The sequence below is a fragment of the Dendropsophus ebraccatus genome, chromosome 13 (genome assembly GCF_027789765.1).
Source record: "Dendropsophus ebraccatus isolate aDenEbr1 chromosome 13, aDenEbr1.pat, whole genome shotgun sequence".
Classification (NCBI taxonomy): Eukaryota; Metazoa; Chordata; class Amphibia; order Anura; family Hylidae; genus Dendropsophus; species Dendropsophus ebraccatus.
Genome location: NC_091466.1, coordinates 78,124,915 through 78,242,913, shown reverse-complemented (window position 1 = coordinate 78,242,913; position 117,999 = coordinate 78,124,915). Strand labels below are relative to the sequence as shown.

Below are 117,999 nucleotides of genomic sequence, written 5' to 3'. Positions count from 1 at the left end.
TGGACAGGAGTTTGGAGTAAGGCTTGAGAAGCCTGGAGGAAGACAGAGGGAATAGGATGGATAGAGAATTCTGGAGAGTACAAATGAGTCTGGAGCATAGACAGAGGGATTCTAAAGGTAGCTGAGGAGTCTGGAGGGGGACAGAGGGAACCGGATAGGAGCAGAGGAGTCTGGAGGGGGACAGAGGGAACTGGATAGGAGCAGGGGAGTCTGGAGGGGGACCGAGGGAACCGGATAGGAGCAGAGGAGTGTGGAGGGGGACCGAGGGAACTGGATAGGAGCAGAGGAGTGTGGAGGGGGACCGAGGGAACTGGATAGGAGCAGAGGAGTGTGGAGGGGGACCGAGGGAACTGGATAGGAGCAGAGGAGTCTGGAGACGAACAGAGGGTTTCAGAACACGATGAATGATCAACCAAGCTGGCAGGTAGATTAGATGGCGGTGTGGAGGAAGATAGCGGTGCGGTGGAAGTAGATTAGATGGCGGTGCGGTGGAGGTAGATTAGATGGCGGTGCGGTGGAAGTAGATTAGATGGCGGTGCGGTGGAGGTAGATTAGATGGCGGTGCGGTGGAGGTAGATTAGATGGCGGTGCGGTGGAGGTAGATAAAATGGCGGTGCGGTGGAGGTAGATTAGATGGCGGTGAGGTGGAGGTAGATTAGATGGCGGTGCGGTGGAGGTAGATTAGATGGCGGTGCGGTGGAGGTAGATTAGATGGCGGTGCGGTGGAAGTAGATTAGATGGCGGTGCGGTGGAGGTAGATTAGATGGCGGTGCGGTGGAGGTAGATAAAATGGCGGTGCGGTGGAGGTAGATTAGATGGCGGTGAGGTGGAGGTAGATTAGATGGCGGTGCTGTGGAGGTAGATTAGATGGCGGTGCTGTGGAGGTAGATTAGATGGCGGTGCGGTGGAGGTAGATTAGATGGCGGTGCGGTGGAGGTAGATTAGATGGCGGTGCGGTGGAGGTAGATTAGATGGCGGTGAGGTGGAGGTAGATTAGATGGCGGTGCTGTAAAGGTAGATTAGATGGCGGTGCGGTGGAGGTAGATTAGATGGCGGTGCGGTGGAGGTAGATTAGATGGCGGTGCGGTGGAGGTAGATTAGATGGCGGTGTGGTGGAGGTAGATTAGATGGCGGTGTGGTGGAGGTAGATTAGATGGCGGTGCTGTAAAGGTAGATTAGATGGCGGTGTGGTGGAGGTAGATTAGATGGCGGTGTGGTGGAGGTAGATTAGATGGCGGTGAGGTGGAGGTAGATTAGGTGGCGGTGCGGTGGAGGTAGATTAGGTGGCGGTGCGGTGGAGGTAGATTAGGTGGCGGTGCGGTGGAGGTAGATTAGGTGGCGGTGCGGTGGAGGTAGATTAGATGGCGGTGCGGTGGAGGTAGATTAGATGGCGGTGCGGTGGAGGTAGATTAGATGGCGGTGCGGTGGAGGTAGATTAGATGGCGGTGAGGTGGAGGTAGATTAGGTGGCGGTGCGGTGGAGGTAGATTAGGTGGCGGTGCGGTGGAGGTAGATTAGGTGGCGGTGCGGTGGAGGTAGATTAGGTGGCGGTGCGGTGGAGGTAGATTAGATGGCGGTGCGGTGGAGGTAGATTAGATGGCGGTGCGGTGGAGGTAGATTAGATGGCGGTGTGGTGAAGGTAGATTAGGTGGCGGTGAGGTGGAGGTAGATTAGATGGCGGTGCGGTGGAGGTAGATTAGATGGCGGTGCGGTGGAGGTAGATTAGATGGCGGTGTGGTGAAGGTAGATTAGATGGCGGTGAGGTGGAGGTAGATTAGATGGCGGTGTGGTGAAGGTAGATTAGATGGCGGTGTGGTGAAGGTAGATTAGATGGCGGTGTTGTAGATGTTTTTCACACCTCGAAGAATCATGTCTAATTAATCTGTGAGAAAACAATTACCCGGGCGACACTTGTGTGATACCTGAGCGCTATACCCTGGGGTCACAGCAATTCTCTATAGTGATTAGAGGTAATCCACCGCGTCCGCACACAGCTAAGCGGCCCTCCAGGATCTGGGGATATGTGCTGTGCCTATTATCAGCCATGTGTCCCATCATTGATCTACAAGTGACATCTATACAGCCGCCATATAGCTGATGGGTGTACAGAGAGTGCTGCTTATCTCTATCCGCTTCATATCCGAGCCTGAGCTGAACCCTAGGCCACAGGTAGCAGTCACACCTGTGCCCCCAGCATTATAAATGGCACATGGTTGTCAGGGACTTGTTACAGACTTAGTGATGGGGGTGTCAGCAGGACCTGAAGATAGAGACCAGAATGTGATGGAAACAACAAACCACAGAACAGATCACAGACATCAATTCCATATTACATCTGCTCCAGAGAATTCTTCACAACTTCAATATGAAAACCATTCTCCCCAGAAGGAAGCCTGGCGCCTGCAAGGAGTGACAGGTCAGGTGACCCAGATGTGTGTAGTGCTGCAGAGCTACCAGCAGGGGGCGAGGACACCCTCCATCCCAGGACTACTCTACCGAAACCTGACCCACAAGCAGAATACAGGCCACATTGTAAACAAACAATAAGTACAATCTATCTATCTATCTCCTATCTATCCCTCTCCTATCTATCTATCTATCTCCTATCTATCTATCTATCTCCTATCTATCTATCTATCTATCTCCTATCTATCTATCTCCCTCCTATCTATCTATCTATCTATTATCTATCTATCTCCTATCTATCTATCTCCTATCTATCTCCTATCTATCTATCTATCTATCTCCTATCTATCTATCTCCTATCTATCTCCTATCTATCTATCTATCTCCTATCTATCTATCTATCTATCTCCTATCTATCCCTCTCCTATCTATCTATCTATCTCCTATCTATCTATCTATCTCCTATCTATCTATCTATCTCCTATCTATCTATCTATCTCCTATCTATCTCCTATCTATCTATCTATCTATCTCCTATCTATCTATCTATCTCCTATCTATCTCCTATCTATCTATCCCCTATCTATCTATCTCCTATCTCCTATCTATCTCCTATCTATCTATCTCCTATCTATCTCCTATCTATCTATCCCCTATCTATCTATCTCCTATCTCCTATCTATCTCCTATCTATCTATCTCTCCATCTATCTCTCCATCTATCTCTCCATCTATCTCTCCATCTATCTCTCCATCTATCTCTCCATCTATCTATCTATCTATCTATCTCCTATCTATCTCCTATCTATCTATCTCTCCATCTATCTCTCCATCTATCTCTCCATCTATCTCTCCATCTATCTCTCCATCTATCTCTCCATCTATCTCTCCATCTATCTCTCCATCTATCTATCTATCTATCTATCTATCTATCTCCTATCTATCTATCCCCTATCTATCTATCTATCTATCTATCTATCTATCTATCTATCTCCTATCTATCTCTCTATCTATCTCTCTATCTATCTCTCTATCTATCTCTCTTTAAGCCTTTTGATTTCCTTCTGCCACCAATAGTCAGTAGCAGTCCTGTATGGCAGGCCAGACGCTGGCCTCTGATTGGCTGTGCAGGCAGTGGTGATGTCACTTTTCTTACTCTCTTGTGTGTTTTTATCCTCATACTTCTCAGTGTTGTGACATTATAGATGCGATATTTATAGGCCTCCCTATGAAGTAATAGCAGGGCCGTCTAATAATAATCATGTGTAATATCGATCCTATTGTTGCTAACTCAGTGTTTTGCTGAAGGCCGGGCTGAGTGCTGGAGAGAAGAGCTGATGAGCAGTAGGACCCAGGAGGCGGCTGCTGGAGTTTGCTCATAACAGTGACAACACTGAGCTGTTTGAGAGAGTATGGGCTGGTTATGGCTGCATTCTGTCTGCAGAGATCCTTCCCAATAATCAGCGCCAGGATGGCCGGGAGAAGCCTGGGAATATAAGCGGAGCCCCCCGAGCTGCGGCCCATGCAGGCAGGACACCCCTCACATCCAGGATTACAAGGTAAGGACGTGGCTTGTGCCCCCTCCTGCCCGGAGACATTCCCTTACTGTATCCTCCCAGCCTGACTGTGACATTGTATCACTGAGAGCTGGATACAGGCTGGAGCGCTCTCTATATACTCTCTATATAAGGACACAGGGCTGACACTCTACAGATCTATATACAGGTACAACAAGCCACAACACAGCTGCAAGTGTATCACAACAGATCTACACACACACAATGTATCACAACAGATCTACACACACACACACAATGTATCACAACAGATCTACACACACACACAATGTATCACAACAGATCTACACACACACACACAATGTATCACAACAGATCTACACACACAATGTATCACAACAGATCTACACACACACACATATACAATGTATCACAACAGATCTACACACACACACATATACAATGTATCACAACAGATCTACACACACACACACATACAATGTATCACAACAGATCTACACACAATGTATCACAACAGATCTACACACACACACACAATGTATCACAACAGATCTACACACACAATGTATCACAACAGATCTACACACACACACACACACACATATACAATGTATCACAACAGATCTACACAAACACACATATACAATGTATCACAACAGATCTACACACACACATACAATGTATCACAACAGATCTACACACACACACATATACAATGTATCACAAGAGATCTACACACACACACATATATACAATGTATCACAACAGATCTCACACACACACACACACACATATACAATGTATCACAACAGATCTACACACACATATACAATGTATCACAACAGATCTACACACACACATACAATGTATCACAACAGATCTACACACACATACAATGTATCACAACAGATCTACACACACACACACACATATACAATGTATCACAAGAGATCTACACACACACACACACACATATATACAATGTATCACAACAGATCTCACACACACACACACACATATATACAATGTATCACAACAGATCTACACACACATATACAATGTATCACAACAGATCTACACACACACATATACAATGTATCACAACAGATCTACACACACACATATACAATGTATCACAACAGATCTACACACACACATATACAATGTATCACAACAGATCTACACACACACACACATATACAATGTATCACAACAGATCTACACACACACACACACATATACAATGTATCACAACAGATCTACACACACACACACACATACAATGTATCACAACAGAGCTACACACACACAATGTATCACAACAGATCACACACACACACACACACAATGTATCACAACAGATCACACACACACACAATGTATCACAACAGATCTACACACACAATGTATCACAACAGATCTACACACACACACACACACACACACACACATTGTATCACAACAGATCTACACACACACACACATATACAATGTATCACAACAGATCACACACACACAATGTATCACAACAGATCACACACAATGTATCACAACAGATCTACACACACATATACAATGTATCACAACAGATCACACACACACATATACAATGTATCACAACAGATCTCACACACACACATATACAATGTATCACAACAGATCTCACACACACACACATATACAATGTATCACAACAGATCTCACACACACACACATATACAATGTATCACAACAGATCTACACACACACATATACAATGTATCACAACAGATCACACACACACACACACACACACAACGTATCTCTACAGCTCTATATACAATGTATCCCCTGTGCACAGTGTTGCAGTATATCACTCCAGGACCCCTGTACACTAAGCAGCAGTGACTTTCTGTGTATACAAGTCTATGTAAGGATACAATGTCTCACTAGTATACAATGCAGTGTATCAGTCATAGCCCACAATGCTCTGGCTGTATATAGCCTATATATCACATATGTATCAGAGTTCAGCTCTGGAGGTTTTACAGCCGTCTTCGCACGGTGTCTTCCGCGTCTCCTTATTGCGGCATCGGGTTACTTTGTTGCAGATAAAGTTTTGCAAGAAAACAGAGTGTAGGAAAACAAGATGGCAGTCGGTACGTGTCAGCAGCCGTCTGCTTCCTGTTGACAATCACTTAGAGACTTTCATGCAGCAACAAGCTGGAGACGATACTGTGTGGCTGTTCCTTCTCCGAGGCCGTACTGTTTATCCATGTGCATTGCTGTGCCCCTCTGTGCTGCTGTGGCCGGCCTGCTACAGGGGGCATGGCAACACTTTAGCACTATTACGGTAAAGACACTTATGTATCTGGTTACATGCTGCCATTGTGAGGGGGCATGGTGAGCCCCCCGGTGTTACTGACACCCTCATACCTAAGTGCCACCACAGTCACCGTCCTGGTTCCCAGGGGGGGGGGGGGGGGGGGGTCTGGTTACATGGAGCTTTGTTATTTTAGCAGCAGCCGGTGACGTCGCTGGGAGCAGCTGAAGAGCCGGCTCTATAAATGGCTGATGTGAACACGCTCCGAGCTCCGGAGGAGAAGCTAAATTAGTAGCAGTCACTTCTCTGAAGGTGCAAGTGGGCGCGTACGTGAGTCATTGTGAGCGGCGGCGGGCGCTGATCCCCCCGACAACACTCAATGTGCAGCTTCTATTCCTGTGATATCCGGAGAGCCGTCCTGTGTGCGGCCCCAGGGCTCCCAGTCACGAGGAGGAGATGGACAGACGTGTATATACTGTATACAGCCCCGCCAACACGAGCAGGAGGATATACATGTGTATATACTGTATACAGCCCCGCCAACACGAGCAGGAGGATATACATGTGTATATACTGTATACAGCCCCGCCAACACGAGCAGGAGGATATACACGTATATACTGTATACAGCCCCGCCAACACGAGCAGGAGGATATACACTTATATACTGTATACAGCCCCGCCAACACGAGCAGGAGGATATACACGTATATATTGTATACAGCCCCGCCAACACGAGCAGGAGGATATACATGTATATATTGTATACAGCCCCGCCAACACGAGCAGGAGGATATACACGTATATACTGTATACAGCCCCGCCAACACGAGCAGGAGGATATACACGTATATACTGTATACAGCCCCGCCAACACGAGCAGGAGGATATACACGTATATATTGTATACAGCCCCGCCAACACGAGCAGGAGGATATACATGTATATATTGTATACAGCCCCGCCAACACGAGCAGGAGGATATACACGTATATACTGTATACAGCCCCGCCAACACGAGCAGGAGGATATACACGTATATACTGTATACAGCCCCGCCAACACGAGCAGGAGGATATACACGTATATACTGTATACAGCCCCGCCAACACGAGCAGGAGGATATACATGTATATATTGTATACAGCCCCGACAACACGAGCAGGAGGATATACATGTATATACAGACCCGCCAACACGAGCAGGAGGATATACATGTATATACAGACCCGCCAACACGAGCAGGAGGATATACATGTATATACAGACCCGCCAACACAAGAAGGATATACATGTGTATATACTGTATACAGATTAGATACAGATACAGATTAGATACACAGCTCAACAGACAGTATCACACATGCTAGTATTAGATACACAGCTCAGCAGACAGTATCACACATGGTTGGATTAGATACACAGCCCAGCAGACAGTATCACACATGCTGAGATTAAATACACAGCTTAGCAGACAGTATCAGACATGCTAGTATTAGATACACAGCTCAGCAGACAGTATCACACATGCTGTGATTAGATACACAGCCCAGCAGACAGTATCACAAATGCTGTGATTAGATACACAGCCCAGCAGACAGTATCACACATGCTGTGATTAGATACACAGCTCAGCAGACAGTATCACACATGGTTGGATTAGATACACAGCTCAGCAGACAGTATCACACATGCTGGAAATAGATACACAGCTCAGCAGACAGTATCACACATGGTTGGATTAGATACACAGCTCAGCAGACAGTATCACACATGCTGTGATTAGATACACAGCTCAGCAGACAGTATCACACATGCTGTGATTAGATACACAGCCCAGCAGACAGTATCACACATGCTAGTATTAGATACTGTCTGCTGAGCTGTGTATCTAATACTAGCATGTGTGATACTGTCTGCTGGGCTGTGTATCTAATCACAGCATGTGTGATACTGTCTGCTGAGCTGTGTATCTAATCCAACCATGTGTGATACTGTCTGCTGAGCTGTGTATCTAATCACAGCATGTGTGATACTGTCTGCTGGGCTGTGTATCTAATCACAGCATGTGTGATACTGCCTGCTGGGCTGTGTATCTAATCACAGCATGTCTGATACTGTCTGCTGAGCTGTGTATCTAATACTAGCATGTGTGATACTGTCTGCTGGGCTGTGTATCTAATCACAGCATGTGTGATACTGTCTGCTGAGCTGTGTATCTAATCACAGCATGTGTGATACTGTCTGCTGAGCTGTGTATCTAATCACAGCATGTGTGATACTGTCTGCTGAGCTGTGTATCTAATCCAACCATGTGATACTGTCTGCTGAGCTGTGTATCTAATCACAGCATGTCTGATACTGTCTGCTGAGCTGTGTATCAGACATGCTGTGATTAGATACACAGCTCAGCAGACAGTATCACACATGCTAGTATTAGATACACAGCTCAGCAGACAGTATCAGACATGCTGTGATTAGATACACAGCCCAGCAGGCAGTATCACACATGCTGTGATTAGATACACAGCCCAGCAGACAGTATCACACATGCTGTGATTAGATACACAGCTCAGCAGACAGTATCACAAATGCTAGTATTAGATACACAGCTCAGCAGACAGTATCACACATGGTTGGATTAGATACACAGCTCAGCAGACAGTATCACATGCTGTGATTAGATACACAGCTCAGCAGACAGTATCACACATGGTTGGATTAGATACACAGCTCAGCAGACAGTATCACACATGCTGTGATTAGATACAGAGCTCAGCAGACAGTATCACACATGGTTGGATTAGATACACAGCTCAGCAGACAGTATCACACATGGTTGGATTAGATACACAGCTCAGCAGACAGTATCACATGCTGTGATTAGATACATAGCTCAGCAGACAGTATCACACATGGTTGGATTAGATACACAGCTCAGCAGACAGTATCACACATGCTGTGATTAGATACAGAGCTCAGCAGACAGTATCACACATGGTTGGATTAGATACATAGCTCAGCAGACAGTATCACACATGCTGGGATTAGATACACAGCTCAGCAGACAGTATCACACTTGCTGGGATTAGATACACAGCTCAGCAGACAGTATCACACATGATATCCAGCGTCTCTCAGGGTAGTATCACATATGATAGGCTTAGATCCTTGAAGGGGTGACATGCAGTGTATATTGGGGGGCTGTGGGGGGCTTCTAGGCCGGCCACCACCGCTGCCTGATATCAGTAAACAATCTTCTCATTGGCTGCAAAATTTAGACACAGGAAGTGGCTGCTCTCTAAACCTGAGAAGTGGGGACTTGTCGCCATGGGAACAAGGAGCTGCCTGCGTCTGCCTTCCGTCCCTTAACCCTTACACTGCCGCAGTGCTGGCTGTCACTCCTCAGGGGGCTCAGAGTATACCACAATCAGAGATATACAGCATATATACCTGTTATATATATAGCACCTATACCTGTCATATATACCTGTCCTATATACAGCACCTATACCTGTCCTATATACAGCACCTATACCTGTCATATATACCTGTCCTATATACAGCACCTATACCTGTCATATATACCTGTCCTATATACAGCACCTTTACCTGTCATATATACCTGTCCTATATACAGCACCTATACCTGTCATATATACCTGTCCTATATACAGCACCTATACCTGTCATATATACCTGTCATATATACAGCACCTATACATGTCATATATACCTGTCCTATATACAGCACCTATACCTGTCATATATACCTGTCCTATATACAGCACCTATACCTGTCCTATATACAGCACCTATACCTGTCATATATACAGCACCTATACCTGTCATATATACCTGTCCTATATACAGCACCTATACCTGTCCTATATACAGCACCTATACCTGTCCTATATACAGCACCTATACCTGTCCTATATACAGCACCTATACCTGTCATATATATCTGTCCTATATACAGCACCTATACCTGTCATATATACCTGTCCTATATACAGCACCTATACCTGTCATATATACCTGTCCTATATACAGCACCTATACCTGTCATATATACCTGTCCTATATACAGCACCTATACCTGTCATATATACCTGTCCTATATACAGCACCTATACCTGTCATATATACCTGTCCTATATACAGCACCTATACCTGTCATATATACCTGTCCTATATACAGCACCTATACCTGTCATATATATTACTGTCCTATATACAGCACCTATACCTGTCATATATATTACTGTCCTATATACAGCACCTATACCTGTCATATATACCTGTCCTATATACAGCACCTATACCTGTCATATATACCTGTCCTATATAAAGCACCTATACCTGTCATATATACCTGTCCTATATACAGCACCTATACCTGTCCTATATACAGCACCTATACCTGTCATATATACCTGTCCTATATACAGCACCTATACCTGTCATATATACCTGTCCTATATACAGCACCTATACCTGTCATATATACCTGTCCTATATACACAGCACCTATACCTGTCCTATATACAGCACCTATACCTGTCATATATACCTGCTTGAAAAAGGCTACAATAGAGCCGAAACGTCGCGCACTGGTGTGCATTAAACCCACATTCTTTTGGAAAGTGCTGTCTCCATGCTTCTTTACTTTGGATTGTCATATATACCGGTTATATATACAGCACCTATACCTGTCATATATACCGCTCATGTATGCACCACCTATATCTGTCATATATACAGCACCTATACCTGTCATATATACCTGTCATGTATGCACCACCTATATCTGTCATGTATACAGCACCTATACCTGTCATGTATACAGCACCTATACCTGTCATGTATGCGTGCCATCATCTGGGTCACTGCCACGCAACATCCTATAATAACCTTGATAGATAGATAGGAGATAGATATTTAAGCAGATGCTTTACTGAAAGGAAATCACCATCAGCCTTTTACCCGGCATCATGAGAGACGAGCAACATCACCTGCCCTGCAAATAGCAAGCAATACAGCCCAGGTGTAACCAATAGCAGCACAGGTGTAACCGACGGCAGCGCAGGTGTAACCAATGGCAGCGCAGGATGTGCCCCGACATTTCTTCTATCAGCCACAAACCATTCTACAGTCAGAGAAATCACTGAATAATATTGAAGCATAAAAGAATGTTTTACAGGTCCCATGAGCAGCATGATGACTGTATACACACATTACATTGCCGCTTTACCATCCAGGTGTAAGCATTTCCTGCAGCTGCTCTTGGGGGTTGTAGTCATCAGATTGATGCAGGAATGTTGGGTATTGTAGTGATTTTACAATATTTATTGACTGGTTGTTACCTGTAGTATTTGCCTTGGAATACTCACTGAGGATGGTGGGAGTTGTAGTCTGTAAGGTGGAGTCATATACACATAGGTATAACCACTGAGGATGGTGGGAGTTGTAGTCTGTAAGGTGGAGTCATATACACATAGGTATAACCACTGAGGATGGTGGGAGTTGTTACCTGCAATATTTGCATTGGAATACTCACTGAGGATGGTGGGAGTTGTAGTGACATCATTGGTCATTGCTCCTGTGCTCTGTAGTCAGTATTTCCTTCAGAATTTTAGTCTCTGCTGTAATGGTGAAGCAGCGAGCTCCGGAAGCTTCCGCACCTCAGGAGAATACGTTACCTGCCCTGACACTTTGTAGCAAACCCTCTGCATATTAAATAGGCTCGCTTATCAGTATGGCGGCTGGTGAAAGAGATGTGATCCGTCCAGCACCGATCTGGAGGGTCCAGAGGTCACACTCAACAACACTGTACCGCATAGCAGAGCTGAGAGACTGTACCGCATAGCAGAGCTGAGAGACTGTACCGCATAGCAGAGCTGAGAGACTGTACCGCATAGCAGAGCTGAGAGACTGCATAGCAGAGCTGAGAGACTGTACCGCATAGCAGAGCTGAGACTGTACCGCATAGCAGAGCTGAGAGACTGTACCGCATAGCAGAGCTAAGAGACTGTACCGCATAGCAGAGCTAAGAGACTGTACCGCATAGCAGAGCTAAGAGACTGTACCGCATAGCAGAGCTGAGAGACTGCACAGCATAGCAGAGCTGAGAGACTGCAGAGCTAAGAGACTGTACCGCATAGCAGAGCTGAGAGACTGCACAGCAGAGCTGAGAGACTGCAGAGCTGAGAGACTGTACCGTATAGCAGAGCTGAGAGACTGTACCGCATAGCAGAGCTGAGAGACTGCACCGCATAGCAGAGCTGAGAGACTGCACCGCATAGCAGAGCTGAGAGACTGTACCGCATAGCAAAGCTGAGAGACTGCACCGCATAGCAGAGCTGAGAGACTGCACCGCATAGCAGAGCTGAGTATCACACATCATAAGCTTAGATACCAAGGCACAGCAGGCAGCATCACACATGATAGGTTAAATACAAATAGTCAGTATGTAGTATCGCATGCTTAGATACTGCAGCTCAGCAGAGAGTATCACACATGATAGTCCTAGATACTGCAGCTCAGCATGACAGGCCTGGATATAGCAGTTCGGCAGAAAGTATCACATAACTCAGATACAGTGACTTGGCAATCTGTACCCCACATGTTATGCTTAGATACAGAGGCTCAATAGACAGTTTTGTACTTGATAAGATCTGCAATGTTAGATACAATAGCTCAACAGGTAGTATCACACATGGCAGGATAAGATACAATGTCTTATCATTAATGATAGGCTTGGATACGAGACCGTATCACATATATAGATCAGAAGGATGTCGGGCTTAGATACAGCTGTTAGTTATACAGTCCTTAGTTATCTCAGGTCAGATACATAAGAATATTTCCTTATTACTTAATCCCGTAAGATGCTGTGATGTCATCACTATCCCACCTTGTATCTGTACAAGGGATTGTGGGTAACATGGTGTACAATCTGGTGGACATAGCGGGTGGTACAGGGGGTCGCTCCCCCCTCTGGTGGACATAGCAGGTGGTGCAGGGGGTCGCTCCCCCCTCTGGTGGACATAGCTGGTGGTGCAGGGGGTCGTTTCCCCCTCTGGTGGGCATAGCTGGTGGTACAGGGGGTCGCTCCCCCCTCTGGTGGACATAGCAGGTAGTGCAGGGGGTCGCTCCCCCCTCTGGTGGACATAGCTGGTGCTGCAGGGGGTCGCTTCCCCCTCTGGTGGGCATAGCGGATGGTACAGGGGGTCGCTCCCCCCTCTGGTGGACATAGCTGGTGCTGCAGGGGGTCGCTCCCCCCTCTGGTGGACATAGCTGGTGGTGCAGGGGGTCGTTTCCCCCTCTGGTGGACATAGCGGGTGGTACAGGGGGTCGCTCCCCCCTCTGGTGGACATAGCAGGTAGTGCAGGGGGTCGCTCCCCCCTCTGGTGGACATAGCTGGTGGTGCAGGGGGTCGCTTCCCCCTCTGGTGGGCATAGCGGATGGTACAGGGGGTCGCTCCCCCCTCTGGTGGACATAGCTGGTGCTGCAGGGGGTCGCTCCCCCCTCTGGTGGACATAGCTGGTGGTACAGGGGGCCGCAGCCATCCTCCTCCCTCTGGTGGACATAGCTGGTGGTACAGGGGGCCGCAGCCATCCTCCCCCCTCTGGTGGACATAGCTGGTGGTACAGGGGGTAGCTCCCCCCTCTGGTGGGCATAGCTGGTGGTACAGGGGGTAGCTCCCCCCTCTGGTGGGCATAGCTGGTGGTACAGGGGGTAGCTCCCCCCTCTGGTGGACATAGCTAGTGGTACAGGGGGCTGCAGCCGTCCTCCCCCCCCCCCTCTGGTGGGCATAGCTGGTGGTACAGGGGGTCGCTCCCTCCTCTGATGGTCATAGGTAGTGGTACAGGGGGCCATAGCCATCCTTCTCCCTCTGGTGAACATAGCGGGTGGTACAGGGGGTAGCTCCCCCCTCTGGGCGGCATAGCTGGTGGTACAGGGGGCCACAGTCATTCTTCCCCCTCTGGTGGACATAGCTGGTGGTACAGGGGGTAGCTCCCCCCTCTGGGCGGCATAGCTGGTGGTACAGGGGGGGCCACAGCTGTCCTCCCACCTTTGTTCAGCTCTTCCAGGTTCTGCAGTGCTGGCACGGTGGAATTAATAGCAGAGCTGATTAAGCGCGTTCATCGCCAATTGTGTACAGTGACAAAGAAAGTAGTCACACAGCTCTTTATTGTGTCACTGTGACGCTTAACCCCTCTGCTGCCAGACACAAGAGACCACACCTGGACTACTGCCCCATCATCCGCAGGACTACTGCCCCATCATCCGCAGGACTACTGCCCCATCATCCGCAGGACTACTGCCCCATCATCCGCACATCTGAGGGCAATGTGTTATACAACTGCAGCAACAACATCAAACCTGACCGAAAAAATGTTATATCCACAGCCTATAAGATGAAGGGATAGGCTGTATTCTCAGTGATGTCACCGCTGATCTCTAGTGATGGATAGGCTGTATTCTCAGTGATGTCACCGCTGATCTCTAGTGATGGATAGGCTGTATTCTCAGTGATGTCACCACTGATCTCTAGTGATGGATAGGCTGTATTCTCAGTGATGTCACCGCTGATCTCTAGTGATGGATAGGCTGTATTCTCAGTGATGTCACCGCTGATCTCTAGTGATGGATAGGCTGTATTCTCAGTGATGTCTCCGCTGATCTCTAGTGATGGATAGGCTGTATTCTCAGTGATGCCACTGATCTCTAGTGATGGATAGGCTGTATTCTCAGTGATGTCTCCGCTGATCTCTAGTGATGGATAGGCTGTATTCTCAGTGATGCCACTGATCTCTAGTGATGGATAGGCTGTATTCTCAGTGATGTCGCCGCTGATCTCTAGTGATGGATAGGCTGTATTCTCAGTGATGTCGCCGCTGATCTCTAGTGATGGATAGGCTGTATTCTCAGTGATGTCGCCGCTGATCTCTAGTGATGGATAGGCTGTATTCTCAGTGATACCGCTGATCTCTAGTGATGGATAGGCTGTATTCTCAGTGATGTCACTGATCTCTAGTGATGGATAGGCTGTATTCTCAGTGATGTCACCGCTGATCTCTAGTGATGGATAGGCTGTATTCTCAGTGATGTCACCGCTGATCTCTAGTGATGGATAGGCTGTATTCTCAGTGATGTCACCGCTGATCTCTAGTGATGGATAGGCTGTATTCTCAGTGATGTCACCGCTGATCTCTAGTGATGGATAGGCTGTATTCTCAGTGATGTCGCCGCTGATCTCTAGTGATGGATAGGCTGTATTCTCAGTGATGTCGCCGCTGATCTCTAGTGATGGATAGGCTGTATTCTCAGTGATACCGCTGATCTCTAGTGATGGATAGGCTGTATTCTCAGTGATGTCACTGATCTCTAGTGATGGATAGGCTGTATTCTCAGTGATGTCACCGCTGATCTCTAGTGATGGATAGGCTGTATTCTCAGTGATGTCACCGCTGATCTCTAGTGATGGATAGGCTGTATTCTCAGTGATGTCACCGCTGATCTCTAGTGATGGATAGGCTGTATTCTCAGTGATGTCACCGCTGATCTCTAGTGATGGATAGGCTGTATTCTCAGTGATGTCACCGCTGATCTCTAGTGATGGATAGGCTGTATTCTCAGTGATGTCACCGCTGATCTCTAGTGATGGATAGGCTGTATTCTCAGTGATGTCACCGCTGATCTCTAGTGATGGATAGGCTGTATTCTCAGTGATGTCACCGCTGATCTCTAGTGAAGGATAGGCTGTATTCTCAGTGATGTCACCGCTGATCTCTAGTGATGGATAGGCTGTATTCTCAGTGATGTCACCGCTGATCTCTAGTGATGGATAGGCTGTATTCTCAGTGATGTCACCGCTGATCTCTAGTGATGGATAGGCTGTATTCTCAGTGATGTCACCGCTGATCTCTAGTGATGGATAGGCTGTATTCTCAGTGATGTCACCGCTGATCTCTAGTCATGGATAGGCTGTATTCTCAGTGATGTCACCGCTGATCTCTAGTGATGGATAGGCTGTATTCTCAGTGATGTCACCGCTGATCTCTAGTGATGGATAGGCTGTATTCTCAGTGATGTCACTGATCCCTAGTGATGGATAGGCTGTATTCTCAGTGATGTCACTGATCCCTAGTGATGGATAGGCTGTATTCTCAGTGATGTCACCGCTGATCTCTAGTGATGGATAGGCTGTATTCTCAGTGATGTCACCGCTGATCTCTAGTGATGGATAGGCTGTATTCTCAGTGATGTCGCCGCTGATCTCTAGTGATGAATAGGCTGTATTCTCAGTGATGTCACCGCTGATCTCTAGTGATGGATAGGCTGTATTCTCAGTGATGTCACCGCTGATCTCTAGTGATGGATAGGCTGTATTCTCAGTGATGCCACTGATCTCTAGTGATGGATAGGCTGTATTCTCAGTGATGTCACCGCTGATCTCTAGGGTTAAGGTTACATAAGGTTTATTGGTTTTTATACTCAGGCTCATTCCTGCTCCCCTTGTCCCTGTGTTACAGTCAGGCCATGGCTGTTGACCTCTGGTATAACCCCTGGTGGCGCGGCCGCTCGTCCTGTGTCGCCCTGCGCTATGTTACTGTGGTGGGAACATTAGTCGGGTTATTGATCGGCACATCAAGGAGATGAAGCACGTTCACTATCCCAGTCAATTATAAGAATCTCTGGGATGACCCATCGGAGTAGTGATCAGTGCATTGTCTGCAGAGGAGGGATCAGTATTCTGGATCAGTATTCTGGATCCTACCTCTTTGTTTCCCTGCAGAGTAGTGGTGTCCCTCATTAGGCTGTATACTATATGAATCTATTGAGTCATTACTCATCATTACATGTGCTGGCCCTTTAAGGAGTGTATTGGGGTCAAGGATTTCCTCCTGGACTGTAAGCAGAATAGTCCCCATTTGCCTTCCCGGTGCAGTATATGTATATAGAGACGACGTGCTCGGTGCTCTGCGGAGGACTCCCTACACCAGTCCTCTTTACTGCCTTCACTACCCAGCCTATAAACTCCAGTTGTTAGGGGAAGCTTGTCTGTTGCCTAGCGACCCTGGCAGGGAGACATAGATTTCCCTTCAGCGCTGCTGGGAGGATTTGCTGTTGGCGGGTTTGTGGTGACTTACATTATTACCTGTTCTGTACCTGTAAGGGGTCACCACTAGGGGCGCCCTCTGAGGTGTTTACTTCTGTGAATGGAGGTGTAAATATATTGGCCCATATAACTAGTCCAGGATCGATGATAATTCTGCTTTATCTCATTGTATATATTGCTTTATACTGTATATGTTCTTCCATCATATTTTGTGCTGTTGTCACCTACTATTGGTTTTCCTAATAGAGATCTGATATGTATAGAGGCAGCCATGCACAATGGCCGGAGAGGCAAGAGAATGTCTTCTGTTCTGGTCACTCGCATGTACACTCAGCTAGGGTGAGCGTTCATGTGTTCAGTATAAAGGGGGGTAAACTGTAACCTGATCTCTCAGGTCTTATCAGAAAAAAAACTCTCTTCACCCCTTATCAGGCCCTTATCATTTCATGCCCCCCTTTATAATATCCTGCCCCCCTATCATTTCCTGCCCTCTTATAATATCCTGCCCCCCTATCATTTCCTGCCCTCTTATAATATCCTGCCCTCCTATCATTTTCTGCCCTCTTATAATATTCTGCCCCCTATCATTTCCTGCCCCCTTATCATATCCTGCCCCCCTTTATAATATCCTGCCCTCCTATCATTTCCTGCCCTCTTATACTATTCTGCCCCCTATCATTTCCTGCCCCCTTATCATATCCTGCCCCCCTTTATAATATCCTGCCCTCCTATCATTTCCTGCCCTCTTATACTATTCTGCCCCCTATCATTTCCTGCCCCCTTATAATAACCTGCTCCCCATATAATTTCCTGCCTCCCTTATAATATCCTGCCCCCCTATCATTTCCTGCCCTCTTATAATATCCTGCCCTCCTATCATTTCCTGCCCTCTTATAATATCCTGCCCCCCTATCATTTCCTGCCCTCTTATAATATCCTGCCCTCCTATCATTTCCTGCCCTCTTATAATATCCTGCCCTCCTATCATTTCCTGCCCTCTTATACTATTCTGCCCCCTATCATTTCCTGCCCCCTTATAATATCCTGCCCCCCCCTTATAATAACCTGCTCCCCATATAATTTCCTGCCTCCCTTATAATATCCTGCCCCCCTATCATTTCCTGCCCTCTTATAATATCCTGCCCTCCTATCATTTCCTGCCCTCTTATAATATCCTGCCCCCCTATCATTTCCTGCCCTCTTATAATATCCTGCCCTCCTATCATTTCCTGCCCTCTTATAATATCCTGCCCTCCTATCATTTCCTGCCCTCTTATAATATCCTGCCCTCCTATCATTTCCTGCCCTCTTATAATATTCTGCCCCATATCATTTCCTGCCCCCTTATCATATCCTGCCCCCCTATATAATATCCTGCCCTCCTGTCATTTCCTGCCCTCTTATAATATTCTGCCCCCTATCATTTCCTGCCCCCTTATCATATCCTGCCCCCCTTTATAATATCCTTCCCTCCTATCATTTCCTGCCCTCTTATAATATTCTGCCCCCTATCATTTCCTGCCCTCTTATAATATCCTGTCCCCCTTATAATAACCTGCTCCCCATATAATTTCCTGCCCCCTTATAATATCCTGCCCTCCTATCATATCCTGCCCCCCTTTATAATATCCTGCCCTCCTATAATTTCCTGCCCTCTTATAATTTTCTGCCCCCTATCATTTCCTGCCCCCTTATAATATCCTGCCCCCCCTCCTTATAATAACCTGCTCCCCATATCATTTCCTGCCCCCTTATCATATCCTGCCCCCCTATATAATATCCTGCCCTCCTATCATTTCCTGCCCTCTTATAATATTCTGCCCCCTATCATTCCCTGCCCCCTTATCATATCCTGCCCCCCTTTATAATATCCTTCCCTCCTATCATTTCCTGCCCTCTTATAATATTCTGCCCCCTATCATTTCCTGCCCCCTTATAATATCCTGCCCCCCCTCCTTATAATAACCTGCTCCCCATATCATTTCCTGCCCCCCTTATAATGTCCTGCCCTCCTATCCTTTCCTGCCCTCTTATAATATTCTGCCCCTATCATTTCCTGCCCCCTTATCATATCCCGCCCCCCTTTATAATATCCTGCCCCCTATAATTTCCTTCTCCCCCCATAATTTCCCATTTCCTGCCCCGTTATAATATCTGCCCCCCCATCATTTCCTGCCCCCTTATCATATCCTGCCCCCCATGTAATATCCTGCCCCCTATCATTTCCTGCCTACTATCAATTTCTGCCCCCCCCCCCCTTATAATTATGTGTTCCCCCTTATCATTTTCAACCCCCACCCCATTTCCTGCTCCTCTTGTAAATTCATCATTCATCAAAAATGCTGAAAATCTATCTTGAGACGGGTCATCTCACTGAGGGATCAGGTTACAGACGCTATTAGAAGTCTATAAAGTGAGGGGGGGCACTGCTGAATAAGAGAGGTAGAGAGAAACAACAAGGCTGCTGAACACAGTAAATGTTATATCTTACCCAATACTTGATTAACAGCTTACACTGCTGTGTACCACTCTATAGTGTCCTCCATGCTGTCTATAAAAGCCTGTGGAGAGGGGAGCTGAAGAGCAGCTTAAGCAGCTTAAAGGGGTTATCCAGTGCTACAAAAACATGGCCACTTTCTTCCAGAGACAGCCCGCTCTTGTCTCCAGCTTGGGCAGGGTTTTGCTGCTCAGTTTTATTGAAGTGAATGGAGCTTAATTGCAAACCGCACTTGAACTGGTGACAACAGTGGTGCTTTCCCTTTAAAGCTCCAATAACTGTTATATCCCCCCATAGTAGTGGATTCACTGCTTACACTGATCAATACAGCTCTATAATTTTATCAAGAATTTTATGAAGAGGGAAGGAGTTAGCAAGCTGGTGAGAGAGACAAAGGCAGAGACAGAAGCAGCTTTATACCCCTCACCCATTTCTGGATTTACAGCTTGCACTGCCCAGTTCTGCTCTATAATGTCCTTCATACTCCTACTGCTTCTCAGGTGTGCTATACAGATATATAGGGCAGAATCTCCTCTCCTGTGTGTAGTATGTGGAGACATCATAGCAGATAGTTTACACTCATTAGCTTTTGGAATTAGAGGGGGGGAAACCTGATGGAATATACCAGGTATATAATGGTGCTGCTCCTCATGTACACACAGGACAGGGCATCCTGAGAAGGGACCTAAGGTGATGCATAGACATGCACTGGGTTACAGAGAGCCCCCATTCTGTGCACTAAGGTCCCCCATAGTAGGATCGGCTCTTTGGTTTATAGAGGGGGTTCCGATCCTGTATAGATGGAGATGCCAGTACTGTGTCCGCGATCATGGCGGAGGACGCGGCTGTGTATACACTGTGCAGTGCAGTGGAGGCCGCAGTAATAACCGCTAATGTAATATGGAGGCTGATAATTGACAGTGTAAGGAGGTCAGAGGCAGCAATTCCTGGCGATCAGTGTCTGACTCCCATTCATCTCCAGGCTCCCATGTACTGACTGCCACCGCCACCGCTTTATGATGGCAACTCCTCTATCATCCCTCTTCTAAACTCATTATATCCAAGTGCAGCGAGCTCCGGCCGCCCATCCAAGGCTGCTGTGTGCCCACCACCCCCTCCAGCCTCCTAGTCATCTGTACATGGGTCTGTGGGGGTCTCATCCCCTGCTAGACAGGGTGTCCCATACTGTAACCCAGAGATATGGAACCTGCCGCCCTCCAGCTGTGGCAAAACTACCACTCCCATCATGCCTGGACTGCCAGAGCTCAAGCTCTCCAAGCATAATGGTGATACAGTCTCCAGTGATGGAGTATCCAACATGCCAGGCTTAGATACAGTGAGCAGGACTCTCAGTGGTGGAATAGATACTGGTTATACACTCTCCTGTGATGGAGTATCCCACATGCCAGGCTTAGATACACTCGGCATGTGTTGGATAGATACTGGTGACACAGTCTCCTGTGATGAAGTATCCCACATGCCAGGCTTAGATACACTTGGGATGTGTTGGATAGATACTGGTGATACGCACTCCTGTGATGAAGTATCCCACATGCCAGACTTAGATACACTTGGGATGTGTTGGATAGATACTGGTGATACGCACTCCTGTGATGAAGTATCCCACATGCCAGACTTAGATACGCTTGGGATGTGTTGGATAGATACTGGTGATGGTGCACCTTGGTACCTGGCGTCTGGAGTTCTGGGGATGGCGGTATTATATCGTGAAGATGATGGATTGGGACGGGCGCTCAGATACCAATCCTCAGGAGAGAAGCTTCCCTTTCTCTGGTGAATGGCGCAGAAATGATGGAAATTACGGCGGCTCCGGAGGAGGAGGAGGAGGAGATCATCTTCTAGAGGTCATTTGCAAATTAGAAATATCCCCGCGGTGTCAGAGAAGCGAAGTATCCAGAGGAGGCGTAGCCATAGGTTACACGGTGTCCCCCCGTATATCCTCCCATCTGTACGTATATACAGCCACATCGGGTGTCCTCATATGTCACAGTGATGTCATAGATGTATATACAGCCACACCGGGTGTCCTCATATGTCACAGTGATGTCATAGATGTATATACAGCCACACCGGGTGTCCTCATATGTCACAGTGATGTCATAGATGTATATACAGCCACACCGGGTGTCCTCATATGTCACAGTGATGTCATAGATGTATATACAGCCACACCGGGTGTCCTCATATGTCACAGTGATGTCATAGATGTATATACAGCCACACCGGGTGTCCTCATATGTCACAGTGATGTCATAGATGTATATACAGCCACACCGGGTGTCCTCATATGTCACAGTGATGTCATAGATGTATATACAGCCACACCGGGTGTCCTCATATGTCACAGTGATGTCATAGATGTATATACAGCCACACCGGGTGTCCTCATATGTCACAGTGATGTCATAGATGTATATACAGCCACACCGGGTGTCCTCATATGTCACAGTGATGTCATAGATGTATATACAGCCACACCGGGTGTCCTCATATGTTACAGTGATGTCATAGATGTATATACAGCCACACCGTGTGTCCTCATATGTCACAGTGATGTCATAGATGTATATACAGCCACACCGGGTGTCCTCATATGTCACAGTGATGTCATAGATGTATATACAGCCACACCGGGTGTCCTCATATGTCACAGTGATGTCATAGATGTACATACAGCCACACCGGGTGTCCTCATATGTCACAGTGATGTCATAGATGTATATACAGCCACACCGGGTGTCCTCATATGTCACAGTGATGTCATAGATGTATATACAGCCACACCGGGTGTCCTCATATGTCACAGTGATGTCATAGATGTATATACAGCCACACCGGGTGTCCTCATATGTCACAGTGATGTCATAGATGTACATACAGCCACACCGGGTGTCCTCATATGTCACAGTGATGTCATAGATGTATATGCAGACAAAAAAAACTGAAAAAAAGGGAAATTTTGGCAGCACATCTATGACTCTGTTCACACTAGCAATGGCCTCTCCTGGGCTGAATAAGCTACAACTGGGCACATAGGAGCCAAATGATCTCTTTTATAGCAGCCTTGGGAAATGGGTGGAGTGCAAGCCAACAGGAGGTAGCCACACACCCCACATATAACAGGAGGTAGCCACACACCCCACATATAACAGGAGGTAGCCACACACCCCACATATAACAGGAGGTAGCCACACCCCCCACATATAACAGGAGGTAGCCACACACCCCACATATAACAGGAGGTAGCCACACACCCCACATATAACAGGAGGTAGCCACACACCCCACATATAACAGGAGGTAGCCACACACCCCACATATAACAGGAGGTAGCCACACACCCCACATATAACAGGAGGTAGCCACACACCCCACATATCACAGGAAGTAGCCACACACCCCACATTTAACAGAAAAAAAGGGAAATTTTGGCAACACATCTATGACTCTGTTCACACTGCAGGTTGCACGCTGCTTGTGGCTTAAGGACAGACAAAAAACAAAAGGTGCAACAGCAACCCACAGGTGCAAGGGCTTACCGTATATACTCCTCCCAGCGTACACACGGTAAGCACCTGCTCTGTAGATATTAAAAATTAAAATATACATTTTCACAGTATCACAGTGATGTCACAGAATCTATAATGATGTCATAATATGATATAGACCTTCATTGGGACCAGGGGTGACGTGCAGCTAGGAGTGTATATATATATATATATATACGCACACAGGGGTATACAGGTGAACCCCACCAGAGCTACAGGGAGGGAACGTGTAACCCCCCCTCCCCCATCATATGATGACAGCTCCACCAATGGCTGCATAGCCGGATTTATTACAGAGGAAATATTCCATGTCTACCGAGTAACGCTCAATCTCAGGGATCTGGGATCAGGAACTTTTTATTAGAGAACAGGATGGATTTCCTATATCTGTTTTATATCCGCAAATCCAGGTGAAGTCCTTCACCGGGACCGAGGCCAAGGATATAGCTGAATATTATTACCCATCAGCATCATCGCATCCTTCCCACATGTGCAAGACGCCGTCCTCCGTTTGTAGCATATCACCTATAGGAAGGCCTCACCTGAGGGTTCCATGCACAACACCCGACATGGCTGATACCAGAGAGTAATAGATGGTATATACCTGTCCTACAGTCACCTCCCCCCCCCCCCAGCCTGACATGGCTGATACCAGAGAGTAATAGATTGTGTATACCTGTCCTACAGTCACCTCCTCCCCCCCCCAGCCTGACATGGCTGATACCAGAGAGTAATAGATTGTATATACCTGTCCTACAGTCACCTCCCCCCGCCAGCCTGACATGGCTGATACCAGAGAGCAATAGATTGTATATACCTGTCCTACACCCCCCCCCCCCCCCCCCCAAGCCTGACATGGCTGATACCAGAGAGTAATAGATTGTATATACCTGCCCTACAGTCACCCCCCCCCCCCAGCCTGACATGGCTGATACCAGAGAGTAATAGATTGTATATACCTGTCCTACAGTCACCCCCCCCCCCAGCCTGACATGGCTGATACCAGAGAGTAATAGATTGTATATACCTGCCCTACAGTCACCCCCCCCCCCCCCCCCCAGCCTGACATGGCTGATACCAGAGAGTAATAGATTGCATATACCTGTCCTACAGTCACCTCCCCTCCCCCGGCCTGACATGGCTGATACCAGAGAGTAATAGATTGTATATACCTGTCCTACAGTCACCTCCCTCCCCCCCAGCCTGACATGGCTGATACCAGAGAGTAATAGATTGTATATACCTGTCCTACAGTCACCCCCCCCCTCCCCGCAGCCTGACATGGCTGATACCAGAGAGTAATAGATTGTATATACCTGTCCTAAGGGTCTATTACACGGGTCGTCAGAGGAGCAAACGAGCGCTCTCAGCGCTCGTTTGCTCCTCGTTCCCCGCTCGCTGCTGCCGCCGCTATTCAGCGCGGCTGCAGCGAGCAGGTGAGTGCGGGAGGGGGCGGCGGGGAGCTGCGGGGGGGCTGCCCGGGGGATCGCTGATCGTCCGGGCAGCCCATAGGATATAGCAGCGTCTGCTGCCGATGCTCCTATTCAATGCAGCGACGGCAGCAGATCGCTGCTATATCAGTCGCTTGTTTTTCAACATGTTGAAAAACAAGCGACTGCAACGATCAGCCGACATGAACGATGTCGGCTGATCGTTGCACTCTATTCCACGGGCCGATTATCGTCCATAGCGGCCGATATCGGCCGAACACGGACGATAATCGTTCCGTGGAACAGGGCCTCTACAGACACGCCCCCAGCCTGACATGGCTGATACCAGAGAGAGTCACCTCCCCCCCAGCCTGACATGGCTGATACCAGAGAGTAATAGATTGTATATACCTGTCCTACAGTCACATCTCCCCCCCCAGCCTGACATGGCTGATACCAGAGAGTAATAGATTGTATATACCTGTCCTACAGTCACCCCCCCCCCCCCCCCCCCCAGCCTGACATGGCTAATACCAGAGAGTAATAGATTGTATATACCTGTCCTACAGTCACCCCCCCCCAGCCTGACATGGCTGATACCAGAGAGTAATAGATTGTATATACCTGTCCTACAGTCACCCCCCCCAGCCTGACATAGCTGATACCAGAGAGTAATAGATTGTATATACCTGTCCTACAGTCACCTCCCCCCCCCAGCCTGACATGGCTGATACCAGAGAGTAATAGATTGTATATACCTGTCCTACAGTCACCCCCCCCCCCCAGCCTGACATGACTGATACCAGAGAGTAATAGATTGTATATACCTGTCCTACAGTCACCTCCCCCCCCCAGCCTGACATGGCTGATACCAGAGAGTAATAGACTTGTACATCACCTAATCTCCCCCATACCCTATGACACCATTGCAGAGTACCATTGGCTTTTCATGGCAGCTAGGACCCTAGTGAGGCCTCCATGGCTGCCATCATAGTGCTCCTGGTGGTTCCTGCCAGAGACACATATAAGTGACTAGTTCCTTCCATTGTTCTGGCTGTGTATACACCGTCATGAACCAGGAGGCTCAGTATGAACAGATGCGCCTAGACGGAGGAGTTCTCTGCCACAAGGCATTGTGGGAGGAGAGGGATGAATGTGTTTGGTTAGTAAAGGCGGCGAGGCCGGGCGGCGGGGGAGCCTGGATGAGCTCGGTAAATATCATCTCTCTTTAAGGAGGAGACAATCTTTCAGCGTGGAGCCAGCGTGAGCGCGGGGAGGTAATTTCACGTGCGTTCTTCTGGTTTATTTTGCAGGTTTAATTAAGTCCCCCCCCCATACTGTTTGCCGCTATCTCACTATTAGTTTTGAGCGAGCGGCTTGGCTCGTGTAGCGGAACTAATGTGCCAGTGTGGTAGGAGGCTGCCAGGAAGGCGAACAGCTGTCCTGTACCCTCCTCACACCGGGCTCCACGTACCAGGAGCTCCGCACTCAGCCGCCCCCTCCATCCCGGACCCTCGCATCTTCTCCCCACCTGTTGCGCCCGATGTGGAAGGAGCGCTTTGGATGAACATATCATATCATGTTGATGCCATCGGAGATGACGCGCCCGGAGACCGAGCTTTTATAAATAGACATTTAATCTTTAATGTGGAGACGGAACATCTGCTCAGAGATCTGCAGAAGATCAGGCTGCACCTCTGGATCCGACCACATCAGAGCAGCTGGCGGCCGGGGTGAGATGGCGCCAACGACTTCACCTGCTCCTCCTGCAGGGGTCTTACTGTTGTTCTGCTCATTGGCTGAAATCCATACATACATGTGCAGAAGGAGCCATCAGTCTGTCTGAGGTGTGCAGAGTTATCAGTGTACTGAAGGATGGATACCCCCTACCCCTTCCTCCCGTACATACGCAGCTTTGTCAGGTGTGAATAAGCCATTGCTCCACACCACCGCCCCAGACTCTTGTGTCAGACCCCTCTGCCTTTCTTGGGGTGTCAATGGCGGCCCGATCAACACTATAAATAAGCATCAATCTGCTAGATCAGCACTCTTTTACTGGTCCTATCACACTCCTTTATTTCTCAGGACTCCTGTGGTCTCTCCCCGAAATCCTGTGCTCTCCCTGGACTCCTGTGGTCTCTCCCCGGATTCCTGTGGTCTCTCCCCGGATTCCTGTGGTCTCTCCCCGGATTCCTGTGGTCTCTCCCCGGAATCCTGTGGTCTCTCCCTGTATTCCTGTGGTCTCTCCCCGGATTCCTGAGGTCTCTTCCCGGATTCCTGTGGTCTCTCCCTGTATTCCTGTGGTCTCTCCCCGGAATCCTGTGGTCTCTCCCCGGAATCCTGTGGTCTCTCTCCGGAATCCTGTGGTCTCTCCCCGGAATCCTGTGGTCTCTCTCTGGAATCCTGTGGTCTCTCCCCGGATTCCTGAGGTCTCTCCCCAAATTCCTGTGGTCTCTCCCTGTATTCCTGTGGTCTCTCCCCGGATTCCTGTGGTCTCTCCCCGGATTCCTGTGGTCTCTCCCTGTATTCCTGTGGTCTCTCCCCGGAATCCTGTGGTCTCTCCCCGGATTCCTGAGGTCTCTCCCCAAATTCCTGTGGTCTCTCCCTGGATTCCTGTGGTCTCTCCCCGGATTCCTGTGGTCTCTCCCCGGATTCCTGAGGTCTCTCCCCAAATTTCTGTGGTCTCTCCCTGTATTCCTGTGGTCTCTCCCCGGATTCCTGTGGTCTCTCCCCGGATTCCTGTGGTCTCTCCCTGTATTCCTGTGGTCTCTCCCCGGAATCCTGTGGTCTCTCCCCGGATTCCTGAGGTCTCTCCCCAAATTCCTGTGGTCTCTCCCTGGATTCCTGTGGTCTCTCCCCGGATTCCTGAGGTCTCTCCCCAAATTCCTGTGGTCTCTCCCTGTATTCCTGTGGTCTCTCCCCGGATTCCTGAGGTCTCTCCCCGGATTCCTGTGGTCTCTCCCTGTATTCCTGTGGTCTCTCCCCGGAATCCTGTGGTCTCTCTCCGGAATCCTGTGGTCTCTCCCTGGACTCCTGTGGTCTCTCCCCGGATTCCTGTGGTCTCTCCCCGGAATCCTGTGGTCTCTCCCCTGATTCCTGTGGTCTCTCTCCGGAATCCTGTGGTCTCTCCCCGGAATCCTGTGGTCTCTCCCTGGACTCCTGTGGTCTCTCCCCGGATTCCTGTGGTCTCTTTCCGGATTCCTGTGGTCTCTCCCTGTATTCCTGTGGTCTCTCCCTGGACTCCTGTAGTCTCTCCCCGGATTCCTGTGGTCTCTCCCTGGATTCCTGTGGTCTCTCCCTGGATTCCTGTGGTCTCTCCCCGGATTCCTGTGGTCTCTCCCCGGAATCCTGTGGTCTCTCCCCGGATTCCTGTGGTCTGTCTCAGGATTCCTGTGGTCTCTCCCCGGATTTCTATGGTCTCTCCCTGGACTCCTGTGTTCTCTCTCCAGACTCCTGTGGTCTCTCCCTGTATTCCTGTGGTCTCTCCCCGTATTCCTGTGGTCTCTCCCCGTATTCCTGTGGTCTCTTCCCTTATTCCTGTGGTCTCTCCCGTATTCCTGTGGTCTCTTCCCGTATTCCTGTGGTCTCTCCCCGGACTCCTGTGGTCTCTCCCTGGACTCCTGTGGTCTCTCCCTGTATTCATGTGGTCTCTCCCTGGACTCCTGTGGTCTCTCCCTGTATTCCTGTGGTCTCTCCCTGGCCTCCTGTGGTCTCTCCCTGTATTCCTGTGGTCTCTCCCTGTATTCCTGTGGTCTCTCCCTGGACTCCTGTGGTCTCTCCCTGTACTACTCTGGTCCTATTAGAACTCCTTTAATCCCTGTGGGACTTCTGAGTTTCTCCTTCAGGACTCTTCTGTTTCCTCTTGGGACTCCTCTGTTCCTCCTCAGGAATTCTCTGTTCTCCCTCAGGACTCCCCTTGTCTCTCAGGTTTCCTTTGGCAGCGACCTATTTCCCACGTCCTCACACATTAGATGAATGACCACATGCAGGATCAGACTGCACAGGGTTTGTTTGTAGTCTGTAACTATGGAAACACACAGGTCTGCAGTGGACCTGCACTACTCTCCTCGGCTGGACGGTCTCACTCAATTGTATTTGTACAGGATTAAAATCCATGTGTCAGGGCCCCCTATTTATGGTGTGTATGTGGTGGTGGGGGCCCCGGATTTATGGATGGTATGTGGTGGTGGGGGCCCCGGATTTGTAGTAGTTGGGGACCCTATTTATGGTGTGTATTTGGCAGTAGGAGTCCCAGATTTATGGTGTTATGGTGGTAGCAGTGGCCGCCTATTTATGGAGTATACGTGGCGGTGGGGGGTCTCTTATTTATGGGGTATACATGGCAGTGGAGGGGTCCCTTATTTATGGGGTTTACGTAGTGGGCGCCCCTTATTTATGGGGTGCACGTGGCGGGTCCCTTATTTATGGGGTGTATGTGGCGGTGGGGGGTCCCTTATTTATGGGATGTACAAGGTGGGGGGCCCCTTATTTATGGGGTGTACGTGGTGGTGGGGGGTCCCTTATTTATGGGGTGTACGTGGTGGTGGGGGGTCCCTTATTTATGGGATGTACAAGGTGGGGGCCCCCTTATTTATGGGGTGTACGTGGCGGTGGGGGCCCCTTATTTATGGGGTGTACGTGGCTGTAGGGGGTCTCTTATTTATGGGTGTACGTGGCTGTGGGGGGGTCTCTTATTTATGGGTGTACGTGGTGGGGGCCCCTTATTTATGGGGTGTACCTGGCAGGGAGGGGCCCTTATTTATGGGCTGTATGTGGCGGTGGGGGTCCCTTATTTATGGGGTGTACATGGCGGTTGGGGGGTCTCTTTTTTATAGGGTGTTCGTGGCAGTGGGGGGCCCTTATTTATGGGGTGTACGTGGTGGTGGGGTCTCTTATTTATACTGTGTTCGTGGCAGTGGGGGGGGCTTATTTATGGGGTGTACATGGCGGTGGGGGTCCCTTATTTATGGGGTGTACATGGCGGTGGGGGTCCCTTATTTATGGGGTGTACATGGCGGTGGGAGGGGTCTCTTATTTCTAGGGTGTTTGTGGCAGTGGGGGGGGCTTATTTCTGGGGTGTACATGGCGGTGGGGGGTCTCTTATTTCTAGGGTGTTCGTGGCAGTGGGGGGGGCTTATTTCTGGGGTGTACATGGTGGGGGGGGGTCTCTTATTTATAGAGTGTTCGTGGTAGTGGGGGCGGGGCTTATTTCTGGGGTGTACATGGTGGTGGGGGGGTCTCTTATTTATAGGGTGTTTGTAGCAGTGCGGGGGCCCTTATTTATGGGGTGTACATGGCGTCCCCCTCTGTGAGTAAATTGCGCCCCTCTATAGGATCCTGGCAGCGGATATACAGTGAATTCATTTCCTAATAATTTCTCCAGTTTCTTTTTCAGTAATTTGAATAATTTATAAATTAGTATTTTTAGATAAAGAGTTAGTGATGCCGGAGACGGGAAAGGGGGCAATAAGAAAGGGGGGACATGGAGGGGCGGCTCTGTGTCACAATCCAGCACAATCACATCACAGATTTACAGGGTCTGGCTGTGTATCCAATCATGTCATGTGTGATACAGTCCTCTCACCTGCTGTATCTAATCTATCATGTGTGATACAGTCCTCTCACCTGCTGTATCTAAGCCTACTAGGTGTGATACTGTTTTCAGTGTTGCTGAATCTAATCCTGCCATGTTTATTACTGTCTGCTGAGCGGCTGTATCTAAGCCTCTCCTGTGTGATCCTGTCTGGTGTGATACCTCTCCCACTGGCTGTATAATACTCTGTGCTATATATGAGATGTGATGTATAATGTGATACATCCAGATGTTTTATCCCCCATAAGTGACATGAAACAGCTGTTACCTCTCCAAGTGTAAAGGTGCCCAGAGGGGGCAGAGGAGTCTGGAGGAAGATAGAGGAGACAGAGGAGTCTGGAGGAAGATACAGGGGGCAGAGGAGTCTGGAGGAAGATAGAGGAGACAGAGGAGTCTGGAGGAAGATACAGGGGGCAGAGGAGTCTGGAGGAAGATACAGGGGGCAGAGGAGTCTGAAGGAAGATACAGGGGGCAGAGGAGTCTGAAGGAAGATACAGGGGGCAGAGGAGTCTGAAGGAAGATAGGGGAGTCTGGAGGGAGACACAGGGAGCAGAGAAGTCTGGAGAAAGATACAGGGGGCAGAGGAGTCTGGAGAAAGATACAGGGGGCAGAGGAGTCTGGAGAAAGATACAGGGGGCAGAGGAGTCTGGAGGAGGATACAGGGGGCAGAGGAGTCTGGAGGAAGATAGAGGGGGCAGAGGAGTCTGGAGGAAGATGCAGGGGGCAGAGGAGTCTGGAGGAAGATGCAGGGGGCAGAGGAGTCTGGAGAAATATACAGGGAGCAGAGAAGTCTGAAGAAAGATACAGGGGGCAGAGGAGTCTGGAGGGAGATAGAGGGAGAAGAGGAGTCTGGAGGGAGATAGAGGGAGAAGAGGAGTCTGGAGGGAGATAGAGGGAGAAGAGGAGTCAGGAGGGAGATAGAGGAGACAGGAGTCTGGAGTAACAGGAGACAGAGGAGTCTGGAGGAAGATACAGGGGGCAGAGAAGTCTGGAAAAGGTAGGGGAGTCTGGAGGAGGTCAGAGGGAGAAGAGTCTGGAGGGAGATAGAGGGAGAAGAGGAGTCTGGAGGAAGATAGAGGAGACAGAGGAGTCTGGAGGAAGATAGAGGAGTCTGGAGAAAGATAGAAGGGGCAGAGGAGTCTGGAGGAAAGATAGAAGAGACAGAGGAGTCTGGAGGAAAGATAGAGGAGACAGAGGAGTCTGGAGGAAAGATAGAGGAGACAGAGGAGTCTGGAGGAAGATAGAGGAGGCAGAGGAGTCTGGAGGAAGATAGAGGAGGCAGAGGAGTCTGGAGGAAGATAGAGGAGTCTGGAGAAAGATAGAAGGGGCAGAGGAGTCTGGAGGAAAGATAGAAGAGACAGAGGAGTCTGGAGGAAAGATAGAGGAGACAGAGGAGTCTGGAGGAAAGATAGAGGAGACAGAGGAGTCTGGAGGAAAGATAGAGGAGACAGAGGAGTCTGGAGGAAAGATAGAGGAGACAGAGGAGTCTGGAGGAAGATAGAGGAGGCAGAGGAGTCTGGAGGAAGATAGAGGAGACAGAGGAGTCTGGAGGAAAGATAGAGGAGACAGAGGAGTCTGGAGGAAGATAGAGGAGACAGAGGAGTCTGGAGGAAAGATAGAGGGGGCAGAGGAGTCTGGAGGACACAAAGGGATCTGGATAATGACTGGGGTTATGATGGGGGACAAGATAGGAGTCTGGAGGGAAACATAAGTATCTAGGATGGGACAGTGGAGTCTGTAAGAGACAGAGCGGGATGGAAAAGGAAAGAGGCAATTGGGGACAGAGAAGTCTGGAGGAGGAAGAGAAGGACAGGGAGTCTGGGGGGGGGGGAAGAAGGAAAGAGGAGTCGGGCTGAGCACAGAGGGGTCTGAAAGTGACAGCTGTCTATGGAGGGCGGGAAGAGGGTCTGAAGAGAACAAGGGTCTGGAAGGAGACAGTGATGTCTGGAGGACAAAAGAAGAGTTTGAAGGGAAACAGAGTCTGTAAGAAATGGGGTGGAGGAGGACAGAGAGGTTAGGGGGTAACAGAGAGGGCAGAGGAGTCTATAGGGAGGCAGAGGGGTATGGAGAGGACCGAGAAGTCTGGAGGGGGGCAGAGGGGTCAGGGGTTAACAGGGCAGAGGAGTCTGGAGAGGGGGGCAGAGGGGTATGGAGGGGGCAGAGGAGTCAGAAGGGGGGTAAAGGGGTCAGGGGTAACAGAGGAGTCAGCAGGGGGGGAAGAGGGGTATGGAGGAAGCAGAGGTGTCTGGAGGGGGGTAAAGGGGTCAGGGGGTAACAGAGGGCAGAGGAGTCGGGAGGGGAGAGGTGTATGGAGGAAGCAGAGGTGTCTTGCGGGGGGTAGAGGAGTCTGGGGGGGGGGGGGTAGAAAAGTCTAGAGAAGATACAAGAGATGAGGGGTTTCCTGCACACTCAGCTGGGCTCAGCATGCAGGTATATAGGGGCGGCTGTGAACCTCCATATAGAATGTCTATGGGATTCTCTAACAGAACGATTCACCAATCACACGGATATAATAGGGATTTACATATAAGGTGGCAGCTGTCAGCTCCGGGGGGCGCCGTAACTGTCTCCATAGATCTCCATTATCATCATCCCTTCTATAAAGAAGTGGTCATAAAATCTGGTCCCAAGAGCTTACAGTCTAAACCAGAGCGGTTCCCTCAGGACGTCTTCCCTGCATGGCAAGGGTTAAAATGTCATGTGGTCCTGGTGTTGAGAGGTGGGGGTCCCTGTAGGACCATCTGCCCCCCTGGCGGGCACCCAGGTCTCCTGCCCATTGATAAGGTGGAGCGGGGGAGATGGAGATGGATGGCGGTGTTCCCTTGGGGTTCATGGGTGATGGAATTAACATAGGCTGGCACTCTACTCTCGCTGTGTTTGTTTCCATGGCAACAGCTACGTACAATCTCCTAGTCCGTCTTCATGACACAGTTGCAAGAACACTAGCTTACAGGTCTGATATAGCAGAGCCCTGGACGGACAGCACCCGCCGCACCAAGTAAGTGCCCCTAATGATATGGAGGGGGTGGGCGGGGGGCGCAGACCACTCCGGAAACCCTCCGCCAGCGCAACCTCAAAGTTGCAGGTGCTAAATATATCAGTAAATGCCATGTTTAGCTCTCAATCCATAGGAGATCCGCCTGCGGAATTAACCCCTGCCAGGCCGGCAGCGGATCCCCGGGCGGCAGGATAATGGGAATCAGTGGCGGCTGGATGCAAGGTAGCGGCAGACACTCGGCGTCTTTCATGGATCACCAGTCTTTTGTGGCGAGGTGTTGTGTGTGTGCGGTCACACAACCACAGACGTGTCTGGGTCACACTTCAGAACCTGTTGTCGAATCTCAGCCGTGTGGGGAGAAAGTGGAGGAGGTTGTGATTCCGGCACAGTCCAGAGCTGGGGAGGCCGGATCCCTGGTGTGCACTAATCCAGCCAGCTGTTCCCTGTATACAGCCGGGGGAATCCTTACAGACAGGCAAAGCTATGGAAATCCGCCCCCCCAAGCTGGGGTTTACCGAGGAGCCGCACAAAGCATCTGCATAGCGGGGTTTTCCGTGGGTGACTTTTTCCGTATCAGCAGCGGGGGCTCCTCGTCTCATGTCACTGCTCAGATCTGCAGTGTATTCATCACCCCCATCATCCATTATCTCATCAGGATCGGTCAGTCAGTGACCCAGTGAAATAAGGGGGTCACTAGGGGTCCCAGATAAAGTTCATCCTATAGTCCATACCGGTTCCCCAACCTGTTGCCCTCCAGCTGTTGCAAAGCTACTACGCCTAGCATGATGGGAGTTGTAGTTTTGTAAAGGCTGGAGTACCACAAGTTAGAGACCAACACGTTTTACTGTCAGTGCATGATGGGAGTTGTAGTTTTCTAAAGGCTGGAGTACCACAGGTTGGAGACCAACACGTTTTACTGTCAGTGCATGATGGGAGTTTTAGTTTTCTAAAGGCTGGAGTATCACAAGTTAGAGACCAACACGTTTTATTGTCAGTGCATGATGGGAGTTGTAGTTTTCTAAAGGCTGGAGTACCACAGGTTAGAGACCACTGCTCTGCATCATTGATCTAACAACCAACGACGCTTGTTCTGGCATGCTGGGAGTTGTAGTTTTGCAACAGCTGGATAACTACAAGTTGGAGAGCAACACTTTTAATTGTCAGTGCATGCTGGGAGTTGTAGTTTTGCAACAGCTGGGGAAAAGCACTTTGGAGACCACCATTTTAAACTGCCATTGCATGCTGGGAGTTGTTGTTATACAACAGCTAGAGAACTACAAGTTTGAAACCAACACTGTCAATTGTCAGTGCATGATGGGAGTTGTAGCTTTGTAACAGCTGGAGAGAGGCAGGTTAGAGATTGATCTAACAGCCAATTGCTGTTCTGCCATGCTGGGAGTTGCAGTTGTTCAAGAGCTGTTGAGCCACTGGTTGGAGACCACCGGTCCATACAATGTGTTCCTTGCAGCCGTTCTGACCTGGATGCAGATCCCAGATGTTCTGGGGTCCTTGGCTGACATGGCGGCTATCCCCGGACCCTCTCCACAGCTCACTCCGGAAGAGAGACCACATTTCCTGTGGCAGAGTTTCAGACCCCCCATGTATGTATAGGGAGCGGACGGCTGTCCAGGCATGATGAGAATTGTAGTTTTGCAACAGCTGGAGGGCCGGGGTTCCCCATGCCTGTTCTGTGAGAAGACCACCACCTTCAATGAAACGTTGGTCTTCGTCTCTTATTACTCTCTATCTAGAATCCTAATGCCATTATATGAGACACGAGACTTATCGCTTCTGGGCCACTGATACACTGTAACAAACCCTCAGCTGTTTGAGCAGGACCATGTTTCCCCATCTTTACCTAAACATGTATGTTGAGACCTATAGCTGGACACCTTAAAGGGGTACTCCAATTTTTTTTAATCAACTGGTGTCAGAAAGTTATATATATTTATAATTTACTTCTATTTAAAAATCTCCAGTCTTCCAGTACTTATCAGCTGCTGCATGTCCTGCAGGAAGTGGCGTATTCTCTCCAGTCAAACACAGTGCTCTCTGCTGCCACCTCTGTCCATGTCAGAAACTGTCCAGAGCAGGAGAGGTTTTCTATAGTGATTTGCTGCTGCTAACATGGACAGGAGGTGGCAGCAGAGAGCACTGTGTCAGACTGGAGAAAATACACCACTTCCTGCAGGACATACAGCAGCTGAAAAGTACTAGAAGACTGGAGATTTTTACTTAGAAGTAATTTACAAATCTATATAACTTTCTGACACCAGCTGATGTAATACATTTTTATTTATGTTTATTTTGCCGGAGTTCCCCTTTAACAGTAGAAATATGCTTTTTGGTTTCTAAGATTCCTGTGGGCTGTAACAAAGCCTCAGCCACCGGGTCATATACATAATACTGACAGACTGGATGGGAGAGGTGCAGAACTAGTGCTGTAACTTCCAAAGTAAGAACGGCAGCTCTGGAGCACAAACTGCTCCTCCAGCACGGGTAATAAGGTGAAGGAAGACAAAAGAGATGAAGAGTCTATGTATACTGGATGACCATACAGATCTATAATGCCAGAAAGGAAAAGTAAGAAGTACAGCTCTGCAGCACAAACTGCAGCTCCAGCAAGAGAAATGGGATGAAGACAGATGAGCAGAGAAAAGTACAGACACTTGTCAGTATACAGGATGGAGCCAGCTTTGTAGTACCAGAAAGGGCAGTAACTCCTAAATAAACTGAGAAGAACAGCTCTGCAGCACAAACTGCAGCTCCAGCAGGAGAAATACTGTGAAGGACTTTGTGAAACTTCAGCTCTATAGGTGACAGAAAGGTCATTGACTTCCTGATAAAGTAAGAAGAACAGCTCTGCAGGACAAACTGCAGCTCCAGCACAAACAATAGCATGAAGAGAGACAGCAGAAGAGACCAGACGGGCGCTTGTTATTAGGCTGGGACAGTCCAGCTTTGTAGTACTTAGAAGAGCTGCTCTGGAGCACAAACTGCAGCTCCAGCAGGAGAAATACAGTGCAGTCCAGGGGAATTAGAGCAGGAATCTTCACCCTGAAAGGTTTATAGTTTGTATGTATACCTCCTGCCTGTGTAGAGTGTCAGCTCTTGGGGTCACACGCTGCTACGATCACCATCACTAATCTGGTAACGTTTCTCACCTCTGTGCAGAGCGATCTGATAGATGGCGGCCAGCTCGCCATCACTCCCCCCGCCGCCTGACCACCTCACATAGTGTATATATATATATATATATATATATATATATATATATATATGGCTGAGGGGTCCGTCAGTGTCGTAGGTGACATGCTGGGAGTTGTAGTTCTGTAGTTAGTATATATATATATATATATGGCATATATATCTGAGGAGTCCGTCAGTGTCCCGGGGTGACATGCTGGGAGTTGTAGTTCTGTAGTTAGTATATATATATATATATATATATATATATATATATATATATATATATATACACTCAGCGGCCACTTTATTAGGTACCCCATGCTAGTAACAGGTTGGACCCCCTTTTGCCTTCAGAACTGCCTCAATTCTTGGTGGCATAGATACAACAAGGTGCTGGAAGCTTCCTCAGAGATTTTGGTCCATAGTGACATGATGACATCACACAGTTGCCGCAGATTTGTCGGCTGCACATCCATGATGCCAATCTCCCGTTCCACCACATCCCAAAGATGCTCTATTGGATTGAGATCTGGTGACTGTGGAGGCCATTGGAGTACAGTGACCTCATTGCCATGTTCAAGAAACCAGTCTGAGATGCTTCTAGCTTTATGACATGGCGCATTATCCTGCTGAAAGTCGCCATCAGATGTTGGGTCCATTGTGGTCATAAAGGGATGGACATGGTCAGCAACAATACTCAGGTAGGCTGTGGCGTTGCAACGATGCTCAATTGGTACCAAGGGGCCCAAAGAGTGCCAAGAAGATATTCCCCACACCATGACACCACCACCACCAGCCTGAACCGCTGATACAAGGCAGGATGGATCCATGCTTTCATGTTGTTGACGCCAAATTCTGACCCTACCATCCGAATGTCGCAGCAGAAATCGAGACTCCTCAGACCAGGCAACGTTTTTCCAATCTTCTACTGTCCAATTTCGATGAGCTTGTGCAAATTGTGGCCTCAGTTTCCTGTTCTTAGCTGAGCGGAGTGGCCCCCGGTGTGGTCTTCTGCTGCTGTAGCCCATCTGCCTCAGAGTTGGCCGTACTGTGCGTTCAGAGATGCTCTTCTCCCTACCTTGGGTGTAACGGTTGGCTATTTGAGTCACTGTTGCCTTTCTATCAGCTGGAACCAGTCTGCCCATTCTCCTCTGACCTCTGGCATCAACAAGGCATTTCCGCCCACAGAACTGCCGCTCACTGGATGGTTTTTCTTTTTCGGACCATTCTCTGTAAACCCTAGAGATGGTTGTGCGTGAAAATCCCAGTAGATCAGCAGTTTCTGAAATACTCAGACCAGCCCTTCTGGCACCAACAACCATGCCACGTTCAAAGGCCTCACATCACCTTTCTTCCCCATACTGATGCTCGGTTTGAACTGCAGGAGATTGTCTTGACCATGTCTACATGCCTAAATGCACCGAGTTGCCGCCATGTGATTGGCTGATTAGAAATTAAGTGGTAACGTGCAGTTGGACAGGTGTACCTAATAAAGTGGCCGGTGAGTGTATATGGCTGAGGGGTCTGTCAGTGTCCCGGGGTGACATGCTGGGAGTTGTAGTTCTGTAGTTAGTGTATATATATATATATATATGGCTGAAGGGTCCGTTAGTGTCCCGGGGTGACATGCTGGGAGTTGTAGTTCTGTAGTTAGTGTGTGTGTGTGTGTATATATATATATGTATATATATATATATATATATATATGGCTGAGGGGTCCGTCAGTGTCCCGGGGTGACATGCTGGGAGTTGTAGTTCTATAGTTAGTGTATATATATATGGCTGAGGGGTCTGTCAGTGTCCCGAGGTGACATGCTGGGAGTTTTAGTTCTGTAGTTAGTGTATATATATATATATATATATATATATATATATATATAGCTGAGGGGTCCGTCATGTGTCCCGAGGTGACATGCTGGGAGTTGTAGTTCTGCAGTTAGTGTATATATATGGCTGAGGGGTCCATCAGTGTCCCGGGGTGACATGCTGGGAGTTGTAGTTCTGTAGTTAGTGTATATATATATATATATATATATATATATATATATATATATATGGCTGAGGGGTCCGTCAGTGTCCCGGGGTGACATGCTGGGAGTTGTAGTTCTATAGTTAGTGTATATATATGGCTGAGGGGTCTGTCAGTGTCCCGGGGTGACATGCTGGGAGTTTTAGTTCTGTAGTTAGTGTATATATATATATATATATATATATATATATATATATATATATATATATATACACATATATATATATATAGCTGAGGGGTCCGTCATGTGTCCCGGGGTGACATGCTGGGAGTTGTAGTTCTATAGTTAGTGTATATATATGGCTGAGGGGTCTGTCAGTGTCCCGGGGTGACATGCTGGGAGTTGTAGTTCTGTAGTTAGTGTATATATATATATATATATATATATACATATATATATATATATAGCTGAGGGGTCCGTCATGTGTCCCGAGGTGACATGCTGGGAGTTGTAGTTCTGTAGTTAGTGTATATATATGGCTGAGGGGTCCGTCAGTGTCCCGGATGAGGGGGGGTCGCTGTTCTGGCTTTCCGCCGCTGTTTTGTGCGTTGATGAATTATCTGGCAGATACATATGGAAATAAGAGAACAATGGGCTCTCCGGAGAGTCAGCGCCGCGCAGGAATGACAAATGATCTCTCACCGGGGTGACGGAGCCGGAGAGGTAACAATGCCCAGACGCCTTTTATCCGTGGCGAGGGATAACGCCATCATGGTGGTGATTAGCGGCCAGTTACTCACATGAATATTCAGGGGCGGCACCCTGGGATTATTAATGTCTGCAGAGAAATCCTATGGACAGGGATCCAGGTCACATGACCCTTCTCCTGCGAGGAGCGCCACAAGGATGCTTCCTTAAAGGGCTGTACCAGTCTCCTGGACATAGGCATCAAACAAGGAAAAGTTCTGCAACTCTCTTAGGGTACAAACACACACAGCAGATACGCAGCAGATACGCAGCAGATTAGATCTAAATAACTGAACACAGCATCAAATCTGCTGCGTATCTGCTGCGTATCTGCTGCGTATACGTTGTGTGTGTTTGTACCCTAAAAGCTATTTATATGACAATAACTGCATCCCCTGCCGAACGGACCCCGGGACAGATCTTGGATTAAAAGCAGCTATCCCAAGGTACAAGGGGGGGGAGGGGTCAGATTGTGGGGACAGAGTCGCTTTCCTGTCGCTCTCCAGCTGGTGCAAGACTACAACTCCCAGCATGCATCACGTCCTAGCAGCCTTCATTTTCACCAGTTTTGTGATGTTAATAAGTTGTTTCTAGTTTTATGTTACAGTTTTGAACTTTTTACTCCGCTCCCTACTTTTACACAGTAGCAGGGTTGTCTGTCCATGACAGGACAGTAATCAGTGTTAGAATAAAGCAGAGCTGCAGTGTAAAGTATGGCGTCTCAGGTCATATCTGTGCTGCGGTGTAAAGTATGGCGTCTCAGGTCATTTCTGTGCTGCAGTGTAAAGTATGGCGTCTCAGGTCATTTCTGTGCTGCAGTGTAAAGTATGGCGTCTCAGGTCATATCTGTGCTGCGGTGTAAAGTATGGCGTCTCAGGTCATTTCTGTGCTGCAGTGTAAAGTATGGCGTCTCAGGTCATTTCTGTGCTGCAGTGTAAAGTATGGCGTCTCAGGTCATTTCTGTGCTGCAGTGTAAAGTATGGTGTCTCAGGTCATTTCTGTGCTGCGGTGTAAAGTATGGCGTCTCAGGTCATTTCTGTGCTGCAGTGTAAAGTATGGTGTCTCAGGTCATATCTGTGCTGCGGTGTAAAGTATGGTGTCTCAGGTCATTTCTGTGCTGCAGTGTAAAGTATGGCGTCTCAGGTCATTTCTGTGCTGCAGTGTAAAGTATGGTGTCTCAGGTCATATCTGTGCTGCGGTGTAAAGTATGGTGTCTCAGGTCATTTCTGTGCTGCAGTGTAAAGTATGGTGTCTCAGGTCATATCTGTGCTGCAGTGTAAAGTATGGCGTCTCAGGTCATATCTGTGCTGCAGTGTAAAGTATGGCGTCTCAGGTCATATCTGTGCTGCAGTGTAAAGTATGGTGTCTCAGGTCATATCTGTGCTGCGGTGTAAAGTATGGTGTCTCAGGTCATATCTGTGCTGCAGTGTAAAGTATGGCGTCTCAGGTCATTTCTGTGCTGCAGTGTAAAGTATGGCGTCTCAGGTCATTTCTGTGCTGCGGTGTAAAGTATGGTGTCTCAGGTCATATCTGTGCTGCGGTGTAAAGTATGGTGTCTCAGGTCATATCTGTGCTGCAGTGTAAAGTATGGTGTCTCAGGTCATATCTGTGCTGCGGTGTAAAGTATGGTGTCTCAGGTCATATCTGTGCTGCGGTGTAAAGTATGGCGTCTCAGGTCATTTCTGTGCTGCAGTGTAAAGTATGGTGTCTCAGGTCATATCTGTGCTGCGGTGTAAAGTATGGTGTCTCAGGTCATATCTGTGCTGCGGTGTAAAGTATGGCGTCTCAGGTCATATCTGTGCTGCAGTGTAAAGTATGGTGTCTCAGGTCATATCTGTGCTGCAGTGTAAAGTATGGTGTCTCAGGTCATTTCTGTGCTGCAGTGTAAAGTATGGCGTCTCAGGTCATTTCTGTGCTGCGGTGTAAAGTATGGCGTCTCAGGTCATATCTGTGCTGCGGTGTAAAGTATGGCGTCTCAGGTCATATCTGTGCTGCAGTGTAAAGTATGGTGTCTCAGGTCATTTCTGTGCTGCAGTGTAAAGTATGGTGTCTCAGGTCATATCTGTGCTGCAGTGTAAAGTATGGTGTCTCAGGTCATATCTGTGCTGCGGTGTAAAGTATGGTGTCTCAGGTCATATCTGTGCTGCGGTGTAAAGTATGGTGTCTCAGGTCATATCAGTGCTGCAGTGTAAAGTATGGTGTCTCAGGTCATATCTGTGCTGCGGTGGATCAGAGCTGCAGTGTAAAGCAGAAGGGATGGATTTAAAGGGATTTCTTTTAGAAACAGCACCCTGGCTGGTTGATGTCACACAGTAAGTGGATATGTCAGGTCTCCGCTGCCTGTAGAGATCCAGCTTTCCCTGGTTCCTGAATAGTGATCTATCACCCATATCACTGATCTTTCTGGATGACACCCTTGTGGCCATCGCTCCTGTAGAGTTTGCAGAACAGCAATGTATGAGCGTACAGGAATTAGTCAGGTATGATGGCAGCATGTTCAGCCTACAGGTGGCGCTGTTGTTGTTATAGTGGATTAGTCAGTGACTAATCTTTCACCCCAGTCGCATATATTCTCGTTCCGGGGTGATCGGCTTTGGGCTAAATGATGATTTATGTCTATGTTATTTTCCTAATAGCGCCACTTATAATACAAGGGGTTAATGGGGTGCGGCTCCGACCTTATAATGGGTTGTAATTAACCCCCTCAGCGACGATGTCTCCTCAAGAAAGCAAAAAGCAGCACAAAAATCCTCAAGGCTTCTGTCTGATTGAGGCTTCTGGCCGCTGCGCATGAATGGGAAACGATTTCCTACGGACGAGGCCTAATGGCGGTTTAATGCGCTGTAATTATCGCACTTTGTGATCACATTAGTGCGATATTACACGATATCCCCTTGTGAACAGACTGGATCACGCCAGTGACCTCACCATGTACGAGAGCGCAGCTCGCCAGTATACACGAAATCACCGAAACCGCCACGTATCCGAGCAAATGCTGCAGAAGAGTCAGCTCCTTGCTGCAGTACCACACACAACCTGTAGATAAGGGGGCGCACTTGATTGTCGTATCGTTGGTGATGTCACTTCTGTGCTGACAAGTCGGGATCACTGGGAGTGGATTCCTTCGGTGAGGATCCGGTACAGATGGTGGAATCTTCTGCACAGTCAGGTTGGGATCAGTCAGGATCAGCAGGAGTGGATTCCTCCGGTGAGCATCTAGTCTGGATGGTGGAATCTTCTGCCCAGACAGGTTGGGATTAGTCAGGATCAGCAGGAGCGGATTGCTCCGGTAAGGACCCAGTCCAGATGGTGGAGTCTTCTACGCTGACAGCTCGGGATCAGCGGGAGCGAATTCCTCCGGTAAGGATCCAGTCCGGATGGTGGATTCTTCTGCCCAGACAGGTTGGGATCAGTCAGGATCAGCGGGAGCGGATTCCTCCGGTGAGCCTCTAGTCTGGATGGTGGAATCTTCTGCGCTGACAGGTTGGGACCAGTCAGGATCAGCGGGAGCGGATTCCTCCGGTAAGGATCCAGTCCGGTTGGTGGAATCTTCTGCCCTAGCAGGTAACGATCAGTCAGGATCAGCGGGAGCGGATTCCTTCGGTAAGGATCCAGTCCGGATGGTGGAATCTTCTGCGCTGACAGCTCGGGATCATTCGGGATCAGCTGGAGCGGATTCCTCCGGTAAGGATCCAGTCCGGATGGTGGATTCTTCTGCCCAGACAGGTTGGGATCAGTCAGGATCAGCGGGAGTGGATTCCTCCGGTGAGCATCTAGTCTGGATGGTGGAATCTTCTCTGCTGACAGGTTGGGATCAGTCAGGATCAGCAGGAGTAGATTCCTCCGGTAAGGATCCAGTCCGGATGGTGGAATCTTCTGCGCTAGCAGGTCACTATCAGCGGGAGCGGATTCCTCCGGTTAGTATCCAGTCCGGATGGTGGAATCTTCTGCGCCGACAGCTCGGGATCCGTCAGGATCAGCGGGAGCGGATTCCTCCGGTGGAATCTTCTGCTTCTTATCTCGCTGTTTACTTTCCGCTTGTTTCTATTTTGGCTTCAAGAAATCTAGAGATTAAACTAATCAAAACAAAGTCATCTTAATTAGAGGTTGTGGCGGTAACGAGAGCGGCTTAGATACCCTGTGCGGTGCGTCCCTGTACAGTACAGAATCAGGAGAACTGATAACATTGCATCTTATGGCTTAGATACCCTGTGCGGTGCGTCCCTGTACAGTACAGAATCAGGAGAACTGATAACATTGCATCTTATGGCTTAGATACCCTGTGCGGTGCGTCCCTGTACAGTACAGAATCAGGAGAACTGATAACATTGCATCTTATGGCTTAGATACCCTGTGCGGTGCGTCCCTGTACAGTACAGAATCAGGAGAACTGATAACATTGCATCTTATGGCTTAGATACCCTGTGCGGTGCGTCCCTGTACAGTACAGAATCAGGAGAACTGATAACATTGCATCTTATGGCTTAGATACCCTGTGCGGTGCGTCCCTGTACAGTACAGAATCAGGAGAACTGATAACATTGCATCTTATGGCTTAGATACCCTGTGCGGTGCGTCCCTGTACAGTACAGAATCAGGAGAACTGATAACATTGCATCTTATGACTTAGATACCCTGTGCGGTGCATCCCTGTACAGTACAGAATCAGGAGAACTGATAACATTGCATCCTATGGCTTAGATACCCTGTGCGGTGCGTCCCTGTACAGTACAGAATGAGGAGAACTGATAACATTGCTTCTTATGGCTTAGATACCCTGTGCGGTGCGTCCCTGTACAGTACAGAATGAGGAGAACTGATAACATTGCATCTTATGGCTTAGATACCCTGTGCGGTGCGTCCCTGTACAGTACAGAATCAGGAGAACTGATAACATTGCATCTTATGGCTTAGATACCCTGTGCGGTGCGTCCCTGTACAGTACAGAATCAGGAGAACTGATAACATTGCATCTTATGGCTTAGATACCCTGTGCGGTGCGTCCCTGTACAGTACAGAATCAGGAGAACTGATAACATTGCATCTTATGGCTTAGATACCCTGTGCGGTGCGTCCCTGTACAGTACAGAATCAGAAGAACTGATAACATTGCATCTTATGACTTAGATACCCTGTGCGGTGCGTCCCTGTACAGTACAGAATCAGGAGAACTGATAACATTGCATCCTATGGCTTAGATACCCTGTGCGGTGCGTCCCTGTACAGTACAGAATGAGGAGAACTGATAACATTGCATCTTATGGCTTAGATACCCTGTGCGGTGCGTCCCTGTACAGTACAGAATCAGGAGAACTGATAACATTGCATCTTATGGCTTAGATACCCTGTGCGGTGCGTCCCTGTACAGTACAGAATGAGGAGAACTGATAACATTGCATCTTATGGCTTAGATACCCTGTGCGGTGCTTCCCTGTACAGTACAGAATCAGGAGAACTGATAACATTGCATCTTATGGCTTAGATACCCTGTGCGGTGCATCCCTGTACAGTACAGAATCAGGAGAACTGATAGCATTGCATCTGATGGCTTAGATACCCTGTGCGGTGCGTCCCTGTAAAGTACAGATTGAGGAGAACTGATAACATTGCATCTTATGGCTTAGATACATGAAGAGAAAAGAGATACAGCAACTCGGCAGACAGTATCACGAATTAAAGGGTTAAATACAGTAGTTTAGCTTAGATACAAAATTGCACTGTAGCTCATCAGATGGTATCACACATGAGGTTTAGATACACTATTGAATAGGAGTATTACAAATAATTAGATTAGATACATAGACTCTTCAGACAATAGAACACATGATGGGATCAGGTACACTAGTCCATGAGGCAGAATGACACATAATAGGCTTAGATACACTGGCTCGGAGTATAGTATCACACATAATATACTTTTGATACATAGCTCAGCACATAGTATCACACATATAATGCTTAGGTACACAGCATCACACAGGATAGGCTTAGATACACAGCTGAGCACACAGCACCACACAGGATAGGCTCATACTGTGCACTGTATATATACTGAGGATTACACCCGGCATAGAGAAGTTATACTGTGCACTGTATATATATATATATATATATATATATATATATATATACTGAGGATTACACCCGGCATAGAGAAGTTATACTGTGCACTGTGTATGTATATATATATATATACTGAGGATTACACCCGGCATAGAGAAGTTATACTGTGCACTGTGTATATATATATATATATACTGAGGATTACACCCGGCATAGAGAAGTTATACTGTGCACTGTGTGTATATATATACTGAGGATTACACCAGACATAGAGTACTGTGCACTGTATATATATATACTGAGGATTACACCAGACATAGAGAAGTTATACTGTGCACTGTATCTATACTGAAGATTACACCAGACATAGAGAAGTTATACTGTGCGGTGTATATATATATATATATATATATATATATATATATATATACTGAGGATTACCCCTGGCATAGAGAAGTTTTTTACTGTGCGGTGTATATATATATATATATATATATATATATATATATATATATACACTCAGCGGCCACTTTATTAGGTACACCATGCTAGTAACTGGTTGGACCCCCTTTTGCCTTCAGAACTGCCCCAATTCTTGGTGGCATAGATACAACAAGGTGCTGGGAGCTTCCTCAGACATTTTGGTCCATAGTGACATGATGGCATCACACAGTTGCCGCAGATTTGTCGGCTGCACATCCATGATGCCAATCTCCCGTTCCACCACATCCCAAAGATGCTCTATTGGATTGAGATCTGGTGACTGTGGAGGCCATTGGAGTACAGTGACCTCATTGTCATGTTCAAGAAACCAGTCTGAGATGATTCTAGCTTTATGACATGGCGCATTATCCTGCTGAAAGTCGCCATCAGATGTTGGGTCCATTGTGGTCATAAAGGGATGGACATGGTCAGCAACAATACTCAGGTAGGCTGTGGCGTTGCAACCATGCTCAATTGGTACCAAGGGGCCCAAAGAGTGCCAAGAAAATATTTCCCACACCATGACACCACCACCACCAGCCTGAACCGTTGATACAAGGCAGGATGGATCCATGCTTTCATGTTGTTGACGCCAAATTCTGACCCTACCATCCGAATGTCGCAGCAGAAATCGAGACTCATCAGACCAGGCAACGTTTTTCCAATCTTCTACTGTCCAATTTCGATGAGCTTGTGCAAATTGTAGCCTCAGTTTCCTGTTCTTAGCTGAGCGGAGTGCCACCCGGTGTGGTCTTCTGCTGCTGTAGCCCATCCGTACTGTGCGTTCAGAGATGCTCTTCTGCCTACCTTGGTTGTAACGGTTGGCTATTTGAGTCACTGTTGCCTTTCTATCAGCTGGAACCAGTCTGCCCATTCTCCTCTGACCTCTGGCATCAACAAGGCATTTCCGCCCACAGAACGGCCGCTCACTGGACGGTTTTTCTTTTTCGGACAATTCTCTGTAAACCCTAGAGATGGTTGTGCGTGAAAATCCCAGTAGATCAGCAGTTTCTGAAATACTCAGACCAGCCCTTCTGGCACCAACAACCATGCCACGTTCAAAGGCCTCACATCACCTTTCTTCCCCAAACTGATGCTCGGTTTGACCTGCAGGAGATTGTCTTGACCATGTCTACATGCCTAAATGCACCGAGTTGCCGCCATGTGATTGGCTGATTAGAAATTAAGTGGTAACGTGCAGTTGGACAGATGTACCTATTAATAAAGTGGCCGGTGAGTGTATATACTGAGGATTACACCCGGCATAGAGAAGTTATACTGTGCGGTGTATATATATATATATATATATATATATATATATATATATATACTGAGGATTACACCCGGCATAGAGAAGTTATACTGTGCACTGTGTATATATATACTGAGGATTACCCCTGGCATAGAGAAGTTATACTGTGCGGTGTATATATATATATATACTGAGGATTACACCCGGCATAGAGAAGTTATACTGTGCACTGTGTATATATATACTGAGGATTACCCCTGGCATAGAGAAGTTATACTGTGCGGTGTATATATATATATATACTGAGGATTACACCCGGCATAGAGAAGTTATACTGTGCACTGTGTATATATATACTGAGGATTACCCCTGGCATAGAGAAGTTATACGGTGCGGTGTATATATATATATATATATATATATATATACTGAGGATTACCCCTGGCATAGAGAAGTTATACTGTGCGGTGTATATATATACTGAGGATTACCCCTGGCATAGAGAAGTTATACTGTGCGGTGTCTATAAGATCGTTTTCCATCTTTCGCCCTAATCTCCATTCTGTAATTGTAGGATATAATGAGGTATTGTCACCTATTTCCCGTCCCTCATTGATGATCTGGATGCAGTATATTGCGCCCGTGTTGGTTGCGATGCACGTTTCCCATGTGAATCCTTTGGTGATAATTGAAGCAGATCCCAGATGGCGCACACACACGCCGCAGCATCAGGAAGCGCCGCACATTGTAATTAGGTTAAATGAATAAGGTGTGCGAGCGCGGAGGTTACCGCCGGAGCCGCCGAGTACGTCCTGGAATTAAAGTGACCAGGGCTAAAGATTAGGTTTGTCTTATTACAACTTAAAGGGATTTTAATTGTAGCTCACAAGGCCCTGAGGCCAAGTCACCGCATGTGGCTGACAAGAAGGAGCGAGCGCCAAGAGGCAGATTTCACAAGCTTCACCGCACCAGCAGAGAAGAAAGCGATGCCACCTGAACGGGTTAATACGCCTGATCAGTGGGGGTCATTCGCTGGGTGGAGGCGCTTAGCAGACCCCTTAGATTGCTTATATAGGGTGTCATGGAACATTCTGGGAGCGCTTGCTGTCGGTGACTGAAAACCTTCCCATCAGGTCTGTACAGGGTGATGTCCTTGTCCTGGTCACATGGGTCACACCCCACCATCCCGCCGCACTACAAGTGACTGATATTTAGAAAACCCATAAAAAAACCCCAATGTGGCAGGTTTTAAAGGGACACGCCCACCAAATGACGGGTATGCGGGTTTTTAGAGATTTTTGTGGCACATGACGCTAGTAAATGGGGTGAAACATTTATAGGATAGGACATAGGGGCGGATAAGCGCAGTGACGGGGGCTGAGCGGGTGAGAATAGCGCTGGATGCGATAACACAGACCCTATTATCTTCACTTATCACCCTCAATCAACATCACAACGGCCATTACGGTCACAGTTACTTCTCTAGGAGGGCCTGGCTGCCCCGATGCCCAAAGGAGCATAGCGGAAAAGGAGGGCTCTGAAGGTGAAAGAACGGTCTGCTAGAGGAGTCTGAAGAGGGGCTAGAAGAGTCTAGAGAAGGGACAGAGGGGTCTAGAGGGCTGTGAAGGAGAGAGGAATCTGAAGGAGTCTAGAGGAGGGGACAGAGGGGCGATGGGTCTAGCCGCAGCTTTCTCTCCAGTCAGATTGCATGTACTGTATAGGGAAGCGGTGTGTGCATGTATATGGGGGAACTGGGAGAGGTATCGGCTATGCTCTATGTACAGGAGATATCGGCTATGCTCTATGTGTACAGGAAATATCGGCTATGCTCTATGTGTACAGGAAATATCGGCTATGCTCTATGTGTACAGGAGATATCGGCTATGCCCTATGTGTACAGAAGATATCGGCTATGCCCTATGTGTACGGGAGATGTCGGCTATGCCCTATGTGTACGGGAGATATCGGCTATGCCCTATGTGTATGGGAGATGTCGGCTATGCCCTATGTGTACAGAAGATATCGGCTATGCCCTATGTGTACGGGAGATATCAGCTATGCCCTATGTGTACAGGAGATATCGGCTATGCCCTATGTGTACGGGAGATATTGGTTATTCCCTATGTGTACAGGAGATATCGGCTATGTTCTATGTGTACAGGAAATATCGGCTATGCTCTATGTGTACAGGAGATATCGGCTGTGCCCTATGTGTATGGGAGATGTCGGCTATGCCCTATGTGTACAGAAGATATCGGCTATGCCCTATGTGTACGGGAGATATCAGCTATGCCCTATGTGTACAGGAGATATCGGCTATGCCCTATGTGTACGGGAGATATTGGTTATTCCCTATGTGTACGGGAGATATCGGCTATGCTCTATGTACAGGAGATATCGGCTATGCTCTATGTGTACGGGAGGTATCGGCTATGCCCTATGTGTACAGGAGATATCGGCTATGCTCTATGTGTACAGGAAATATCGGCTATGCTCTATGTGTACAGGAGATATCGGCTGTGCCCTATGTGTATGGGAGATGTCGGCTATGCCCTATGTGTACAGAAGATATCGGCTATGCCCTATGTGTACGGGAGATATCAGCTATGCCCTATGTGTACGGAAGATATCGGCTATGCCCTATGTGTACGGGAGATATTGGTTATTCCCTATGTGTACAGGAGATATCGGCTATACCCTATGTGTACGGGAGATATCGGCTATGTCCTATGTGTACAGGAGATATCGGCTATGCTCTATGTGTACGGGAGATATTGGTTATTCCCTATGTGTACAGGAGATATCGGCTATACCCTATGTGTACGGGAGATATCGGCTATGTCCTATGTGTACAGGAGATATCGGCTATGCTCTATGTGTACGGGAGATATCGGCTATGCCCTATGTGTACAGGAGATATCGGCTATGCCCTATGTGTACGGGAGATATTGGTTATTCCCTATGTGTACAGGAGATATCGGCTATGCTCTATGTGTACAGGAAATATCGGCTATGCTCTATGTGTACAGGAGATATCGGCTGTGCCCTATGTGTATGGGAGATGTCGGCTATGCCCTATGTGTACAGAAGATATCGGCTATGCCCTATGTGTACGGGAGATATCAGCTATGCCCTATGTGTACAGGAGATATCGGCTATGCCCTATGTGTACGGGAGATATTGGTTATTCCCTATGTGTACGGGAGATATCGGCTATGCTCTATGTACAGGAGATATCGGCTATGCTCTATGTGTACGGGAGGTATCGGCTATGCCCTATGTGTACAGGAGATATCGGCTATGCTCTATGTGTACAGGAAATATCGGCTATGCTCTATGTGTACAGGAGATATCGGCTGTGCCCTATGTGTATGGGAGATGTCGGCTATGCCCTATGTGTACAGAAGATATCGGCTATGCCCTATGTGTACGGGAGATATCAGCTATGCCCTATGTGTACGGAAGATATCGGCTATGCCCTATGTGTACGGGAGATATTGGTTATTCCCTATGTGTACAGGAGATATCGGCTATACCCTATGTGTACGGGAGATATCGGCTATGTCCTATGTGTACAGGAGATATCGGCTATGCTCTATGTGTACGGGAGATATCGGCTATGCCCTATGTGTACAGGAGATATCGGCTATGCTCTATGTGTACGGGAGATATCAGCTATGCCCTATGTGTACAGGAGATATCGGCTATGCCCTATGTGTACGGGAGATATCGGCTATGTCCTATGTGTACAGGAGATATCGGCTATGCCCTATGAGTGTTCAGCTGAGAGTATCCTATCATGGGACGTATATGGTAGTAACCTAGGATGGAGATAACCATAGTCTGTTTCCAATGGAAACCATCAGCAGTGTGAATGCTGCTCTGGAGACACTGGAGCAGACCTAATGTATAATCTGCATGTAATGTAAACTGCGACATATTCCTGACATCGACGCCGCGCACAAACCGCTCCAATAATATATTCTGCATCAGAAGGAAAAAAGCAGAAAAATCTACAAAAAAAGCAGACGGCACCTCGTGAGCTGAACTCCCTGCGCTTCCATCAGTGAACACACATTAAAGGCTTTCATCAACTTCCAAAACATCCCGGTTCACTAATGTGTACTGATCGCTACCGAGAACACAAGTAGGTCAGGTGCCGGAGCCGAGGCGGCTCTCCTTGTACCTGTCACTCACCGGCTCTGCATTAACCGCTTCAGGTGGGGAAGGGACCTCGGGATCCTGTAGGACTCTCTGACTCCCTGTAGGGATCCCTATTTTGGCGGGTTCAGGGCTGCAGTACTGCTTATGGCCACTAGAGGCAGCGCTGGCAGTATAGATGTGTCATAGATGATCAGTTGTCATTGATGAAAGTTGGGACTGATGGGACAGGTCCAGGTTCTCCTGTCCATCTACATAGAGTGGAGAAGACGATTCAAAGAGCGTCTGCTATTCTGGAGGACCTGTCCTGTCCTACTCTACACAGACAGCCATTGATGTAAATGAACACGGTGTAATGCTTCATTTCTCCTGTGGTGGCGCTGCAGGGAATCAGAACCTTTCCTTGCTGCTGTTTCTGCTTATTGGGGGGGGGGGGGGGGGGGGGTCACACATTTATGATCAGCATTTAAGTGAATGGAGCTGACTTGTAATACCACACACAACCTGAGGACAGGGGTGGTGCTGTGTTTTTCCTAATCCTGGAGAACCCCTTTAAGACTTGTATTGAGTTGCCAGTATATAATAACACCTCCACTGTTCTCCTAAGTTTATTAGAACTTTTTATTATGCAGTTAAACTTTTTACTACAGAAGACGGAACAATCTCCTCAGGACGAAGCTTCATGGCAACTTTTCCTGTTTCCTGAAGTTTCTAGTGTCCCACTGTTTGGGGTTGTGCTGTTTGTTGAACTGCAAGTCCCAGCGGCCTCCTTCCCTCTCGGTATCAGGAGTTGTCTTCTCCACATTCTCCACAATGTGAATGATGCCGGGAGAGGTGACCTACAGCCTCGGGCAGCTGGCCGCACTCTACTGACAGGCAGCATCAGGGTGTGGAGAGATCCGTCAGCTGATGATGTCATCCGTGATGTCATCCGCTCTCACCAAACAGGTTGTGGCCACTAAGCACATAAAGCAGCTGCAGTCACCAACACCTGAGAGCGACACTGACAGGCCACAAGGGTTCAGAGCTCGTCCATGTCCCAGGACTTCTGGGATCTGTTCACACTTGTCTGCTGCACCTCACAATGCTGAGGAGATCTGACAGGGGCATTGTTTACTTCAAAACTGAAGATGTGGAAGCCGTCTCTTCCCAGCACATGACTAGAGATAGGAGCATATTACTGGGATAGAGACTTACAAGCTAGGATCTTATTATACTCCAGAGCTGCACTCACTATTCTGCTGGTGGGGTGACTGTGTACATACATTACTGATCCTGAGTTACCTCTTGTATTATACTCCAGAGCTGCACTAACTATTCTGCTGGTGGGGTCACTGTGTACATACATTACTGATCCTGAGTTATACTGTATTATACTCCAGAGCTGCACTCACTATTCTGCTGGTGAGGTCACTGTGTACATACATTACATTACAGATCCTGAGTTATACTGTATTATACTCCAGAGCTGCACTCACTATTCTGCTGGTGGGGTCACTGTGTACATACATTACATTACTGATCCTGAGTTACATCCTGTATTATACCCCAGAGCTGCACTAACTATTCTGCTGGTGGGGTCACTGTGTACATACATTACTGATCCTGAGTTATACTGTATTATACTCCAGAGCTGCACTCACTATTCTGCTGGTGAGGTCACTGTGTACATACATTACATTACAGATCCTGAGTTATACTGTATTATACTCCAGAGCTGCACTCACTATTCTGCTGGTGAGGTCACTGTGCACATACATTACTGATCCTGATTGTGGCTTGGTTTTCTGTATAGTATATAGGACGCACAGGCTGAATATATAATATGGGGCACTGTATCTGGAGGAGTCGGTTCCTCACAAATTTCAGCTGGATATAATTATTTATAAAATTCTAGAATTGGATTGTGAGGGAGAATCCTCCACCACCCTGTACAGGAGCTGGCGGCCCCCTTCCATATACACCACCCTGTACAGGAGCTGGCGGCCGCCCTTCCATATACACCACCCTGTACAGGAGCTGGCGGCCGCCCTTCCATATACACCACCCTGTACAGGAGCTGGCGGCCCCCTTCCATATACACCACCCTGAGCTGGCGGCCCCCTTCCATATACACCACCCTGAGCTGGCGGCCCCCTTCCATATACACCACCCTGTACAGGAGCTGGCGGCCGCCCTTCCATATACACCACCCTGTACAGGAGCTGGCGGCCCCCTTCCATATACACCACCCTGTACAGGAGCTGGAGGCCCCCTTCCATATACACCACCCTGTACAGGAGCTGGCGGCCCCCTTCCATATACACCACCCTGTACAGGAGCTGGCGGCCCCCTTCCATATACACCACCCTGTACAGGAGCTGGCGGCCCCCTTCCATATACACCACCCTGTACAGGAGCTGGCGGCCCCCTTCCATATACACCACCCTGTACAGGAGCTGGCGGCCCCCTTCCATATACACCACCCTGTACAGGAGCTGGCGGACGCCCTTCCATATACACCACCCTGTACAGGAGCTGGCGGCCCCCTTCCATATACACCACCCTGTACAGGAGCTGGCGGACGCCCTTCCATATACACCACCCTGTACAGGAGCTGGCGGCCCCCTTCCATATACACCACCCTGTACAGGAGCTGGAGGCCCCCTTCCATATACACCACCCTGTACAGGAGCTGGCGGCCCCCTTCCATATACACCACCCTGTACAGGAGCTGGCGGCCGCCCTTCCATATACACCACCCTGTACAGGAGCTGGCGGACACCCTTCCATATACACCACCCTGTACAGGAGCTGGCGGCCCCCTTCCATATACACCACCCTGTACAGGAGCTGGCGGCCCCCTTCCATATACACCACCCTGTACAGGAGCTGGCGGCCGCCCTTCCATATACACCACCCTGTACAGGAGCTGGCGGACACCCTTCCATATACACCACCCTGTACAGGAGCTGGCGGCCCCCTTCCATATACACCACCCTGTACAGGAGCTGGCGGACGCCCTTCCATATACACCACCCTGTACAGGAGCTGGCGGACGCCCTTCCATATACACCACCCTGTACAGGAGCTGGCGGCCGCCCTTCCATATACACCACCCTGTACAGGAGCTGGCGGCCCCCTTCCATATACACCACCCTGTACAGGAGCTGGCGGCCCCCTTCCATATACACCACCCTATACAGGAGCTGGCGGCCCCCTTCCATATACACCACCCTGTACAAGAGCTGGCGGACGCCCTTCCATATACACCACCCTGTACAGGAGCTGGCGGTCCCCTTCCATATACACCACCCTGTACAGGAGCTGGCGGTCCCCTTCCATATACACCACCCTGTACAGGAGCTGGCGGACGCCCTTCCATATACACCACCCTGTAAAGGAGCTGGCGGACGCCCTTCCATATACACCACCCTGTACAGGAGCTGGCGGCCGCCCTTCCATATACACCACCCTGTACAGGAGCTGGCGGTCCCCTTCCATATACACCACCCTGTACAGGAGCTGGCGGCCCCCTTCCATATACACCACCCTGTACAGGATCTGGCGGACGCCCTTCCATATACACCACCCTGTACAGGAGCTGGCGGCCGCCCTTCCATATACACCACCCTGTACAGGTGCTGGCGGCCCCCTTCCATATACACCACCCTGTACAGGAGCTGGCGGCCCCCTTCCATATACACCACCCTGTACAGGAGCTGGCGGTCCCCTTCCATATACACCACCCTGTACAGGAGCTGGCGGTCCCCTTCCATATACACCACCCTGTACAGGAGCTGGCGGACGCCCTTCCATATACACCACCCTGTAAAGGAGCTGGCGGACGCCCTTCCATATACACCACCCTGTACAGGAGCTGGCGGTCCCCTTCCATATACACCACCCTGTACAGGAGCTGGCGGCCGCCCTTCCATATACACCACCCTGTACAGGAGCTGGCGGCCCCCTTCCATATACACCACCCTGTACAGGAGCTGGCGGCCCCCTTCCATATACACCACCCTGTACAGGAGCTGGCGGCCCCCTTCCATATACACCACCCTGTACAGGAGCTGGCGGTCCCCTTCCATATACATCACCCTGTACAGGAGCTGGCGGCCGCCCTTCCATATACACCACCCTGTACAGGAGCTGGCGGCCCCCTTTCATATACACCACCCTGTACAGGAGCTGGCGGCCCCCTTCCGTATACACCACCCTGTACAGGAGCTGGCGGCCCCCTTCCTTATACACCACCCTGTACAGGAGCTGGCGGCCGCCCTTCCATATACACCACCCTGTACAGGAGCTGGCGGACGCCCTTCCATATACACCACCCTGTACAGGAGCTGGCGGCCCCCTTCCATATACACCACCCTGTACAGGAGCTGGAGGCCCCCTTCCATATACACCACCCTGTACAGGAGCTGGCGGCCCCCTTCCATATACACCACCCTGTACAGGAGCTGGCGGCCGCCCTTCCATATACACCACCCTGTACAGGAGCTGGCGGACACCCTTCCATATACACCACCCTGTACAGGAGCTGGCGGCCGCCCTTCCATATACACCACCCTGTACAGGAGCTGGCGGACACCCTTCCATATACACCACCCTGTACAGGAGCTGGCGGCCGCCCTTCCATATACACCACCCTATACAGGAGCTGGAGGCCCCCTTCCATATACACCACCCTGTACAGGAGCTGGCGGCCCCCTTCCATATACACCACCCTGTACAGGAGCTGGCGGCCCCCTTCCATATACACCACCCTGTACAAGAGCTGGCGGCCCCCTTCCATATACACCACCCTGTACAAGAGCTGGCGGCCGCCCTTCCATATACACCACCCTGTACAGGAGCTTATCCCAGCTCCAGGACTCTATGCCGCCTTCTTACTGCATTGTATAGGAATGTTTCCCCCTATAATCCTGTTATAGGTCGGATGCTTCCATGATGTTAAGCCATTGGGCACATGCAGGGGATGATGGGAGTTGTAGTATTGCAGAAGGAGAGCCACAGGTTGGGGGTCACAGCAGCCCATCGGAATGAGTGGTGCTGTCACTGACACTTATGGCGATATCACTTATTCTGTGTTTGGGGTGTCATGGCGGCACGTGGTCGGGTCTGTACACCATCCATGGTGCCGTCTGACGTTCTCAGGGAGGAGAGAAGCAGTATTTTCTCCTTGTGGTATTAGTCACCACCAGCGTCTATGGACGACCATGTAAACACAGACACCCTGTTTCCTGTGTGATGGACTGACCCGCGTTTCACCCCATGCCCAGGTTATGTTATCCTGCTCATGTAGGAGTCCGCCATCATCGCATTATCCTGATCCGCCATATCAACAACAACATCCTCTGGCCGTGGCTTATCCCCTGCAGAAAACGGGATCGGGCATGAAATCCAACATGTCCAATTCTACCCCCTAACAATTGCCACAGTGTGGTCTTCAGATGGGTCTCCTCTTGTCTCTGTCCTTCTGGTCTCTCCATGGCTTCTCATCTCTGTCCTCCTCGTCTCTCCATGGCTTTTCATCTCTGTCCTTCTGGTCTCTCCATGGCTTTTCATCTCTGTCCTCCTCGTCTCTCCATGGCTTCTCATCTCTGTCCTCCTTGTCTCTCCATGGCTTTTCATCTCTGTCCTTCTGGTCTCTCCATGGCTTCTCATCTCTGTCCTCCTCGTCTCTCCATGGCTTTTCATCTCTGTCCTCCTCGTCTCTCCATGGCTTCTCATCTCTGTCCTCCTCGTCTCTCCATGGCTTCTCATCTCTGTCTTACTCGTCTCTCCTTGGCTTTGTCCTTCTCGTCTCTCCTTGGCTTTGTCTCCGTTGTACTGGTCTCTCCTTGGCTTTTCGTTCTGTCCTCCTTGTCTCTCCTTGGCTTCTCGTTCTGTCCTCCTCGTCTCTCCTTGGCTATTTGTTCTGTCCTCTGGGTCTCTCCTTGGCTTCTCGTTCTGTCCTCCTGGTCTCTCTTTGGCTTTTCGTTCTGTCCTCTTGGTCTCTCTGCGGCTTTGTCTCTGTCCTCCTCGTCTCTCAACGGCTTCGTCTCTGTCCTCCTCGTCTCTCCTTGGCTTCTCGTTCTGTCCTCCTGGTCTCTCCTTGGCCTCTTTTCTCCAACCTCCTGGTCTCTCCTTGGCTTCTCCTTCTGTCCTCCTGGTCTCTCCTTGGCTTCTCCTTCTGTCCTCCTGGTCTCTCCGCGGCTTCATCTCTGTCCTCCTGGTCTCTCCACGGCTTCTCATTCTGTCGTCCTGGACTCTCCGCAGCTTCCTCTCTGTCTTGCCATTGCCGGGCGCTTGAGGATAAATGTGATTCTAGTGGAGTGTCCTGATAGTCTGGAGAGGATTTGCTCGGTCATTGTCAATGGAAGCCGAGCAGCGGGAAAAGACCAGGAGCCGAGAGATAATCCAACCATGACCTGTATTCTGTATAGGGGAGGCTCCCCCCATCACCTGTATTCTGTATAGGGGAGGTTCCCCCCATCACCTGTGTTCTGTATAGGGGAGGTTCCCCCCATCACCTGTATTCTGTATAGGGGGGATCCCCCCCATCACCTGTATAGGTTCCCCCATCACCTGTATTCTGTATAGGGGAGGATCCCCCCCATCACCTGTATTCTGTATAGGGGAGGATCCCCCCCCCGTCACCTGTATTCTGTATTGGGGAGGATCCCCCCCATCACCTGTATTCTGTATAGGGGAGGATCCCCCCTCACCTGTACTCTGTATAGGGGAGGTTCCCCCCATCACCTGTACTCTGTATAGGAGAGGATCCCCCATCACCTGTACTCTGTATAGGGGAGGATCCCCCCGTCACCTGTATTCTTTATAGGGGAGGATCCCCCCCGTCACCTGTATTCTGTATTGGGGAGGATCCCCCCATCACCTGTATTCTGTATAGGGGAGGTTCCCCCGTCACCTGTATTCTGTATAGGGGAGGATCCCCCCGTCACCTGTATTCTGTATAGGGGAGGTTCCCCCCGTCACCTGTATTCTGTATAGGGGAGGTTCCCCCCATCACCTGTTCTCTGTATAGGAGAAGTTCCCCCGTCACCTGTATTCTGTATAGGGGAGGATCCCCCCATCACCTGTACTCTGTATAGGAGGGACCCCCCATCACCTGTATTCTGAATAGGGGAGGATGCCCCCATCATCTGTACTCTGTATAGGGGGGACCCCCCATCACCTGTATTCTGTATAGGGGAGGATCCCCCCATCATCTGTACTCTGTATAGGGGGGACCCCCCCATCACCTGTATTCTGTTTAGGGGAGGATCCCCTCGTCACCTGTATTCTGTATAGGGGAGGACCCCCCCATCACCTGTATTCTGTATAGGGGAGGATCCCCCCCGTCACCTGTATTCTGTATTGGGGAGGATCCCCCCATCACCTGTATTCTGTATAGGGGAGGTTCCCCCGTCACCTGTATTCTGTATAGGGGAGGACCCCCCCATCACCTGTATTCTGTATAGGGGAGGCTCCCCCATCACCTGTATTCTGTATAGGGGAGGTTCCCCCCATCACCTGTACTCTGTATAGGGGAGGATCCCCCCATCACCTGTATTCTCTATAGGGGGGATCCCCCCCCATCACCTGTACTCTGTATAGGGGAGGATCCCCCATCACCTGTATTCTGTATAGGGGAGGATCCCCCCATCACCTGTATTCTGTATAGGGGAGGATCCCCCCATCACCTGTATTCTGTATAGGGGAGGATCCCCCCATCACCTGTACTCTCTATAGGGGAGGATCCCCCCCCCCCATCACCTGTATTCTGTATAGGGGAGGATCCCCCCATCACCTGTACTCTGTATAGGGGAGGATCCCCCCATCACCTGTATTCTGTATAGGGGGGATCCCCCCCATCACCTGTATTCTGTATAGGGGAGGATCCCCCCCGTCACCTGTATTCTGTATAGGGAAGGACTCCCCCCATCACCTATATTCTGTATAGGGGGGATCCCCCCATCACCTGTACTCTGTATAGGGGGGATTCCCCCATCACCTGTACGCTGTATAGGGGGGATCCTCCCATCACCTGTACTCTATAGGGGAGAACATTGTGGTACCCAGATTATATACAGGGATTCCCTCATACCAGGCGGTGACCTTGCCCTGGGCTTGGGGTCGTACAGATGGGTCGGGGTCTCCAGCCATGAGGTCAGGTGTCGCCTCCTTATTCCATCTGAAGCCAAATCCATCTGTGATCTCCGCGGCCGCTCCTACTGCCCGGACATAGATGGGGACCCCCTTGTATCCTACACCCCAGTGTAATAGGGGGGTCTGCCCGGACATAGAGAGTAAGATGGGGACCCCCTTGTATCCTGCCCCCCAGTGTAATAGGGGGGTCTGCCCGGACATAGAGAGTAAGATAAGGACCCCCTTGTATCCTGCACCCCAGTGTAATAGGGGGGTCTGCCCGGACATAGAGAGTAAGATAAGGACCCCCTTGTATCCTGCACCCCAGTGTAATAGGGGGGTCTGCCCGGACATAGAGAGTAAGATAAGGACCCCCTTGTATCCTGCACCCCAGTGTAATGGGGGGGTCCTGCCCGGACATAGATGGGAACCCCCTTGTATCCTACACCCCAGTGTAATAAGGGGGGGTCTGCCCGGACATAGATGGGGACCCCCTTGTATCCTGCCCCCCAGTGTAATAGGGGGGTCTGCTAGGACATAGAGAGTAAGATGGGGACCCCCTTGTATCCTACACCCCAGTGTAATAGGGGGGGTCTGCCAGGACATAGAGTAAGATGGGGACCCCCAGTATCCTGCGCTCCCAGTGTTATTATAGGGGGGTTTGCCCGGACATAGAGAGTAAGATGGGGACCCCTTGTATCCTGCCCCCCAGTGTTATTATTATAGGGGGGGTCTGCCCGGACATAGAGAGTAAGAGGGGGACCCCCTTGTATCCTGCCCCCAGTGTTATTATAAGGGGGTCTGCCAGGACATAGAGGGTTAATAAGTATTTAATATGAATGGGGGGGGGTCTGTAGGGTCAGTGATGTGTGAGCCCCCCTATATAGATGGGGACCCCCTTGTATCCTGCCCCCCAGTGTTATTATAGGGGAGGGGGTGTCTGTCAGGACATAGCGGGTTAGAGGGGGACCCCTTGTATCCTGCACCCTGGTGTTATTATAGGGGGGTCTGCCGGGTTAGAGGGGGACCCCTTGTATCCTGCCCCCCAGTGTTATTATTATAGGGGGGGTCTGTCAGGTTAGAGGGGGACCCCTTGTATCCTGCACCCTGGTGTTATTATAGGGGGGTCTGCCGGGTTAGAGGGGGACCCCTTGTATCCTGCACCCTGGTGTTATTATAGGGGGGGTCTGCCGGGTTAGAGGGGGACCCCTTGTATCCTGCCCCCCCCCCGTGTTATTATTATATGGGGGGGTCTGCCGGGTTAGAGGGGGACCCCTTGTATCCTGCCCCCCAGTGTTATTATTATAGGGGGGGTCTGTCAGGACATAGCAGGTTAGAGGGGGACCTCTTGTATCCTGCACTCTGGTGTTATTATAGGAGGGGTCTGCCGGGTTAGAGGGGGACCCCTTGTATCCAGCCCCCCATGTTATTATTATAGGGGGGGGGGGTCTGCTGGGTTAGAGGGGGACCCCTTGTATCCTGCCCCCCCAGTGTTATTATTATAGGGGGGGTCTGCCAGGTTAGAGGGGGACCCCTTGTATCCTGCCCCCCAGTTTTATTATTATATGGGGGTTTGCCGGGTTAGGGGGGGACCCCTTGTATCCTGCCCCCCCCCCCGTGTTATTATTATAGAGGGGTCTGCCGGGTTAGAGGGGGACCCCTTGTATCCTGCCCCCTCATGTTATGGGGGGTCTGCCGGGTTAGAGGGGGGCCCCTTGTATCCTGCCCCCCCCCCCGTGTTATTATTATAGGGTGGGGGTATGCCGGGTTAGAGAGGGACCCCTTGTATCCTGCACCCCGGTGTTATTATTATAGGGGGGTCTGCTGGGTTAGAAGGGGGCCCCTTGTATCCTGCCCCCCAGTGTTATTATTATAGGGGGGGTCTGCCGGGTTAGAGGGGGACCCATTGTATCCTGCCCCCCCCCCGTGTTATTATAGGGGGGGTCTGCCGGGTTAGAGGGGGACCCCTTGTATCCTGACCCCCTTGTTATTATTATAGGGGGGGGCTCTGCCGGGTTAGAGGGGGACCCCTTGTATCCTGCCCCCCAGTGTTATTATTATAGGGGGGTTTGCCGGGTTAGAGGGGGACCCCTTGTATCCTGCCCCCCAGTGTTATTATTATAGGGGGGTCTGCCGGGTTAGAGGGGGACCCCTTGTATCCTGCCCCCTCATGTTATGGGGGGTCTGCCGGGTTAGAGGGGGACCCCTTGTATCCTGCCCCCTCATGTTATGGGGGGTCTGCCGGGTTAGAGGGGGGCCCCTTGTATCCTGCACCCCGGTGTTATTATTATAGGGGGGTTTGCCGGGTTAGAGGGGGACCCCTTGTATCCTGCCCCCCAGTGTTATTATTATAGGGGGGGCTGCCGGGTTAGAGGGGGGCCCTTGTATCCTGCCCCTGGTGTTATTATTATAGGGGGGGTCTGCCGGGTTAGAGAGGGACCCCTTGTATCCTGCCCCCTCATGTTATGGGGGGTCTGCCGGGTTAGAGGGGGGCCCCTTGTATCCTGCACCCCGGTGTTATTATAGGGGGGTCTGCCGGGTTAGAGGGGGACCCCTTGTATCCTGCCCCCCAGTGTTATTATAGGGGGGGTCTGCCGGGTTAGAGGGGGACCCCTTGTATCCTGCCCCCCAGTGTTATTATAGGGGGGGTCTGCCGGGTTAGAGGGGGACCCCTTGTATCCTGCACTCTGGTGTTATTATAGGGGGGGTCTGCTGGGTTAGAGGGGGACCCCTTGTATCCTGCCCCCCCAGTGTTATTATTATAGGGGGGTCTGCCGGGTTAGAGGGGACCCCTTGTATCCTGCCCCCCCGTGTTATTATTATAGGGGGGGTCTGCCGGGTTAGAGGGGGGCCCCTTGTATCCTGCCCCCCCCCCGTGTTATTATAGGGGGGGTCTGCCGGGTTAGAGGGGGGCCCCTTGTATCCTGCCCCCCCCTGTGTTATTATTATAGGGGGGGAGGGTCTGCCGGGTTAGAGGGGGACCCCTTGTATCCTGCACCCCGGTGTTATTATTATAGGGGGGTTTGCCGGGTTAGAGGGGGACCCCTTGTATCCTGCCCCCCAGTGTTATTATGATAGGGGGGGCTGCCGGGTTAGAGGGGGACCCCTTGTATCCTGCCCCCCAGTGTTATTATTATAGGGGGGGCTGCCGGGTTAGAGGGGGGCCCTTGTATCCTGCCCCTGGTGTTATTATTATAGGGGGGGTCTGCCGGGTTAGAGGGGGGCCCCTTGTATCCTGCCCCCTCATGTTATGGGGGGTCTGCCGGGTTAGAGGGGGGCCCCTTGTATCCTGCACCCCGGTGTTATTATTATAGGGGGGTCTGCCGGGTTAGAGGGGGACCCCTTGTATCCTGCCCCTCCGTGTTATTATTATAGGGGGGTCTGCGGGGTTAGAGGGGGACCCCTTGTATCCTGCCCCCCAGTGTTATTATACGGGGGGTCTGCCGGGTTAGAGGGGGACCCCTTGTATCCTGCCCCCCTTGTTATTATTATAGGGGGGGTCTGCCGGGTTAGAGGGGGACCCCTTGTATCCTGCCCCCCCAGTGTTATTATTATAGGGGGGGGTCTGCCGGGTTAGAGGGGGGCCCCTTGTATCCTGCCCCCCCAGTGTTATTATTATAGGGGGGGGTCTGCCGGGTTAGAGGGGGACCCCTTGTATCCTGCCCCCCAGTGTTATTATTATAGGGGGGTCTGCCGGGTTAGAGGGGGACCCCTTGTATCCTGCCCCCCTTGTTATTATTATAGGGGGGGGTCTGCCGGGTTAGAGGGGGACCCCTTGTATCCTGCCCCCCCCCCCCCGTGTTATTATAGGGGGGGTCTGCCGGGTTAGAGGGGGACCCCTTGTATCCTGCCCCCCCGTGTTATTATAGGGGGGGTCTGCCGGGTTAGAGGGGGGCCCCTTGTATCCTGCCCCCCCCCCGTGTTATTATAGGGGGGGTCTGCCGGGTTAGAGGGGGGCCCTTGTATCCTGCCCCCCAGTGTTATTATAGGGGGGGTCTGCCGGGTTAGAGGGGGACCCCTTGTATCCTGCCCCCCCCCCCCCCCCGTGTTATTATTATAGGGGGGGGGGGCTGCCGGGTTAGAGGGGGACCCCTTGTATCCTGCCCCCCCCCCGTGTTATTATTATAGGGGGGGGGTCTGCCGGGTTAGAGGGGGACCCCTTGTATCCTGCCCCCCCGTGTTATTATAGGGGGGGGGGGTCTGCCGGGTTAGAGGGGGACCCCTTGTATCCTGCCCCCCCAGTGTTATTATTATAGGGGGGTCTGCCGGGTTAGAGGGGGACCCCTTGTATCCTGCCCCCCCCCCAGTGTTATTATTATAGGGGGGTCTGCCGGGTTAGAGGGGGACCCCTTGTATCCTGCCCCCCCAGTGTTATTATTATAGGGGGGGTCTGCCGGGTTAGAGGGGGACCCCTTGTATCCTGCCCCGCCAGTGTTATTATTATAGGGGGGGTCTGCCGGGTTAGAGGGGGACCCCTTGTATCCTGCCCCCCCAGTGTTATTATTATAGGGGGGGGGGGTCTGCCGGGTTAGAGGGGGGCCCTTGTATCCTGCACCCCGGTGTTGTTATTAGGGGTCCCGCCTCTATATACTCCACCACCGCCGCGCCTGCTCCTCCTCCCTCGGCCCCGCCCCTCCCCGGGTGTCTCCGCCCCGGCCCCGCCCCCTCCCGGCCCGGCCCACGCTTCCCTCTCCGGACATGTGCGGCAGCTTTGTGTGTTCCGCTGGAGACTCTTCCCTCCCGGAGGCTCCGGCCCCTCCACGTGCAGCTCCCGGGACCCCCGGTGCGGGGGAGCAGCCAGGTAAGCGGCGGGGCCCGGGGGGCTGTGACCATGTGACTCCCCCCCCCCCCCCCCCTATAACTTTATATAAGTTCTGACAACTTCCTATAAACTCCCTCCTCCCCTCCCCCCGCAGTGATGACAGCTTCTGGCTGTGAGGGCGCAGCTGCTGCACAACCTCTTAGAGCACAGGAGGGATACGGGGCTTCCTGTTATGTACTGTGAAGTTTCAGCTCTTGATTGACAGCTTACATGCACAACATGGGGGAGGGGCAAATACTTATATGTAGGATGTAACAGCTGCTGCAGAACCTCTTCTATAGGCCTAGCAGCCGGCGTGTCGCTCCCTGCGGCTGAGCAGTCACTTTATATGCTGCATAGACTTAGGGGCAATGCTGAAAACTCTGCCCCAGCTGCTGCATAACCTCTTTGAGAAGAGTAGGCGACCCCTGAGAAGTTCTAATCCTGTGGTCGGGTTGATTGACAGTTTGCAGGTTTGAGTTTGTTAGTATTTCTATTTATTGCGTGAAGATCTGGGGAGGGAGGGTATATCCCGAATAATAACCCCCTCCCTTCCAGTGTCCGCCCTATAGACGTGGAGGAAGATCGCTTATGAGGTTTCCTAGCAACAGGAGAGGATTGACTCAGTGCTCCGCCAATGATCCTGCGCGTGCCGAGCCCATAATACCAGAGTGTCGCAACATTATAGTTCAGAGTGCAGGATTGTCCGCCATGGCAGCTAAGACCCCCCTTACCCCACTCTGCCCCCACTCTCCTACCCTGCCCCCGCTCTGCCCCCACTATTTTGCCCCCACTCTCCTACCCTGCCCCGCTCTGCCCCCACTATTCTGCCCCCACTCTCCTACCCTGCCCCCGCTCTGCCCCCACTCTCCTACCTTGCCCCGCTCTGCCCCAACTATTCTGCCCCCACTCTCCTACCCTGCCCTGGCTCTGCCCCAACTATTCTGCCCCCACTCTCCTACCCTGCCCCCGCTCTGCCCCCACTCTCCTACCCTGCCCCCGCTCTGCCCCAACTATTCTGCCCCCACTCTCCTGCCCTCGCTCTGCCCCCACTCTCCTGCCCTCGCTCTGCCCCCACTCTCCTGCCCTCGCTCTGCCCCCACTCTCCTGCCCTCGCTCTGCCCCCACTCTCCTGCCCTCGCTCTGCCCCCACTCTCCTGCCCTCGCTCTGCCCCCACTCTCCTGCCCTCGCTCTGCCCCCACTCTCCTGCCCTCGCTCTGCCCCCACTCTCCTGCCCTCGCTCTGCCCCCACTCTCCTGCCTGTAGATGCCCCGCTCTGCCCCCATTCTACTGCCGTAGATGCCCCTATTGACCCCCACTCTCCTGGCCCTGCTCTGCCGCTACTCTCTTGCCCCCTATCAACCCCCCCCCCTCTGCCCCCACCCTCTTGCCACTATCAACCCACCACTCTCCTGCCCATAGCTTCTTCTATCAGCTTTCAGTGTACCCCTGAGGGTTGCAATTTGCCCCAGGCTGCCCCACTCTACCCCTGAGGGCTGGGATTTGCCCCAGGCTGCCCCACTCTACCCCTGAGGGCTGGGATTTGCCCCAGGCTGCCCCACTCTACCCCTGAGGCCTGGGATTTGCCCCCGGCTGCCCCACTCTACCACTGAGGGTTGCGATTTGCCCCCGGCTGCCCCACTCTACCCCTGAGGGCTGGGATTTGACCCAGGCTGCCCCACTCTACCCCTGAGGGCTGGGATTTGCCCCCGGCTTCCCCACTCTACCACTGAGGGTTGCGATTTGCCCCCGGCTGCCCCACTCTACCCCTGAGGGCTGGGATTTGCCCCCGGCTGCCCCACTCTATCCCTGAGGGCTGGGATTTGCCCCCGGCTGCCCCACTCTATCCCTGAGGGTTGGGATTTGCCCCCAGGCTGCCCCACTCTACCACTGAGGGTTGCGATTTGCCCCCGGCTGCCCCACTCTACCCCTGAGGGTTGCGATTTGCCCCCGGCTGCCCCACTCTACCCTTGAGGGTTGCGATTTGCCCCCGGCTGCCCCACTCTACCCCTGAGGGCTGGGATTTGCCCCCGGCTGCCCCACTCTACCCCTGAGGGCTGGGATTTGCCCCCGGCTGCCCCACTCTACCCCTGAGGGCTGGGATTTGCCCCCGGCTGCCCCACTCTACCCCTGAGGGCTGGGATTTGCCCCCGGCTGCCCCTGACGGCTCGGGCGGGCCCCCACCACCACCACTAAACCCTCTTCATTGACTCCTGATGAAGTGTTGTGTTTGCACAAACCTCCAGCACTTTATCCTCCATAAAACCCCCTGAATAGCTGCCTCCCCCCCCCCCAGCTGCCCCCCCTGAACTCGCCCTTTGTGTTTGGAAACCTGTAAACACAGGAGAAGTAGTCAGGCCGCAGCCAGCAGCTGTTTAAAGCAACGGACGGGCGCTGTGCCTTTAAGCCTTAACCCTTTCCAGGCTGGGGAACTGGCTGCTCGCGTGTGATGAATCGTACGATTGTACAATGAATTATTCTTATCGTTTACATCCGCAGGCTATATAGGACAATGGGTGCCGGGCTGGGGACTGCACCACCTCCCACCACAGCCCATAGGGGTCACCGGGTACACCCCAACAGTGTGCGGAGGGTCATGGGGCAAGCGCTGCCAACATCACAGACACCGGGGTACAGAACAATGACACGCTGACACATGGGGTACAGGGTGGTGACACGCTGACACTTGGGGTACAGGATAGGGACACTTGGGGTACAGGATAGGGACACTTGGGGTACAGGATAGGGACACTTGGGGTACAGGGTGGTGACACTTGGGGTACAGGATAGGGACACTTGGGGTACAGGGTGTTGACACGCTGACAATTGGGGTACAGGGTGTTGACACGCTGACAATTGGGGTACAGGGTGTTGACACGCTGACAGTTGGGGTACAGGGTGTTGACACGCTGACAGTTGGGGTACAGGGTAGTGACACTTGGGGTACAGGTTGGTGACACGCTGACACTTGGGGTACAGGGTGGTGACACGCTGACACTTGGGGTACAGGGTGGTGACACGCTGACACTTGGGGTACAGGGTGGTGACACTTGGGGTACAGGATGGTGACACACTGACGCTTGGGGTAAAGGCTATTTACACGCTGACACTTGGGGTACAGGCTGGTGACACGCTGACACTTGGGGTACAGGATAGTGACACTTGGGGTACAGGGTGTTGACACGCTGACACTTGGGGTACAGGGTGGTGACACTTGGGGTACAGGGTGGTGACACGCTGACACTTGGGATACAGGATAGTGACACTTGGGATACAGGATAGTGACACTTGGGGTACAGGATAGTGACACTTGGGGTACAGGATAGTGACACTTGGGGTACAGGATAGTGACACTTGGGGTACAGGATAGTGACAAGCGGGGTACAGGATAGTGACAAGCTCACACTTGGGGTACAGGATAGTGACAAGCTCACACTTGGGGGGCAGGGTGGTGACACTTGGGGGGCAGGATAGTGACACTTGGGGTACAGGGTGGGGACACTTGGGGGGCAGGGTGGTGACACTTGGGGGGCAGGATAGTGACACTTGGGGTACAGGGTGGGGACACTTGGGGTACAGGGTGGGGACACTTGGGGTTCAGGGTGGGGACATGCTGACACTTGGGGTACGCGGCTTGTTGTGACTTGTAGTGCTTGTTGCTGATATCTGTGGTGTGAGCAGCCGCCATAACAATGGGAGGACGCGGTGTCTCCGAGAGGCGTCTTGCTGGCAGGCAGCTTAATGACTTTACTGTCGGCCCTGATCTCACTTTCTGGGTAGAGGCTCCTGGGAATTTCTCTTTTTAACTCTGGGAGAAGTTGTGGGAAAAGTTTCAGAGAGTTTTATGGCGTCAGGTTGTGAGAGCAGCGCCCCCTGCCCGCTGTGGTGACTCGCCCGTCCTGCATTACCTCTTTGTCTGGTCCTTTGTGCGGTTACTTGTTCAGCGTTGCAGTTATTTCTTGTAGATGTAACATTCCCCTAGAATGACGACACGCCACCATCTCTGGCACTGGGGAAGCTGGCTGACCACCTGTATGGCAGTCATACAGCCGCCCATCATCTGTCTGTCTGGACATGAAGGGAGTTATAGTCTGCTGGAGAGCCACAATGATATAGATAGGTATATAGAGCCAGTGCAGTATATGGCGGTATAACCAGTACAGACGTTGCCCATAGCAACCAATCAGCTTTATTTCTTCCAGAACTGGCTAAAACATGGAGTGTTCTGATTGGTTGCCATGGTCACCTGTCTGTGGGTGTGTTCTAGAATCTAGGTCTGGGCAGTTTCCTATGGCAACCAATCAGATCACTACTTTCATTTCTCCACCCTCCCCTAGATAGACAGCAGCATCATTGGTATTTAGTTTTTTTTATTACTGTTCATTTTGCACAACTTTATTTATAAAGTGACAAACACCAATGTGTGATTGTTTTCTGTGATGTATCCTGGTTAATATGGCAGAATAGAGAATGGTACATGGAGTGGAGCTGTTGGCGTTGCCGGCACCAGATTCCGCACGCTCGGTCTCTCGTCGTTCTCGTCTTTGTTTATACGACACAGGTTCATTCTTCCTCCATTACCTCAGGTTTCCAGCCTGGTGCAGCTTACGGGTTTATGAGCCCAGCAAAGTTTTAGGACGTGAATGCTCTAACAGGTTGTTGTTTTCTCCACTCATCCAGAGCTGCGTTCATAATTCTGCTCGTCGGCTGTGGATACAGACAGCATGTGACCTGATAGCTTAGTGATAACTGTGTCTCCAGTAGAGATGAGCGAATCGCTTTGTTTGTTCGGCACTCCGCTCATCATGCTGCCGGCCTTTCAGAGCTGCTCCGATTCCAGGATGCCGGCAGAAGCTGAATCCAATCCTGGAAAACTTGACCCATTTCCCAGGATTGGGTCCAGCTTTCCCCCGGCACCTGGGGTGGAGCAGAGCTGAAAGGCCAACGGCATGATGAACAGAGCGCCGATCAAACAAAGCAATTCGCTCATCTCTAGTCTCCAGCTGTTGGATAGTACAACCCCCACCATTTACTTGTCTTCCAACTATTGGGTCTGCACCCCCCCCCCCCCCCCCTCAACTATGTCAGCCTCTAAAAGGTCCATTCCAATAAGCCCTGTGTGAACAGAAGCTTAGACTTTGGCCTCCGGGTTGTGCTCAGTGTTTGCCTTATATTCCTATCTGCTTAATCTTATCCTGATCTTCTCCTTCCAGGAACCTTCGCCTAAATGGGTCCAGTCATGCCTCCCAGTAAGAAGCCGGAGGGGACGGGAATCAGCGTTTCCAGCCAGTGTTTCCGGAGTAGCACATTATCGAACCCGCTCCATGATGACGACGATTTAGACTTCTCACCCCCGGTGGTAAAGACAACTAAGGAGAAGGGAGGCATGGAGGACGAGGAGCTGACGAATTTGAACTGGCTCCACGAGAGCAAAAACTTGCTGAAAAGCTTTGGGGACTCTGTGTTACGGAGTGTCAGTCCCGTTCAGGATATTGATGACGACACCCCACCCTCCCCCGCTCAGTCTGACATGCCCTACGATGCCAAGCAGAACCCCAACTGTAAGCCCCCCTACTCCTTCAGCTGTCTCATATTTATGGCTATCGAGGATTCTCCCACCAAGAGACTTCCCGTCAAGGATATTTACAATTGGATTCTGGAACACTTCCCTTACTTTGCCAATGCTCCCACGGGCTGGAAGAATTCTGTGCGGCATAACCTGTCCCTGAATAAATGCTTCAAGAAAGTGGATAAGGACAGAAGTCAGGTAAGACGCCATTGTAGGGATGAAGCTGCCGACCACCCTCTCCATGCCCGACCACTGCCACATTATAAGCAATAGTACAACATTGCTAACTCCCAGAGGCCTTCAGGATGATGGGGGTGGTGGGTCAGGTATGGATCCTCTTATTTGATCCATCATCAGGCCATTGTACACAGAACCAGTGAGATCCTGGTCCTCAGCATGGTGAGGATATAGGTGCAGTGTATATACCGATACACAGATGTCAGGCCCCATGAGATCCTCAGCATGGTGGGGATATAGGTGCAGTGTATATACCGATACACAGATGTCAGGCCCCATGAGATCCTCAGCATGGTGGGGATATAGGTGCAGTGTATATACTGATACACAGATGTCAGGCCCCATGAGATCCTGGTCCTCAGCATGGTGAGGATATAGGTGCAGTGTATATACCGATACACAGATGTCAGGCCCCATGAGATCCTGGTCCTCAGCATGGTGGGGATATAGGTGCAGTGTATATACTGATACACAGACGTCAGGCCCAGTGAGATCCTGGTCCTCAGCATGGTGGGGATATAGGTGCAGTGTATATACCGATACACAGATGTCAGGCCCAGTGAGATCCTCAGCATGGTGGGGCTATAGGTGCAGTGTATATACTGATACACAGATGTCAGGCGCCATGAGATCCTGGTCCTCAGCATGGTGGGGCTATAGGTGCAGTGTATATACCGATACACAGACTTCAGGCCCAGTGAGATCCTGGTCCTCAGCATGGTGAGGATATAGGTGCAGTGTATATACTGATACACAGATGTCAGGCCCCATGAGATCCTGGTCCTCAGCATGGTGGGGATATAGGTGCAGTGTATATACCGATACACAGACTTCAGGCCCAGTGAGATCCTGGTCCTCAGCATGGTGGGGATATAGGTGCAGTGTATATACCGATACACAGATGTCAGGCCCAGTGAGATCCTCAGCATGGTGGGGCTATAGGTGCAGTGTATATACTGATACACAGATGTCAGGCCCAGTGAGATCCTGGTCCTCAGCATGGTGGGGATATAGGTGCAGTGTATATACTGATACACAGATGTCAGGCCCAGTGAGATCCTCAGCATGGTGGGGCTATAGGTGCAGTGTATATACTGATACACAGATGTCAGGCCCCATGAGATCCTGGTCCTCAGCATGGTGGGGATATAGGTGCAGTGTATATACTGATACACAGATGTCAGGCCCCATGAGATCCTGGTCCTCAGCATGGTGGGGATATAGGTGCAGTGTATATACCGATACACAGACGTCAGGCCCAGTGAGATCCTCAGCATGGTGGGGATATAGGTGCAGTGTATATACCGATACACAGACGTCAGGCCCAGTGAGATCCTCAGCATGGTGGGGATATAGGTGCAGTGTATATACCGATACACAGACGTCAGGCCCAGTGAGATCCTCAGCATGGTGGGGATATAGGTGCAGTGTATATACCCATACACAGATGTCAGGCCCAGTGAGATCTCCGCATGGTGAGGATATAGGTGCAGTGTATATACCGATACACAGACATCAGGTCATATATATCCCACAGAGGTCACCGCGTTTTCAGCCTGTAAGCGGTTTCTTTGCGGATTGGCTGACCTCATCAGGATGCAGCGCTCCATCACTCCCAGGACTCGCCCATTTGTCTGGTTGTTGCTATAATTTCCGTTTATCGTCCTGTAAGGTCGGGTTATTGACAGGCGTTGGTTATGTCTGTGGGCAGGAGGGTGACAGCCAATATGGCCGCCCAATGTTTCCAGACACTTGTTCTCAGCAGGGGATGCTGAGAGTTGTAGTTTTACAGCAAGGTCATAGGAAAGTCTAAAGAACACATTTCCAGAAATAGAATCCCTCCGATCGTTGTTGCTTGGTGCCGGATTATCAGATGGGATGTCACTCTGTTTTCAGGGAAAGTTTAGGTAGATTTGACTTTCAGGGGCCTAGGAAAGTTGAGTGGAGTCGTTTATGGTCAGGATATTGGGGGGGGCATACGAGGGTCCGAGGCTCATGTCAGTAATCCGAGCTGTCGCTCGTCCCCCTCCCCCGTAATGTCCCTTCTGCCCATGAGTTTCCGAATCCGCTGCCATCTGGTCCTCGGCTGCAGAGAGGAATTTTTCTTGTATACGTGTTTCTATAGCAACGGCCTTACAGTTGATAGGGAGAGTAACCAGTTGCCATAGCGACAGAGTTCCTGATGTGGCAGTTTGTGCGCGAGGGGAGAGGCGAGCGCGGGACTCGTGCGGCGCGGATATAATATAGGGGACGGGGCGGCGGGAGGCACGTGACATCATGCAAAAAAAAAGTTTTTATTTTTGGAAATTTTCGCAATAGACTGGCGGTGTTTTTATTTTTCCCTCTTACGTTGAGTCAGCGGCTTCTGTTCTATAAATGGAATATATAATATGGCGGAGGATTAAGCGAATCGGGGCACCAGGATCTTATAGGACTACACGGCCAAGCATGCAGATCGCAGGGGCTTGAGGCTGGGACTAGTTGTTCACCAGGTCGTGATGGCGCACTATTAGTGGAGTGGCCTGGGTCTAAATGGCAAAAACCAATGTTCCCCAACTGTTGTAAAACTACAGCTCCCATCATGCACAAACACCCTTCATCTGGCAGGGCATGATGAGAGTTGTAGTTTTGCAACAGCCACAAATTGGAGAATAAGCAGGAGCCAATGGCTGCCAAAGCATGCTGGGGGTTATAGTTCTGCAGCAGCTTTGGTCACACCTAGGCCAAGGCTGTCGGGGAATGCTGGGGGTTATAGTTCTGCAGCAGCTGCGGTCACACCCAGGCCAAGGCTGTCAGGGCATGCTGGGGGTTATAGTTCTGCAGCAGCTGCGGTCACACCCAGGCCAAGGCTGTCAGGGCATGCTGGGGGTTATAGTTCTGCAGCAGCTGCGGTCACACCCAGGCCAAGGCTGTCAGGGCATGCTGGGGGTTATAGTTCTGCAGCAGCTTTGGTCACACCTAGGCCAAGGCTGTCGGGGAATGCTGGGGGTTATAGTTCTGCAGCAGCTGCGGTCACGCCAAGGCTGTCAGGGCATGCTGGGGGTTATAGTTCTGCAGCAGCTGCGGTCACACCCAGGCCAAGGCTGTCAGGGCATGCTGGGGTTCATAGTTCTGCTGTAGCTGGGGAACACCTGTGTTTGCAGTAGGTTAATGCTGACGTATCTAGTGGCCATATTTCTGTATGGTCATGTGATTTCCCATATTATTGTCCCCATGGGGATAGAAGTAGTAGTTATGGCGGATGCAGTAGACTGAAACAGTGCTCCCCCCATAACCAGACGACTGGGAAGGGTGGCAGTGCCATAGTGGTATCCGCACCTCCCCCACCCTATACGTCTCCACATTCCCCCTGATATGTCAGGATGAGAACATTGTGATACGGCCTGTACTGCGTGTTCAGACCCAGAAAGACGGAGCAGGTTGGATCACAGCACGCCGCTGAACGCTTGGCTGCCTTATCTGCATTAACCCCGGATGAGACGACAGTGAAGAAATGTAGGAAGATGGCGTCAGATTATAGAGCTCGGGGTGCCACCACAAGCCAGAGCAGGCAAAGTGACCATGAGCAGCAGTACAGAGTGTTCAGCCTGAGCTTCCTGGTTCATAAATAGATATTGAAAACTACAGTTTAGTCCAGTGTTCCTCAAACTGTTTTTCCAGCTATTGCAGTACTACAACTCCCAGCATGTACTGACAGCTTTCAGCATGGTCTAATGCATTGGTCCCCAGCCTGTTGCTATCCAGCCGGCTGGGAGTTGTAGTTCCACAGCAGCTTATGTGCCACAGATTGGAAATTGATGGTTCAGACTATGAGACGTTACTGAATTATTGATGATACCCAATAGAGTGCAGTCAGATCGGAGTGACGCCCCCTATGGGTAACATAATGACGACCATTATCTGTTGTTTTATTGTGTTTGTCCTAGTTGATATGTAGCAAACAGGATGCCGGCAGTGTATAATGATCCTCGCCGTTGGCGTGCGCAGACAGCAATGGCGCTCTTGTGGTGGTGTAGCCCGTATGTCATGCTGAAGCCTCTCGGCTGAACGGGTCTGTAGGGACTGGTGATTCCTGTTCCCTCCTACGCCGCCATCTGTACAGCCCAAGTAATGCTCCTTATCTCCACCTGATAGCCGCCATATTCCCGCTATGTCTGATGGATAGTGATATAAAGCAGAGGTACACACCCACCGCGACAGGGCTGCTCTGCATAATGAACATGGCGCTATACGGTAAAGTATAAGGATCCGGTGAGTGTGCGTCACCAACAATCCAGGTAATAGACTTGTGTGTTGGCGTGATGGCCGGCCGCCCTGGACTGAACAGATGGGCCCCCTCTTCCGCCATCTTGTGACCTCACACGGTTTATGTCTTGGCCTCTCATTACAGATCCCTCAGACATGTTCAGTCTGTTACCCCCCACCATTAGGCGGAAAACACCAGCGGCATCATTTATTTAGTAATATTCTGCCTGGAGTCGCTGGGTGGTCATGTGACCGAAGCGCTATCCTGGGAACACAGCGACCGAGAGGCTGACCCTCAGAGACATTGGGCAAGTGAGACTTTATTACTGTGTTCTCCAACCTGTCGCTTTCCAGCTGCTGCAAAACTATGACTTAGGCTGTCAGGGCAAGCTGGGAGTTGTAGTTTTGCAGCAGCTGGAGGGTCACAGGGAACAATTTAAAGTTGTAGTGCACCTCTGTCTTATAGGAAGATTCTCCTTGTTGTCCATAGCAACCAATTGCAGCTCAGCTTTTATATTCCATAGCAACCAATCACGGCTCAGCTTTCATTTTAACTGAGCAATGTGAGAGGAAAGCTGAGCTGTGATTGGTTGCTATAAAAAATGAAAGCTCAGCTGTCATTGGTTGTTATGGAAAGTGAAAGTTGAGCTGTGATTGGTTGCTATGGAATATAAAAGTTGAGCTGTGATTGGTTGCTAAGGAATATAAAAGCTGAGCTGTGATTGGTTGCTATGGAATATTAAAGCTGAGCTGTGATTGGTTGCTGTGGGCAACATGGAGACTTTCCCTATATGACGGCATCGTCATCTCCGCCATAACCTATAGAATGGAGGTGGCTGGTGATTGTAGTGGATCAGAAGCTGGCGCCCTCTTAGGTGATGTAACCAATGCGCTGATCATTGTAGTGAGGCGCTCGGTTGTAGGTCGGGGTTATTTTTAGCCGCTCCGATACCATGTCCTGTGCGGTGATATCATCCCTCATGGAAGGACATGTCCCTGGCTCAGATTCTTCCTGAACACGTAACTCCTTACAGGCCGAGCCTCTCGCTGAGGAGCCGTCACAGTGTCCAAGATGCCGGACCCTCGCCAGGGGGTATCACTGTGTATCCACAGGGGGAAACGGGTCTAAGGTGGAGCAATCACCCATAGCAACCAAATGGAAACACTCCTCTTTTTCTATTGCCACATTTGAGCTCCCCTGTAGTGTCTGTCACCCCAAGTAGCCAATCAGATTCCAAGTTATATCAGTACTGTAGCGTTATAAGAGGAGCGTCTGATATCAGTCACATAGGATGTAATAGGAGGTTATATCAGTACTGTAGCGTTATAAGAGGAGTGGCTGATATCAGTCACATAGGATGTAATAGGAGGTTATATCAGTACTGTAGCGTTATAAGAGGAGTGGCTGATATCAGTCACATAGGATGTAATATCTGGAGGTTATATCAGTGCTGGAGCGTTATAAGAGGAGTGGCTGATATCAGTCACATATGATGTAATAGGAGGTTATATCAGTACTGGAGTGTTATAAGAGGAGCGGCTGATATCAGTCAGATAGGATGTAATAGGAGGATATATCAGTACTGGAGCGTTATAAGAGGAGCGGCTGATATCAGTCACATATGTAATAGGAGGTTATATCAGTGCTGGAGCGTTATAAGAGGAGCGGCTGATATCAGTCACATAGGATGTAATATCTGGAGGTTATATCGGTGCTGGAGCGTTATAAGAGGAGTGGCTGATATCAGTCACATATGATGTAATAGGAGGTTATATCAGTACTGGAGTGTTATAAGAGGAGCGGCTGATATCAGTCAGATAGGATGTAATAGGAGGTTATATCAGTACTGGAGCGTTATAAGAGGAGCGGCTGATATCAGTCAGATAGGATATATCAGTACTGGAGCGTTATAAGAGGAGCGGCTGATATCAGTCACATATGTAATAGGAGGTTATATCAGTGCTGGAGCGTTATAAGAGGAGCGGCTGATATCAGTCACATAGGATGTAATAGGAGGATATATCAGTACTGGAGCGTTATAAGAGGAGCCGCTGTTATATCAGTCACATATGATGTAATGTCTGGAGGTTATATCAGTGCTGGAGCGTTATAAGAGGAGCGGCTGATATCAGTCACATATGATGTAATAGGAGGTTATATCAGTGCTGGAGCATTATAAGAGGAGCGGCTGATATCAGTCACATATGATGTAATATCTGGAGGTTATATCAGTACTGGAGCGTTATATAAGAGGAGCGGCTGATATCAGTCACACATGATTTAATAGGAGGTTATATCAGTACTGGAGCGTTATAAGAGGAGCGGCTGATATCAGTCACATATGTAATAGGAGGTTATATCAGTACTGGAGCGTTATATACAATAATGTTCATCACTTTAGTGACAGGAAGCAGAGACTGTGGAAGGTTTTGCCTCTAGTTTTCTACGTTAGTGGTTATTATACCTGGTCTTGGTCTGTAGTCACTTCAGAGCATGCTGGGAGTTGTATTTTTGCCATAGTTTGGGGTCATCAGGCTTCCTGTTGGTTGCTATAGGCAACAGCGCTGAGAGGCGATACTTTGTTGCTGCGGCTGAAGCCGTCCATTCATCGGCCCTCACATGTTGCTAGGAGACTCGTATCTGGCAGATTCCTTCTCGGACGCGTCCGGAGACGTCTGCGGGGGTCACACGCCGGCTGTCATACAGCGGAAATAATCACCACAAAGTGCCGTAAACTCTATCGATCTAGTCGCTGACTCTGACTGCAGATGTCCGACCGCACGGAGGTACCCACAGACTCCATAGTATCACTCCATAGATAGAGATGGGGCCAGCCATGATACAGTATGAGGAATGTGGGCAAAATATGAAATTTAAAGGGACAGTACCACTCCAATCTACAGTATGTACAGAACACAGGAATCACCTCCCCCCCAGCCTGGCATGACTGACACCAGAGAGTAATAGATTGTATATACCTGTCCTACAGTCACCTCCCCCACCCCGCAGCCTGACATGGCTGATACCAGAGAGTAATAGATTGTATATACCTGTCCTACAGTCACCTCCCCCACCCCCCAGCCTGACATGGCTGATATCAGAGAGTAATAGATTGTATATACCTGTCCTCTACACACACCCCCAGCCTGACATGGCTGATACCAGAGAGTAATTGTATATACCTGTCCTACAGTCACCTCCCCCACCCCCCAGCCTGACATGGCTGATACCAGAGAGTAATAGATTGTATATACCTGTCCTACAGTCACCTCCCCCCCCCCCCCCCCCCAGCCTGACATGGCTGATATCAGAGAGTAATAGATTGTATATACCTGTCCTACAGTCACCTCCCTCCCCCAGCCTGACATGGCTGATACCAGAGAGTAATAGATTGTATATACCTGTCCTACAGTCACCTCCCCCACCCCCCAGCCTGACATGGCTGATACAAGAGAGTAATAGATTGTATATACCTGTCCTACACCACCCCCCAGCCTGACATGGCTGATACCAGAGAGTAATAGATTGTATATACCTGTCCTACAGCCCCCCCTCCCCCCAGCATGGCATGGCTGATACCAGAGAGTAATAGACTGTAGTATAGTGCTCCTCTCTGCTATGGAGCTGGAACGTTCCGGAGTCGTTTGCAGTAATTGGGTCACTCTCTTTTGAAGTCGTGTTTACATCAGCAAAATAAGCAATATGCAAATGAGGTGCAGCGCCCAAGGTGGCGAGTGGGTAATATGTGCGCAGGTTGTAAGGTGTGTGACACGGAGAGGCAGTAGGTGATGGGTACCTCACTCCTATGATTGGGGGGGAGGGACGGATGTTTGCTGGTGGCGACATCCAGGGGTCAGGGGTCAGGACTCCATCACTTCTCTGAGCTCAAAGTAAAGTCAATATTGGAGGAACCTTTATCTGAATGACTTGTGTCCCGGGGTCAGATGGAGCGTGCACTGCGCACCGATCAATATGTTCCCCTGTGCGTCGGCTGCTTTATTCTGGGAGGTATTGTGACTATACACCAGCCTGTAAGCCCCCCAAAGGGATATGTGCAGGACACTCAGAAAGATGTGTGACCCCCCCCCCAGCAAAATAGTGAGTGCAGCTCTGGAGTATAATACAGGATGTAACTCAGGATAAGTAATGTATGTACACAGTCATCCCACCAGCAGAATAGTGAGTGCAGCTCTGGGGTATAATACAGGATTAGTAATGTATGTACACAGTGACCCCACCAGCAGAATAGTGAGTGCAGCTCTGGGGTATAATACAGGATTAGTAATGTATGTACACAGTGACCCCACCAGCAGAATAGTGAGTGCAGCTCTGGAGGATAAGACAGGATGTAACTCAGGATCAGTAATGAATGCAGTCAGTCACTCCTCTCTTTCTTTGCTCTGGATCTGCTGTTGGAAATTAATAATCTTTTCTTCTCGTTTTCAGAGTATCGGTAAAGGATCCTTGTGGTGTATAGACCCTGAATATCGGCAAAACCTGATACAAGCCTTGAAAAAGACGCCCTACCACCCATACTCCCATGTATTCAACACCCCGCCCACCTCTCCTCAGGCCTATCAAAGGTAAGGAGACCCCGGGGGGAGATTGCGGTGTCATTTCTATATACTGGCTGTGCCGCTGTGTTATTTCTATATACTGGCTGTGCGGCTGTGTTATTTCTATATACTGTCTGTGGTATTTCTATATACTGGCTGTGCAGCTTCTCTATGGGATCTGGATTCCCAGCAGGGACAGAGGGAACCTTCCGACCTCCAGCTGTTGCAGAACTACAATTCCCATCATGCCTGGACAGCCGAAGCTCTGTTATTTCTATATACTGGCTGTGTTATTTCTATATACTGGCTATGTTATTTCTATATACTGGCTGTGCAGCTGTGTTATTTCTATATACTCAAATATGCAAAAGAACACTGCAGAGACACCATCACGTGTCTCGACGTCAGTGAACTAGCCAGAACCTCCTCCGGGAAGGAACAACCAAGCCAAGGAATGTCTCCAATTAAAGAAACCACCTAAGCAAAGTATCCATCCACAGACAGCTGTTTCGGGGTTTTTGCCCCTCATCAGTGTGGAGTAGGTTTCTGGCTAGTGGGAGCAATGACTAGTAAGTGCATGCAAAAGGACGCTGGTTGACCTCAGGGAGATCAACCAAAACACCGCAGAGACACCATCACGTGTCTCAACGTCAGTGTATTCTAGAACATTGCCCCCTGGGAAAAGGAATATGCAAAAGAACACTGCAGAGACACCATCACATGTCTCGACGTCAGTGTATTCTAGAACATTGCCCCCTGGGAAAAGGAATATGCAAAAGAACACTGCAGAGACACCACTAGCCAGAAACCTACTCCACACTGATGAGGGGCAAAAACCCCAAAACAGCTGTCTGTGGATGGATACTTTGCTTAGGTGGTTTCCTTAATTGGAGACATTCCTTGGCTTGGTTGTTCCTTCCCGGAGGAGGTTCTGGCTAGTTCACTGACGTCGAGACACGTGATGGTGTCTCTGCAGTGTTCTTTTGCATATTTGATTTCCCAGGGGGCAATGTTCTAGAATACACTGACGTTGAGACCTGTGATTGTGTCTCTGCGGTGTTTTGGTTGATCTCCCTGAGGTCAACCAGCGTCCTTTTTTTTATTTCTATATACTGGCCGTGCGGCTGTGTTATTTCTATATACTGGCTGTGCGGCTGTGTTATTTCTATATACTGGCTATGTTATTTCTATATTCTTGCTGTGCGGCTGTGTTATTTCTATATACTGGCTATGTTATTTCTCTGTACTGGCTGTGCGGCTGTGTTATTTCTATGTACTGGCTGTGCGGCTGTGTTATTTCTATATACTGGCTGTGTTATTTCTATATACTGGCTGTGTTATTTCTATATACTGGCTGTGCGGCTGTGTTATTTCTATATACTGGCTGTGTTATTTCTATATACTGGCTGTGTTATTTCTATATACTGGCTGTGCGGCTGTGTTATTTCTATATACTGGCTGTGCGGCTGTGTTATTTCTATATACTGGCTATGTTATTTCTATATACTGGCTGTGCGGCTGTGTTATTTCTATATACTGGCTATGTTATTTCTATATTCTTGCTGTGCGGCTGTGTTATTTCTATATACTGGCTATGTTATTTCTCTGTACTGGCTGTGCGGCTGTGTTATTTCTATGTACTGGCTGTGCGGCTGTGGTATTTCTATATACTGGCTGTGCAGCTTCTCTATGGGATCTGGATTCCCAGCAGGGACAGAGGGAACCTTCCGACCTTCAGCTGTTGCAGAACTACAATTCCCATCATGCCTGGACAGCCGAAGCTCTGCATAATGGGAGTTGTAGTTTTGCGTTTGATGGAGGGCCGTAGGTTTCACGTCCCTATTAAAGATGGTTAAAATGTCAAATCTTTTGACATGTGAAATAAGCCGAGAGAAGTGTCCGTCTCCGCGCCCTGTGTGTGTGAGCAGGACGCCCTAGAGACTTTACACAGACAGATTATTGAAGCCAAAGCCAGGAATGGATGTGAGACGAGAACTCCCGGTCTCTCTGTTATGACCTGTTCTTTGTGTATAGTCTGTTCCTGGCTTTGGCTTCAATGATCTGTCAGATATATCATGCCACCATTCAGGAGAGAAGATGCTGAGTGCAGGCTTCTCCCACCTCCCTCGGACATCGGAGTGATATGACTGTGCCATCTAATCCCCTGGTATCCGCCACAGCTGAGGGTCTGTTACTGTTGTATCCAGTATAGATCATCAGCATTGAGTTACACACAGAGCAGACGCTGATACATTGTAACAAACTACCAGTAAAGCAATCAGTACCACTGTAGCAAACCCTCAGCTCTGCCGTCAGTCTCTACTTCAGTTTTCCCAACCTGTTGCAAGACGACAACTCCCAACATGCCCGGTATAGCCTGGGAGCTGTATTACTGCAGTAGGTTGGGGAGTGAGTGGTGGGTTTGTTGGCATACGGACCCCCACTGATAGAAGCCTCTGACATCTCACTGATTTCTTCCCCTTATTCACTGACTGCAAGCAGAGGTGCTGAGAACGGGGCAGAATTAACCCTTTGGTGTATCTGAAGCTGCAGGCCATTACCTTATGTTGTTTCCTGCTGGCTGGGGGGGGGTCCCGTCCTGCTCCCCCCTGATGTGCGGCTCCTTCTCCAGTGTGTCCGGGCTCTGAGGGCTGGATGTGGTGTGAGCTCTGTGTGGCCTCGTCTCCATGCGTTGCCGGGCGGCCGTTGTGGTTACCTGGTTTGTTTGACAGCACCTGGCGGCTTAGAGACGGCGCTCCGGGCTGTGACGGCCTCTGCCCCCCGGCTCTCCTGCCAGGTTACTGACCTCTTCCTATAGGGTTATACTGTGGGGTTATACTGTGGGGTTAGCCGCTGTGTGCTCTGCCCCCCGGGCTCTCCTACCAGGTTACTGACCTCTTCCTATAGGGTTATACTGTGGGGTTATACTGTGGGGTTAGCCGCTGTGTGCTCTGCCCCCCCGGGCTCTCCTGCCAGGTTACTGACCTCTTCCTATAGGGTTATACTGTGGGGTTAGCCGCTGTGTGCTCTGCCCCCCGGGCTCTCCTGCCAGGTTACTGACCTCTTCCTTTAGGGTAATACTGTGGGGTTAGCCGCTGTTCGCTCTGCCCCCCGGGCTCTCCTGCCAGGTTACTGACCTCTTCCTATAGGGTTATACTGTGGGGTTATACTGTGGGGTTAGCCGCTGTGTGCTCTGCCCCCCGGGCTCTCCTACCAGGTTACTGACCTCTTCCTTTAGGGTAATACTGTGTGGTTAGCCGCTGTGTGCTCTGCTGCTGTTCCCTGTTAGCAGCCATTCACATGGGTTGGTAGTGAATGACTTTTTTATAAACATTTTCTGCTGTAAAACTAACCAATGGTTGTCCGGGCATGCTGGGAGGTTTAGCTTTGCACATTAATACTGCTCTTCATTGATCCTATATCCTCACAGCTGTGTGTGTCTTAAAGGGGAACAACATGGAAAAAATGTTTCTCACAAATCAGCTGGTGTCAGAAAGTTATACTGATCTGTAAATTACTTGTATGTAAAAATCTCCAGTCTTCTAGTACTTATCAGCTGCTTTATGTCCTGCAGGAAGTGGTGTATTCTCTCTATTCTGCTCTCTGCTGCCCCCTCGGTCCATGTCAGGAACTGTCCAGAGCAGCAGCAAATCCCCATAGGAAACCTCTCCTGCTCTGGACAGTTCCTGTCTTGCACAGAGGTGGCAGCAGAGAGCACTGTGTCAGACTGGAGAGAATGCACCACTTCCTGCAGGACATACAGCAGCTGATAAGTACTGGAAGACTGGAAATTTTAAATAGATGTAAAGTAGAAATCTGTATAACTTTCTGACAACAGATGATTTGAAATAATAATAAAACACTGGAGTCCTCCTTTAAGGGAGTTATTTAGGGTTAGAAAGAAAGCGCATTTAAAAAAACAGTGCCACCCCTGTCCTTAGGTTGTGTGTGGTATTACAATTCAGCTCCATTCACTTCAATGGAACAAAGCTGTAAAAAACAAAGAAAGTCCAGGAGAGGCGCTGTTTCTGGAAGAAAGCGACCATGTTTTTTCTAAGCCTGGACATCCCCTTTAAGTCTCAGATTTGACTGTTCCTATTCACTGGCAGTGAGCGGAGATCCGTAACCAATAAAGATTTCTGATTTTCTGTGTATGTTGCAGAAGATTCCCTGTAATAAAGGGACGGCGATGACGCTTTCCTCCAGCTAGAATAGCGCGGTGGCGGCGGTGCGCGGTTTGTACGTGCGAGCACCTCTGTTTTAATGAAGTTTGTTGGCGTCTCGGGCGAGAAGCATTCCATCACATGCCCAGACAATCAATCCTCGCCGCGCGCCGCTCACAACAGCTGGGCTGCAGGGGAAGACGGCCGTAAGTCTGCCCTCGCAAGGCGATTAGCGTGATGGTAACCCTGGCAACTGGAGCGTCGCTATAGCAACACATAGCGGAGACAGGTGCAAGTTGCATCACGAGACTCTTAGTTGCCTGGCAAAAGAACATACCGTTAGCACGTATTACCGCATGGTTCCCATGGCAACCCCCCAGCCCCACGCAGCGACTACACTTGGCTCCCAGCCCCGGCTTCGCTACCTGGTTTTGTCTGTTTTAAAAAAAATTTTTTTTTTTTTATTGTGAAAAATCAGCGACGCCATGAAATATCTAAAATGACAACTGGAGGTCAGATCGCTTCAGGAGGAAACGTCAGATTGAGGATTAGCACAAAGCCTGCGACAAAGTGCTCAGGAGGCGAAAAGAAAGGCCCCTCCCCCCTCCGCCATGGCTTTTAGGACGCCAACGACCAGCGCAACATTATACCTTCCATTACTTGTATTGTCAGCGCTGCAGCAATCCCCCCCGGACTCATCTGTATGGTGGTGGGGATGGGACTTGTAGTCCACTCACATTCAGATGGAAGGGTGATTCATTGTGGGGCCCCAGGGCGATGTGTGTATATACTGGAGAAGTGACCCTATATAATCCAGAGTCCCGCTAAGACCGGCAGTGGGTGTTTTCCCCTACATTACTGTATAACTCGTCTCCCCCCCTCCCCTAATATTGCAACTCCTCTTCTCCCCCCCCCCCCCCCCCCCCCCCCCCCGATATTGCAGCTCCTCTTCACCCCTCTTTTATTACTGAGACTCCTATCCCCCCTTCAATACTGGGCCTTCCCCCCCCCCCCCCCCCATACCGAGGCTCTTCTCCCCCATCCCGAGGCTCTTCTCCCCCATCCCCCCCCCCCCCCCCAATACCGAGGCTCTTCTCCCCCATCTACCCCCCCCCCCCATACCGAGGCTCTTTTCCCCCATCCCCCCCCCCCCATACCGAGATTCTTCTCCCCCATCCCCCCCCATACCGAGGCTCTTCTCCCCCCTCCCCATCCCCCCCCATACCGAGGCTCTTCTCCCCCCTCCCCCATCCCCCCCCATACCGAGGCTCTTCTCCACCATCCCCCCCCCCCCATACCGAGGCTCTTCTCCCTCATCCCCCCCCCCCCCCCCCCATACCGAGGCTCTTCTCCCTCATCCCCACCCCCCTTACCGAGGTTCTTCTCCCTCATCCCCCCCCCCCATACCGAGGCTCTTCTCCCTCATCCCCACCCCCCATACCGAGGTTCTTCTCCCCCATACCGAGGCTCTTCTCCCCCATCCCCCCCCCCCCCCCATACTGAGGCTCTTCTCCCCCATCCCTCCCATTACTGAGGCTTTTTCCCCACCACCACCACCATCATACTGAGCCTCTTCTGCCTCCATAGTGAGGCTTCCCCCCCCCCCATACTTAGGGCCCTATTTCACAGGACGATTATCGTTCAGATTATCGTTAAGTCGTTCGAATCTAAGCGATAATCGTTCCGTCGAATAGCAGTTAACGATTAACGACCGAACGAGAAATCGTTGATTGTTTAATAAGACCTGGACCTATTTTTATCGTTGCTTGTTCCCAAATCGTTCGCATAGAATAAGACGTTGTTTGGTCGTTCGCAGTAGTGACGAGCGCAATAGCGACGACAAGACGACTGCAGGAACGATCATAAGTAGCGATTATCGTTCCATGTAAATGGGTGATGGATTTCGGGTCTTTCGCAATTGCGGATCGTTTATCATTAACGATTATGCGAACGATAATTGTCCAGTGGAATAGGGCCCTTAGGCTCCCCCCCCCTTGTAATTATAGGGGCAGTATAGGATTCTGTAACCCCCATCCTCCTCCTCATGGTGGGAGTTGTAGTAGCCGTAGGCCCCATGATCTGATATCTTCAGGATTGATCACAGTGATCGTCGTCCTCAGCCCAGAGAATCCCTGAGATGTGTCACCGCACGGCGACCGTGAAGTCCGCGCTCTGAGTCGCCACTTTGCTGGCACCAATTAGCGCTGTGATTACTGAAAGAGGATTGTAATTTCAGGGCTAAAAGGACGGGCACCGGGCGAAAGGATTTGGAGTGAGATTAGACGCATTAGACGGCTCCTCGCCTTTGTTCCGCTCATAATGCAACGATTTCGCTGGAGTAAGTGAAACAATCCCGTTTGGAGATTGAAGTGGCGGATCAATGTCCTGCGGATTTCTTCAAGCGGCTGCCTGAGATCTGACCTCTGCCTGGGGACGGCGGCGGCGAGCGAGCGAGGAATTAAGCTCCGCAACAGCCATCATTGCTGCACAGCGAAACTTCAGTACTCTGCTGGGCCCTGATCCTGGGAAGTCCTTCAATAAAACAGCAGCTAAACAAGGGGGACTACAAGTCCCAGCATCCAACTGCTGCAATACCTGGCAGCAGAGTAGTGAGTGCAGCTCTGGAGTATAATACAGGATGTAACTCAGGATCAGTAATGTAATGTATGTACACAGTGACCCCACCAGCAGCATAGTGAGTGCAGCTCTGGGGTATAATACAGGATGTAACTCAGGATCAGTAATGTATGTACACAGTGACCCCACCAGCAGAATAGTGAGTGCAGCTCTGGAGTATAATACAGGATGGAACTCAGGATCAGTAATGTAATGTATGTACACAGTGACCTCACCAGCAGCATAGTGAGTGCAGCTCTGGGGTATAATACAGGAAGTAATTCAGGATCAGTAATGTAATGTATGTACACAGTGACCCCCACCAGCAGAATAGTGAGTGCAGCTCTGGAGTATAATACAGGATGTAACTCAGGATCAGTAATGTAATGTATGTACACAGTGACCCCCACCAGCAGAATAGTGAGTGCAGCTCTGGAGTATAATACAGGATGTAACTCAGGATCAGTAATGTAATGTATGTACACAGTGACCCCCACCAGCAGAATAGTGAGTGCAGCTCTGGAGTATAATACAGGATGTAACTCAGGATCAGTACAGGATCAGTAATGTATGTACACAGTGACCCCACCAGCAGAACAGTGAGTGCAGCTCTGGAGTATAATACAGGATGTAACTCAGGATCAGTAATGTAATGTATGTACACAGTGACCCCCACCAGCAGAATAGTGAGTGCAGCTCTGGAGTATAATACAGGATGTAACTCAGGATCAGTAATGTATGTACACAGTGACCCCACCAGCAGAATAGTGAGTGCAGCTCTGCAGTATAACTCCTGTAATGTAATGTACGTCCCCTGGCCGTGTGTGTAGGAATAGTCCTGGGCCCTGACTACTGACAGGTCGCTGATCCTGTTGGTTCGGTGATCAGTCATTGATCTTATAGCTCAGTAAGTCTTTTCAGCAGTTTTCTCAGTGATCAGTGAAGGGGAGAAGAAACTGAACTTTTTCTTCCTGATCACTAGAGGGTTAAGCTTGGGCTAGGTTCACATCTCGTTTTTGGCTACACATCAGAATTCTGTGAAAAAAATGGATTCTGACTTAATTCATTCATTCATTGACTTAAATGGGCAGGACGTGGTCATTCTGTGGCTCCGCATACTACTTCTGTGCAGGACGCAGTATCATAGCCCTCCACAGCTAAGCGTCCGGCCCAGCAGTATACATGCAAGGAAAGGACGGAACAGAGTCATAGAATGACCACGTCCTGCCCATTCAAGTCAACGGGGCCATCGGCTGTGTGTCATAGATTCCTGATGTGTATCCTGGCATGGGGCTGTAAAGGTGATGCGAACCTACCCTTATTTATATAGCACCAGCATATGCTGCAGTGCTGTACAGCCCCCATGCTGGAAGTTTTGCTGGAGCTGGAGGGCTGCAGATTGGAATTGTTAACTTCCTGGCACTGAAGAGGTTAATGGGAGAGCGCGGCTCCTATTTACTGTGCTCATAAATGGCTCCTTAGACTCCAGGCTGCAGGAGGGGGGGGGGGAGTATCTGCCAGCCCCCCCCCCCCCCCCCCCCCCTCATATTTCAGAGTCGCCAGTCTCCATAGAGACACATACCAGCGTGGTAAGATAATCCCAACCATGTGTGTGACAGCACCGCCGCAGGAATGGTGATACCCTGCGCCAGGGGGACCCCGGGCCTAAACTGCACTGCACCCGGACCTGCCCCGCACCAGGGGGACCCGGGCCTAAACTGCACTGCACCCAGACCTGCCCCGCACCAGGGGGACCCCGGGCCTAAACTGCGCCACACCCGGACCTGCCCCGCACCAGGGGGACCCGGGCCTAAACTGCACTGTACCCAGACCTGCCCCACACCAGGGGGACCCGGGCCTAAACTGCGCCACACCCGGACCTGCCCCGCACCAGGGGGACCCGGGCCTAAACTGCACTGTACCCAGACCTGCCCCACACCAGGGGGACCCGGGCCTAAACTGCGCCACACCCGGACCTGCCCCGCACCAGGGGGACCCGGGCCTAAACTGCACTGTACCCAGACCTGCCCCACACCAGGGGGACCCGGGCCTAAACTGCGCCACACCCGGACCTGCCCCGCACCAGGGGGACCCGGGCCTAAACTGCACTGCACCCGGACCTGCCCCGCACCAGGGAGACCCCAGATTAAACCGCACTGCACCTAGATCTGACCTGACCTGACCCGCACCAGGGGGACCCGGGCCTAAACTGCACTGTACCCAGACCTGCCCCACACCAGGGGGACCCGGGCCTAAACTGCGCCACACCCGGACCTGCCCCGCACCAGGGGGACCCGGGCCTAAACTGCACTGCACCCGGACCTGCCCCGCACCAGGGGGACCCGGGCCTAAACTGCACTGTACCCAGACCTGCCCCGCACCAGGGGGACCCGGGCCTAAACTGCACTGCACCCAGACCTGCCCCGCACCAGGGGGACCTGGGCCTAAACTGCACTGCACCCAGACCTGCCCCGCACCAGGGGGACCTGGGCCTAAACTGCACTGCACCCAGACCTGCCCCGCACCAGGGGGACCCGGGCATAAACTGCACTGCACCCGGACCTGCCCTGCACCAGGGAGACCCCAGATTAAACCGCACTGCACCTAGATCTGACCTGACCTGACCCGCACCAGGGGGACCCTGCCTGAACTGTGCTGCTCCTGGACAGGACCTACCCCCAGGGGGACCCCGGCCTAAATTGCGCCGCACCCGGACCTGCCCCACACTGCACTGACCTGCATGAGGCCCTGCACCTTACCCTTACCTGCCCTGCACTGCACCCTGACCTGCCCCTCACTGCACCCTGACCTGCCCCTCACTGCACCCTGACCTGCCCTTCACTGCACCCTGACCTGCCCTTCACTGCACCCTGACCTGCCCCTCACTGCACCCTGACCTGCCCCTCACTGCACCCTGACCTGCCCCTCACTGCACCCTGACCTGCCCTGCACCCTGACCTGCCCCTTGTTACACCTGAACCTTCCCTGCACTACACCAGGACCTGCATTGCCGCTCCATGCATGTTACCTAGGAACAGTGAACTGCTGAGCTGTGTATCTAAGCCTGACATGTGGCATACTCTGTGCTAAGAAAGTGTATTGCAGGCCTTTATGTCAGATACTCTTTGCTAAACTGTTGTATCTAAGCTTATCATGCGTGATCCTGTCTGCACAGCTGTGTATCTAAGCATGTCATGTGTGATGCTTTATATGTAAACCTGTCATGTATCATAGTATGTTCCTTAAGCAGTGTATCTAAGCATGTTGTTTCTGTCTGCTGAGCCAGTGTATCTAAGCCTGTCATTTGTAATACTGTCGGCTTATCCACTGTAGCCAGTCATGTCCTGTGCTTCTGTATCTAATCCTATCATGTGTGTTACTGACTGCTGCATTGCTGTATCTAAGTCTGTCATGTGTGATACAGTTTGCTCAGCTACTATATCATATGACAGTATACACTGGGCTGCTGTATCTAAGCCTGTCATAGGTTAGATACTTTAATTGGCTTTTTGTGTGATACTGTCTGCTGTGCATCAGTATCTAAGCTTATGAAGTGTGATACCACTTTGTTTCCATCTCCATGTCATACGCAGTGTATGTAATCTCGGCTCTGCGGTGCAGTGTGATACCCTCTTCTCAGGTATCTAAGCTTATGTTGTGTGATACCACTATGTTTCCATCTCCATGTCATACGCAGTGTATGTAATCTCGGCTCTGCGGTGCAGTGTGATAACCTCTTCTCAGGTATCTAAGCTTATGATGTGTGATACCACTATGTTTCCATCTCCATGTCATACGCAGTGTATGTAATCTCGGCTCTGCGGTGCAGTGTGATACCATCTTCTCAGGTATCTAAGCTTATGTTGTGTGATACCACTATGTTTCCATCTCCATGTCATACGCAGTGTATGTAATCTCGGCTCTGCGGTGCAGTGTGATACCCTCTTCTCAGGTATCTAAGCTTATGATGTGTGATACCACTAGGTTTCCATCTCCATGTCATACGCAGTGTATGTAATCTCGGCTCTGCGGTGCAGTGTGATACCCTTTTCTCAGGTATCTAAGCCTGCCCATTGTGTCTCAGTGGGGTCTATAATGGGTCTATTATAAGTGACAGATCGGCCATTGTGTGCGGTGTCAGTGGGCGCCCCGACCCCGGGAATTCCTTCTGGATCTGCCGCAGGGGTTGGCGGCCTGGTAGTCTCGGCTTATAGAAGTCCTGTCTGTAAGGCCTTCACCCTGAATATATACTGTACCATACACATGAACCAGGAAGCTCAGGATGAGCAGCACAGCTGTGTATTTGATCTTCCATATGTCGGTTGTGTCGGTATCTGCCGCGTCCGGTCGCACCACCCCGTGGTCACATGACACGTTGCTCAGTTTCACCTTGAAGTGAGCGACTTCCCAGGACGCAGATCGCCCGCAGCCATCCAGACTCTCACACTCAGCAATGTTGACTGTCGCTAAGCAACCAGATAATGGTGATATTTGCCGACGCCGCTCCTCTTGTTTTGACAATGGTGGGGAATGTAACGTGGCAGAGCCGAGCGCGCCGAGCCGCAGTATAAACACCGCTGTCTGGCCGATCCTTCTGTCCTATACGGCGGATGGAGGAGGTCATGATCCCGGCTCTGCCGGTGCGGGGACATGGACGGTTACATCTTCACGGCGTCCTCACGCTTTGCGGCTCACCACTTCCTTCTCCTTTTTACTGGTTAAAAATAAAATGGTTCTCAGAGAAGTTTCCACATCTGGAGGATGAAACTTTTATTTAAAGGGATAGTTCACCAAAAAAGAGATGCCAGAGATGTTATTTACTTCTATTAAAGAAAATCTCCAGTCTTCCTGCAGGACACACAGCAGCTGATAAGTCCTGGAAGTGGTGTATTCTCTTTCTGCTGCCACCTCTGTCCATGTCAGGACCTGTTCAGAGCAGGAAAGGTTTTCTATGGGGACTTGCTGCTGCTCTGGACAGTTCCTGACATGGACAGAGGTGGCAGCAGAGAGCACTGTCAGACTGGAGAGAGTACACCACTTCCTGCAGGACATACAGCAGCTGATAAGTACTGGGAGACTGGAGATTTTTATATAGAAATGAATTACAAATCTTTGGCGCTTGCTGGGACCAGTTGTTTTGAAAGGAAAAAAAATTGTGTGAATAACCCCTTTTTAAAGAGACAGCGACCCTAATAAAATAACGGTATTGGACATTCTGGACTATCAGACGGCTTCCTCTGTAGTTTTATTGTTTCCACGTCTTCCCCCGAGGTCGCCCATAAATCGGCTGTAATAAGCGGACCTCACGCCGGCTCGCCCTCCTCACAATGCCGCCCCCCTTTTTATAGGCCGACCACAGAGACAAAGTTCCTGGAGTTCCATTTTTCTCTGGTAACGAGACGTCGTCGCTTTAATCACCTCGTTTAGTTAAATGGCCTCATTAGGGGAAGAGCGGCGGAAACCACACGGAGAGGCGAGAGCGCGGAGAGCAGCGTGCCGGCTAACGTCCTGGCACATGGGGGGGGGGCGGAATCATTGCAGACCTCCCCATTATTCTATACATCTGGGAATTATTATTACTATTATAAAAAATTTACAGCAATTTGTGTCTCGCTTTGCGTGCTGATTGACGCGACATGAGACGGGGGCGGAGCCTGACACCCAGCATGGGGAGACACACAGTGACTAATGGATGTGATCATTTAGAGCTCGGTGGAGTCATTTGCCGCCATTGTTCTTCTGGTGTGGCCGCCGCCATAAACGCCTTTGTTTGCAGGAGACGGGACATGAATGAGGGTCCCGGCCTCTGATCAATCCTCCATTATCCTGAAGTGTGTCGGGGAGGGGCCCCGAGTCATTGCCCCCACTCCTGGGGTCGTAACACCCATAAAGAGCGGACGTGTGCGGGGGCATAAATCACCGTCCTCACCAGTATACGCCATGTAAAGAGCGAGCGTCGGATCAGTACGGAGTGTGTGGCGGTAAATCAGGGGGGTGGGTGAGATGGGTGGAAATCCTGATATACTGATACACTGTCCTGATATATGGGAGGAGCTGGGTGACCACCAATACAACTCACACGGGGACCACAGTATGGTATGAGGGATTAGCACCCAGCTTTCCCAGGGACAGATACTGTTATCATGTATCTCTCCCTGCTGTAGTCGTGTCTGTTGCCCTTGGTTACCACACAGCCTAATGCAATGTATCCAGCGGCATGATCAGATACAGTGTGATACATCATGTCTGCAGAGTATTGACCCCTCTTCTCCTCTCTTTCTGCAGCACATCGGTCCCTCCTCTGTGGCCCGGAAGCAATTTCTTCAAGAAGAATGGAGCTCTGCTTCAAGGTAAGCCCCCCCCCCCCCCTCCGGACGTCCATCTTGGATTGGGGATGCTGTCATGGCGGATTTCCTTCTTCCTTCTCTGTGTGTGGTCTGTAGAATGCTTTATCTGTAGTCGCCAGGACCTGCCGACATCTGACTGTGTCCGATAGTGAGCCCATCCTACGTATAATGGCGCCAACATACAGTGTGTTGCATCACATGAACCTATAGAGCACAGACCTCAACCCCCTGGCCCCTCGGCTGTGCAGAAGTATAATCCCCATCATCCCCGGTCCCTCCAGGCATGATGGGAGTTGTAGTTTGGCAGCAGCCGGAGGGCCGTCTGGTAAACCCGCTGACCTGCATAAAGATAAAGGCTGTTTACTTTTTATGGAGACTGTAAAGTGAATGAGGTTTGGCTCCGGCGCAGCCACGTGCTGTTACAGGCCGAGCGTGTCATCAGTGATGTCACCTGTGCCCGGGGTCACCCGCCAGGTCTGTGCAGCAGGCGAGGGGTTACACCCGGTGTCATGGCACTGACCGTCCTGCTCCCGCCTCCTAACTAAACAGGATAAAGTTTAGTGGCGCAGTTTTGTTGCCGTAGCAACCGTGAGGTGTGGCTGCAAATTACAGGGTGAGAGCACGCTGCTGCTTAAAGGCTAGGTGTGTACACCGCCATTATCTGCAAGCCGATGCCCTCAGACCGCAGTGTCAGCCCCTTAACCCTTACCGACCCGGCCAGAGAGGGGGAGGGGCGCTGTCCGCACCACAAACCATAGATACCCCATATACATGGGAACTCAATGGAGAGAGGGGGTCACCTGCTGCCAGGTCCTTCTGTCCCCTCCACACAGCACTGTACCCCTCTGCCCCTTGCGCACAGGACTGTACCCCTCTGCCCCCTGCGCACAGGACTGTACCCCTCTGTCCCCTCCACACAGCACTGTACCCCTCTGCCCCTTGCGCACAGGACTGTACCCCTCTGCCCCTTGCGCACAGGACTGTACCCCTCTGCCCCCTCCACACAGGACTGTACCCCTCTGCCCCCTGCGCACAGGACTGTACCCCTCTGCCCCCTGCGCACAGGACTGTACCCCTCTGCCCCCTGCGCACAGGACTGTACCCCTCTGCCCCCTGCGCACAGGACTGTACCCCTCTGCCCCCTGCGCACAGGACTGTACCCCTCTGCCCCCTGCGCACAGGACTGTACCCCTCTGCCCCTAACCCCCCTGGACCCCTGTCCTTTTTGGAGTCATTTGCCGCCATTGTTCTGATCTGGACGCCGCCATAGACACCCTTGTTTGCAGGAGGCAGGACATGATGGACGTCGTTGTTCCTGATCTCCTCTGGTCTCGTGTCTGCAGCTTTTCTGTAGCTCTATGCATCTCCATGGTTACAGACTACAAGCATCCCCCCCCCCTGTGTAGTCAGATCATGCAAAGATGTCTTGTTCCTTGTGAAGTCGTGCGTCACCTGGTTTTGCACAGTTTTCACCGTTGTTAGAGGAACGTTGGTTTAAAGGGGCAGGGCAGATAAAACACCCTCCTCAGCGTCCGGCGGTGGAGCGGGCACCGCACCAACCCATTCCAGCCACTCATTTTCTCTTGTCCTGGAATAGTTGACGTTAGGCCAAATTCCTATCAGTTGCGGCCAGGATGAAGGGTTCCCACTCCTGGTAATGATGTCACCGCACTTATCATAGGCCGCCAGCGCCAATACCAGTCCCTGCTAGCGTCTGCGCTTCCGTTCAGGAACTGGGGAAAGCTGAGTGCAGTTATATAACGAGATCCATCAGCGGATGTTTGATCCATAGGGAGCCGACTCGTCACTATGGATGACCTGTGCTGCGGGAGGGGGGACAGTGCTGACTTTCCCATACATCCGTCTCTCCTGCCTGAACACGCAGGACGCCAAACCGGTTTATGTCAACTCAGCTGTGGAAAGATGCGGCTTCAGCAGCGACTGCCCCTCCCCCACCCACTGCAGACCCCCTGTAATGTGTCACCGCAGCGTCCGTATGATACCCTGGACCCCAGAGAACCGATCATACATAAGTAATGTATGTACACGGTGATCCTACCAGCAGAATAGTGAGTGCAGCTCTGCAGTATAATACAGGATGTAACTCAGGATCAGTAATGTAATGTATGTACACCGTGACCCCACCAGCAGGATAGTGAGTGCAGCTCTGGGGTATAATACAGGATGTAACTCACGATCAGTAATGTACACAATGATCCCACCAGCAGAATAGTGAGTGCAGCTCTGGAGTATAATACAGGATGTAACTCTGGATCAGTGATGTATGTACACAGTGACCCCACCAGCAGAATAGTGAGTGCAGCTCTGGAGTATAATACAGGATGTAACTCTGGATCAGTAATGTATGTACACAGTGACCCCACCAGCAGAATAGTGAGTGCAGCTCTGGAGAATAATACAGGATGTAACTCAGGATCAGTAATGTAATGTATGTACACAGTGACCCCACCATCAGAATAGTGAGTGCAGCTCTGGGGTATAATACATTACGTTACTGATCCTGAGTTACATCCTGTATTATACCCCAGAGCTGCACTCACTATTCTGCTGGTGGGGTCACTGTGTACATACATTACGTTACTGATCCTGAGTTACATCCTGTATGTACACCTCATGTAGTGACCCCACCAGCAGAATAGTGAGTGCAGCTCTGTAATACAGGATGTAACTCAGGATCAGTAACGTAATGTATGTACACAGTGACCCCACCAGCAGAATAGTGAGTGCAGCTCTGGAGTATAATACAGGATGGAACTCAGGATCAGTAATGTATGTACACAGTGACCCCACCATCAGAATAGTGACCCCACCAGCAGAATAGTGAGTGCAGCTCTGCAGTATAATACAGGATGTAACTCAGGATCAGTGATGTACACAGTGATCCCACCAGCAGAATAGTGAGTGCAGCTCTGGAGTATAATACAGGATGTAACAATGGATCAGTGATGTATGTACACAGTGACCCCACCAGCAGAATAGTGAGTGCAGCTCTGGAGAATAATACAGGATGGAACTCGGGATCAGTAATGTATGTACACAGTGACCCCACCATCAGAATAGTGACTGCAGCTCTGCAGTATAATACAGGATGTAACTCAGGATCAGTACATGATAAGTAATGTAATGTATGTACACAGTGACCCCACCATCAGAATAGTGAGTCCAGCTCTGCAGTATAATACAGGATGTAACTCAGGATCAATGATGTACACAGTGATCCCACCAGCAGAATAGTGAGTGCAGCTCTGGGGTATAACCCTCAGCTTTGTGTATAGGTGAATGCTATCATAGATCTGGCAGTAATGAGGTATAGAGGGGATTATCAGGCTGGTGGTAATGTATAGTGATGTAGTAGATGGGGATGCTACTATATGGAGGAGGCGATGTGTCAGAAGTTTTTCAGTATAATCTAGCGCTGGCCCCCTTCGCTTCCGGCGTGTTCTCTTCCCCCCTGGATGCCAGGTTAGAGGACTTGCGCTGTAGTCAGGATTTTCTGTATAATGGAGGGTTTTGTGATCTTGCTGATTGTTTCCTCGCGGTGAGTACATCCGACTCTGCTGCTATTTATCCAATAACTTCTCTGGCGCTGACCTTGGGAAGGCGTCTATTTATAGCGGGTATGATGGCTCGTCAGGGTTTATCTTGTCGTATTCCTCCTGACAGCGGCTGCAGATGATCCGCACAGCGTTCTTCTTCCGCCTGGCGCTCTATCGATCACACCGCACGTTAAGTGGGCGAGCGCTGGGAATGAGACAGGTCCCCGCCGAGGCCTCCGATACACCATCACTAATACAATATTAAGTACATCAGCAGTGGCTGATCCTGCAGCTCCTGCCCTTATTCTGTTACACAGAGATTCTGGTTCTGCAGCGTGTCACTGGTGGTTTCAGGTTCTGGCTCCTCAGCGTGTCACTGGTGGTTTCAGGTTCTAGCTCCTCAGCGTGTCACTGGTGGTTTCAGATTCTAGGTCCGCAGCGTGTCACTGTTGGTTTCAGGTTCTAGCTCCTCAGCGTGTCACTGGTGGTTTCAGGTTCTGGCTCCTCAGCGTGTCACTGGTGGTTTCAGGTTCTAGCTCCGCAGCGTGTCACTGTTGGTTTCAGGTTCTGGCTCCGCAGCGTGTCACTGGTGGTTTCAGGTTCTGGCTCCTCAGCGTGTCACTGGTGGTTTCAGGTTCTAGCTCCTCAGCGTGTCACTGGTGGTTTCAGGTTCTGGCTCCTCAGCGTGTCACTGGTGGTTTCAGGTTCTGGCTCCGCAGCGTGTCACTGTTGGTTTCAGGTTCTGGCTCCGCAGCGTGTCACTGGTGGTTTCAGGTCCTAGCTCCTCAGCGTGTCACTGGTGGTTTCAGGTTCTGGCTCCTCAGCGTGTCACTGTTGGTTTCAGGTTCTAGCTCCTCAGCGTGTCACTGGTGGTTTCAGGTTCTGGCTCCTCAGCGTGTCACTGGTGGTTTCAGGTTCTGGCTCCTCAGCGTGTCACTGGTGGTTTCAGGTTCTGGCTCCGCAGCGTGTCACTGGTGGTTTCAGGTTCTGGCTCCGCAGCGTGTCACTAGTGGTTTCAGGTTCTGGCTCCGCAGCATGTCACTGGTGGTTTCAGGTTCTGGCTCCGCAGCGTGTCACTGGTGGTTTCAGGTTCTGGCTCCGCAGCGTGTCACTGGTGGTTTCAGGTTCTAGCTCCTCAGCGTGTCACTGGTGGTTTCAGGTTCTGGCTCCGCAGCGTGTCACTGGTGGTTTCAGGTTCTGGCTCCGCAGTGTGTCACTGGTGGTTTCAGATTCTAGGTCCGCAGCGTGTCACTGGTGGTTTCAGATTCTGGCTCCGCAGCATGTCACTGTTGGTTTCAGATTCTGGCTCTGCAGCGTGTCACTGGTGGTTTCTGGTTCTAGGTCCGCAGCATGTCACTGGTGCTTTTAGGTTCTAGGTCCGTAGCGTTTCTCTGGTGATTTCAGGTTCTAGGTCTGCAGTGTGTCACTGGTGATTTCAGGTTCTAGGTCTGCAGCGTGTCACTGGTGGTTTCAGGTTCTAGGTCTGCAGTGTGTCACCGGTGGTTTCAGATTCTAGGTCCGCAGCATGTCACTGGTGCTTTTAGGTTCTAGGTCCGTAGCGTGTCAGCATGTTGAGGATGGTTTCAGAGTCTAGGTGGCCATGGCGTTTGTGATGCCCCGTCATGTGACCGTGGCCTCTGTGATCCCCCATCATGTGACCGTGGCCTGTGTGATTCCCCCGTCATGTGACCGTGACCTCTGTGATCCCCTGTCATGTGACCGTGGCCTCTGTGTTCCCTTATCATGTGACCATGGCCTCTGTGATCCCATCATGTGACCATAGTCTTAGGGTATGCTGTGGGCTGCAGTGCTGCATATTTTGGCCTCCCTGTTGCTGCACACCTGCAGCATGTCGGTCCTGTGTGATGGGGGCGCTACAGGTAGACCCGCTTCCTATGTATGTGTCCAGTAATCCTTTCTGTACAGTTGTAGGGTTGTGTTCACACGCGCTCCAGAAAATGTGTGTATAAACGTCCCCCTCCTGTGTCCCAGCCTGGCACAGAGACCCCCGGGGCTTCCTGTATACTCTGCTACATATATAGCAGCACATAATACACTCAGTGGTCCGGGCCAATGCCGCGCTGGCGTGGCCGTAATTTGCTTTCCATTAGCAGAGAGGAAAGGAGGTCATAGATGTAGCCGGGTGTTTGGTGGGCCGCTGACAATGAGAGTTGCCCCCCTTCCCTTCCTCCCCTGCACAATAGATGAGTGTACGGCTTTCATGGAGCCGCTGCCACAAATACCTCATGTCACAAGTGATCAGCGTTGCGCTGCAGGAGCGGAGGCCGCACTCCCGTCCCAGGCCGGCTGGGGGACCTTCCATCCACCGGCCACCTATTGTCTGTGTGATCAGTGACCCGGCTGCAATCCTCATGCTGGAAATGGAACCATCAATGCGTCCGGCTTGTAAAATGCTCAGTAATTCTCTATAGACCGGATTGTATCATACATGGTCACCTATCTGTAGGTGGGCTCTCCCAGGGAGCCTGTCACTACCCTTCAGGGCTATGGGAAAGCTGGGTGGCTGCCTCTGTGGGAGCTGATCTATACGACATGACCCCCGCCATACTCTCTGACCTCTGCAGTTAAGGGGTCACAAGTTCTGTAAGGGAAGTTTGTATATGAAGTTTCCCCCGCTCTGAAAGTGCTGACCTGACCCTAGAGAATGACCCCCCAGACTTAACTTTCCTGGTCGCCATCTTGCTGTGCGGCTTCACTTTCACTTTGGACTGATCCGTATAATGGCAGCGGCAGCGACCTCCTAGGAATGGGGCTGGGCGGCTTATCCACCGGACTGTGTTCTCTTGGTATTGTGTCCATGGCGGTTGAGTCGTTTGTTGCCGTGGAGATGAACTCGTTCTGCAGGTTGTCACGCTACACCCAGTGACTCACAGACATACAGCCCGAGCCCTGCCGCCTACTGACTGCATACACAGTATATACTGAGGAAGGGACAGGCTGTATACTCATGGCACCGCTGATCTCTAGTGATGGATAGGCTGTATTCTCAGTGATGTCACCGCTGATCTCTAGTGATGGATAGGCTGTATTCTCAGTGATGTCACTGATCTCTAGTGATGGATAGGCTGTATTCTCAGTGATGTCACCGCTGATCTCTAGTGATGGATAGGCTGTATTCTCAGTGATGTCACTGCTGATCTCTAGTGATGGATAGGCTGTATTCTCAGTGATGTCACTGATCTCTAGTGATGGATAGGCTGTATTCTCAGTGATGTGACGCTGGTCTCTAGTGATGGATAGGCTGTATTCTCAGTGATGTCACTGCTGATCTCTAGTGATGGATAGGCTGTATTCTCAGTGATGTCACTGCTGATCTCTAGTGATGGATAGGCTGTATTCTCAGTGATGTCACCGCTGATCTCTAGTGATGGATAGGCTGTATTCTCAGTGATGTCACCGCTGATCTCTAGTGATGGATAGGCTGTATTCTCAGTGATGTCACTGATCTCTAGTGATGGATAGGCTGTATTCTCAGTGATGTCACCGCTGATCTCTAGTGATGGATAGGCTGTATTCTCAGTGATGTCACTGATCTCTAGTGATGGATAGGCTGTATTCTCAGTGATGTCACCGCTGATCTCTAGTGATGGATAGGCTGTATACTCAGTGATGTCACCGCTGATCTCTAGTGATGGATAGGCTGTATTCTCAGTGATGTCACTGCTGATCTCTAGTGATGGATAGGCTGTATTCTCAGTGATGTCACCGCTGATCTCTAGTGATGGATAGGCTGTATTCTCAGTGATGTCACTGATCTCTAGTGATGGATAGGCTGTATTCTCAGTGATGTCACTGATCTCTAGTGATGGATAGGCTGTATTCTCAGTGATGTCACCGCTGATCTCTAGTGATGGATAGGCTGTATTCTCAGTGATGTCACCGCTGATCTCTAGTGATGGATAGGCTGTATTCTCAATAAAGATCTCTAGTTATTTTATTAGTGATCCCTTACTCCTGATTGGTCCGTCTCTCCCTCCACTGTGTATACATTGTGCAGGTATACATACTATAAGATAGATATATTTTAGTGGTTACTACAGAAGTGGAGATCCAGGAAGGAAAGTGTTTTCGGAGAAGTCTTTTCCCTGGGATTTCTCCAGAATGGGAACTTTCCGCTGGTTTCTGTAACCGACAGCCGAATCCGAAGCTGCTGACGGGATTTCTGTGGCGTTGGAGTCGGAATCTTTTTTTTTTTTTCTTGTACAATTTGCAGATTTTCTGACTCCTGTGGAATAATCTCAGTGACTGTGGATGAGGCCATGATGTGGGGTTTTTGCACTTTTTGTTGTTATCCAACTTTCCCGGGTTCGGAAGTATTAGACGTTTTCCACCTTTTTCTTTGCCCCGTCTGATATTTTTATTGCTTTGATTGTCTCGCTGTGTTTGGGGGTGGTTAGTATTTTTTGTTTTTTGTCTTTTAGTACTTTTGACTTGTAAGCGAACCCTTCTCATTGCTCCCGGAGAGATCTTGTGATCATGGCGGCCGGAGCCCACGGAGATGAAAGTCGCTCGCCTAAACTCCGCGAACACCATTTGTTGACTTCAAAGTTTGCGTACTTGACGGGGAGGGAGCGAATCAAAGAGGAGGGGGGGGGGGGGGGGCGTATCTCCTCGCAGTGTTAATTGAGAGGATCTCGCTGTGCGACAAGGCTGCCGCCCCCCGCGTGTCCCCCGAGCCGCTGACGACGACGACTCTCAGTCCTCAATGAATTTGTTACGGTGGAATTTATTTCATTTTTTTCCCCCCTGGTTGTCAAGGCAACGGTGGAAATAACTGTAAAGACATGTCCGCCCCGGGAGCATCGCCGGATTCTCCGTCCTGTAGTCACGCCTCTCCCTGCATTTTTAAATAGCCAAAATAGCAACAAGGATTTAAAGGGAAAGTGTCAGGCTTTTCACTGGTTGCAGTGAAGGCGGCCTTGGCCACCACGGCTGGGAACCAGCAGGGAAGATAGGTAGTGAGGTGGAGGAGCGCCCCCAGCTGGCATGGGCAGTGAGGTGGAGGAGCGCCCCCAGCTGGCATGGGCAGTGAGGTGGAGGAGCGCCCCCAGCTGGCATGGGCAGTGAGGTGGAGGAGCGCCCCCAGCTGGCATGAGCACGGAGGTGGAGGAGCGCCCCCAGCTGGCATGAGCACGGAGGTGGAGGAGTGCCCCCAGCTGGCATGGGCAGTGAGGTGGAGGAGCGCCCCCAGCTGGTATGGGCAGTGAGGTGGAGGAGCGCCCCCAGCTGGCATGGGCAGTGAGGTGGAGGAGCGCCCCCAGCTGGCATGGGCAGTGAGGTGGAGGAGCGCCCCCAGCTGGCATGGGCAGTGAGGTGGAGGAGCGCCCCCAGCTGGCAGGGGCAGTGAGGTGGAGGAGCGCCCCCAGCTGGCATGGGCAGTGAGGTGGAGGAGCGCCCCAGCTGGCATGGGCAGTGAGGTGGAGGAGCGCCCCCAGCTGGCATGGGCAGTGAGGTGGAGGTGCGCCTCCAGCTGGCATGGGCAGTGAGGTGGAGGAGCGCCCCCAGCTGGCATGAGCACGGAGGTGGAGGAGCGCCCCCAGCTGGCATGAGCACGGAGGTGGAGGAGTGCCCCCAGCTGGCATGGGCAGTGAGGTGGAGGAGCGCCCCCAGCTGGTATGGGCAGTGAGGTGGAGGAGCGCCCCCAGCTGGCATGGGCAGTGAGGTGGAGGAGCGCCCCAGCTGGCATGGGCAGTGAGGTGGAGGAGCGCCCCAGCTGGTATGGGCAGTGAGGTGGAGGAGCGCCCCCAGCTGGTATGGGCAGTGAGGTGGAGGAGCGCCCCCAGATGTATATATTCTCAGGAAAAATCTACAATAAAAAGGCTTTGGCTTCCTGTGCTGGAATACTGCCCCCATGTGGTCATGCTGGGTATTATCCTGAGCGCAGGATGCTCTACATTCTATACATGTATATATTACTAGCTGTGATATCGGGCCCCGCAGTGCTTGTAGTCAGGCGGCTCCTGCAGGACAGGTTATTGCTATGGGTATATCTGCACTCCTGAATAAGGGATTGGTTACTATGGATACATTGCCAGTCCTAAAAGTCTGGTTACTATGGATACATTGCCAGTCCTAAAAGCCTGGTTACTATGGATACATTGTCAGTCCTGACAGCCTGGTTACTATGGATACATTGCCAGTCCTAAAAGCCTGGTTACTATGGATACATTGCCAGTCCTAAAAGCCTGGTTACTATGGATACATTGTCAGTCCTGACAGCCTGGTTACTATGGATACGTTGTCAGTCCTGACAGCCTGGTTACTATGGATACGTTGTCAGTCCTGACAGCCTGGTTACTATGGATACGTTGTCAGTCCTGACAGCCTGGTTACTATGGATACGTTGTCAGTCCTGACAGCCTGGTTACTATGGATACGTTGTCAGTCCTGACAGCCTGGTTACTATGGATACAGTGTAACAGTCAGTTTCTTCCAGTGATTCCCGCGGGTGGAGGGGAGGCCGTGTACCTGGGTTTTCTCCATCTCCTCCATATAACATTAGTTGGGGTGGTGGCGGGGAGGACGGGCTCTGTGGAGACTCCAGGATTATATTATGTGGAAGGAATGTGTCTTGTCTTGTGCTGATGTCATCATGTCCTTGTAGTAACCCCTCGGTGCTCGGGGAGAGCGGCTCCCCCTCCGATTGGCTGCGCTTTGGACCAGTCCACATGGAATCCTCATAAATTGTGGGAACTTTCCACTACGTATTGTCCATAGATCTTCACAGCCGTCCTGCCCAGCATCTCCAGTAATACAGTCCTGCAGTAATCACTCAGCTCTCCCAGAGCTCTGCACGGCTTTCCTCACATGGTGGGGATACTGGGGGTCACTCTGCTCTCCCATCTAATAGTCGTCTCTGCGTTCTGCACCATTAAATAATCGTCCATATTCTATTTACTACTGATATATAGTACTGACTGATATATATATCTCTACAGTGCATGGTACCACTTCTCCTGTCCTGTACGCTGGGTGTAATCCTCAGTGTATATATATATATACAGTGCACAGTACCACTTCTCCTGTCCTGTATGCTGGGTGTAATCCTCAGTGTATATATATACAGTGCACAGTACCACTTCTCCTGTCATGTACGCTGGGTGTAATCCTCAGTATATATATACAGTGCACAGTACCACTTCTCCTGTCCCGTATGCTGGGTGTAATCCTCAGTATATATATATATATACAGTGCACAGTACCACTTCTCCTGTCCTGTATGCTGGGTGTAATCCTCAGTATATATATACAGTGCACAGTACCACTTCTCCTGTCCTGTATGCTGGGTGTAATCCTCAGTATATATACACAGTGCACAGTACCACTTCTCCTGTCCTGTATGCTGGGTGTAATCCTCAGTATATATATATGCAGTGCACAGTACCACTTCTCCTGTTCTGTATACTGGGTGTAATCCTCAGTATATACACTCACCGGCCACTTTATTAGGTACACCTGTCCAACTGAACGTTACCACTTAATTTCTAATCAGCCAATCACATGGCGGCAACTCAGTGCATTTAGGCATGTAGACATGGTGAAGACAATCTCCTGCAGTTCAAACCGAGCATCAGTATGGGGAAGAAAGGTGATTTGAGGCCTTTGAACGTGGCATGGTTGTTGGTGCCAGAAGGGCTGGTCTGAGTATTTCAGAAACTGCTGATCTACTGGGATTTTCACGCACAACCATCTCTGGGGTTTACAGAGAATGGTCCGAAAAAGAAAAACCATCCAGTGAGCGGCAGTTCTGTGGGCGGAAATGCCTTGTTGATGCCAGAGGTCAGAGGAGAATGGGCAGACTGGTTCCAGCTGATAGAAAGGCAACAGTGACTCAAATAGCCAACCGTTACAACCAAGGTAGGCAGAAGAGCATCTCTGAACGCACAGTACACAGTATGGGCTACAGCAGCAGAAGACCACACCGGGGGCCACTCCGCTCAGCTAAGAACAGGAAACTGAGGCTACAATTTGCACAAGCTCATCGAAATTGGACAGTAGAAGATTGGAAAAACGTTGCCTGGTCTGATGAGTCTCGATTTCTGCTGCGACATTCGGATGGTAGGGTCAGAATTTGGCGTCAACAACATGAAAGCATGGATCCATCCTGCCTTGTATCAGCGGTTCAGGCTGGTGGTGGTGGTGTCATGGTGTGGGGAATATCTTCTTGGCACTCTTTGGGCCCCTTGGTACCAGTTGAGCATCGTTGCAACGCCACAGCCTACCTGAGTATTGTTGCTGACCATGTCCATCCCTTTATGACCACAATGGACCCAACATCTGATGGCGACTTTCAGCAGGATAATGCGCCATGTCATAAAGCTAGAATCATCTCAGACTGGTTTCTTGAACATGATAATGAGGTCACTGTACTCCAATGGCCTCCACAGTCACCAGATCTCAATCCAATAGAGCATCTTTGGGATGTGGTGGAACGGGAGATTGGCATCATGGATGTGCAGCCGACAAATCTGCGGCAACTGTGTGATGTCATCATGTCACTATGGACCAAAATCTCTGAGGAAGCTTCCAGCACCTTGTTGTATCTATGCCACCAAGAATTGAGGCAGTTCTGAAGGCAAAAGGGGGTCCAACCCGTTACTAGCATGGTGTACCTAATAATGTGGCCGGTGAGTGTATATATACAGTGCACAGTACCACTTCTCCTGTCCTGTATGCTGGGTGTAATCCTCAGAATATATATACAGTGCACAGTACCACTTCTCCTGTCCTGTATGCTGGGTGTAATCCTCAGTATATATATACAGTGCACAGTACCACTTCTCCTGTCCTGTATGCTGGGTGTAATCCTCAGTATATATATACAGTGCACAGTACCACTTCTCCTGTCCTGTATGCTGGGTGTAATCCTCAGTATATATATACAGTGCACAGTACCACTTCTCCTGTCCTGTATGCTGGGTGTAATCCTCAGTATATATATACAGTGCACAGTACCACTTCTCCTGTCCTGTATGCTGGGTGTAATCCTCAGTATATATATACAGTGCACAGTACCACTTCTGTCCTGTACGCTGGGTGTAATCCTCAGTATATATATACACAGTGCACAGTACCACTTCTCCTGTCCTGTATACTGGGTGTAATCCTCAGTATATATATATACAGTGCACAGTACCACTTCTCCTGGGCGCTGGATGAGGGGATCCCCGGGGTGGGTTTCCATCTCTCCCGTCTCCCTATGGGCAGATACCGGGACGCTCCGACGGGGCAGATGTTCTTTTCAGCATCCGCTCTGGATGTTTACTGTCGTCATGGTGATGCCGCCGGTTGCCATGGCAGCCCTGACTGCTTGGCTCTGCGTTTTTCTTTTTTCCCGAGGGCGGCAGTAAGGGTGGGGGGACCATAATATTTTCCTCAGTCCCTGTAAGCCGCCATCTGTCTAGCAACAGAATAGGGATTGGTTCTGCAGTAGTCGGGAGCGAGTAGTGGCGGGCACTGGAATTATATTTGAGTGGGTTGTGTGTGGTGAGGGGTGCCCCTGCTGCCCCCCGTGCTCTGTGTGCCGTCACCCCCGGTGGTTGTGTGTGTGTGTGTGTGTGTGGTGAGGGGTGCCCACGTGCTCTGTGTGCCATCGCCCCCCGGTGGTTGTGTGTGGTGAGGGGTGCCCCCGTGCTCTGTGTGCTGTCGCCCCCCGGTGGTTGTGTGTGGTGAGGGGTGCTCTGTATGCCGTCACCCCCTTGTGGTTGTGTGTGTGTTGAGGGGTGCCCCGTGCTCTGTGTGCCGTCGCCCCCTGGTGGTTGTGTGTGGTGAGGGGTGCCCCTGCTGCCCCCGTGCTCTGTGTGCAGTCGCCCCCTGGTGGTTGTGTGTGTGTGTGGTGAGGGGTGCCCCCGTGCTCAGTGTGCCGTCGCCCCCTGGTGGTTGTGTGTAGTGAGGGGTGCCCCCGTGCTCTGTGTGCCGTCGCCCCCTGGTGGTTGTGTGTGTGGTGAGGGGTGCCCCTGCTGCCCCCGTGCTCTGTGTGCCGTCTCCCCCTGGTGGTTGTGTGTAGTGAGGGGTGCCCCCGTGCTCTGTGTGCCGTCGCCCCCTGGTGGTTGTGTGTAGTGAGGGGTGCCCCCGTGCTCTGTGTGCCGTCGCCCCCTGGTGGTTGTGTGTAGTGAGGGGTGCCCCCGTGCTCTGTGTGCCGTCGCCCCCTGGTGGTTGTGTGTAGTGAGGGGTGCCCCCGTGCTCTGTGTGCCGTCGCCCCCTGGTGGTGGCTCTGCCTTTGTCCTCTCCTCCCTATCATAGTCTTATAAGCTTAGAGTAGGATTTCCTGGCTGATCCTTAGTAACGTCTCTATTGGTTGATTTCCACAGATCCCGACGTCGCCGCTGCCAGCGCCATGATGCTATTGAATTCTCCACATGACTTACACGCAGGTTGTGAGTAGACAGCGACACCACATGTGACCTTACACGTTCTATAGAGGAGCCTGCATCTATCTGCTATGGGATCAGAGGGTGAAACGCCTCAGTCCTCACATCCTGACAGCAGAGCAGGGGACCACAAGTCCCAGCATAGCCTGCATCTATCTGCTATGGGATCAGAGGGTGAAACGCCTCAGTCCTCACATAAGAGCAGCAGAGCCCGCTGTATATACAAGGTCTGGGCGCCTTATAACGGGGGATGCTCATCATGTGCCGCAACCTTCACCGCGCTGGGAGAATCCCGATGAGTCACTGCCTATTATCTGTCAGTCAGCTGGAGACCACACAGTGCATGCTGTAATCCAGAAATAGAGAGCGGCCATGACACACTGTGACCGATTATAAGAACACAACACATTGTAATCGAGAAGAAGCCGATAGTAACAGGAGCGCACGTTATATAATACTCCAGAGGAAGCAACCGATAGCAGTGATGTCACTGATCTCTAGTGATGGATAGGCTGTATTCTCAGTGATGTCACTGATCTCTAGTGATGGATAGGCTGTATTCTCAGTGATGTCACTGATCTCTAGTGATGGATAGGCTGTATTCTCAGTGATGTCACCGCTGATCTCTAGTGATGGATAGGCTGTATTCTCAGTGATGTCACCGCTGATCTCTAGTGATGGATAGGCTGTATTCTCAGTGATGTCACTGCTGATCTCTAGTGATGGATAGGCTGTATTCTCAGTGATGTCACCGCTGATCTCTAGTGATGGATAGGCTGTATTCTCAGTGATGTCACCGCTGATCTCTAGTGATGGATAGGCTGTATTCTCAGTGATGTCACTGCTGATCTCTAGTGATGGATAGGCTGTATTCTCAGTGATGTCACCGCTGATCTCTAGTGATGGATAGGCTGTATTCTCAGTGATGTCACCGCTGATCTCTAGTGATGGATAGGCTGTATTCTCAGTGATGTCACCGCTGATCTCTAGTGATGGATAGGCTGTATTCTCAGTGATGTCACCGCTGATCTCTAGTGATGGATAGGCTGTATTCTCAGTGATGTCACCGCTGATCTCTAGTGATGGATAGGCTGTATTCTCAGTGATGTCACCGCTGATCTCTAGTGATGGATAGGCTGTATTCTCAATGATGTCACTGATCTCTAGTGATGGATAGGCTGTATTCTCAGTGATGTCCCTGCTGATCTCTAGTGATGGATAGGCTGTATTCTTAGTGATGTCACTGCTGATCTCTAGTGATGGATAGGCTGTATTCTCAATGATGTCACCGCTGATCTCTAGTGATGGATAGGCTGTATTCTCAGTGATGTCACCGCTGATCTCTAGTGATGGATAGGCTGTATTCTCAGTGATGTCACTGCTGATCTATAGTGATGGATAGGCTGTATTCTCAGTGATGTCACCGCTGATCTCTAGTGATGGATAGGCTGTATTATCAGTGATGTCACCGCTGATCTCTAGTGATGGATAGGCTGTATTCTCAATGATGTCACTGATCTCTAGTGATGGATAGGCTGTATTCTCAGTGATGTCACTGATCTCTAGTGATGGATAGGCTGTATTCTCAGTGATGTCACCGCTGATCTCTAGTGATGGATAGGCTGTATTCTCAGTGATGTCACCGCTGATCTCTAGTGATGGATAGGCTGTATTCTCTAGTGATGGATAGGCTGTATACTCAGTGATGTCACCGCTGATCTCTAGTGATGGATAGGCTGTATTCTCAGTGATGTCACCGCTGATCTCTAGTGATGGATAGGCTGTATTCTCAGTGATGTCACCGCTGATCTCTAGTGATGGATAGCCTGTATTCTCAGTGATGTCACTGATCTCTAGTGATGGATAGGCTGTATTCTCAGTGATGTCACCGCTGATCTCTAGTGATGGATAGGCTGTATTCTCAGTGATGTCACCGCTGATCTCTAGTGATGGATAGGCTGTATTCTCAGTGATGTCACCGCTGATCTCTAGTGATGGATAGGCTGTATTCTCAGTGATGTCACCGCTGATCTCTAGTGATGGATAGGCTGTATTCTCAGTACCTTCAGGAATTAGTGTTATACAGATGATTATTGCGCCCCCTTCAGGCCGCCTTTTCCATCTTGCCGCTATTGATTGATGGGACAGGCTGCAGTCTTCCTATTATAGGGTAAATGTAGCACAGATGAGGGTAACGTGTAAATTGTGGCTTCTTCTCCCATTCAGGATAATTTGACATTGATCTTTCTATAAATATCCTATAGAGTCAGCTGGCCGCAGTATGAACGGCCACACAGACGCCAAGGACACGAACCCTCAGCTCTGAGCAGTAGTGTCAGGATCTTCCCCATCTTCTCCAGCTGTTTGAAAACTACAACTCCCATCATGCTACAGTAGCTCTCAGCTCTTGTAGGTTGGAGAATGTGCAGGTGCTATGGTGCCTAGAGGCCTCCGGTCACTGACAGCAAGCAGAGGTCCTGCTAGTGGTGACATATTGAAGGTAGATGAGACATCTTGTGGCCCTTTTGATCTCCGTATCAGCAGCGGTTCTGGGATTAGTGATCCTGGTTGCTTTTCTTCTTCCTCCTTGTTGTGCCGCTGGCTGTTAGCCTGTCCCTTGGTCCCTCACATGCGGCTGGATGGTCCTCATGGTCCTGGTGCCCTCCCTCCTCCTCCGCCGTCACCCTGTTTGGCCTGGCGTTCCCGTTCCGTCCCTTCTTGTGGATGAATCTTTGGAGTTCCTCTATCTGTGTTTGTTGCTGTTGGTGACGGAACGCCTCCTCCCTATATCCCCGATCACAGATATATATTGGTAATGTGACTCCGCCCACATTCTAGAATCCCAGAAATGTCGCAAGGAATTGGAATTCGCTGGCGGTAAATTATTCACTAACAGATGTCTCCTCGCTGAGACGCGTCACTAATCTATTCAATATTTTGATCAGCTGCACGGGTGTAGATCCAACAGCGCCGACGCATTCACTGCCCAACCCCCGTTCAGATGTCGGTTGAGCTTAGCAATGCGGGGGGAACATGGGGGCGGAGACTGTGACCCCGGGAACATAAGGGCAGAGACTGTGACCCCGGGAACATAAGGGCAGAGACTGTGACCCCGGGAACATAAGGGCAGAGACTGTGACCCCGGGAACATAAGGGCAGAGACTGTGACCCCGGGAACATAAGGGCAGAGACTGTGACCCCGGGAACATAAGGGCAGAGACTGTGACCCCGGGAACATAAGGGCAGAGACTGTGACCCCGGGAACATAAGGGCAGAGACTGTGACCCCGGGAACATAAGGGCAGAGACTGTGACCCCGGGAACATAAGGGCAGAGACTGTGACCCCGGGAACATAAGGGCAGAGACTGTGACCCCGGGAACATAAGGGCAGAGACTGTGACCCCGGGAACATAAGGGCAGAGACTGTGACCCCGGGAACATAAGGGCAGAGACTGTGACCCCGGGAACATAAGGGCAGAGACTGTGACCCCGGGAACATAAGGGCAGAGACTGTGACCCCGGGAACATAAGGGCAGAGACTGTGACCCCGGGAACATAAGGGCAGAGACTGTGACCCGGGAACATAAGGGCAGAGACTGTGACCCGGGAACATAAGGGCAGAGACTGTGACCCGGGAACATAGCGGCAGAGACTGTGACCTCAGGAACATAGGGGCAGAGACTGTGACCCCGGGAACATAGCGGCAGAGACTGTGACCTCAGGAACATAGGGGCAGAGACTGTGACCTCGGGAACATAAGGGCAGAGACTGTGACCCCGGGAACATAAGGGCAGAGACTGTGACCTTGGGAACATGGGGGCAGAGACTGTGACCTCGGGAACATGGGGGCAGAGACTGTGACCTCAGGAACGTGGTGGCAGAGACTGTGACCGCGTGAACATAGGGGCAGAGACTGTGACCCCCAGAGCATGGGGGCAGAGACTGTGACCTTGGGAACATGGGGGCAGAGACTGTGACCTCGGGAACATGGGGGCAGAGACTGTGACCCCGGGAACATGGGGCAGAGACCCTGGGAGCCCAGTGTAGGGTGTGGATGCAGCAGATGGAGGGTCCCTCGGCCCCCCAGTAAATCCCGGCTATCCTCCTGCTCGGTAGTTGAATCCCTGCAGCACATGGCGGTGTGGTCGCAGCCTCAGGGTCACTGTACCATATACTGTCTCCTCCCACACTCCCAGTATTCTCTTCATCCAGAGCCTCCTGGTTCAGTCAGGGAGGACGCCATTGCTGGTGACAATGGACATGCTGTGCAGGGTTTGGGAAAAGCTGGGTGAATGTTGTAATGCAGCTGATTTCGGCTAATGTGGTAACATACAGGAGATCTCTCCAAGCCCCGACATCTCTGCTTGTGAACCAGGAGGCTCTGGATGAGCGCAAGCTGGAAATGCATGTGGATGTCCGGGGCAGCCTCTCAGGGGTCCCCTCCCCTGGGTTTATGTTGTTCTTGGGTTTTTTGGGGTTTCCCTACGTTCTGCCTCTCTCTGACCCCCCCCATCTTCTCCTGTCTCCACAGTGCCCCCCGGAGTGATACAGAACGGAGCCCGCGTCTTCAGCAGAGGGATCTTCCAGGGCGTCAGACCATTACCCATCAACCCTATAGGAAGCATGGCAGCCGCTGTAAGGTAAGTGGCTGGCACAGCGCCCTCTATTGGCGGGGCAGGCATTACACCGCTGCTGGCTGTCTCATCCTCCGGCGACATTAGAAATATTCTGCTGCTCCAGATAATCGTCAGCCGGAAACATTTTTTAGGTTGATTTTCCGCAGAGAGATGGAGGAAACGGATCCAGCAGGAACTTTCTGTTCACCGATGTGGAAACCTTTAGCGCCTTCTGCCCCAGAAGCCGTTTCCAGCCATGTCCTGCCATAGGCGGAGGGCTGCCAACCTAGGACCAGCTTAAAGGGCCGGGGTCCAGTGTTGTTCATCATTTTTCTTGCTGTCAGTGAATTGACGCCTGTCCTTCTCGCAGTTGAGGGTTTGCTACAATGTGTCAGAGTGGACACTCCTTCCAGCATCGGCAGCAATCCCTGGCCTGCACTGATCCATTGTAACAAGCCTCCAGCTGTGTGACATGGACAAGGCTCGTGTTCCCCAGTATACCGGAGGCCGTCCATCCCCCTGTAATGTAGACGGCCGTTGAAGGGGTTAATACGAATTTTGGGGCTTTTTGTTTTTGTTTCCAGTTTTAATAAATTGGATCTAAAAGCCGAGAATTTACCCGATGGCTACAAAATAAATATCAGCGCATGGAATATTTATAAGGCCGACGGCCGCGGTTATTGGAATATCATTCCGTCTAATGGACTCCGGAGGATCAAATAAATCCTGAGCGCAGGAAACTCATTTCTAGGAAGACGCAATGTAACGCCAGACGGGGAGGGCACAGGCGAGACTCCCCTTACCAGAGAGCGCCAAACCTCCGAAATAAGGAAACAGCAACTTACACAGAACTGCTGCTCCTGTGCACGTCTATATGTCTCCATGGTTACAGACTGTATATCATGTGTATAGAGAGGTAGTCACAGCCCCGCCCCCTGTATACCATGTGTATGGAGAGGTAGTCACAGCTCCACCCCCTGTATATCATGTGTATAGAGGTAGTCACAGCCCCGCCCCCTGTATACCATGTGTATAGAGAGGTAGTCACAGCCCCGACCCCTGTATATCATGTGTATGGAGAGGTAGTCACAGCTCCACCCCCTGTATATCATGTGTATAGAGGTAGTCACAGCCCCGCCCCCTGTAAACCATGTGTATGGAGAGGTAGTCACAGCTCCGCCCCCTGTATATCATGTGTATAGCGGCAGTCACAGCCCCGCCCCCTGTATACCATGTGTATGGAGAGGTAGTCAGCTCCGCCCCCTGTATATCGTGTGTATAGAGGTAGTCACAGCCCCACCTCCTGTATACCATGTGTATAGAGAGGTAGTCACAGCCCTGCCCCCTGTATACCATGTGTATAGAGAGGTAGTCACAGCCCCGCCCCCAGTATATCATGTGTATAGAGAGGTAGTAACAGCCCCTCCCCCTGTATATCATGTGTATAGAGAGGTAGTCACAGCCCTGCCCCCTGTATATCATGTGTATAGAGAGGTAGTCACAGCCCCGCCCCCTGTATATTGTGTATAGAGAGGTAGTCACAGCCCCGCCCCCTGTATATCCTGTGTATAGAGAGGTAGTCACAGCCCCGCCCCCTGTATATCATGTGTATAGAGAGGTAGTCACAGCCCCGCCCCCTGTATATCCTGTGTATAGAGAGGTAGTCACAGCCCGCCCCCTGTATATCATGTGTATAGAGGTAGTCACAGCCCCGCCCCCTGTATATCCTGTGTATAGAGAGGTAGTCACAGCCCCGCCCCCTGTATATCATGTGTATAGAGAGGTAGTCACAGCCCCGCCCCCTGTATATAATAGTAACAACCCCGCCCCCTGTATATAATAGTAACAACCCTGCCCCCTGTATATCATGTGTATAGAGAGGTAGTCACAGCCCCGCCCCCTGTATATCATGTGCATAGAGAGGTAGTCACAGCCCCGCCCCCTGTATATCATGTGTATAGGGAGGTAGTCACAGCCCCGCCCCCTGTATATCATGTGTATAGAGAGGTAATAACAGCCCGCCCCCTGTATATCATGTGTATAGAGAGGTAGTCACAGCCCCGCCCCCTGTATATGCTGTGTATAGAGGTAGTCACAGCCCCGCCCCCTGTACACCAGGTGTATAGAGAGGTAGTCACAGCCCCGCCCCCTGTATATCATGTGTATAGAGAGGTAATAACAGCCCCGCCCCCTGTATATCATGTGTATAGAGAGGTAATAACAGCCCCGCCCCCTGTATATCATGTGTATAGAGAGGTAGTCACAGCCCCGCCCCCTGTATATCCTGTGTATAGAGAGGTAGTCACAGCCCCGCCCCCTGTATATCCTGTGTATAGAGGTAGTCACAGCCCTGCCCCCTGGATGACATCACTGCCTCTTTGTTCTTTCTCTTTAGGAATGGGATTGGAAACTGCCGTATGAGGACAGAGAGCGAGCCATCATGCGACTCTCCAGTAGTCAGCAGCGACCCCAAAGAGGACCACAACTACAGCAGCGCCAAATCTGCCATCAAGAGAAGCTCCTCCCCTGCCAGCGACTCTGTGTCGTCCTCCTCTGCCGACGACCATTACGAGTTTGCCGCCAAAGTCTGCCGGGACGGCTGCGACATCAGCTTCCAGAGCCACGAAAGCTTCAGCGAGACGGAGGAAGACGACAAGAAGCAGATCAAGAAGGAGCCCAAGGATTTCCTGGCGGACAGCGGCTACTCCTCCCAACACAAGAAGAAGCAGCACCTGCTGAAAGTGCGGCGGATCCCCAGCGACGCTCTGCCGCTGAAAAAGAGACGCACGGAAAAACCGCCCGAGAGCGACGACGAGGAGATGAAGGAGGCGGCCGGCTCGCTCTTACACTTGGCCGGGATCCGGTCGTGTTTGAATAACATCACCAATCGGACGGCCAAAGGGCAGAAAGACCAGAAGGACAAAGAGACGACGAAAAACTAGAGAGCCGGCGCTGCTACCGCCGCTGCCGCCGCCATCCTCTGGACTGTGAACGTTTCCTCCGCACGTCAGGTGAATTTTAACTATTTTGTGGCAATATCAACCATTTTTTCTTTTTCCCTTATTATTTTTTATTTTCGGGGGTGGGGGGGCCTTGTAGTGATTTCTTTTCTAAAGGATATTGAAGCCATAGAACTCACAAATGCTTTTAATTTACCGAAAAAGAGAAAAAAAAAAAGTTCAGAAGCCAAAATTTTTACGGTCACAGTCGCCAACCGAGCAGGCGGTGACGCTAACACGACCCTAAGATGGAAATCGGTGCTGTCCGGATCCCGCAGCCTTCCTCTATCTTCCTGTGGCGGCACACCTGGTTCTACGGCAGATTCGGGAACGCGGACGCCAAGCCTCTCGTGCCATAGCTCCTCCCCCCCGGATGTCACGGAATCTACAGTGTTGCCAATTTGTATTGTATACGATGTGTGACCCGACTGCCGGAGCGCGAGGGAACCGCTCCAGAAGCTGCCGCCACCAGTATTCAGCTGCCGCCAAGCGCCTGGGACCTCCCACATGGCGCCCACCACACACGTTCTGGGGCTTTCTTTGACCTTTTCTTATGTTTTCAGAGACGCGCGCCGTTCTTGTAAGGTAAATCTGTATTTAGCATGACGCATGGATTATTTTCATATAAATAGAGAAAATAGAGAAAAAAGGCGACGCCTCTAACGTTGGGCCCAGGGCCTGGACTTCAGACGCCCCCTCCCCCCCCAGTATTTTTTATCCGATTTTTGGAAGCAGGTTTCTAAGGTCTGACCTTCTTCTTCAGGGACAAACACTTGACTGTTGGGGAACTTCTTCTCTCTGCAATATAATAAGAATTACAGCTCCTCCTCCTCCTCCTCCTCCGCCGGGCTCGGATCTGCCTTGTCTTTACATTCAGCCCAACAACCCGACTGTGCTTCTCTGTGATATAGAAAACCAAGCGTTTCTGTCCTTCTGTCTATTCGGATAACACGAGGCAATAATATGTTGGTAAGCTGAGCAGCGAGGGCGGCCGCCGGGGCACGGCAGGCTTTACTGTTCACAGAGGTCTGTGGGCGTCATCTGCTCACATCCACCCCCATGTTTTGCGTCAATCTGTTCGGCCAATAGAAGTAAAGTTACTGCCATGTCCTATTACTCCATCTATTCTACCGCTCTGTCACTGCCGCCATGTGCAATGCATCAAACCGACACTAGGGGGAGCGCTGGATGGGAGACAGTGTCAGGGGTCTGTTCACACAGGCTGGGGATGTTACATGTACAGGATGCCGCAATCCCTCGAAAAGCACTTATTATGGAGAAAGCGACACCTCCTCTGTACCTCCTTATACACCCCACTGCCGCCCTCCACGTACCCTCTGCCGCCCACCACGTACCCTATACACCCCACTGCCGCCCTCAATGTACCCCAATACACCTCACTGCCGCCCTCCATGTACCCTATACACCCCACTGCTGCCCTCTATGTACCCAATACACCCTACTGCTGCCCTCTATGTACCCAATACACCCCACTGCCGCCCTCTACGTAACCCAATACACCCCACTGCTGCCCTCCAAGTACCCCAATACACCCCACTGCCGCCCTCCACGTACCCTTATACACCCCACTGCCAAATGCCATGTACCCTATACACCCCACTGCCGCCCACCATGTACCCTATACACCCCACTGCCGCCCACCATGTACCCTATACACCCCACTGCCAAATGCCATGTGACTTACAGATGTCACCCAGCCAGGCTCCACTAACACCAGGGTACAGAGAGATAGAGGATCGGGAACTGGAGCTTCATGTTCGCTCTCCCACCAGATGGCGCTGCTATTACTCCAGTGTGGCCCCCAGTAGGCAGATGCAGGGCCCCCTCCTCTTCTCCTGCCATAGGTGCCAGCCTCCTACTACCTCTGCTTCTCATTCTCGAACAATCCCAACGAGGGAAGCGAATCGCCGGGGCGGTGACTCCTCCTCATCCGCTTCACTTGGATCCTGTTTTTGTTTACGTTTCTCAATAAATACGATATTTACTGCCAACCCCCATTGGCCCGCCCCCGTGCCCAACACTGCTCACCAGCCCCCTCGCCCAACCCTGAGCGCCAACCCCCTTCCCAACACTGCTCACCAGCCCCCTCGCCCAACACTGCTCGCCAACCCCCGTGCCCAACACTGCTCACCAGCCCCCTCGCCCAACACTGCTCGCCAACCCCCGTGCCCAACACTGCTCACCAGCCCCCTCGCCCAATGCTGAGCGCCAACCCCCGTGCCCAACATTGTGCACCAACGCTGAGTGCCAACCCCCATGCTCATTACTGCTCACCAGCCCCCTCGCCCAACGCTGAGCGCCAACCCCTGTGCTCATTACTGCTCACCAGCCCCCTCGCCCAATGCTGAGCGCCAACCCCCTTCCCAACACTGCTCACCAGCCCCCTCGCCCAACCCTGAGCGCCAACCCCCTTCCCAACACTGCTCACCAGCCCCCTCGCCCAACACTGCTCGCCAACCCCCGTGCCCAACACTGCTCACCAGCCCCCTCGCCCAATGCTGAGCGCCAACCCCCGTGCCCAACATTGTGCACCAACGCTGAGTGCCAACCCCCATGCTCATTACTGCTCACCAGCCCCCTCGCCCAACGCTGAGCGCCAACCCCTGTGCTCATTACTGCTCACCAGCCCCCTCGCCCAATGCTGAGCGCCAACTCCCGTGCCCAATGCTGTTCACCAACCCCCGTGCCCAACACTGCTCGCCAACCTCCGTGCTGATTACTGCTCACCAGCCCCCTCGCCCAATGCTGAGCCCCAACCCCCGTGCCCAACACTGTGCACCAACACTGAGCGCCAACCCCCATGCTCATTACTGCTCACCAGCCCCCTTGCCCAACCCTGAGCGCCAACCCCCTTCCCAACACTGCTCACCAGCCCCCTCGCCCAACGCTGCTCGCCAACCCCCGTGCCCAACACTGCTCACCAGCCCCCTCGCCCAATGCTGCTCACCAGCCCCCTCGCCCAATGCTGAGCGCCAACTCCCGTGCCCAACGCTGCTCACCAGCCCCCTCGCCCAATGCTGCTCACCAACCCCCGTGCCCAACACTGCTCACCAGCCCCCTCGCCCAATGCTGCTCACCAACCCCCGTGCCCAACACTGCTCACCAGCCCCCTCGCCCAATGCTGCTCACCAACCCCCGTGCCCAACACTGTGCACCAATGCTGAGGGCCAACCTCCTTGTGCCCCAACACTGCTGGCCCACCCCAGCGCCCAGGTTGCCCTCCCCCCTCATGCCTCTGTGGCAGTAAGGTGCTGGATTCAGATGCCCCGTCCGCCGCCGCCGCCCCAGCGGTTCTGATATTAAACAATGTTTGTGAGGTATATCGTGTGTACGTCTGTATGGAAAAGCATTTTAAACTTGTAGATTTTTTTTTTAATTTTATGGATTCTGTAACATTTCTAAGAAAAAAATATTTTATTTTGTTAAGTGATAAAAGCAATCAAAAAAAAGAAAAAAACAAAAACAAAGAAAGCAAAGGTTTGGATCTGGTGAACCCCTTCACTGCCAGAGCCCCCGCATGTCCCCCCCTCCTGCTCTTTATTTTTTTATTCTCCTTATTTGTTGTTTTTGCCGCCATGCAGCGGGGCATGCGGCACATTGCACTGCTGATTGTTACAGAGTGCCCTCCAGCAGTGAAAGGTCGGGGTGTAACACGTGGGGGACCGTGCCCCCCGCATTGGCCGACAAGCCAAGAAAAGTGCAGGGGAAAAAAAATAAAAATGCAATATTTTTTTCTGTACTTGTGTGTAGCTGCCAATGGGGGGCGCTGCTGATCTGCGTGGGCAGGAGGGAGGGCGGCGCCGCTGATCTGCGAGGGTGGGAGGGCGGCGCCGCTGATCTGCGAGGGTGGGAGGGCGGCGCCGCTGATCTGCGAGGGTGGGAGGGCGGCGCCGCTGATCTGCGAGGGTGGGAGGGCGGCGCCGCTGATCTGCGAGGGTGGGAGGGTGGCGCCGCTGATCTGCGAGGGTGGGAGGGCGGCGCCGCTGATCTGCGAGGGTGGGAGGGCGGCGCCGCTGATCTGCGAGGGTGGGAGGGCAGAGGGCAGTGCCGCCCCCAGGAACCACCCGGAATCTGCGCATTCACTCCTGCATTTCACTTTTTCTTGATGTGTAATCATATTGCCAAAGAACCAATCTCATCAATACCTGTAAATAACACAACGTCCCCGAGAAACCATAACGTTCTGTGATGTATCGTCTTCCAGTTGCAATAAAAATTTACTGAGTTGCATCAATTTATTTGTAATGTTATTTGTGATTGGGGGGGGTTTACATAGGACTGCAAATCACAGAAAGATATCACTGTTATCTGTGGTGTTACATAGGACTGCAGGTAACTACTAGATTATCTGTACTCAGAGAGATCACTGTGTTGTCTGTGGTGTTACATAGGACTGCAGGTGACATCTACTACATTATCTGTACTCAGAGA

The 117,999-nt window shown here is 50.8% G+C and overlaps 1 protein-coding gene across 4 annotated transcripts; it reads left to right on the top strand.

The window, feature by feature from the left end:
- Nucleotides 1-3,732: 3,732 nt before the first annotated feature.
- On the top strand, nucleotides 3,733-117,412 carry FOXN3 (forkhead box N3). Of its 4 annotated transcripts, none has more exons than XM_069951217.1 (7): nucleotides 3,733-3,963; nucleotides 69,464-70,017; nucleotides 78,749-78,885; nucleotides 91,923-91,987; nucleotides 105,873-105,938; nucleotides 110,464-110,572; nucleotides 112,944-117,412. In XM_069951217.1, the coding sequence occupies exons 2-7, from the start codon at nucleotides 69,478-69,480 to the stop codon at nucleotides 113,488-113,490; spliced, it is 1,464 nt and encodes a 487-aa protein (XP_069807318.1). In that variant the 5' UTR covers nucleotides 3,733-3,963; nucleotides 69,464-69,477; the 3' UTR covers nucleotides 113,491-117,412. The 4 variants fall into 4 exon arrangements, with proteins under 4 accessions (XP_069807318.1, XP_069807317.1, XP_069807320.1 ...); XM_069951216.1 differs by lacking the exon at nucleotides 3,733-3,963 and adding an exon at nucleotides 64,127-64,249; XM_069951218.1 differs by lacking the exon at nucleotides 3,733-3,963 and adding an exon at nucleotides 66,317-66,706.
- Nucleotides 117,413-117,999: the final 587 nt, after the last annotated feature.

What these genes read in the sequence shown, in the direction of transcription:
- FOXN3 (XM_069951217.1), top strand. Translation starts at nt 69,478, where the DNA reads ATGGGTCCAGTCATGCCTCCCAGTAAGAAGCCGGAGGGGACGGGAATC. An exon ending in TCTCCTCAGGCCTATCAAAG is followed by an intron (nt 78,886 to 91,922) that starts GTAAGGAGACCC and finishes CTCTTTCTGCAG; the next exon opens with CACATCGGTCCCTCCTCTGT. An exon ending in GAATGGAGCTCTGCTTCAAG is followed by an intron (nt 91,988 to 105,872) that starts GTAAGCCCCCCC and finishes TGATTTCCACAG; the next exon opens with ATCCCGACGTCGCCGCTGCC.